At 48.7% G+C, this 102,500-nt stretch overlaps 3 protein-coding genes and 1 long non-coding RNA gene across 10 annotated transcripts in view; 2 read left to right on the forward strand and 2 right to left on the reverse strand.

The window, feature by feature from the left end:
* Window positions 1-27,828, reverse strand: part of SETD2 (SET domain containing 2, histone lysine methyltransferase) — a 63,463-nt gene extending 35,635 nt beyond the window's left edge. For 3 of the 4 annotated variants that reach the window (XR_014028537.1, XM_081344180.1, XM_081344179.1), the window contains exons 1-9: window positions 27,665-27,828; window positions 24,229-24,372; window positions 14,273-14,288; window positions 9,053-13,497; window positions 7,261-7,392; window positions 5,872-6,000; window positions 4,210-4,333; window positions 1,526-1,603; window positions 1,097-1,194 (exon numbers count right to left, since the gene is read on the reverse strand). Coding sequence is in view for 3 of the 4 variants with exons in the window: in XM_081344180.1 (XP_081200306.1) it covers window positions 1,097-1,194; window positions 1,526-1,603; window positions 4,210-4,333; window positions 5,872-6,000; window positions 7,261-7,392; window positions 9,053-13,497; window positions 14,273-14,288; window positions 24,229-24,372; window positions 27,665-27,702 (5,204 nt within the window). In the remaining variant the exon portion in view is untranslated. The remainder of the gene's footprint in view (window positions 1-1,096; window positions 1,195-1,525; window positions 1,604-4,209; window positions 4,334-5,871; window positions 6,001-7,260; window positions 7,393-9,052; window positions 13,498-14,272; window positions 14,289-24,228; window positions 24,373-27,664) is intronic. The other variant, XM_081344181.1, reaches the window with a different exon arrangement.
* Window positions 27,829-40,660: 12,832 nt separating this feature from the next.
* On the reverse strand, window positions 40,661-72,054 carry KIF9 (kinesin family member 9). Of its 2 annotated transcripts, none has more exons than XM_081344211.1 (21): window positions 71,935-72,054; window positions 65,758-65,864; window positions 65,500-65,665; window positions 63,843-63,949; window positions 60,335-60,559; window positions 59,084-59,167; window positions 57,937-58,029; window positions 56,442-56,589; window positions 55,079-55,143; window positions 53,562-53,639; window positions 52,741-52,809; window positions 51,663-51,767; window positions 50,455-50,510; window positions 47,464-47,554; window positions 47,172-47,302; window positions 46,420-46,620; window positions 43,766-43,974; window positions 43,480-43,659; window positions 42,751-42,866; window positions 41,308-41,412; window positions 40,661-40,878 (listed from the first exon to the last, which is right to left on the reverse strand). In XM_081344211.1, the coding sequence occupies exons 1-21, from the start codon at window positions 71,966-71,968 to the stop codon at window positions 40,771-40,773; spliced, it is 2,478 nt and encodes an 825-aa protein (XP_081200337.1). In that variant the 5' UTR covers window positions 71,969-72,054; the 3' UTR covers window positions 40,661-40,770. The 2 variants fall into 2 exon arrangements, with proteins under 2 accessions (XP_081200337.1, XP_081200338.1); XM_081344212.1 differs by lacking the exon at window positions 71,935-72,054 and adding an exon at window positions 66,248-66,466.
* Window positions 72,055-72,199: 145 nt separating this feature from the next.
* Window positions 72,200-93,552, forward strand: KLHL18 (kelch like family member 18). Of its 2 annotated transcripts, none has more exons than XM_081344214.1 (10): window positions 72,200-72,458; window positions 80,807-80,937; window positions 82,415-82,555; window positions 84,501-84,699; window positions 84,906-85,066; window positions 88,208-88,344; window positions 89,893-90,115; window positions 90,998-91,102; window positions 91,215-91,326; window positions 92,933-93,552. In XM_081344214.1, exons 1-10 carry the CDS (start codon window positions 72,318-72,320, stop codon window positions 93,317-93,319), a joined length of 1,737 nt encoding a protein of 578 aa, XP_081200340.1. In that variant the 5' UTR covers window positions 72,200-72,317; the 3' UTR covers window positions 93,320-93,552. The 2 variants fall into 2 exon arrangements, with proteins under 2 accessions (XP_081200340.1, XP_081200341.1); XM_081344215.1 differs by lacking the exon at window positions 92,933-93,552 and adding an exon at window positions 91,621-92,414.
* Window positions 93,553-93,618: 66 nt separating this feature from the next.
* Window positions 93,619-98,102, forward strand: LOC308678274. 2 transcript variants are annotated; one of them, XR_014028631.1, is made up of 3 exons: window positions 93,619-95,621; window positions 95,998-96,191; window positions 96,268-98,102. It is a non-coding gene; the product is annotated as an uncharacterized lncRNA (long non-coding RNA). The 2 variants fall into 2 exon arrangements; XR_014028632.1 differs by having other exon boundaries at window positions 96,287-98,102.
* Window positions 98,103-102,500: the final 4,398 nt, after the last annotated feature.

Here is a 102,500-nt window from a genome sequence, read left to right on the forward strand (position 1 = left end):
TATCTATCTATCTATCTATCTATCTATCTATCATCTATCTATCTATCTATCTATCTATCTATCTATCTATCTATCTATCTATCTATCTATCTATCTATCTATCTATCTATCTGCCCATCCTACCTTTCTATCCTCATCTATCTATCATCCATCCATCTCATCTCATCTCATCAATCTCCCCATCCTACCTTCATCTTCATACATCCATCTATCTCTCCTCACGGTCCAACCCACCATACTTCTTTTGTGGCCGAAGGAAATGCAGAATGAAGCTGCTTCGTCAGCTGCAGAAAAAGTGGGCCGGCGAGGTGAGGCCGGTGTCCGTTCATGTGAGGCCTGATAAGTGGTGTGGGACTCCACTTCCCTAACCCCCCCCCCCCCTGCCCTAGCTTGATTTTTTAGGCATTCACCTCGCCTCAAAAGTAGGGCTTATTTTGGGGACAGGTCTTACTTTCAGGAAAACATGGTGTTTCATCTGTCTGTATCTACCTATCTCTCTCTCTCTCCATCATGTATGCATGTATATCTCTGTCTGTCTATCTCATCCGCCTATATCTACGTCTCTCCTCTATCAAAGGACTAATGCTAATCAACCCTGAATTAAAACATCTTCTGTATCATCTAGACAACACCATGTACCAAGCAAGTTTCTTATTCTCACATTCAAGATAAGTCACCGTCTCTACACGACCTTCTGATTTTAAGCCAAATGACTTCCTTTCTCTTTCCCTCCCTCCCTTTTCCTCCCATCTTCCTTGTTTCCTTCCTTCCGTCTCCCCTCCCTCCCTCCCTCTTCCCCTCACCTCTTTCCTTTCTTCCTCCCTCCCTCCCTCCCTCCCTCCCGTCTCCTCTCCCCTTTCCTTCTTTCCCTCCCTCCTTCAATCAAAAAGATATTTAAGAAGGAGATGGAAAGACAGAATTCTCCAAACTAATCAGCTGCACTCTCGAATATATGGCAGAGTTCAATTTCTTCTCTGCAAGAATGAATAACGGAATGTTTTCAAGAAGAAAGACAGCCTGCAAAATGCTACCGTTCTTCCTACTCAGAAGAGAAAGAGCAAAGAAAGGTGATCAGAGCAAGGAAGGAGAAACCTACCCATATCGCTGGAACTGGTAGTCGAAGGTTAACTCACAGCCGGACGTTACTAGCTTGGTAGTGAAAAAGCCAACTCTCAGCTGTCCATTCACTGTCCACTAAAACCGGGAGGGTGGAGGACAATAGAGGACAACAGGATTAAATTGGGAACTTTATAATGGGCAGCACCTTGATTTTTAAATGTGCTATATAAATCGCGACAGCTTTGAAATACGTGGGTCTCAGACTGCCAAAAGATATATGTTTACACAAACATATACGCAGCTGAGGAACTAGCGACGCAAAAGGGGAAGCAGGAGGACACACATCCACTGGAACTTAAAATCCAGCTTGTATAATTTGCCCCCTCGACTTTTGATTTAAAAATACTTCTCTTGAAATTGTCAGTCCGTGGGGGGGGCGGGAAGCAAAGTTGTGACGACGACTCACCTTCTGCGTCTCACAATTTGGCTCGCAGCTGTGGTTCATGAACCGCGAACAGTTTCCTTTCTGTGTGGCGTCAATGATCTGAAAAGGGAAAGGAAACCGCTGCAGAGCTAGTCCTCATTTAACGACCACTTGCTCCGCGACCGTTCGAAGTTACACTGCAGCTGAAGAAGTGGGACTGACTGACGGCTGATTTGCGATCTCTCCTGCCTTCAAGCAAAGTCAGTGGGGAAGCCAGTGGAAGATTGCCAAGTGGCAATCACGAGATGTCCTCGCTTAACAACCATGCAGGTTTTGTTTAACAGCGGCAACTGGAAGTCATGGAAGTCGTGAGTCAGCATGGTCACGTGACATCACATATCATGGCCACATGCTTAGGGATGATTATCTCCAAATTACTGTGGTTAAAGGACTACTTATACCTCTTTTAAGGTGTGTGTGTGTGGGGGGGGAACCTGCCTCAATTAAGTCTCCCAAGAAAGCAGAACTCTTGAAACTCTCGTTGTCTCAACAGGAACTTTTATTGGAAGGCAGGATCTGAGTAAGCTAGAAGGGGAGCTCATCAGATTTGCAGAGGACACCAAACTGGCAGGAGTAGCCAACACCCCGGAAGACAAACTCAGGATCCAAAAAGATCTTGGCAGACTTGAACAATGGGCCCTATCCAACAACATATGAGTTTCAATGGGGAGAAATGCAAAGTTTTACACCTAGGCAGGGAAAACCAAAGGTACGAGTACAGATTAGGCCAGACCTGGCTCAAAAACAGTGAGAGGGACCTCGTAGTCTGACTGGACGATCACTTGACCGTGAGCCAACCATGTGCAGCAGCAGCAGACAAAAAAGCTAATACAATCCTGGGTTGTATAAACATAAGACACGGAATCAACATCACGTGAAATAATAAGACCACACCTGGAATACTGCAACCAATTTTGGTCACCATACTACAAAAAAGATGTTGAGACCTTGGGCTTAGCTAGTCTAAAAGAAAAGAAGAAAAAGGGGAGACGTGATATCAGTTATTCCACTATTTGAGGGGCTGCCACAAAGAAGAGGGGGTCAAACTATTCACCAGAGCAGCAGAGGGAAGGAGAAGAAACAACGGTTGGGAACTGACCAAAGAAAGAAGCAACCTAGAACTAAGGAGAAACTTCCTGACAGTGAGGACAATCAACCAGTGGAACAGAAGTTGCCTCCAGACATTGTGGGTGCTCCAACACTGGATGTTTTTAAGAGACTGGGCAGCCATTTGTCTGAGATGGGATAGGTTCTCCTGCTTAAGTGAGGGGTGGGGTGGCTGGACTAGAAGACCTCCAAGGTCCCTCCCAGCTCTATTCTATTCTATTCTAACTTTCAAAAAGATTTCCTGCCCAAAATGTTAGGTTAAAAGAAACCCATTCAAACTCCACCCCAACTCTCCATCCGGCTGGTTCAAATGGTTGTGAGAAAGAACTGATATGAGCACCCGTTCTCAAGGCTGTCCAGGTCTCTCTGGGGCGTCTTCCCTCCACCTGGAGATAAGGCAGATGGTCCGAGGCACGTTCCTTTCTCACCCCAAGAAAGACACTTCAAAGAGGATGGATTACAAAGCAAAGGAAGTGCATTGCAGAAGACCCATAGGTTTCCGCCACCCACCCCCCATTAGAATGTCAGAACCCGAAAAATGAAAGGGTAGGAAAGGAGAGAGAGAGAGAGAGAGAGAGAGAGAGAGAGAGAGAGAGAGAGAGAGAGAGAACCGTGACTTGGATTTTAAAAAAAATGAAGAAAAGATACAAAAACACACACAAGTGTATGTCAGCTACGTTGGTTCCATTGTAAAGAACAGCAACTACTGCCCAGAGATTCTCTATAAACGTAGTCCTTGATTTACCACCATAATTGGGACTAGAACTTCCACTGTTAACCAAGGTGGTTGTTAAGTGAGCCAGGCCTGACTTTTATGACATTTCTGGCTATTAAGTAAATCACTGCAGTTAAAGGGAGTCATTTAGTCATTAAGTGAATCCAGCTTCTCCTGCATTTAATATTCGGAAGCCGGCTTGGGGGGGGGATCGTGTCCACAAACGGCAATCACATGACCCACAGATGCTGCAACCGTCGTTAAGTACATGCCGGGTGCCAAGTGCCTGAATCTTGATCACGTGACCGTGGGGAATCCCGCGACTGTCGTGAATACGACCCAGTTGCCAAGCAGCCGAATTCTGACTGCGTGGCCGTGGGGATGCAGAGGCGGTTGTAAGTGCGAGGACTGGTCGTACGTCACTTTTTTCCAGAGCTGTTGTAACTTCAAACGATCGCTCAGCCGTTATTAAGCCGATGACAATTTGCATCAAATTAACTAAAGTAAAACAGGCAAGAGCTGTTGTGACTTCAAACAGTCGCTAAACAAACGGTCGTAAGTTGAGAACCACTTACAGTTATCCGCACTAACACACACAAACATTTAATAAGAATCTCCTGGGACATCCTTTGAGTTAATTCTTAAGTCTTTCAATTAGCGCAGCACAATATTGTTACAAATACTTACTGCCTTTAGAGGTCACGTGAAAAGAGGGGAGAATTTGCCTCCACCCCCCCCCCCCAGTTTAATTTAAGCGGTTTAAACACCATCTTTTACTCACTGCTCCCAGCCACGGCACAGGCTGCAATCCTTAGTATTTTTTACCACAAATCCTGACACTCACTTCATCGTTTTTCAAGGCCATGAAGTAATAATGGATGTTCTTGCTCCGGGCATATTCCTTCACTCGTGTTTTGAATTCTTTGTGATCCAGGACTTCTCCACAGTACTCCAGGACAAAGGTGTTACTAAGCAAACCAAAAGGAGGATTAAAAAGAGGGCAAAAAAGGCACACACACACACACACACACACACACACACACACACACACAGAGCAGATCTTTATATCTTTACCTATTTCTTCTGAGAAGGGCGTCAGAATTTCATTTTAACACGTATCGTTGTGTACATAGGTTATCCTATCTTTGTGGTACCTGGGCTCTCACCAACAACCGAATCTAGGGGGAGAGTGGTGCATCCTGGCAAATTTCCTGCCTTCAAGTGAATCACAGCTCCACAGTCCCCGCCTTGCAACAATGGAGCCCAACATTTCTGTTGCTAAGCGAGGCAGTTTTGGGTCACTTTAAGAACTTTTTTTTTGCCATCGTTGTTAAGTGAATCAGTGCAGTTATGAAGTTACCGACATAAGCAAATCCGCTTCCCCACTGACTTTGCCTGTCAGTGGGTTGTAAAAGGGGATCACATGATGCCGAGACACCGTAACCGTCATAAACACGAGTCAGTTGCCAAGTGGTCTTAATTTGGATTACGTGATCATGGGGGGGTATATAAGTCATAAATGTAGAAAGCAGTCATAGGTCACTATTTCCAGTTGCGCCGTTACTTCGAACGGTCACTAAAGGAATGACCGCAACTCAAGGGCTATCTGGATCTGGGTCCCTTCTTCAGAGGAAGACAGGAGGAGGATTGGAAGAGGTTTCATTTTAAATCTTGTTAACTTCCCGATTTACTAATTGTTTGGGATGGGGAAGAGCCTTGGACGATGCCTCCTCCCCACTTGGCCTGGTGATTAAGGTACCAGGCTAGAAAGCAAGGCACGGCCAGTGCTAGTCTCACTTGAGGCATGAAAGCTGGCTGGGTGTGACTTTGGCCAATGACCAGCAGACGGTGAGTTCGAGTCTCACCTTAGGCATCTAAGTCAATTGGGTAACTCTGAATCAATCACCAAGAGACTGCGAATTCTAGTCTCGCCTTAGGCATAAAACCCAGCTGGGTGACTTTGGGCCAATCATCAGGAGATGCTGAGTTCTAGTCCTCTGCCTTAGGCATAAAACCCAGCTGGGTGACTTTGGGCCAATCGCCAGGAGATGCTGAGTTCTAGTCCCCCGCCTTAGGCAGGAAACCCAGCTGGGTGACTTTGGGCCAATCATCGGGTGACAGTGAGTTCTAGTCCCGCCTGAGACATCTAAGTCAATTGGGTAACTCTGAATCAATCACCAGGTGACAGGGAATCCCATCTTAGGCTTGAAAGCCAGCTGGGTGACTTTGGGCCAGTCCCAATCCACCTCACAGGGTTGTTGTTGTGAGGAAAGTAGGAGGGGGGAGGAGGATTAGGTATATTTTCCTGCTTTGGGTTACTGATAAAAATAATAAAGGCGTGGTACAAAACACTAGTAAAGAAGCATTAAAAAAAAACATGACGGATAGAATCAGGAGGACAGAAGTGTGGCTGAGAATCCACCCCAGGCCCACGGAACTGGGGCCGGTTTCTTTTTGCAAAATTTCTCTTCCTTCTCAAAACGGAGCGCAGTTGGCGAAGTCTTACGAAGGGAGGTCCTTGGCCGCCCTGAGCCCCCAGCCTTTCTTCTCCGTCAAAATGACTTCCACGTCCGCGTGTTGCTTCCTCTGAAACCGCCGATTCGAGCAATGCTCTCCGTTGGGGCACCTTGAGGAACTAAGCACAACAGAGAAGAAGTTGACAAGCACACTGCGGCCACGTCAGAATCTCTCCTCAGGCCTCTATTCCCAGCCACGTCTACCCAACCCAACAGAGAGCGGGGAGGCAAGAGACGTTATGGGTCCCCCCTCTTGAGGAGACCCATCTGGTGGGACCCAGAAGAAGGGCCTTCTTCGTGGCAGCTCCTTCCCTACAGAGATAAGACTGGCCTCTCTTTTGACGCCCTCAGCAGTGAGGCCCTACTTCTAGGAAGTGGGAGAGGAGGGAAGGCAAGAAAGAAACAAATGAAAATGGGGGGAATAGGTTTAAATCCTATCAATACAGGTAGTCCTCGACTTACGTTCCTTAGTGACAGGCCTCCCCAAGTCTGCTTATGGCCCTCATTTGAAGCTTTTGACACCTGTCCTCCTATTGGCCACATGACCGCATTTAGGGCACTCAACAGCCAGGCCACGTGGTTATAGCTGTTTTGCAGCGAGACTACGATTCACTTTTTTTTCCATTTTATTTTTTTTTTGCTAAAAAGCAATATTTACTTCTCATTTTTGGCAAAAAAAAGCCAAAACCACACACATTGCGGGTAAAGTATTGGCTAACGACCTTGACCTCCACAAAAAAAAAAGTTCGTAAAATCAATCATGGGCATATGGTTATCTAAGTAAGGACCAGCATTACTTAGGATCAGTTTTGGGCTCAATGACAGTTTAAAGTTGAGGATGCCTGTTAAGAGGCAGGTTACCTACCCACTACAAGTATTCCTTGACTTACAACCACAACTGAACTCAAAAATTCTGTTGGTAAAACGAGACAGTTGTTAAGTGAATCCGGCTTCCCCCATTGACGTTGCTTGTCAGGAAGTCGCCAAAGGGGATCACGTGACCCCTTGGGACATTGCGACCGTCATAAACGTGAGTCAGTTGCCAAGTGTCTGAATTCTGATCACGTGACCATGGGGATGCTGCTATGGTCGTGTGAAAAACGGTCATTAAGTCACATTTTTTCAGTGCCGTTGTAATTTTGAATGGTCACTAAACAAACTGTCGTAAGTCGAGGAACGCCTGTACATTTGTTCCAGGCAAAACAAAACCTCATGACTCCTAGCAAAGGGGGGAAAGAAGGGGGGCTTGAACTTGTATGTTCCTCATTCACCAATGTCTACCGTTAAAATAAAAAACGCTGGGTATATGCAACTTTTAACAACCAAAGAACGAGTTCCGCTTTGCGGTGCGTTGAAAAGGGCGGCAAAACAGGGTTTACCATTCGATCATCAGCAAACGGTTCAGGCAATCCTCTCCGCAAGCCACCTCGCCCTGGACTAGTTCTTCTTTGGAAACGGTTGGACATTCACACAGCATCCGCTTAATGTCTCGGTGAGATTTGTTCTTCTTTCTAAGGAGATCGTGTTACATGGACAAAAAGAGTTTTTAGGAAAATTTTCTTCTCAACAGGGTAAGCAAGCCTGACCCAATTATTTTGCTCTCTCTTAACTTTACTGCCTTAACCTCCCTTAAGTTCGTTATTTAAAACTGTGTTTGGTGGACACGCTGCTTTATGTTCCCCACTATGTGAAGCCACAGCTGTCGGTGGTGTTGGCCTTCCTACCTGTCCACTTCAAGTTGGATTCTGCGGCCACGTGAGCCCACATAAAAGATGCAGCTGCTTTAATGAGCTGTCAGCACTATGATTAAATTCATACCCAATCCAAATTCTGCAGACACATGAACCCACAAAAAAGATGTAGGTAGGTAATGAGCCGCGATACACAGGAGTAAATTCACACCCAATCTGATTTCTGCAGCCACATGAAAGAGGTAGCTATTTTAATGAGCTATTACTGGGTTGCACCTGCTAAGTAAATTCACGCAATTCACACCCGATCCAAAGCATTTTCTCCTCAATGGACATGAACGGTGTACCCTTCCAGCTCTTCTCACTAGATTCCTGAGCAAGTCAAAAGTGCAGGAAAGAATCGTAACCCTGTTTCTTAATCTCAGCTGCAACATTTTAGATTCTATTGGATAGCAGAATCCTGCCTTTCCCCCTCTCAGAAGGAGTATGCTCAGGATCCAGTCAGCCAAGGAATTCTCGCTGGCGGGATCCCGGAGACAAGCATTTTCTGCCCAGGTCCCTGACTGTTGGGATTTCATGCCCCTTGCAAGTGTGTGGCAGAATTGGGGGGGGGGGGCAAAGTGAAAAGGGACATCAGCCTGGAAACTTTACAAAGCCACAAGTGAGCTAAGTTCAACTCTCCTTGAATTCTGTTGACTCTTATCTAACTCTTAGCAAGTGCTACCAGAGTAACTGAGAAGATTCCTGTGGAGATTTTTAGCAATAAATCAGGAGACGGTGAGTTCTAGTCCCACCTTAGGCATGAAAACCAGCTGAGTGGTGTTGGGACAATTATGCAGGATGTGGTGAGTTCTAGACTCACCTAAGCTGCGAAAGCAGGCTGAGTGACTTTGAGCCAATCACCAGGAGACAGTGAGTTCTAGTCCTTCCTTAGGCATGAAAGCTGGATGGGACATTGGGCCAATCACTGTGAGACAGTGTTCTAGTGCTGCATTAAGGCACAAAAAACAGCTGGGTGACTCTGGGCCAATCACCAGGAAATGGTGAGTTCTAGTCCTGCCTTAGGCATGAAAGCTGGATGGGACATTGGGCCAATCACTGTGAGTTCTAGTTCTGCATTCAGACACAAAAAAACAGCTGGGTGACTCTGGGCCAATCACCAGGAAATGGTGAGTTCTAGTCCTGGCTTAGGCATGAAAACCAGCTGGGTGACGTTGGGCCAATCACCACGAGACAGTGAGTTCTAGTGCTGCCTCAGCCATGAAAGCTAGCTGGGTGACTTTGGGCCAATCACCAGGTGATAATGAGTTCTAGTTTCACCTTAGGCACAAAAGGTGACTGGGTAATTTGGGATTAAGTACTGTTTCTCAACCCACTTCACAAGGGGGTTGTTAAAATACAACAAGAAAGTTGTTGCAGATAAGTTAGCCATCTTCAGTTACTTCAAGAATAAAGATGGAACGCAAATAAATAACATTACCTTTCTGTCAAATACACATTTTCTTCAATGAGGTCGAAGTAGCAGGGCATTTTCCCTTCCTTGGCACATTCCTTCCAACGCTGAGGGTCCCGGAAGTCTTCCATGAAACACAACGGATGATCTGTCGGGGAACCGGGAGGCAGGATGGCCAATGGCTCACTCTCTGTTTTGATTTTCTTCCTTTCCTGGGAGCCCCCGTCGCTGTCCGAATCGCTCCCCAAGTCGGTTAACCTTTTCTTCAGCGGCCCCCGTTCTTTCATCTCATTTCTTTCCATCACCTTTGCCCCTTGTTCTTTTCTCTCTCGGGAAGTCGTCGGGAAGTCTTTGGCCGAGTTGCTGCTGATCTCGTGGGCCTGTACCGACCCCTTTTCCCTGGGGTCCCGTGACTGGAACTTCACCGACTGGTCTGGGAAGTAGAGCTGGCTTTCGTCCACCCATCGGTCCACTTCTTCGTACTCCTCGTGGTCCTCGGTGAGCGAATCAGGGACCTGTCCTTGCATACGCTCGTAACTAATGGCAGAAGGCCGGTTGGTCAGCCTTGGATCCCAGTAGCCACTGTCGGGCCAGTAACTGTGGGACCCCACGTACGGGCCTGGCGGTACGGGATAAACGTAACCTGGGAAAACTCCATAGCTACTATCAGGCTGTTGGTACGTGCTGCTGGGCTTCTCTGGTTGGGAGAAATCCCACCCCAGACTCCCCAAGTCCTCTGTCGAATGAAAGCCATCCTCCCGCGAGAAATCGGCAGGATGGGAAAGACCCGTGAAAGCAGACCTTCCCTGCCGACGGTCCGATTTGGAAACGCCGGTCTGCGGCCTGGACAGCGTGTTGGCCATTTCGAAACTGGAAAGGTAGTGTAGATCTTCTCCTTGTGACACGCCGGCCAACCGAGTGGCCGAGGTTGTCTCGCTGTAGACGATTCTCTCGTCTGGCTTGTGGAAAGCCTCGGTGGCCGGCTCAGAGTGGCTGGTGCTGTCAACGTCGTCGCTCTGAGCCTGGGAGGCCTGTGGCTGAGGACCCCCCGACCCCTCGGTTCTCTTGAGCTCCATCGACGTTGCTAAGCTTCTCTCTGTCTCTCTAGGAGGCAAAGCTCTGGTTTCGTTTGGCAGGTTGTTACTCATTTCCAAACTATCTGGCATGTCTTCAGAGAACGGCTTGGTGGACTCGGGCCGGGTGTCTTCCCAGTGATCCAAGTAACGTCGATTACTTTGGCTGTTTCGTGAAGAGCAAGAGCTGCTCTCTTCCAGGGTTAGGGTGGAATTCTTTGGAATGACCACCACGGATTGAAGGCGGTTCCTGGGAACGCTGCTATCATCCGAATCGGAGCCCTCGGTCTCGCTCTCGTCGCTCGGATGCTCGCTGGCACTTTCGGCCGTATCGGAATAATCTTCATTGTGGACAGAAGAGATTTCTGGAGTATTGCTGCCGCTACCGTATCTGGGCTCTTCTTCTATGGTTTCGGTTTCTTCTACGGTGACAACGATATGACAAGAAGGGGACAACATATCTGAAAAGGCGGATTCTAACAGAGAGTCCTCTTTGTCTTTCATCACCAAAACTCCAGGAGCTGGTTCGTCCACATCGGACGTCATCCCTTCATCAAAGACAACTGCATCTTTCTCCTCAAGTTCTTCCTTCTCTGGCTCCTTCATTGGCATCTCCAAATAATAGCAATGCTCATTCTTCAAAGGAGATTTCACTTTTTGGACAATGGAATCTGCAGGCAGGATATCTAATTCAAGGGCAACTTCAGGACATGTTAAGACTTCTTTAGCCTTCTGTTGGATGGCCGTCTCAAGATGGAGGATATTTTCAGAAGCTGGTTGTTGCTCTGCAACAGGCCGATCGTCTACTTCCACAGAATATTCTTCTGCTCTGAAATCTCTGACTGGTGTGGGCTCCACTGAACGGAAACCTGTGTATTTTTCATTTTCCTGAGCCAACTCGGATGGATTTTGATCCTCGATGTCAGTTGACGTGAAGGATTGAGCGGGGATCTCTGGGTGAACGCCCATAGGAGGTTCTTGAGTAGCTCCTGTCTCTGAAGGCTCCGCTTCAATTTCAATTTCTGAATAACACAAAGAAACAGAGGCATCCTCTGGCAAATAGCAAGGGGCGGGATCTTTGGTTTTACAAGAGGAATCTCTTGGATCACTCCCTTCCTTAGACAAGGTTTTAGAGTGACTGACATGCTTGGTAAAAGAAGATACATATTCAGATGACGCAGGATTTGAAACCTCATTTTTTCCTTCCAGCAGCTGAAGGCTGGATTCACCGGAAAAAATAAGAGACTCATCTGGATTGTGTCCTTTGGGTAGAGATACGTTTTGGAGACCATCTGAGGAAAATCTAGGACTTTTGGCTTGACGGGGTAGCTCAGATCTATCTAAGTTATCGTCAGAAGACAGGTCGCTCTCTTCTGCTTCAAAAGGAGGGGACAACCTCTTGGGGGTTCTCGTTTCCGGGCACCCACTTGTGTCCAGTTCCACTGGAGAAGACGTTCTTAAACTATCACCTCTCACGTCACCTACAGATCCCGGGTCCTTAATACTGACATGGCTATCCATTCCTGCAAGCTCATACATCTTAGAAAGAGGAGGGCCTGCTTTTGATTCCTCTGGCTTTCTGAGTGTCAGTGAGTCACTGAGCGGACTTACTGGAGAAACAGACCGCTCTGCTTCTGGCTCCTGCGAATGAGCGGTTTTCGTTTCACAGCCCGGTACGCCAGAAGTCTCTGAGTCTACACAATTAGACTGATCTTTGATGTCCTCAGATTCTGTACAACAGAAAGAACTCTTAAATTTATCTGACTTGGGCGCAGATGACTTGGAAGAGCTGGGCCTGGATCGGGATGTATTCCCGCTGCCTTCCGCTTTAGAATGGGAGGCGTCCCGCCGATGTCGCAGCTCGCTGACAGGTGAGCACCTTTTCGATAGGTCGCTTTCAGAAATCCTTCGTGTTTCCCTTTCTGACCTGGCCTGTTTTCCTCTTCTCTCCCCATCAGGATAAGAAGAATCTGTCTTGCTGCTTTCCCTCTCCGACTTTGAGTAAGAGGACGAGGTCCTGGAATCTCTGTAGGATGAGGAATGAGAAGATGTATGCCGTGAATCTGTAGACGATCTAGAATGCATCCTCCGGTACTCTTCTTCCGAATCGGAACTCTCCCTCACCCGGCTGTCCAGGTAAGAACGGGAATACCGTGTCTTCTCTCTATACGGCGAGCTTCTGTGGTATCTCCGGTCAGAATCGTAGTAATGGGACCGCTCAGGTCTAGAATAGGATGAGCTGGTTCTAGAGCCCCTTTCGGATCTAGAGCGAGAGCGGGAGCGGCTTCGCCTCCTCTCCCTGTCTGATCTGGAGCGGGAGGAGTACCTCGATTCTCTTTCCGATCGGGAATAGCTGGAATATTTTTCATCCCTTTCTGATCTAGACCGCAGGGAGACCTTTGATGGCTCTTCCGTTTTTGAAGCCGCCGAGCTTTTCCGCGAGTCCTTTTCTTTCTCCGAGCTGGCTGCTGCTTTGATTTCGTGGGACCGCTGACTTGAAGAGGTCCTCACCGAATCTTCATCGGATTCAGAACCTGGCAACGTCCCCTCTGTCAATGAGAACTTCCTCCTTGCCTTCTTTGAACTTGGAGCGCCCTTGGAAACATCTGCCACTTCTTCCTCACTCTTCCCAACGTGGGAATGTCCTTTCGCGGAGGCTGGTTCGACATCCTCAGAAACACCAGGAGCCAGGTGTGCTTCAGAATCCCCCGCCAAGGGGCTCTGCAGTTCCAGAGCCTCCTGCGCTGGATTGGGCGGTGCTTCTTTTGTCGTTCGGATGACGGTCTCCACAAGGGACGTCAGCAGAGGAGGGAGGGGGGCTGGTGCTGCAGCTTGGGGTGCACCTACCGGAATCAGCACTGGTGTGGGAGCAGCTGGTTTTACCTGCAGAGGAGGAGGGGGAGGGGGAGGGGGGAAAGGGGGAGGAGGGGGAGGCGGGGATGACGGCATCTCCCCCAATTCTACCGCAGCAAGCGGCGGTGGAGCTAGTGGGACGGGTGGCACTGCAGAAGCCGGGAAAGGCTTTGTGGTAACATTTAGCAAATGTTTCTTGAAATGAATCTTGCCCAGTTCCGCCTTTGGCTTTGGGGGGGAGAATTCCTCGGAGACCCCCAAAGGATCGCCAAGTTCTGTTTTTGCCTTAGAAGCGAAGTCACTCGGGAGGGGTGGGAGCGACGTGCTCGGGCCTTCGCTCGGCTTCTCGTTCCCCAATGCGGCCAGGAACCGGTTTGGCAACGTCTTCTTGGTCAGGCTGAAACTGAAAGAGACTTTCTGCCTGCCTTGTTCCTCCAGGTTCACTTTTGTCCGGGTACCTTTGGGTAAGAAACGGCTGGACACCACTCCCTTAAAGACCGCTGGGCCTTTGACAAAGCCAGGCTTCTGGACATTTTCGCTCTTGCCCTGCAAGGTAAGATGGGATCAGGTCAAGAGCTATTTGGTTTCAGAAGAGAGGAATGGATTTAAAAAAAAAAGAGTCTGGCCCAAACAGATGGACGGCAGGTCAAGTTAGTTGAGTGATAATGGATTTTCCTGTGATTTTCTTTTAATGTTATCTATTAATTTGGCAAATACAGGTAGTCCTCAACGTACAGCAGTTTAGTGACAGTTCAAAGTGACAACTATGGCACTGGGAAAAAATAACTTACGACTGGTTTTCACACTTACGACCATTGCAGCATCCCCAGGGTCACGTGACCAAAATCCAGACGCTAGTCAACTGACTCGTACTTATGACAGTTGCAGTGTCTTCCCCTGATTCCCCCTTTGTGACCTCCTGACAAGTCAGTGGGAAGCCAGATTCACTTAACAGCTGTGCTACTGACATAAGAACTGCAGCCATTCATTTAGCAACTGTGGCAAGAAGAGTCGTAAAATGGGTCAAAATTCACTTAACAAACGTCTCACTTAGTAAAAGAAATTTTGGGCTCAGTTGTGGCCATAAGTCAAGGGCTACCTGTACGAAGCACCTTTTGAGAAACATGGAAGGGAGGGCTGAAAGTCATTTTTGTTTCTCTCTCTTGACACCCCCCCCTCTCTAATGCCACTTCTCCTCTCCTAAAGGGCAACTCCTGGCACACGTCAAATCTTTCTTTCTAGACACCCAAAACAGAACAAAACCCTTACAAGGTCTTCGCTACCTCTCCCAAAACAGAAGTGGAGTTGAGTTAGTACTTACCTCGTTTTCTTCTTCCCTGGTGCCATCCAGATGAAACCGTGCAAGAGGGAGAGAGAAAAAAAAAGAAGAAAAAAGCATGAAAACTTAAAACAGAAACGACGCATGCTTTACAAGTTTAACAACTTTCACTTGTGCTGAATGCTAGTTTGCAACAAGGACAGGCAGTGGCTCACTTACAAATTGTCAACGTTAGTGGTACAAGCTATTTCTCCAGTCCTGGTATGTGTTACTCATAAAAAAAAAGTGTTCTAGCATCTCTCCTCAGTAAATCCTTGGTTTTCCCAACAAAACTGTCAATTTTCAAGCATGTGTGTGGTCATATCAAGAGTCCAGCAGCGCAGCGCCTTTCTTTCCCAAACTTATTTGTTTATTTAGGGGATTTATATGGCTGCCCACTCACTCTCAGCGACTCCAGGTGGCTTACAAACAATAAAAACCTAATATAAAAAGAACAACAAAAAAAAACCAAATGTATTTTGAGGGCCTTCTTCTGATATCAGAAATGTGAACTAAGGCAGAGGATCATGGATGCTAGCCACCTCCAAGGAGGAAGAGGGTCTGGAAATGCCATTTTCCAGGAACTTTTTACATGCGTTGATAGGGTAAACCTTGTTACAGCAAGTTGCAGCACAAGTCTTGCAAAGTTTTCTCCTGATTCCGCATTCCGGAATCCCAATGCAATCCCAAGAATTCAGCTTCTAGATTTACTAAGAGAAAGCGGTAATATCTAAACATGAATAGTGAAACATTTGGGAAAATAAAACAGTGTTCTCATGCTGGCAGTCCTTGATTTACAACTATAATTGGGAACTTCCGTCACTAAGCAAAGTAGTTGTATACACAGGTAGTCCTTGACTTACAACCATTACTTTAGTGTCCATTTGAAGTTACAATGGCTCTGAAAAAAGTAACTTGCAATCATTTTTCACACTTACGACCGTTGCAGCATCTCCAATCACGTGACCACAATTCAGACGTTTCTCAACTGACTCATATTTATGACGGTTGCAGCATCCCAGGGTCATGCGATCCCCTTTTGCGACCTTCTGACAAGCAAAGTCAATGGGGGAAGTCGAAATTACTTAACAACCATGTTACTCGCTTAACAACTGAAGTGATTCACATAACTGATATGCAAGAAAGGTCGTAAAATGGGGCATAACTCACTTAACAACTGTTTTGCTTAGCAACAGAAACGGTTAGCAACAATTGCAGTGGTAAGTCATGAGATGCTTATATAGCAGGAAGGCCAAAAAAGCAGCAAAACTGACCTCAGCTAAGTTCTGTCACAAGTTAGGTTTGATCACTAGTTTTTCCCAAAAAAAACTGCTGAGCCTCAAAATTACCAAGTTTCAAAGAATACACTTCAACCATCATTAAATCCAGTTTTTTAAACCAGCATTGTCATTACACAGCTGCTGTTGGTTGCTGATGGAGAGGTTGTTGTTTATTTTAAAAAGGGAAATGGTTTTTGAGTTCTCGTTTAGGATAATTAACAACCTGCTATGTTAAATGGCATGCTTATTTATTTCCAACTTTTTCTGCAGATGGTTATAGACCAAGTTTTTAGTTTCCATGAACTGTATGCAACTGTAACCTGGTTTTAGAGTATTTTATCATTTGCATATTTTATCATACTGTAAGCAGCTGGCTAGTAAGATCATCAGTGCTAAAAGGGAGAGAGGTTTGCTGCAAACGCCCCTCCTAGCCCTGATGACATTCCCTAGTTGGGTCACGAAACGTCTGTAAGGAAACCACCCAGCTCAGAGAGCACCAGGGACGCCATATTCCTTTTTCTTCTTCCTCCTCCTCCTCCTCCTCCTCCTCCTCCTCCCTTCTAGCCCTGATGAGGTTCCCTAGTTGGGTCATGAAATGTCTGCAAGGAAACCACCCAGCTCAGGAAGCACCAGGGACCCCACTAGGAGGAGAAAATGTAATTCCAGATTCTGGAGATATACCTTAAGTCTACACTTTATGGAAGCAACTGAAATAATCTCTTTCTATGTCATAAAATCATGGCGAAGCCCAGAAATGTCCTCAATACAAAAGTCATTTCCATCAGTTTGAGACATCCGCAATTCAGCAAAAGCTGAATGAACGAAAAACTGTGCTTTAATTTTTGTTTTGTTTTTTAAAAAACAAACTCCGTTGAGGAATGAAAAATATTACCTCTACTGAAAACATCAGCTCATATTCTCTTTCCCGTAATTCCTTCTCACTAGAAGTCCTCCGGACCATTTTTCTTTACACTTTTTGGGGGACACCTGCTGATTTGCTAATTGTAATATTCCAAACCATCCTGAAATTAATTTTGTTGGTAAAATTTCTTCCTGATACAATTACAATCTTTTCCAAACTGTTTGCTATACATCTATCTTGTTATAAACATTCCTTAAAGCAGTTTGTCTCAAACTCGGCAACTTTAAGAGGGGTGGACCTCAACTCCCAGAATTCCCTAGTCAGCAGGGCTGATTGGGGAATTCTGGGAGTTGAGGTCCACCTAAAAGTTGCCAAGTTTGAGACGCACTGCTTTGGAGGAATTGACAAGCTACACAAAACGTGCTACGTACTATCGTTAATATAGATGTCCTTTAACTTAACTGTATAAGATTACATTCTATTTATTTATACGGCCAAGTTTTAACAGGACAGATGATATCACTGTAAAGTTGCTTATTCTGCATAGAACTGATAATCCACCATAAATTAAAACTCACTTAAAAACTGGCTTGCTTAACAACCGAAATTTTGGGACCAACTGTGGTCATAACTGGAGAACTAAATGTATATTTATCAGATTTTTCCTTATGCACAGGTCACAAATGGGGGTGGGCAAAGTGTTCTCCGGAAAACTTGCTGGCGACAATTCTGCAAAACATGGGAATTGTTCAGATTAGAGAAAGGTAGCTAAAATGAGGTCGGCCAGATCTGCAGGTGGTTTATGACAGGGGGATTCCAAGTGATCTGAATAGGTCACCTGGGTTGAAAAGGATCAAGGAAGGACCCCGACGGGATCAAGGAAGCAGATCTCAAAGGAAGCATAAGAAGATGGCCAGCTGCACTGCTGAGGTGTGTTTGAACTGGTTGCCGTGGATACGGCAAACAGCATTATTTGCTTCAGGAAACCAACCATGTAAGCAGGAGTGGCAGAACGGTTTGTAAGCTAATCAGAAGTGCAATTAAACTCAGCGGGATGCAAGCGACGCAGAGGAAAGCGCAGTTCTACGATCTGCAAGGCTCAATAAAGTCCGATTTGCAGACTATATGGAAAAAAAACCCAATTTCTAGAATCAAATCATCTAGGATACACTAGTCCTTGTTCGAACTTACTACGGGGCTGAAAAAAGGGACTTACTGTTTTTCACACTTACGACTGCTGCAGCATCCATCTCGGTGGCCACGGAATCAAAATTTGGACGCTCGACTCACATTTACGACGGGTCGCGGTGTCCCGAGGGGTCACATGACCCCCTTTAGCGAACTTCTGCCAAGCAAAGCCGAGGAAGCCAGATTCACTTCACAACCGTGTTCCTAACTTTTAACCACTGCGGAGGGTTTGCTTAACATGCCTGGCAGGAAAGGTCGTAAAAAGGAGACAGAGCTCACCTAACAACTGTCTCGCTTAGCAACAGAAATTTTGGGCTCAAGTGTGGTCATAAGTCGAGGATTGACTGCACCCCCCCAAGTTGCTGAATAGCCAATCGAGGTGTTAAGATTAGGCTAAGTCTCCACTGCTTGGACTAAATTCTGTATGTAGTTGTTGGCCAGCCTTTCCCCTTAAAGCAGGGGTGGGGTACCTCGGCTCTTTTATGACTCTTGGACTTCAACTCCCAGAATTCCTGAGCCAGCCATGCTGAGGGGAAAGGGAGGGGTTTCCAAGCTGAGCCAGGCTGCCTCAGGAATTCTGGGAGTTGAAGTCCACCAGTCGTAAAAGAGCCAAGTTGGCCTACCCCTGGCCTAGGCCGCTTTATGACTGGTGGACTTCAACTCCCAGAATTCCTGAGCCAGCCATGCTGAGGGGAAAGGGAGGGGTTTCCAGACTGAGCCACGCTGGCTCAGGAATTTTGGGAGTTGAAGTCCACGAGTCATGAGGGGGCCATAGTTCCCTCATGCTGGCTGAGGAATTCTGGGAGTTGAAGTCCAAGAGTCATGAGGGGGCCATAGTTCCCTCATGCTGGCTGAGGAATTCTGGGAGTTGAAGTCCAAGAGTCATGAGGGGGCCATAGTTCCCTCATGCTGGCTGAGGAATTCTGGGAGTTGAAGTCCAAGAGTCATGAGGGGGCCATAGTTCCCTCATGCTGGCTCAGGAATTCTGGGAGTTGAAGTCCACGAGTCATGAGGGGGCCATAGTTCCCCCATACTGGCTGAGGAATTCTGGGAGTTGAAGTCCACCAGTCACAAAAGAGCCCAGGTGGCCTACCCCTGCCTTAAAGGAGGTCTTGCTACTAACGTTCAAGGCCAAGCGTACAGCAGAAGACACATCACAGGCCGCCCTGGACTTACGACCACCATTTCTGCTTCTAAGCGGGGCAGTGGTTCAGTGAACTGCACCTCATTTTAAAACTTCTTTTTGCCACGTCGGCTATGCGGATCCCTGTAGTTGTTCAGCGAGTCACACGGTTGTTCAGCAGATCTATCTGGCCTCCCTTCATCATAAATACGAATCAGTTGCCGAGGGTCTGAATTTTGATCACGTGACCATGCGGACGCTGCAACGGTCGTTAAGGGTGCAAAAAGGGCCATGCCGATTTTTTCCAGTGTCGTCGTAACTTCAAGCGGTCCCTAAATAGTTGTAAGTCGAGGAGCACCTGAAAGTGTCGTTGAGAAGGCCGAAAAATGAAAAAGGTGCAGATGTCAAAGAGTTATTATTTTCAAGAGCCGCAAGGCTCTTCCCGATGACTATAATCGCTACCACATAATTGCACCACCGACTCGCCTCTGTTTAACCCACTTTGCCAACTGTGTTTTGCAACGAGCAAACGGTTCTGGCTAAAAGCTAAGATTACCAATTAATGCCCCCTCCCAAGGGGGGGGAAGCGAAAGGGAGAGAGGCACAGGAGGGCTGTGAAACAAGCAACACAAATTTGTCCACCGCTCACACACCCAGGGCTGAAATCACAAGAGAAGATGCTGCAAAGGTGGAGCTAGCCAGGAAAACAAAATTTAAATCATATTTCTGCCTCTTCCAACACTGGATTCTGCCGTCCTCCCAATGTTAACCAGTCTCTGAAGAGTCATCTTGCCCGTTACAGGCAGTCCTCGACTTACAACAATTCATTTACTGATCCTTCAAAGTTACAATGGCACTGGAAAAACTTGACTTATGACTGGTTTTCAGAGTTATGACCGTTGCAGCATCCCAACAGTCCCATGATCAAAATCTAAATGCTCGGCAACCGGTTCATATTTATGACGTGGTTTCAGTGTCTCAAGGTCACGTGATCACCTTTTGCGAGCTTTTAACAATGGGGAAGCCAGATTCTCTTACCAACCCCGTGACTAGCTTAACAACTGCAGGGATAGACTTAACAATGGAGGAAAGAAAGGTCGTAAAATGGGGCAAAACTCAATTAACAACTGTCTCGCTTAGCAACAAAAATTTTGGGGCTCCGTGCGTGGTCGTAAGCTAAGGACCTATCTGTAACCCAGCCAGTGCTAGATGTAAGCTCGCCCTACAAGCATGGTGATACAGGCAGTCCTCGACTTAGGAATGGAAGTGTCCAAATATGTCCATTGATAAGCAAGACGGTCCTTAAATGAGATGTGCATCACCATATGGTCTTTTTTTTTGTCGCGGCGGTTAAGGAAACCACTGAAGCTGTTAAGTGAATCGTGAGGTTTGTTAAGCGAGTTTGGCGTCCGCCACGGCCGTGCTAGTCAGAAGCTTGCAAATGGGATCACGTGACCCAGGGGCACGGCAACCGTCAAACCCGAAGTTTCATCCCATGACCATGTGACGATGGCCATAAATGTGAAAACGGGTCCTAGGGTCACTTTTTTCAATGTCCTTGTAACTTTGAATGGTCATTACATGAATGGTTGTATGTCAAGGACTATCTGTGTCTCGCCAAGCAATGCCACAGCCTCAAGCATCCCTAGATAAGAGGGGGTCACCAAGCTACCAGCTTCTGTTAGGCCACAAATGGGGGAGAATGAAAATCATAGGAGACAAATCCACAACAGCCTATATGAGAAAGCCATCTCACAAGATGGTTGCCGTGCTACAGATGGGTAGTTTGCACCCTCTATCTGTAAATTCCAGAAATACAGAATGACGGGGTTGGAAGGGACCATGGAGGTCTTCTAGTCCATCCCCCTACGCAAGCAGGAGGCACCCACCTTCATTTATTCCAGATTAACACAAGCCTGGGTTTGCATTGAACTAGGTGAAGTGAACCACTGATTTATTGCCTAACTCTTGGGTTTCATGCTCATTCTATGCCACGAGTCAAATATTAACCAGGCACATTTCTGGTATAAGTGGTTGGTGAGCCTGGCCTGGACATAAAAACTAACCATTTTAAAGAGAAAGTAGGATGAAGTGAAATGCTGTTCAGCGCTAAAAGGAATTTATTTTTATAAAAAAATAATTTATATTATTTAAAATAGCAGACAGCATGCTCATAAATAAAACAAAAATAAATTTATTTTAAGCTACTTGTAGCCTGCTCTTATTAGTTTTATAAATAACTCAAGGCACCACCATATCCAACACACCTTCCTACTCCTCCTCCTCCTCTCTCCACAACAGTCCTTTGGGGTAGGCTGGGCCGAGAGGGAGGGACTGGCCCCAAGTCACACAGCCAGTTCTCATGCCTCAGGCGGGACTAGAACTCCCCGTCTCCTGGTGATTGGCCCAAAGTCACCCAGCTGGCTTTTGTGCCTAATAAGGCGGGACTAGAACTCCCCGTCTCCTGGTGATTGGCCCAAAGTCACCCAGCTGGCTTTTGTGCCTAATAAGGCGGGACTAGAACTCCCCGTCTCCTGGTGATTGGCCCAAAGTCACCCAGCCGGCTTTCCTGCCCAAGGCAAGACCTGATACTCATCTCAGACTGGGATATATGATGTGTGCCTGTATGTGTGTTACACACAGAGGCACATTGTCAGGTCTGCCATCTTCACCTCTCTGCTGCGCTGGCATCCTGCCACCAATCGTAAGGGAGGGTGGGAAGGAATCTGGGGCAGGAACGTGTGGGCCTGGGAGCCAGAAGACCAAAGAGCAAGAGGGGAGACATGCTGAGAAAATAAAACCAGCCTCCACCAAGAACACCTGGCTCGGTAACCGCTCCCCAAACATCCAAATGGCCTCCCACCGGACATTACTGGACTGGCCAACGAGGAGGGGAGGGGAGGATATTCAGACCTAGCTTTACGTTCTCTGCAAGCGCTTGGCTTCTTGAGTGAAAGAGGTTGAGGCTCTTTCTTTTCCTAAACGTTTGGGGCAGGTCTGAGGACGTTTCGCAGCAGCCATCTCCTGCCTGCCTTGGTAAAATGAGCCCCTTAAAAGGCAGCTGACCTCAGAGCTGAGCACTTTGGTTTCCTCTGCCAGCCACCGTTCAAAACTGCTTTTCTCAGCAATTATGCCAGGGAAGGGGATATATATATATATATATATATATATATATATATATATATATATATATATATATATATATATATATATATATATATATATATATATATATATATATATATATATATATATATATATATATATATATATATATATATATATATATATATATATATATATAAAACATATAAATATATATATGTGTGTATATATGTATATATGTATATATATGTATATATATGTATATATAGATATATACACACATATATACACACATATATACACACACACATGTAGATAGATAAGATATAGATATATAGATATATATATATATATATATATATATATATATATATATATATATATATATATATATAGAGAGAGAGAGAGAGAGAGAGAGAGAGAGAGAGAGAGAGTGTGTGTGTGTGAGAGTGTGTGTGTCAGGTTTCAGCTGAAAAAGATTTAAGACTAATGACCGTTTATGAATTTGCAGGGGAGCCCTTCATGCTTAAAATTCCAAGCTGTGGCGTTTTTTGGGGTGTTGTCTACCCCCCCCACTCAGCAAACGGGAGGAAATAAGCACTGAAACTCTTTCCCCATGCCAAGAAAATCCACAGAAATCAATCTGCGACTGCAGGGACTCCTCAACTTATGACCATAATCCAGGGCAGGACTTCCGTTGCTGCGTTAAACAAGGCAGCCGCTAAGTTAAATGAGTTTGCCCCCGATTTTACCAGGGTGGTTGAGCAAATCACTGCAGTCGTTAAGTGAATCGTGCAGTCATTAAAGAAATCTGGCTTCTCCCATTGACTGTGCTTGATGGAATCGAATGGAATATTTTTACTGTAACTACGTAACTCACAACAAAATTAAGTTAACTTTAAATTAAATTAACGGAAGCCAGCTGGGGAGGTCTCAAACAGGATTCAAATGAGCCCAAATTCTGATCACATGACCAAGGGGATGCTGAAATAGTCGTAAGTGTGAGGACCAGTCTTAAGTCACTTTTTTCAGTAATATTCTAACTTCAGTCACTGAAGGAATGGTTGTAAGTCAAGGACTAAACATAATGCCATTCATTTAGCAACAGTTAGAAGTTAGAGCGGCATTGAGAAATGTGATTTATGACCATTTTCCACACGTGATGAAAATTCAGACAACTGAATCATATTTTCTCCCGGGGTCACGTGATCCCCTTCTGCGACCTTCTGATAAGCAAGGTCAATGGGGGAAGCCAGATTTGCTTTACAACCAGGTGACTAACTTAACCAACTGCAGCAATTCGCTTAACAACTGTGGCAAGAAAAGTCGTAAAATGGGGCAAAAGTCACTTGCCAACTGCCTCGCTTAGCAACAGAAATTTTGGGCTCAACTGTGGTCATGAGTTAAAGACTACCTAAATTTTGCCTGTTAATTGTAACTTCCTGTAATGATCAGCCATACGCTAACAGTTCCCCCTATTTTAAGGCCCCTCTGTGGTGGCGGCCATCTTCTCCACCAAGCAAAAAGCATCTCTGAGACATAATGGGTTTATTTCCAAATTGTTCTCTGCCCTTTTCCTGTCTTATTCTGACACTCAGCTCTCCTTTGCAACCCACTGCAGGCACGCACCTCTTAAAAAATTTATGGCACTCGGAGAGCAAGGCCAGGAGGGAACAAATATTGCTCAAGATGCAGAGAGCAACTTAAAATTCAAACAGAAGTACAGCAAACCACATCTACTTGTTTCACCTAAGCAAAAAAAAAATTATCTGCTCTTAACAGAATGGTGGATACCTTATAGCTCATAAAACGGATGATCCCTGAAAACATGGAGCAGAGGCCGCCCCTGAAGGCAAGGCATTTTGGAGCCCCTATCTTTGCGATTCTGGAATTTATTTAAGCACCCACCCTTACAAAGGATAAGGAGGAGGAATACACTAAAAGGCAGAAATTTGTTTCCTGCCAATCTAATCAAAAGCCTAACACTTTAAAATACAGGAAGGAAGAGAAAAGACAACGACAGAGGAAGGAAGGAGGGAGGGAGGGAAAAAGGAGAGGAGAGGAGAAGAGAAGGGAAGAAGGAATAGAGAAGAGGAAAAGAAAAGGAGAGACAAGAGAAGAACAAAAGGAAGGGGGGAGGGGAGGGACTTCCTGCCAATAATTCTACCCCAAAGAATTGTGTGAACGTTCCTTGCTTCGACATGCACAATGGGGGTGGGTGGGGGGAGGAAATATTGAATTTACATTAGCAAAACAGAAGCTGAATTTCATTTTTTTGTGTGTGCGATTAATTTCTGGAATTGCACAATGTTGCCTAAGCATCCCCAAAATAAGGAGAGAAGACACCAGTGTAATTTGCAAAAACAAAGGTTTACCCTATTGCCTTGGTCCAAGTTTTTACCTTTCTACCTCTTCAGACCCATCCACATTCTTTGAAAAGATACACCTGTGGTCCCTTTCCACCTCAGAGGTGACTGCAATTTCAGCGCTGCTAGGTGTATTAGCTTTATGGTGTCCACTGGGATCCTTCAGTGTGAAAGCCGTGCTATAAAAATAAAACAGGATTCAAGAGAAACAGTTGAGGGTTATCTGCTCAGACGAGAAAGAGGAGAAAGGAAGGGCTCGGCTGCCGAAATCCGTTCTTGCCAGGAAACAGAAATGGCAGCCCAGTTCTGCTCAGGGCTGGATTAACAGAACAGCGAGAGCTGGGAGGGACCTTGGAGGTCTTCTAGTCAAAACCTCCTGCTAGACAAATTCAAGACAAGGGGCTGTCCAGTCTCTTCTTGAAAACCTCCGGGGATGGAGCACCCACAACTTCTGGAGGACAAGCCATTCCACTGATTAACTGATCCGAGATTAGAGAATAACAGAACAGCAGAACTGGAAGGGACCCTGGGGGGGGGGTCTTCCTAGTCCAACCCCGTACTCGAGCAGGAGACGCTATGCCATTTCGGACAAATGGCTGTCGAATTTCTTCTGGGAAAACTCCAGTGATGGCTCAACCGCAAACTTCTGGAAGCAAGCAGTTCTACTGATTGCTCTGTCAGGAAATTTCTCCTCCTTTTCTAGATTGCTTCTTCCCTTGATAAGGATTAATGAGCTGGGCCCAAAGCACTATCAATAGTGCATTTTCCTAAACCTCAGAGAACGTGGGTGCTTTTGTCCTCAGTAGATTTATCTTATTGTTTGTAAGCTGCCCAGAACTGCCTTATTGGTGAGAAGGTGGCATATAAATTTAATAAATAATACTAATGGAAGTCCCCCAAATCCACAACTCACTCACTCACTCTTTCTCTCCATTATACAGGTATGTGTAAGTCAAATTTCTGAATGCAATTAATTCAATTACGCCTTGAGACAATACAAAGTATCCCTTTGTGTGATAAAAAATTATATATTGGGAACAAGCTACCAAGAATACAGGTAGTCCTCAACTTACAACAGTTCATTTAGTGATCAAACTTATGCCACAGTGACTTACGACTATTTTTTCACATTTACAATCATTGTAGCATCCTTATGGTCACGTGATGACAATTCAGATGCTTGGCAACTGACTCATATTTATGACAGATGCAGTGTCTTGGGGGGGGTCACATGATCCCCTTTTGCGACCTTCTGAGAAGCAGTCAGTGGGGAAGCCGTGTTATTTACAATTTACAACCGTGTTACTAACTTAACTGCAGTGATTCACTTAGCAACTGTGACAAGGTCGTAAAATGGGACAAAACTCACTTAACAAATGTTTCAGTTAGCAACAGAAATTTTGGGCTCAATTGTGGTCATAAGTCAAGGACTCCCTGTATTTTCCCTTCTTATTTGCTTGTCCTCTCGGACTAAAGACCTATGGATATTTTTTTTGTTTTAAACACAAGGAAAAAGGTAGGGGAGACTCTACATATATAAAACGTTTTAGAGAAAAATTCATAATAGGCTTATAGAAAAAGCCAAGCGCCTCCAAGCAGGTACTCTCTCTCGAGCTGGATTCAAATTCTTATCAAACAATAGCAGCCCTTTGTCCTTTTCACGTTTGCTTCCTTAGAATTTTTTTTTAATAGCTGCTGAGCCTGTTGTTACAGACACAGTTCCCCAATTCCCAATCTTCCACGTTTGGGGTTTGCTTGTTCAAACCTATTCCCCAGAGACCTGGATTTAAAAAGAAAATGTGAATTACAGCTGGCACAGATACACTTGTGGGGGAACATTTCCAACCAAATATCTCTTTCTTCCACAACCATAGTTTACTCAGAAAGGAGGCAGATGCTTTAAAAGATTCCCCCGCATGTGCTAGCCATGCTCCGACTCACATGGTGCCCTTTGGATCCAGATCAAGGCTCAACTTATTATCTCAGTTACTTTCAGCCATCATGCAGAACTTAGAATAGGAATGGGTTACTTGACCTGGGGGGCTACGTAAGAAACTGGGGTTGTTTTGGAGGGCAGAAGCATTAGGGCTGTGAAGGTGCATAGCAACACGAACACACACACACACACACACACACACACACACACACAAACTGAAAAAGGGAAAGCAGTTGCCTAGAAAATGAATGCAATCCACACGGACTGGACATGGCCATAAAATGGCCAGGTCTGAATTAGAATCACAGAGCGGGAAGGGACCCTGGAGGTCTTCTAAGGCAGGAAGTGTTATTTTTCCTTCAGCTAAAGAAGACCTTGGTGGTTCTCTAGTCCAACCTCCTGCTTGAGCAGCGAACTTAGCCCTTTCTTCTCCATTTAAGAAACCTTGAAGATCTTCTAGCATCTAATCCAGCCCTTGTGGTGCAAAGCAGGAGACTTTTTCTTCCTTCTGCGGCTAAGAAACCTTGCAGGTCTTCCAGTCCAACCACCCTTTGTTCAAGGCAGGGGACACTGGCTTCTTTCTCCTTCTCCAGTCTGACCTCCTGGCCAGGGCAGGAGACCTTAAGTCTTCCCCAGGGTAACTTTTTTGGCTGTTATAGAAACCTCTTGCCTGAAGACGAGACCCAAAAGAGGCAGCAATACAGCTCAAAATGCAGAAATTACAGGAGGTTATTCTGAAAAGACGGCCTAATATAAAGCAGCAAGGAAAGGAAGCACCCCCCACACACACACACAAAAAAGCCAGACCAAACACATCCCCAAATCCAAGGATTTAAGCCGGAGGGGGGAGGGGGAGCAGGGCAAGGGTCTCCCCTTGTCCACACTGCACGCCCCCCCCCTCAAAAAAAAGCCAGGCTCGGCTGCTTCAGGTGCTGCAAAGGGGAGGGGGCAAAAAGCCTAGAAAAAGGAAAAACAGACAAATAAAGCTCGTCGGGAGAAGGAACCCCCCCCCCCATTTCACCTGCCCACCCCCACCCCGAAAGGGAAGCTGGAGGGGCTCGTCCACATGGCAGAAGGGGAATTGGGGGGGTCAGAAGCCCCCCCTAAAGCTTTTCGTGGGGAAACTGCTGCCCCCCCAAGGTCTCCAGGGTGGGGAGAGGAGGAAGGGGGGGCGCTGGGGGACAGCCTCCCCCCCATGGAGAAAAACACCCCCTCCCTTTCCTAGACCAGCCCCCCCCCCCGCAGCCCGGGAAGCGGCCTTCCCGCCCGCTTTGTTTCCCCCCCCCGGCCTGGGCTCGCCGGGGCCGGCCGCCGCTCTCACGCGAGGCCGGGGATGCGCGGCCTACTCGGGCCCGCCGCTCCGCTCCCCCCTCCCCTCTGAGAAAGGCTGCGGGGGGGCGGGGGGGCGCGCGGGGGGCCTCCGAGGGGCGGGGCCTGGGCGACCGTTGCTCCGGCGGGCGGGGGGGGAGCGGAAGGCGCGAGGCCTCCCGGGGAGACGTTGGCCCCCTCCCCCCCCCCCCGCGAGGCCCACTTACTCAGGGGTGGGGTGCTCGGGGTCGTAGAAGTCCCCCATGGCGGCGGCGGCGGCTCCTCCTGCCCGGCACGAAGCCCCGATCCGCCCGCCGGGCGCACGGCCGGGATGCTCCGCTCCCTCTGCGCCGCCGCCTCCCGCTCACATCCTTTTCTGACGCCGCCGCCGAGCCGAGCCGAGGCCAGCCGAGCGGAGCCGAGCGGCCTCCTTACCCTCCTCCCACCGCTCGGCCACGCCCCTCCCCGGCCACGCCCCTTCCCCGCGTGCACGAGCGCCTCGTGGGGAGGGAGGGTTCCTCCTCCCATCGTCCCCAGCCTCGTAGGAGTCCGCCAGCCGGAGGGTTTTTCTCCCGGCCCTACCCTGGGGGGTCGTGTCATTGGGGGTGGGGGCTCTTCTGGGCCCCGAGGCTGGGACCGTTTAACCCATGGTTCCCAGCGGACGTGCCCCATGGGACCTGGAGTTCCCGACTTAAGAGTTTTAGCGGGAGGGTAGTCTGCCGTGTGCCCCTGGAGGCTCGGGTGGCCGAGGGGCTTGCACCGCCTAGCCCGGGGTCCCCGGCCGGCGCGCCCCATGGGAGTTGGAGTCCCAGATGGAGAGATTCTCCTCGCTTGGACTCCATCGTCCCCAGCCGGCGCGCCCCATGGCAGTTGGAGTCCCCGATGGAGAGTTTCTCCCCGTGCCGCGGAGGCAAGTTTGACCGCGGGGCTTGCGTCACTTAGCCCATGGTCCCCGGCGCGTCCCATGGGAGCTGAAATCCCAGACCGAGAGATTCTCTCCGCTCTACCCGGGATCGCAGCCTGCACCGCACCGCAGGGGCTCTTCCAGCTGCGGGGCTTGCACTCTTCAGCCCATGATCCTCAGCCAACGCTCCCCATGGGAGTTGGAGTCCCCGACTGAGAGTTTCTCCCTGCCCGACCCGCAATGCTATTGCACCGTGCTATGGAGGTGGGGGTGGGGGGCTCTTCCCGCTTTGCGCCGTTTAGCCCGTGGTCCCCAGCCGGTGTGCCCCATGGGAGATGGAATCCCCGCCCACGCTCGGATCATTGACTGCACTGCGCCGAGGGGGCTCCTGCAAAACCCCCGAAGGGACCCCCGAATCCCAGTTTAACTAAACTGGTTTCCAACAAGCCTGGGTGGGTGGGGTTCAGTCTCTTTCTCTTGCCCCCCTCCCCCAGCCTTGCCCCCCTCCCGGCCCCCCAAAGCAATTTTACAGATGGGAAATCGAGGCTGACCTCGTGACTCTCCAACTGCCTACCGGCCTCATACAATATCAGTCCCGGTGACGTCATGAGCGGTGACGTCACTCCCTCCCCTTCTTCCCCCCCCTTTCTGGGCACCTGCGGTATAAAAATAACACACATTAATTCGTTTTTAATTCTGTGTTTTACAGTTGTAGTGATCATAAGCGATTTCTGGCTGAGTTCTAGTAATGCTATTTATTCCTCCGCTGCTTTTTGCACAAAGCTTCGCCCCGGAACTAGGTGTACAATTTTTAACTGTAGATTTATAAACGTATGTATAATGAATAATTGATCTCAGCTTGCAGGGCGATCGTTGGAGGGGAAAATTGAGGAAGGAGGATCAGGCATGTTTGTTTGTTTATCAAATTTATTCGCTACCCACCCATCTTATCACAGGGTAACACTGTAAATAACCGTGATTTATAAAATAAAAGGATACAAATAAACAAATCAATATGCAAGCCGTGCAATTCTGACAATTTTTTTTAAAAATTCAAACGGATTTCACATTTAATATAAACTCTCAGTGGACACTATTTGGGGTTTATGGAAATATGTAACTAAGCCATGTAGGATCAGCTCCCTTAAAGGATGGATAGATGGATGGATGGATAAGGATGGAGGAATGGATGGAAGGATTGAGAGATGGATGATGGTTGAATGGAGGGATGAGGATGGATGGATGGATGAAGGATGGACAGATGGATGGATATGGACTGTATTGTAAAGATGCTAAGCCACTGGACACACACACACACACGCCTATTGTGGAGAAGCTAAGTGGGCATTTCCTGCCAAGCCCAGGCCAGCCCTCAGGGGGCCCTGACAGTTAATCCCAACGGTTTCGGGCGGGAACATTCCTATTTGGGCGGAAGATTCCAGTCAGGTAATCAGGTGAACACCTGAGGGCTTAAGTGTATAAGTACTGGCCATTACCTGCCTGTTGCAATAAAGCAATGCTATGAGAAGCAACCCACTACATAAAAAGAGGGATGGATGGATGGATAGATAAGGAAGAATGGGCGGAGGGATGGATGGCTAAGGAAAAAGGACAGAGGGAGGGTTGGATGGATGATGAAGGGTGGATGGATGGATGGATAAGGATGGATAGATGGATGGAATGATAAGGAAGAATGAACCAAGGGATGGCTGGCTGGATGGATGGAGCAAAAAAGTAGGGTGGAGGGGTAAGGAAGCAGGATGGATGCATGCATGGATAATGAAGAAGGATGGATGATGAAGGGTGGATGGATGGATGGATGGGTGTTGAATGTCAGGCTGGTCCCAACTCAGACGTTTAGGAAAGAAAGACCTGGACTCCATTTGTTTGAAGTGAAAGGATCTTTTACTCAAGAGAAAGTCAAGCGAGATCTGAATATCCTTCCCCACCCATTCCCTGGCTCTCCCCCTCCCACGTGGGCCAACCATGTCCAGTGGGAGGCCTTTCTGATCTTTTGGGAACAGCTGGGCTGTTTGGCGCTTCTCCCTGAGGTTTGGCACACCGTTCTCGGGCTTTGTCCCTGGTTGTTTTTTTTTGACCCAGTTTAGTCTGGATCAGCATCTCTGGTTCCTGCCAACCTGAAAATCCACCCCCACCCCCCATTATCCACCCACATGTTCCCATGTCCAATGGTGACAGCAAAGCAGGCCTGACGGATGGATGGATGGATGGGTGGGTGGATGGATAGATGGATAAGGAAGGATGGGTGGAGGGATGGATGGATAAGAAGGATGGATGGGTGGATAAGGAAGAAGGATGGATGGATGGATAAGAAGGATTGATGGATAAGGATGGATGGATGGATGGATAAGGAAGAAGGATGGGTGGATGGATAAGGAAGAAGGATGGATGGATGGACAGATGGATGGACGGTAGACAGACAGACAGACAGATCCTTTTGAACATGGGTGGTGGAGAAGACACTTGAGAATGGGAAGACCACAATCAGCCAAACAGTTTTTCCCTGGAATGAATCAACCCAGAGTTCTCACTCAAGGAACAAACCATCATTATAATGACCTGAGGCCCACCAATTTAGAATATCTGGACTTGGCCAGCTTAGTGGTTAACATCAAACCTGCCTCGATTGGTCTCAGAATCATCACATGGTCACACTGGGGTAATCCAGAAAATCCCAGAAAAATATTTCTGGAGAACCTTGAATCTTTTGGATTATTGAAAACCACACAGATATTGAATCCACTTGACATTTTTCAAGTGAGGTCAGGAGGTCAATCCCTCCGATGCATCCAGGCCATTTTCTTCACCATGATCGTGAAGACACTGTCGCCTTGTTGAGTTGCTAAGTTGTTCCTCTGATCCCCATGGATCACAAGATGCCAGGACCCCTACTTTCCTCTCTCTGGAGATTGCCCCAATTCATGTTCGCTGCTTTGATGACCCTGTCTAACCATCTCCTCCATTTCTCTTCCATCGTTCCCAACATCAGGGTTTCTAAATCCTTCTTTAGTGGCCAAAGTATTTCAGATTCAGCTTTGGTATCGGTCCTTTCAAAGAATATTCCACTCCACTAGCATTAATGATGTTGCCTAGTTGGGTCTTGAAACATCTGCAAGAAAGCCACCAAGCTCAGAGAGTAACATGGACATCATTGTCGTTGTCCTCCTCCTCCTCCTCTTCCTCCTCCTCCATTTCCTCTTCCTCCTCTCCCCCCTCCCAGCACTGATGATGTTGCCTAGTTGGGTCATGAAACATCTGCAAGAAAGCCATCAAGATCAGAGAGCACCACGGACCCCACAGTCCTCCTCCTCCCTTCCTCCTCCTCCTCCTCCTCCTCCTCCTCCTCCCCTCTACAACTGATGATATGACCTACTTGGGTCCTGGGACATCTGCAAGAAAACTGCCTAGCTCAGAAAGCATCATTTCAATCCCGAGCTACAAATTTTCTCCTTTATGGATCCCAAAGAAGAGCCAGTTTTGGTTTCTTTTAGGATCAACTGATTGGATCTCATTGGTGTCCAAGGGACTCTTGGCTGTCTTCTCCAGCACCACAATTCAAAAGCATCAATTCTTCAGCGTTCAGCATTCCTTATGGACCAATTAACCATAGTTAACAAGTAACTAACCAACATTTACAACTGGGAAAACCATAGCTTTGATTATAGTCCTTGACTTACAGCCACAATTAAGCCCAAAATTTCCTAAGCAAGACAGTTAAGTGAGTTTTGCCCCATTTAACGACCTTTCTTGCCACAGGCATTAAGTGAATCGCTGACGTCGTTAACTTAGCAACACGGATGCCAAGTGAATCTTCATTGAGTCTGCTTGTCAGAAGGTTTGAAGAGGGCATCACATGACCCCAGGACATCGAAACCGTCATAAATATGAGTTGTCAAGATCAAATGACCACAGGGATGCTGCAATGGTCAGTAAGTGTGAAAAACGCTCATAATTCCCTTTGTTCAGTGCTGTTGTAACTTTGAACGGTCGCTGAATGAACCTTTGTAAGTCAAGGACTATCTGACTATCTGACAGACTTTTTTCAGCAAGGCGATGTCTCCGCTTGTCAATATGCAATCTAGGCTTGCCATAGAAGACCACCCAGCAGTATATTTTCAATGTCTCAGGCTGTCCACCCATCCAGCTGGTCACCCAGTCTGGCCCCGCTTAGCATGCTTCAAGGCCTTGCGTGCTGCTTCTCCTATTGAAGTATAAATTACAAATGGCCTAATAAGACTACCGCTGTAATAAAAAGATGTTGAGAGTCAAGAAAGGGTGCAGAGAAGAGCAACAAAGATGATCAGAGGACCGGAGGCTGAAACGTATAACGGACGGTTGCTGGAATTGGGTATGTCTCGTTTAATGAAGAGAAGGACGAGGGGGGACACGATAGCAGTCTTCCACTATCTCAGGGGCTGCCCCAAAGAAGAGGGAGTCAAGCTGTTCTCCAAAGCGGACAAGAAGCAACGGATGGAAACCAGTCAAGGAGAGAAGCAACCTGGAACTAAGGAGAAACTTCCTGACTGTTAGGACAATTAACCAGTGGAACAACCTGCCTCCAGAAGCTGTGAATGCTCCAACACTGGGAAGTTTTTAAGAGGAGATTGGACAGCCGTTTCATTTGAATGGTATGGGGTTTCCTGCCTGAGCAGGGGGTTGGACTAGATGACCTCCAAGTTCCCTTCCAACTCTGTTGTAGTGTTATTTTTAAAAGTGGAGATGATCCAAAGTGTTTCCATAACAATCACTGCCTTCTTAAAGATAATGAATGCAGTGCTTCTGGCAAGTGTTTTTGGGATAGGGCACAAAAACCCAAAGCTTTTGTTTTTTTCCTTCCTGGATGGCTGTCTTTGTTCTTCTAACCTTCTAACCTTCTCCGTGTGACCAGGTGGGGGCCAGTTGAACAAAGGTGCGCCTTTTGTGATGCGTTTTGAGCTCTCTTGGCTGAAGGTGGGGAATTACCCACTCCTGCACTTTTGGGGGTGGGGGAGGATGAGGGAAGGAAGAGAGACGGGCTGCCCAGTGCTTAGCCACTAATTTTGTCCCTGAAAAGTCCGGTGCCTGCTTCCGTCTTTTGGGGTCCAAGTCTACAGAATAATTCCAGATTGGCCAAGGTGGGAGTGACTGGCAGGTCTGCAGCAAGATGAAGAGCAGAGAGGAGGAGGAGGAGGAGGAGGAGGACTGTGGGGCCCTTGGTGCTCTCTGAGCCTGGTGGTTTCCTTGTAAGCATTTCATTACCAAATAGGAAATAGGAGAACAGGGAAGGAAGGAAGGAAGGAAGGAAGGAAGGAAGGAAGGAAGGGAGAAAGGAAAAGGAAGGGAGGGAGGAAGAAGGAAGAAAGAAGGAAGGAAAGAAGTAAGAAGAAAGGAAAAGAAAAGAAAGAAGGAAAGAAGGAAAGAAGGAAGGAAGAAGGGAGGGAGGAAGAAAGAAGGAAAAGAAGGAAGAAAGGAAGAAGGAAGGAAGGACGGAGGAAGGAAGGAAGGAAGAAGAAAGGAAAAGAAAAGAAGGGAGGGAGGGAGGAAGGGAAGAAGGAAGGAAGAAGAAAGGAAAGAAGGAAGGAAGGAGGAAGGGAGGAGGAAAGAAGGAAGGAAGAAGAAAGGAAGTAAGAAGGAAGGAAAAGAAAAGAAGGAAGGAAGAAGGAAAGAAGAAGGGAGGGAGGAAGGAAGGGAAGAAGGAAGGAAGGGAGGAAGAAGGAGGAAGGAAGAAGAAAGGAAAAGAAAAGAAGGAAGGGAGAAAGGAAGGAAGAAGGGAGGGAGGAAGGAAGGGAAGAAGGAAGGAAGGGAGGAAGAAGGAAGAAAGGAAGGAAGAAGAAAGGAAAAGAAAAGAAGGAAGGGAGAGAGGAAGGAAGAAGGGAGGGAGGAAGGAAGGGAAGAAGGAAGGAAGGGAGGAAGAAGGAAGGAAGAAGAAAGGAAAAGAAAAGAAGGAAGAAGGGAGGAAGGAAGGAAGGGAAGAAGGAAGGAAGAAAGAAGAAAGGAAGGAAGAAGGGAGGAGGAAAGTAGGAAGGAAGAAGAAAGGAAGTAAGAAGGAAGGAAAAGAAAAGAAGGAAGGAAGAAGGAAAGAAGAAGGGAGGGAGGAAGGAAGGGAAGAAGGAAGGAAGGGAGGAAGAAGGAGGAAGGAAGAAGAAAGGAAAAGAAAAGAAGGAAGGGAGAAAGGAAGGAAGAAGGGAGGGAGGAAGGAAGGGAAGAAGGAAGGAAGGGAGGAAGAAGGAAGAAAGGAAGGAAGAAGAAAGGAAAAGAAAAGAAGGAAGGGAGAGAGGAAGGAAGAAGGGAGGGAGGAAGGAAGGGAAGAAGGAAGGAAGGGAGGAAGAAGGAAGGAAGAAGAAAGGAAAAGAAAAGAAGGAAGAAGGGAGGAAGGAAGGAAGGGAAGAAGGAAGGAAGAAAGAAGAAAGGAAGGAAGAAGGGAGGAGGAAAGTAGGAAGGAAGAAGAATGGAAGTAAGAAGAAAGGAAAAGAAAAGAAGGAAGGGAGAGAGGAAGAAAGGAAGGAAAAGGAAGAAAGGAAGAGAAGAAAGGAAGAAGGAAAGAGGGAGGAAGAAAGAAAGAAAGAAGGAAGGAAAGGGACGGGAGGGAGGAAGAAGGAAGGAAGGAAGGAAGAAGAAAGGAAAAGAAAAGAAGGGAGGGAGGGAGGGAGGAATTAAGCCAACACTGACGCTGCAAACCTCTTGTATAGAAAGAGAAAATTGTTGTGATCCTGTTGTGCTTGCTGTCCCCACAAGGTGACAAGCTGAAAAGCGACTGGAGAACCGGTGGCTATTAGCTTCTGGGGCTTCTTTTACCGATAGGTAGTCCTCGACTTACGACCAAAGTTGAGCCCAAAATTTCTGTTGCTAGGCAACAGTTGTTAAATGGGTTTTGTCCCATTTTATGACCTTTCTTGCCACAATTGCTAAGGGAATCACAGCAGTTTTTAAGTTGGACCGTTGTGAAGCGAACCTGTCTCCCCCCATGGACTTCGCTGGTCAGAAGGTCATCCAAGGGTGGTTACGTGATCCCGGGACACGGCGGCCGTCATACAAATGAGCCACTTGCTGAGAATCTGAATTTTGATCGTGTGACCCTGGGGATGCTGCAAAGTTCATTAAGTGTGAAAAACAGAAATCAGGAACTTTTTCCAGTACTGTTGTAACTTTGAACGGTCACTCAATGAACTGCTAAGCGTTCAAATTTTGATCACGTGTCCATCATGTGTCAGTCCATAGTACTGATGATGTTACTTAGTCAAGCCATGAAACGTCTGCAAGAAAAAAGCCAAGCTCAGCGAACACCCAGGGCCCCACAGCCCTTTCCTCCTCCTCCTCCTCCTCCTCCTCCTCCTCCTCCTCCTCCTCCTCCTCCTCCTCCTCCCTTCTAGCCCTGATGATGTTCCCCAATCGGGTCATGAAACATCTGCAAGGAAACCACCCAGCTCAGAGACCCCCAAGGACCCCACAGTCCTTCGTTCCTTCTCCCTGCAGCCCCCCTCCCTTCTAGCACTGATGATGTTCCCTAGTTGGGTCATGAAACGTCTGCAAGGAAACCACCCAGTTCGGAGAGCCCCAAGGACGCCATATTCCTTCCTCCTCCTCCTCCTCCTCCTCCTCTTCCTCCTCCTCCCCCTCCTCCTCCTCCTCCTCCTCCTCCTCCTCCCTTTTAGCACTGATGATGTTACCTAGTTGGGTCATCAAATGTTTGCAAGGAAGCCACCCAGCTCAGAGAGCACCAGGGCCCCACAGTCCTTCCTCCTCCTCTTCCTCCTCTTCCTCCTCCTCCTCCCTTTTAGCCCTGATGACGTTCCCTAGTTGGGTCATGAGACGTCTGCAAGGAAACCACCCAGCCCAGAGAGCACACAGGGACCCCACAGTCCTTCCTCTTCCTCTCCCCCCTCCTTCTCCTCCTAGCCCTGATGACGTTCCCTGTTTGGGTCATGAAAGGCCTGCAAGGGAACCACCAAACCCAGAGAGACCACCAAGGACCCCATAGTGCAACCCTGAGTTACACATACTTTGTTGGGAGACCCCTGTATTCAGTGGCCACTGGACTCTGTAAATTGCAAGTGACAGAGAATTGCAGTCTACCTGAAGAACATCCTCCCCCCCCCCCATCCAGAGGCACCTGAAATATTTCAGAGAAATAGCTGCCCCACCCTGGATTTTCCAAAAGATCCTGGGCGGGGGTGGCGGCGGGGGGGGGGGGGAGGAAGGCTTCCCATGGACTGGTGGCCCCCAGGGGGAGATCCTTCTCTGTGGGCGCCCCGGAGCTATGGAATCAGCTACCGGTTGAGCTCCGGACGGCGCCCGACCTTCGCTCCTTTCGCCGCGAGCTAAAAACATACTTTTTTGAACAAGCTGGCCTGGCCTGATGAAGGGATTGGGGGGGGGGGTTGTTATGGTTATTTTATTGAGTTTTAAAGATGTATTTTAGTATGTGGGCATTTATTTAATCTTGTTTTAACTTTTGTAATCTGTATTTTTATTCTTGCCCTGTTCACCGCCCTGAGTCCTTCGGGAGAAGGGCGGTATAGAAATATTATTAAATAAATAAATAAATAAATAAATAAATAAATAAATAAATAAATAAATCAGCCTCACTTTTGACCTGGTTTTCTCCTAATCCTAGTTAAGTCCCGCATGTTTCTGCTGTCCCTTTACACAGGTTGTGTACTGGTGCCCTGTGGTCTTTTTTCAAAAGCGACCCACCTTATCTCTCCTTTTTGTTATCCACTTCATTCCTGGAGCCTTTTATCGCTTGCCCTCTGCTTTCTCTTGCAGACCTGTTTTTTACTCCCTTAATCCCCTGTGTTGTCCAGATGAAATCTCAGCCTTTGCGGCCGCTCAAAGGAAGACCCTGGAGTGTGGGAAAGGCGGCTTCTGCCGATAAGCCAGGAATGAAGGGCAAGGCAGCCATTTGGCCTCCAGGGAAGAATTTAGGAACTGACCATGAGAACCGAAATGGTATTTTTCAGTTTTACTTTGAAGAGGGGGGGGAAAAAAGAGAGGGAAAGTTGAAAAGAATTATCAAATTTATCCAGAAAAGTCGCTGGGGTTTTCATAAAACCATAATAAAAGAGCTTCAACCATAGTTTATTTGGAAAGGATTTCGGGTGAAAGGTGCCCGCCTAATTTTCTTAATACTGGGAGTTCTCGAATTACGACCACCATAGGGAACTCAATTTCCATTGTAAAGCAAGACAGCAATGGGGCTTATACACTGTTGTCCTCGTGGATGTTAAATAAGTCATTCCTGGCTTTATGACTTTTCTTTTGACACACAAAAAAAAGTGAACCGCTGCACTTGTTAAGTGAATCAGGCGGTCATTAAGTGAATCAGGCTTTCCCCATTGACTGCTTTTCGGAAGCCAGCTGGGGAGGTCGCAAATGGAGATCACGTGACCCTGGGACTCTGCAACCGTCATAAATGCATCCCGGTTGCCAAGGGCCTGAATTCTTAAAGATCTCCAGTGTTAGAGCAATCATAACTTCTGGAGGCAAGCAGTTCCACTGGTTAATTATTCTCACCTTCAGGAAATCTCTAGGCTGACCCCTCCTTGGGTTAGTTCCCATCCTTCTTGCTTCTTGTCCTGCCTGCAGGTGCTTTGGAGAACAGGTGGAGATCTCAAATACTGGGGGACTGCTGGTCACATCACCCCTTAATCCCTCATTAAACTGGACACCCCCAATTCCAGCAGCCGTTCCTTGTATGTTTTAGCCTCCGGTCCCCCGATCATCTTTGTTGCTCTTCTCTGCACCCTTTCTAGAGTCTCGACATCTTTTTTACATCGTGGTGACCAAAACCGGCTGCAGTATTCCAAGTGTGGCCTTACCAAGGCCTTGTAAAGTGGTATTAGCACTTCACCTGATCTCGATTCTATCCCTCTTGTTAATGCAGCCTAGCACTGTGTTGGCTTTTTTGGCAGCTGCAGCACACGGCTGGCTCCTATTTAAGTGATTGTCCACTCGGACTCCGAGTTACTACTCAGTTACTAGTACATGTAGTTCTCGACTTACGACCACAACTGAGCTCAAAATTTTTGCTATGTGAATTTTCCCCAATTTATAACCTTTCTCACCACAGTTGACTTGGCTTGCAAAAGGGGATCAGGTGACCCTGGGGCACTGCAACCGTCTTAAGTCCGAGTCAGTTGCCAGGCGTCTGAATTTTGATCACCTGACCACAGGGAATGCTGCAAGGGTCGCCAGGGTGAAAAACAGCCATAAGTCCCTTCCTTCAGTGCTGTTGTAACTTCGAATGGTCGCTAAGTGAACTGTTATAAGTCAAGGACTACCTCTGTATGCCAGTTGGCAAACATCCAAGTTTCGATCAAGGAATCACGGGGGATCCTGCAATGGTCGTAAGAGTGAAAAACGCCCCAAAGTGACTTTTTCCAGTGCCGGTCGCTTTGGTCACTAAGTGAACAGTTATAAGTCGAGGACTACCTCTATAGGCAACCAAATTTTGGTCATGTGACCACGGGGATGTTGCAATCGCCTGACCCCAGGGTCCTGCAACCGTGACGAGTCGGCTGACTAGCACCTTGACTTTGATCTCTCACGAGGTCGTTAAGGGTGAAAAATGGGGGTGAGCGACTTTGTTCAGTGCCGTTGTTAACCTCAGACGGTCACTGAATGAGCAGCTGTTAAGTCGAGGACTAGCTATGTAAAACAGTCCCAGGCAGCTTGCAAGATTTAACTTTCTTACTGTAATGTAAATCGCTCTGCACGTTACACCAGCTACAAACCCTCATCATTATTTGTCTCTATAAAATAATAAAGGGGCTTTCCAGGTATTTTCCGTAGCTCCCGATACAGGCAGTCCTCGACTTAGGACCGCAGTTGAGCCCAATATTTCCGTTGCTCAGTGAAACGTTCGTTTAAGTGAGCTTTGCCCCATTTTACGACCCTTCTCGCCACCCTCGTTAGGCGAATCACTGTGGTTGTTAAGTTAGTCACATGGTTGTTAAGTGAACCTGGCTTCCCCGTGGACTTGGCAAGAGTGGATCGTGTGACCCCGGGAGGCTGCGGCTGTCGTAAATATGATCCAGTCTGGCAAGCGTCTGAATTTTGACCATGGGACTGTGGCGAGTGCTGCAAATGGCCGTTAAGTGTGAACAGTGGTCCCGAGTCACATTTTTTTCAGGGCCGGGATATTCAGAACATTCCACCTCTCGCTATGGGGGGTGAACTATTACCCCCCGTAGATAGGGCTCGCAACTTGGGAGTCCTTCTAGATTCACGGCTCACCCTAGAAGACCACATAGGAGCTGTGACTAGGGGGGCCTTCGCTCAGGTTCGCCTGGTGCGCCAGTTGCGGCCCTATCTAAGCCGGGATGATCTATGCACGGTCACTCATGCGCTCGTGACCTCTTGACTAGACTACTGCAACGCTCTCTACATGGGGCTGCCCTTGAGGACCACTCGGAGGCTCCAACTGGTACAGAGTGCAGCCGCGAGAGTTGTGTTGGGAGTCTCCCGATACTCCCATGTTACACCTCTGCTCCGTGAGCTGCACTGGCTTCCAGTTGTCTTCCGGGTGAGATTCAAGGTACTGGTAACGGTGTTCAAAGCCCTCCATGGCATGGGGCCGGAGTACCTCAGGGATCACCTACTGCCGGCGTCAACTTCCCTCCGCCCTGTGCGTTCCCACAGAGAGGGCCTCCTCAGGGTGCCTCCGGTCAGAGAATGTCGGCTGGTGACCCCCAGGGGGAGGGCCTTCTCTGTGGGCGCTCCGGAGCTATGGAATCGGTTGCCGGTGGAGCTCCGGATGACGCCCGACCTTCGCTCCTTCCGTCGCGATCTGAATACACTCTTATTTGAACAAGCCGGCCTGGCCTGAGGGGGGATGGGTTGGGTTTTTATGGTCATTTTTAATATCTGTATTTACTGTTTTTAGTCGGGCATATGTTTAATTTTCTTTTAACTTTTGTATTTTTGTATTTTTTATATATCTGCCCTGTTCACCGCCCTGAGTCCTTCGGGAGAAGGGCGGTATATAAATAAAATTATTAAATTAAATTAAATTAAACTTTGAACGGTCACTAAGTGGCTGTTGTAAGTCAAGGACGGCCTATATTGAGTCGGGCACCTCCGATTCTACAGCTCCACATTGCCTAAGGGTAAAACCTCACTTTCCTCAACACTGAACTGCATTTTACTGAATGTCTCCCTGAAATTTGAAGTCTCACTTCCAAAGTCTCGGTGTCGTTTTTTTTTTTTTGCAAATTCGACGGCTGACTGTGAACTGTGACAAACCCCCCTGTTAATAAGGCTACTTGGGTGAGGCCAGCCGGGGGAGGGGGGGGCTGGTGTGTTTATCAATGCATAGAAATCCTCAAAAGATTTATTATGCTGCTAGTTCTGAACATTTACAGGCAAGAAAATAAAAAATAAAGTTGCGACTTCTTGTAAGGAACAAGGCCGGCATCGTCCTCCCTTCGGCTACACCACGTCCTGGACGGATGGAGGCTTGTTCTTCACCGCGGCTTGGACGGATCCCGGCTTCTTCCTCATTTGCTCGAAGGCGGTCATGGCCCGAGAGTACTTGTGCTTTCGAAGGAGAGAGAGAGAGAGAGAGAGAGAGAGAGAGAGAGAAATGGGAGGTGGTCCTCGACTTACGACCGTTTGTTTAGTGACCGTTTGAGGTTCCAAGGGCACTGAGAGAAAGGGACCGTTTTTCACACTTGACCACCGTCACAGCATCCCCGGGGTCACGTGACCAAAGTTCAGCTCTCTTGGCCACCAACTCGTGTTTATGACGGTCGCGGTGGTCACGTGATCCCCTCTGGCGACCTTCTGACGAGCAGTTAAAGGGGGGAGCTGGATTTACTAAACAGTGGTGATTCACTTAACAATTGGGACAAGAAAGGTCGTAAAACGGGGCAAAATTCACTTAACGACGGTCTCACTTAGCAACATAAAATTTTGGGCTCAGTTGTGGGCAGAGGTTGAGTACCCGCAGGGCCCTGGGCGATTTACCTTGCGGTCCACCTTTGCTTTGGCGTTATAGAAGGAAACAGAAGCTGGGCAGAAAGGCAGAACTTCCTGTTGCATCCGGTCGAATCTCTCTTGCTCGTCTTCGTCCTGTCGGGGGGGGGGGAGAGGGGCAGTGTGAAAGGGGAGGGGGATTCCAAGGAGCAACAGCGCAGACATTTGGGGTGGGGGGGGTACTGTAGCTGGCAGCATGCGAATCGTGGAGGATCGGTTGAGGTTGGCCAACTGTGGGGTCCTGGGTCTCCTTGCAGACGTTTCGTGACCCAACTAGGGAATGTCATCAGGGCTAGAAGGGAGGAGGAGGAGGAGGAGGAGGAGGAGGGAGAAGAAGAAGAAGAAGAAGAAGAAGAAGAAGAAGAAGAAGAAGAAGAAGAAGAAGAAGAAGAAGAAGAAGAAGAAGAAGAAGAAGACGACTGTGGGGTCCTTGGTACTCTCCGAACTGGGTGGTTTCCTTGCAGACGTTTCGTGACCCAACTAGGGAACATCATCAGGGCTAGAAGGGAGGAGGAAGAGGAGGAGGAGGAAGGACTGTGGGGTCCTTAGTGCTCTCTGAGCTTGGAGACCTTCCTTGCAGACCTTTCATGACCCCACTAGGAGACGTGGTCAGTGCTTGAAGGGAGGAGGAGGACTGTGGGGTCCTTGGTGCTCTCAAACTACATAGCATCGCCCTGGCTGCCTGGGGAATCCTAGCGGCTGAATTCCCCCCATCTCAAAGCACGCTGACTCTCCTAAAAAAGTCAACCTGGTGGCTACACCCATTTGAAGTCCACGAGCCTTAAAGATGCTGAGGTTCAGAGACGCTGACTTAAGGCCTCCCGCTCACGAGCAGGAATTTAGGAACAATCGTGGGAAGCCGTGAGTGTGCATTTGTTCACACCTGCACAAGAACATCCCACAACAGTATCCCAGATCAGGAAGCCCCGCCTGACCGTGCTGGGGGGTCTCTGCAGAAGGAACAATTCAGGAGCAGGTTCCCTCCCCCTTAAAAATCCTTCCCTCCCTCTCTGTCTCTCTCTCTCTCTCCACTCCAGCAACTTCCACGGTTTTTCTTCCCTCCAATCAGATTTCCCTGGCTTTGCAGGGCCACAGTAATTTCACAGAATAACAGGGTGGGAAGGGACCTTGGAGGCCTTCTAGTCCAACCCCCCCCACCCCCGCTGAGGCAGGAGACCCTCTACCAGACATGTGAAACTGGCAACGTCACGTGACATCGCGCAAGACGTCGTCGGAGCTTTCCCCCCATTGCCGGCAGTTTGACACCCCTGCCCTGTACCACTTCACACAAACACCTGTCCACCTGTCCACCTTCCACGGACTAATTGCTCTAATGATCAGGAAGCTCCTCCTTGGCAGCTCCAGGCTGCTCCTCCTCCCCCCCCCATGGGTTTTCAGCTGCTCCAAGCCAGCAGGCGGCCCTGGGCGACTTACCAGGGTGAGGACTCTGTTCATGGGGATCATGCCAAGCCTGATGGATCCTCCGGGCCGCAGGGCTTCCTTGACCTCTTCCGGAATCAGGAAGGACTCGTTATACCAGATGTCAAACTCTGTGGCGGGCAGGGGGGGGGGGAGAGGATGGGAGAAGAAGAGCCAGGCTGAGCGAAGCCATTTGTGAGAAGCTGAGAGACCGGAGGGTGTGTGTGTCTGTGTGTGTGTGTGTTTGCTTGCAGTGCCAGGAGGAAAGCCAGGGGAAGCCCACGTGTGAATGGTCTCAAGCTGGAGTGTGTGGGCTACAAGAACCTGGCCACACTGGCTGCGTGTCCCTGGGGATGGTCAGAGAGGGATTCAGGGGTTCTGGGGGGTGGGGGTGTGTGAGAGAGGCCTGGGGTGCTTCCTGTTGGGCAAGGCCTCTAACCCTGGCCCCTCTTGCCTTCCTGGAGTCTAGCTGGGATCCCACCACAGGGAGGGAGGGAGGGAGAAAGGAAGGGAGGAAGGAAAGGAGGAAAGAAGGAAGGAAGGAAAGGAGGAAAGAAGGAAGGAAGGAAGGAAGGAAGGAAGGAAGGAAGGAAGGAAGGAAGAAAGGGCTAGACTACTTCCCGTGTCCTTCTTCCTGGGCCAGGAGGCCTGGCACCACCACCCACCCACCCACCCTCCCACCCTCGAAGGGCCCACCGCTTCTGCAGGCGGGGCAAGGCCTCCGCGCTCAGCACCTGGCCCCACCTGTGAGTAGCCGGTTGCGGCACTGATCCACCAGGCTTTGGCAGTACTGGACCTCGGAGCGGAGGTCCTGCAGCTGGCCGTAATCGTCCCGGTACTGCCTCTTGAGCTCCTTCAGCTTCATCATGAGGAGGAACTCCTCTTCGTCGATGATGATCTGGCCTTCCTCGTTCAGGTACTCGCCTGGAATGAAACGGAGCTCTGAGCTGGAGCAAAAGCCCGCCTCTGCTGGTCTGCTGGCCAGGAGTTCCACCGGCTGCCAAACTGGGATGCCAAGCAAACTTCTCACCCTGTTGCTCCCGCTCCAGTTTTTGGATCTCGAGCGCCTGGTGGGCGGCGTCCATCTCCTGCTTGACCAGGTTGATCCTCTGGATGACCTCGTCGAGTCTCCTCTTGCGGTTGTTCAGGATGCTTTTGTTCTCCTTGAAGATGCGGTTGATCTCGCTGCCGCGTTCGTTCTTGAAGTCCTCAAAGGCCGACGTCCTGGCCGGCGGGGAGCTGCCCCGGGGAGAGAGAGAGAGAGAGAGAGAGACGGACGAGGGGCAAGAATTAGCTCTTTTGTTAACTACAGGTGGTCCTCAACTTACAACCCTTCGCTTAGTGACCGTTCGAAGTTACAACGGCAATGAAAAGAGGGACCTAGGGCTGTTTTTTCACGCTTACAAACGTTGCAACATCCCCAAGCTCACACAATCCAAATCCAGACACTTGGTAAAACTGACTCGTATCTATGATGGGTTGCACGTCCAGGGGCCACGTGATCCCCTTTTGCAACCCTCTGACCTGCAAAGTCAATGGGGGAAGCCAGATTCGCTTAACGACCGTGTTATTAACTTAACGACTGCAGGGATTCACTTAAGAATTGTGGCAGTTTGTAAAACGTGGAAAGCTCACCTAACAACTGTCTCGCTTAGCAAATTTTCGACTCAGTTGTGGTTGTTAAGGCAAGGACTACCTGTAACTGATTGATTCGTTTTCAGGACTGCCCATCTGACCAGGGTGACTCTTGTCAATTTACTACAACTGCGTACTTAATTTATCCTGTTGTTGTCAGTCTTTGCAAGTAGACAGACAAGAAACAGGACCAGATAAACCAATTCTACGTGACTGTAAAACTACATTAACAGAATCTTGCAAGTCATAGAATGACAGAGTTGGAAGGGACCTTGGAGGTCATGTAGTCCAACCCCCTTCTCGAGCAGGAGACCATTACAGAATCACAGAATAAGAGAGTTAGAAGGGACCGTGGAGGTCATCTAGTCCAACCCTCTGCTCAGGTATGAGGCCCTATACCATTTCAGACAAGTGGCTATCCAAACACTTCTTAAAAACCTCCAGTGTTGGATCACCCGTAACATCTGGTGGCACTGGTTGTTCTCACTGCCAAGAAATTCCTCCTTAATTCCAGGCTGCTTCTCTTCTGAGTTAGTTTCCATCCGTTGCTTCTTGTCCGGCCTTCCGGTGCTTTGGAGAATAGCTTGACCACCACCACCCCGCCCCCTTTCCCCCCCCCCTTTATGGCAACTCCTCAAAAGTTGGAACTCTGCTATCCTGTCACCCCTGGTCCTTTGTTTTCCTTAGACTGGCCATACCCAGTTCCCTCAGTGTAGCCTCCAGCCCCCTAATCGTGTTCGTTGCTCTTCTCTGGACGTGGTCTTTCAAGGGTGGTCTCTCTAAAGCGGTACTCACACTTCACGTGACCTTGATGCTGTCCCTCTGTTGGTGTAGCCCAGGACTGCGTTGGCCTTTCTGGCAGCTGCAGCAGATGGCTAAGTCACTGCTGTCCGAAAATACGAATCTCCCACTATCTCTTTTTAAAGCCTGAGAGAGGTTTCCTTCTGCGCCTCTTTCCCCCTCCCTTATACAGCTGTGGGGACCTGCAGCCTCTCATCCGACCGTTCCCTAAGCTGCATCCCTTCGCTCGGTCCCCCGAGGTCTTTCCCACCTACCCTTACACCCATCTACAAACTAGGGAGGGTCCCTTTTGAGTGTCTTTCTCCGCCCGTTATACAGCTCTGGGCTCGGTGGTCTGTTATCGGATGGCCTTCTCTTTTGCCCGACCCTTTTTTTTAGGCCGTCTCCCAAGGTCTTTCCCACGTCCCCGTATACCCATCTACAATCTACGGAGGGTGTCTTTTATCTTTCTTCCCCCCCCCCTCCGTCATACAGCTGTGGGCCCTGCGGCCTCTTATCCGACCAATCCCTAAGCTGCATCCCTTCACTCGGTCCCCCGAGGTCTTTCCCACCTACCTGTATACCCATGTAGAAACTAGGGTGGGTGTCTTTTATCTTTCTTTTTCCCCCTCCGTTATACAGCTGTGGGCCCTGCGGCCTCTTATCCGACCAATCCCTAAGCTGCATCCCTTCACTCGGTCCCCCGAGGTCTTTCCCACCTACCTGTATACCCATGTAGAAACTAGGGTGGGTGTCTTTTATCTTTCTTTTTCCCCCTCCGTTATACAGCTGTGGGCCCTGCGGCCTCTTATCCGACCAATCCCTAAGCTGCATCCCTTCGCTCGGTCCCCCGAGGTCTTTCCCACCTACCTGTATACCCATGTAGAAACTAGGGTGGGTGTCTTTTATCTTTCTTTTTCCCCCTCCGTTATACAGCTGTGGGCCCTGCGGCCTCTTATCCGACCAATCCCTAAGCTGCATCCCTTCGCTCGGTCCCCCGAGGTCTTTCCCACCTACCCTTGCACCCTTCTCCTTTTCAAACTAGGGGGAGTCCCTTTTGAGTGTCTTCCTCTGCCCGTTATACAGCTCTGGGCTCTGCTGTCTCTTATCTGACCCTTTCCCAAGTGGCATCTCTTCCCCTGTTGCCCAGGTTCATTCGTACAAGCTATGGTGTTACACCTCCCTGGTGACGGAAACGCTGTCTCCTGCGCAAAGGGACCACCTGAGCCTAAACTGGGAAGCAAAAAGGAGACCCCCGTGAAAAGCTACCTGGGTCTGATGCTGCTGTCGTCTCTTGGCGCCGACTCAGAGCGATGCGTGTCCAGGCTGGAGGCCTCCTGGTCTCGGAGCAGAGCGTCTTTTCCTTCCTGCTCTTTGGCGGCGGCCGCCACTTGGCTGCGAGATCCCGAAAGCGTATCCAGATCCTTCCCGGAAAGAGGGCTCCCCAGGCCTTCCTTGCGAGCCGTGGGGCTGGAAGGCAAAGAGAGGCGGCCTCAGGGCCTCGGGAGGAGGAGGAGGAGGGGGCGGGCTGTTGGCTGAGCCCAGCCGAGGAGCCTTTGGGGAAGGTGGGCAAAGCCACCCCAGGGCCTCAGAGGCTCCAGCCGGGCAGGGTCTCCCCAGAGGCAGTGGCGGCAGGTCAAAAACTAGGGGACGGTGAGGACGGACAGTCCTCAACTTGCAACCATTCATTTAGTCACCTTCCAAAGTTACAGTAGTTATGATCTGTCTTTGTACTTACACCCATCACAGTATCTCTGAGGGAGGGAGAGCGAGAGGGAAGGAAGGAAGGAAGGAAGGAAGGAAGGAAGGAAGGGGAAAGAGGGAGGGAGGAAGAAATAAAGGAAGGACACAGGGCAGAAAAAGGAAGGAAGGAGGGAAGGAAGGAAGGAATGGAGGGAAGGTAAAGGATGGATGGATGGATGGATGGATGGAGGAACGAAGGGAGGGAGGAAGAAGGAAGGACACACGGCAGGAAAAGGAAGGAGGGAGAGAAGGGAGGGAGGGAGGGGCAGCCACCCAACCTTGTCTGTTCTTTCCCTTTCTTGGCTTTCATTTTCTTGCCAGGCTTGGAGGAGAAAGGGGCCGAGCCGATGCCGAACCCTTGTCCGTCCATTTCTCCAACCAGATGTCCGTCAGCGTCCACTATTCCTGCCTGAGGAGGGCGAAGAGCAGGAGTCAGACTCCTTGGATACTGTGTCTCCACGCTGGACCAGGCCAAACTCTGAGCTTCCGCTTCCCAAACCAGAGTTTGCCTCAAAACGTTTGAAACACAAACAGGACAAGAAACCCCAGCTCCATTTTTAATTCGCTTACCTTCTGAACGGCCGACAGCGTCGCAAAGTCGTTCTTGTCTATGAGGGCGTATTTGCTCCGCAATCTGGCTTCCACTTCCTGGTCTTGTTGGCTAAAAGCAAGACATATGGGCCAGGTGTACATGAGACAGCGAACCACAAAGGCCACAGAATGCGTCCACGTCGCCCATCCTGAACAAAAGGAGTCAACGAACGAAGAAGAGAATTCTTGCAAGGGTTGAACTGTGGGGGTCCTTGCTACTTTGTGAGCTAGGCAGTTTCCTTTCGGACGTTTCATGACCCATCTAGGGAACACCATCAGTGCTAGAAGGGAGGGGGAGGAGGGGGAGAAAGATTGTGGGCTCCTTGATGCTCACTTTCCTTGCAGACCTTTCATGACCCAACTAGGGAACGTCATCAGGGCTAGAAGGGAGGAGGAGAAAGATTGTGGGGTCCTTGGTGCTCTCTGAGCTTGGAGGTTTCCTTACAGACGTTTCAGCCAGAGAACATTCTCAGTAGTAGGAGGGGGAGAGCACCAAGGACCCCACAATCCCCCTCCCTCTCCTCCTCCTCCTCCCCCCTTCCAGCACTGATGATGTTGCCTAGTTGGGTCAGGAAACGCCCGCAAGGAAACCAGCCAAGTTCAGGGAGCCCCAAGGACGCCATATTCCTTTTTTTTCTTCCTCCTCCTCCTCCTCCCTTCTACCCCTGATGATGTTCATGAAACGTCTGCAAAGAAACCACCCCGCTCAGAGGGCACCAGGGACTGCCAAAGAAGTCAGCCAGGTCAGGAGATGACAGAGCTGGACTGACCCAAGCCAGGCCTGGAAGCTAAGCAAGATCAACAGCGATAGATGCTTGGATGGGACACCACCAGGAAATCCAAGGGCCAAAGGCGAGACTGGGAGATAGAAGGAAAACATTCCCGAAGGACTCGCAAATTGGTCAAGAAGAGAGCCGGACTCGGTCCCTTAGGCGCCATCAAGTCAGTGTGGACTGGCTGGGGGATTCTGGGAGTTGAAGTCCACGAGCCTTAAAGTTGCCAATTTTGGAGAACCCTTTTTGACAGGACGGGCAAATTCATACAATGTGGTAAGGCAAGAAGAGACAGCTTCCACCACTGCCGGACCCCCAGCTACTCACCCGATTTTAGTCTGATCTAGCCTGTAGTACAAACTCAGCTGCTTTGGAGTAGACTAAGCCCCTAGCCGCTGGGTTTACGGCCCCCAGAGGACGGTGCCTTGCTGGAACGGTCTTGGGTTCCTGTTGGGGATCAGACTCGGGGAACCCCCCCCATCCCTGCTTCTCAAGCAGAGGGTGCCCCCTCCCTTTGGATGGAGCTTTCAGCAGTGGCCCCTTTGATCTCTGAAGCATCTATGACGTCACAAGTACAAGAGCCCCATGACCCTCATGGATCGAAGAATGGAGGCAGGCACGAGGCTGCCAGTCCGTACCCACCAGGCCTTCCTTAGTTCCCATCTTTTTGGGACTGACTCTCTCTCTCTCTCTCTCTCTCTCCATCTCCATCCATCTGCCTTACTCCTCATCTACTTATCCATCATTTATATACTATGACTTGACTTCTTTATCTATGCATATTAACTATCTCTTTATCTCTATCATCTCTATCCTTTAACTATTATCTATCCCTTATCTATCATTTGTCTGGTCTACCACTTGTCACTGCATATCTCTCTTTCATTTATCTATTATCTATCATCTCTATCCTTTATCTATTATCCATCTCTTATCTATCCATCTTTCTCTCCCTCTATCATTTAACTATTATCTATCCCTTATCTATCATTTGTCTGGTCTACCACTTGTCATTGTATATCTCTCTTTCATTTATCTATTATCTATCATTTATCCTTTATCTATCTTTATTATCTATGTAAATAACTATCGTATTGATTTTATTTCTTTATTCATTTTCATTCATTCATGAGAAAAGCACATCTTCCTTCCCCTGTCCTGACCACTTCCTACAGGGGGAGGATCGAGAGCATCCTGTCATATAGCATCACAGTCTGGTTTGGAAGCATCATTGCTTCAGACAGGAAGGCAGTGCAGAGAGTGGTGAGGACGGCCGAAAAGATCATGGGCAGTTCCCTCCCTCCCATTCAGGACGTGGCACAGAAGCATTGCTTGAGCAGGGTCCGTAAGATTGTCTGGGACACCACACACCCTCTTCACAACCTGTTTTCCTCGTTCCCTTCTGGGAGGTGGGGGCTTCGTGGTACCCATAGCGGAACATCCAGATTCAGCCATCGTTTCATTCCATACAGCATTAATCTTGTGAACTTTCAGCCTTCCTCCTTCCGTTATGTATTTAAGATGGACAGTATTTAATATTTATTTATTATGTACAGTATATGTAGGGGTGTGGGTCTATACATATGTTGTATGTAGTATGCTTTAGGTGTGTGTCATGTATGTTTTCCACTTTGAGAGCGGGCAACCAAATTTCATTTTTGATGTATGCCGTTGTCCTCACAGTAAAAAAAAGACAATAAAGGTTATCTTACCTTACCTTACCATTCATTTATTACCTCTCTTTGTGTTTGTCTTTCTCTCCTATCTTTCAGGGTTTTTAAAAAAAATACGGCCCATACTTTCACTGTGTTCAAAAATTCAGTAAATACAACTCTTGGCTCCTGCCGGAGCTCCTCCCAGACCAAGGAACCCTAACCCTCTAGCCGTCAGACTTTGTGCTCTATTTACAGACGTTTTGGAGGTATCGGAATAGATGATCTCCCAAGAGATCATTTTTCTGCTAAATCCATTCTGCCCAAAGGGAATTTTTTATTTTTTGGCTAGAAACTTTCAAAATCAGGCCCGTAAGCCATGATCGTGTTGCTGTGGATGGGCGGGGGCATGGGCGTGCGTGTGGGGCAATCAAAATTTTAAAACTGGGGAGGGTAAGTATCTTTGGGGGCATCTGTCATAACTCTGGACAGTTGCTAAGCGAACGGTCATTAAGTGAGGACTGCCTGCATTCGCCAGCCCTTACCTTAAGATGATTTTGAACTGGTTAAAAACCTCCTGGATTTGACGGATGCTGGCGATCTGTGGAAGAAAAGGAAGAAGCAGGGAGAGGCCCGTCTCGTTGTGAGCCCAGGATAATCCTTCATGTTGGCGCCAGGAATTACCCACAAAACATCGCTCATAGTACAAAGCTGGCTTTTTTTTAAATAAATAAGTAAATCAGAGATTCCCAAAGCGAAAAGAAGCAAACTCTTTGCCTTGGGGTGTATCCAGTGATTCTGTTCTCAGTCCCGTTCGTGGATTCAGCTGCCAGCCACTTAGATCTACTTTGAACTACTAAACGATCCCTGCCCTGGGTGGTTTTGAATCCACACCAAAGGGTGCTGCCAATTTAAACACAGGAGTGCAGTCCCATAAATCCCACCCAGCCTCAGCAATTTTGAGAGGAGTGGGCTTCAGCTCCCAGAATTCCCCAGCCAGCCTAGCTATGGATTGTTCTGACAAGAAGGGCTTGGCTGGGGAATTCTGGGAGCTGAAGCCCACTCCTCTCAAAATTGCCAAGGGGATGCTTCAGCCCCTCCGTGGGGATAGATTTCCCACACCGGATACAGGCGACCCTCGACTTAACCACCATAACTCAGCCCCAAATTCCTGCTGCTAAATGAGACATTTGTTAAGTCCGCTTTGGCCCATTTTACGACCTTTCCTGCCACGGTTACTAAGCGGATCCCTGCAGTTGTTAAGTTAGTAATATAGTCGTTAAGCGAATCTGGCTTCCCCATTGACTTTGCTTGTCAGAAGGTCACAAAAGGGGATCACGTGACCCCAGAGATCACCGAGACCGTCATAAATATGAACCAGTTGCCAAGTGTCCGAATTTTGATCACATGACCGGGGGGAGAGTGGGGGGGGGAAATGCTGCAACAGTCGTAAGTGTGAAAAACAGTCATGAATCAGTGTCGTTGTAATTTCAGTCACTAAATGAACTATTGTAAGTCGAAGATTTCCCAGACTGGTTATTTGAGGCTAGAATTCTAGTCCTGCCTGGGGCACAAAGCCACCTGGGTGACTCAGAGCCAGCCACCTTCTCTCAGCCCTAGAAAGGAAGCAATGGCAAATCACCACTGGGAAACCTTGGGAATCAGATAGGCTTGAGCAGAAGGGGGTAAAAATAAGTATCCAAACCCTCTGGAGAACTTAAACGTTCTTCACAACCGCAAGTGAGCGACTCACATCCAGCTCGTCAATGGTGCCCTCCAGAAACCGGCGGACTTGAGAGTTGATTTCCGCGATCTGAATTTCATTCATGGGCTCGTAGGTCACCGGCGGGTGGTTGAGCTAAAAGTGGAAGATGGAAGGGTGGATCAAATCAAGAAGGCCCGAGCCAATTCCCCTCTTCTCTCTCCTCAGTGCCAGCCTCTACTTAATTGCCTCAACCGAGGCTGCCAGGTGGAACAGGGAAGGGTCCCTGGAGGTCTTCTAGTCCAACCCCCTGCTCAAGCAGGAGACGCTGTACTTATCCGGTGGGTCCACTTTCTTCTTAAAGGCCTCCAGTTTGCCACTGAACTTTATCTAGTCCGGCCCAGGTGCAAACTGCCCCGCAGGGAAGATGGGCATGAAGCGCAAAGAACTCTCCCACACCTGAAGAATTCAACTGGCTACTTTACTGCTTAACGGCTACAGGTAATCCTCGTCTTACGACCACTGACTGAGCCCAAGATTTCTGTTGCTAAGCGAGACATTTGTTAAGTGCCCCATTTTCAGACCTTTCTTGCCGCAGTTGTTAAGGGAAATCCCTACAGTTGTTCAGCTAGTAACACGGCTGTTAAATGAATCTGCCTTCCCCATTGACTTTGCTGCCCGGTAAGCTGCAAAGGGGGATTTTATATGACCCCGGGATGCTGCAACCGTCATAAATGTGAGTCAGTTGCCAAGTGTCTGAATTTTGATCAGGTGACCATGGGGATGCTGCGACGGTCGTAACTGTGAACAACGGTCGTAAGTCCCCTTTTTTCAGGGCAGTTGTAACTTTAATGGTCACTAAGTGAACTGCTGCAGCCAAGGAAGGGCCAGCGGTAGGAATCTCCTCAGTTTGCAGCTGGGACAGGCTAGGTAAGGTTCAGCGGCACTCAACGCAGGCCAGACTTGGCTCCTTTGTGCCTATGTAAGGATGCCAGACTAATTCCCCGCTTGGCTCCTCCCCCTCTCTTGACAGCTAATGGGGAGCTTGGCAGACATCTCTGGCACGCAGAGGAGAAGGCCGATCCGCTGGGATCACGTCATCAGCCCATCCTAGGTGGTGGCGTCTTACCAAACTGTTGTGCATCGCCAACTCTTCCTTCAGGTAGAGGACCTCTTTTTCCAAGTTCTTCACCATCCGCTAAGCAGACAAGAATGGCATGGACTAAGCGGTAGGAAAGTCAAAGTCAAGGGCTGCCCAAAGATGTGATCAGACTCCCAGGAAATACAACTAGCATCCTTCGTCCTCTAACCAAGATAAGGGACTATGAGGATGCCCTGATCATCACTGCACTGATGACATTGTTTAGGTTGGTAATGAAAGGTCTGTAAGAGAACAACCAAGCTCAGAGAGCACCAAGGACCCCACAGTCCTCCCCTTCCCCCTCCCTGCAAATCCCCCTCCCTTCTAGCAGTGATGACGTTCCCTAGTTGGGTCATGAAACGTCTGCAAGGAAGCAACTAAGTTCAAAGACCATCAAGGACCCCACAGTCTCCTCCTCTCCTCTCTTCTCCACATCCTCTCCACTTCCCCCACTCTGTTCTAGCCGTGAAGATGTTACTTAGTTTGGTAATGAAATATCTGCAAGAAACAAAATTCAGAGAGCACCAAGGACCCCTCAGTCCTCCTCGTCTTCTACTCCACAAACCTTCTTCCCTTCTAGCATTAATGATATTCACAAAAAAACCACCAAGCTCAGAGAGGATCAAGAACCCGTTTTTTTTGTCCTCGTCCTCGTCCTCGTCCTCCTCCTCCTCTTCCTCCTCTTTGCAAACCTCACTCCCTTCTAGCACTCATGATAATGCCCTTGTGTTGATATTCAGATTTCTATCTCTGTTTTTTTTCACCCAGTCACTCCTTTCAGATTGCAGAAACATCGCAAGAGGACATACCTCCGAGTCTATTTTTTCGTTGACAAACGGCACGGTAGTCACCCACTTCATTCTGGTGGCAAAACGAAGTGTAGACAACTGGAAAAAACATGAGCATCATCCTATTTGTCACAGTCCTGTTTATTTTTGGCTCCCAACAGTTTGTATTAGAGGTAATTGGCATACAAAAGTGTACTGGCGGATAGTCCTTGACTTACGACCACAAGTGAACACAAAATTTCTGTTGCTAAGCGAGAGAGTTGTCAATTGGTTTGTCCGGTTTTGCCACCTTTCTTGCCCCAATAATTCAGTGTATTATTGCAGTTGTTAAGTTTGTAACAGGGTTGTAAAGTGAATCCGGCTTCCCCATGGCTTGAGGTCAGATAGCCGCAAAAAGGGATCACATGTTTGTTTTTTTAAAATTCCATTTATATCCCGCCCTTCTCCGAAGACTCAGGGCGGCTTACAAGCTTAGCAGTAGCCTTCATCCTATGTCTATGCCTGCTTATTAGGGCTTTCGCCCCCCCCCCCAAGCGGCATTATTACAAAGTCAGCTTATTGCCCCCAACAATCTGGGTCCTCATTTTACCTACCTCGGAAGGATGGAAGGCTGAGTCAACCTTGAGCCTGGTGGGACTCGAACCTGCACTAATTGCAGGCAGCTGGTGTTACTTAAGGAGGCCTTAGCCCACTGCTCCACCAAGGCTCTGTTCCGGGACTCTGCAACCGCCATAAATATGAACCAGTTGCCAGGCATCCAAATTTTGATCACGTAACTGCAGGGATGCCGCAACAGTCGTAAGTGTGAAAAACAGACATAAATCCTTTTTTTTTTCCACCGCTGTTATAACTTTGGTCCGTAAACAAACTGCGGTAAGTCAAGAACTACCTGCATTGTGTTTTCTCAGACTGTCCGATAACCAGGCTATTATTATCTGTGTTATTATTTCCTCAATTTGCAAAGTTTCTAGTTGAAATATTATTATTTTTAAAAATAAAAATAAAAATAGGAAGTCACTGGAAAACACCATGCTCCTTGTACTGTGTGGGGTGGAAGACTTCATATTTTGCTCCGTATCCAAAATAGGTCTCCAAACATTCCAGCTAAGCGTTCCTGAGACGGTGGCTTACAAGCCTGGAATGGTAGCTTAAATCTCTGAAGATGCTCAGGCCCCACCTAGGTCCATAAAATGCAAGGGGAGGGGAGGCAGGCAATTCGGGAAGAAAGGATGTGCGTGTGGGGGGAGGGAAACGGGGGGGGGGGGGAGGAAGAGGAGGAGATGAGCTGATAAGCCAGCCGCCAAGGACGTTATGCCAGAACAAGGCGCCAGTCATGAAAGCCATTCCCAAAACATTGAAAGGAAATACTATCGGACACTGGTGAACTAACTGGTCAAGGCGGTGGGTGGGGGTGGAGCAGGGGAAAGGGGAAAAATGCAACCTTTCTGAGGGAATACTCAGTCACCACTTGACTTTAGTAAAAAGAGCCTTGTCTTCCTTCCCTTAAACGCCTGAGACAGGGCAGATCCGACATTTACCGTTTCCGCAATGTGAACGGACTCACTGCAGATGTTAGCCACAAGGACAGTGTTGCAGTTCCCACCTAGGAAAGAAAAAAGGAAAGAAAAAGGAAGGGCTCCTTAAGAGAGCGGATGAGTCACATCTCCGGCCTCCCTGCTCTGGTGGGGCTGATGGATGTGACTGGGAAAAGGTGGTCCTTCAGACAAGAGGGAGGGAGCCACCACGGAGAAGTCCCTTCTTCCGGGTCCCACCAGATGGACCTCCTTGAGGGACAAGACCCATAGCATCTCCGGCCTCCTCGCTCTGTTGGGTCGGGCGGATGGGACCGGGAAATGGCGGCCGTTCAGACAACCTGCCCCTGCCCCATGCAGAGCTTTGAAGGTGACAACCGGCACCCCAGACTGGACCCAGAGGGAAACAGGCAGCGCCTGCAGGAGAAGTGATACAAAACCATGGAGGCCTCCGAATTTTGAACCGACTGGATCTCTGGACACTTTTCAAGGGCCGCCCCATGTGAAGCGCGTTGCAGCACAGGCAGTCCTCAACTTATGACCGCAACTGAGGCCAAAATTTCCCTTGTGAGACAGCTTTTCAGCTTTGCCCCATTTTATGACCCTTTCTTGCCACAGTTGTTAAGTGAATCATTGCAGTTGTTAAGTCAGTCACACACAGTTGTAAAGTGAACCTGGCTTCCCCAATGGTCTTGCTGGTCAGAAAGTCGCCAAAGGGGAATCATGTGACACCCCCCCTGGGACGCTGCAGCCGTCATAAATACAAACCAGCTTCTATTCTATTTTATTCAATATTCCATTCCATATTTTCTATTCTATTCTATTCTATTCTATTCTATTCTATTCTGTTCTGTTCTGTTCTGTTCTATTCCATATTTTCTATTCTGTTCTGTTCTGTTCTATTCCATATTTTCTACTCTACTCTACTCTATTCTATTGCTATTTCTTATTCTATTCTATTCTGTTCTGTTCTATTCTATTCTATTGTTCTGTTCTGTTCTATTCCATATTTTCTACTCTATTCTATTGCTATTTCTTATTCTATTCTATTCTATTCTGTTCTGTTCTGTTCTGTTCTGTTCTGTTCTGTTATTTCTTATTCTGTTCTATTCCATTCCATATACTCTACTCTACTCTACTCTATTCTAATTCTATTCTATATTCTACCCTAACCCTAACCCTATCCTGTTGTTTCCCATATATTGACTGCCATCCTGGCACTGTTGAACAGACTGCTGCACCCAAGTATCAATTGCGCTTACATTAAACCAGGCTTCGTCTGACAATCTAGCTTCGTTATAACCCTGGAAGGGAGTCATCCAAGTTTCACAGGGGTCTGAATCTGGGTCTTCCCCACACAGGTCCCTACCTAAGGAATCCTTCAAGGTGTAAGTCAGCTTGCTCTGCCGAAAGGGGACGTGATCCCGGCTACAGTCCGACAAGGCGATGACCACCTGCTCCAGGAACGAGAGCGATTTGTTGATGTAAGTTGCTTCCTTCAATCCAAAGCCTTCCGACTGTTTAAAAAGTAAATGTTGATCAAAGGATCTGAAAGGGTACAAGTAGTCCTCGTCTTACAACACTTCATTTAGTGACCCTCAGAAGTTACAATGGCCCCTAAAAAAGGGACTTATGTCCGTTTTTCACACTTACGAGGCTTGTAACATGCCCATGGCCACCTGACCCCAAATCTGGACTCTTGACAGGTGGCTTGTGTTTATGACGGTTGCAGCGTCCCGGGGTCACACGGTCCCCTTTTGCGACCTTCTGACAAGTCAAGAAAGGTCGTAAAGCGGGGGCAAGACTCACTTCAGAACTGCCTCACTTAGCCAAAGAAATTTTGAGCTCCGTTGTGATTGTAAGCCGAGAGCTGCCTGTACTGAGAATTTTATTATTATATATAATAGTGCAAAAAAATATTTTTTTAATACAGTTAGCCCCCAACTGGCAACTACAATTGAGCTCAAAATTTTTGTTAGTTTTGCCCCACTTTACGACCTTCCTTGCCACGCTTTTTAAGTGAATCACTTCAATGGTTAAGTTAGCAACAGGTTGTTAAGTGAATCTGGCTTCCCCACTGTCAGGATGATCACGTGACTCTGGGACACTGCGACCGTCATAAATATGAACCAGTTGCAAAGCTGGTTGAATTTTGATGATGTGAACACAGGGATGTTGCCAAGGTCGTTAAGTGTGAAAAACGGCCATCGGTCCTTTTTTCCAGTGCTGTTGTAAGTTTGAAAAGTGACTAAGCGAATGATTGTAACTTGAGGACTAGCTGTCAATATAATAGACAAGAGATTTGGGAAGTACTCAATAGGTAGATAAAAGGCGAAATGTTGTCTAAATACCTGGCTGATTATGCAATAAACCAAAATAATAATAATTTATTGAATTTATATCTGCCCAACTCACAGTGACTCTGGCTACCTGAGGGTACAGGTAGTCCTCGACTTACGACAGTTCATTTAGTGACCAATGAAAGTTACAAGGCACTGAAAAAAGTGACTTGCGACCGTTTTTCGTACTTACGACCACTGCAGCATCCCCGTGGTCATGTGATCAAAATTCAGACGTTTGGCAACGGGCTCACACTTATGACGGTCGCAATGTCCCGGGGTTATGTGATCCCCTTTTGCAACCATTTGACAAGCAACGTCAACAGGGGAAGCCGGATTCACTTAACGACCACGTGACTAACTTAAGAACAGCAGTGATTCACTTAACAACTGAAAGGCAAAAGGTCACTTAACTAACCTCTTGGAAATTCTGGGATCAAGTTTGGTCGTAAGTCAAGGATCACCTGTAGTTCCCCATTTGAAAGCAGCTTCAAGAACTCAAAAGGTAACTTTTTATTTTCTTACTTTGCTCTTCGACAGCCTCTCGGAGCCCGCGAGATCAACCAGGTTAATCTTAGAGGTGACGTATCTGGCATCGGAAAGCATTCTGGAGTGACACTGAAGGAAGAGATCAGAAATTAGGGTTTAAAAAATGACGACGCTTTGAATCACAGGTTGCGGAGGCTTTGGGAGCCAACCTGAAGCGCTTAACTGTTCCGGAGTGCTGGCAATTTTTTAACAAAGCAGAATAACAGAGTTGGAGCTCTTGCTCAAGCAGGGGGGCCCTATACCAGGGGCAGGCAGCCTTGCCTCTTTTATGACTGGTGGACTTCAACTCCCAGAATTCCTGAGCCAGCCTGGCTCAGCTTGGAAACCTCTCCATTTCTCCTCAGCATGGCTGGCTGAGGAATTCTGGGAGTTGAAGTCCACCAGTCATAAAAGAGCCAAGGTTGCCTACCCCTGGCCTACATCATTTCAGACAAATGCTTGTCCAGTCTCTTCTTAAAAACCTCCAGTGTTGGATCGTTCCAGAAGTGTTTCCAGTGGTTAATTGTCCTCACTGTTAAGAAGTTACTGCTTAATTCCAGGTTGCTTCTCTCCTTGATTAGTTTCCATCCGTCATTTCTTCTCTTGCCTTCTGGTGCTTTGGAGAATAAGCTGACCCCGTATTCATTGTGGCGTCCCCTCAAATACTGGACCACTGCGCTCTCTCTCTCTCTCTCTCTCTCTCTCTCTCTCTCTCTCTCTCTCTCTCTCTCTCTCTCTCTCTCTCTCTCACACACACACACACACACACACACACACACACACAGTCCTTCTTTTCTCTAGACTAGCCAAATGCAATTCCTGTAACTGTTCTTCACATGTTTTGTCTCCAGGCCTTTAATCATCTTAGTTGTTCTTGTCTGCATTCTTTCTAAAACCCCAACATCTTTTTTTTATCATATGGTGGCCAAAACTGGGTGCTGTATTCCAGAGGTGGCCCCACTAAGGCTTTATAAAGCAGTACTAAGGCTTCACGTGATCTTGATTCTATCCCTCCGTTAATGCAGCCAAGGATCGCATTGGCTTTTTTGGCAGCTGCAGCATCTGGCTGGTTTGTATTTAAGTGATCGTCCCCTAGGACTCCGAGGTGCCTCTCACAATTAAGCCACGTTTCACAGGTACTGACCTCGATGTATATGGTGAAGATGCAGTGCGACCTGGAAGAATGTTTATTCAGAGCATGTTGACCCACAGATCTGTTAGTGTCACCCTAGTAGAGAAGGGAACAATGGAGGCGGAAATTGGGAGAAAATTCATTTATTCGGCACCGCTTCTGAAATGGAATTAAAAAGGAATTGCTATCCAATGGCCCTGAGGTGCGTACAAATGCAATAGCGGTAGACCTCGACTTATGACAGCTTAATGACCATTGGAAGTTACGACAGATCCTCACTCTTTAACAACTGTTGCAATGTCCCCAGAGTCACCTGATCAGAATTCAGGCACTTGGCAACTGGTGTGTATTTACAAAGTTGATCATTTGATCAACATCTGCAACTGTGTGTGTGTGTTCTGACAAGCACAATCGGAGAAGCCAGATTAACGACCATGATTCATTTAACAACTGCAGGGATTTGCTTAATAACTCAGGCCTGACTCACTTAACAATGACTTCGCTTAGCAATGGAAAGTCTGCTCCCTGACTGTGGCCGTAAGTCGAGGACTACCTGTACTGGCACAGCAGTGGCGGACTGGCTAGCAGACCGGATGCATTGCTGGTTTGTATAAATGCCACTGAGGGTGGAACTCCTTGTTGTGGAACAGGACTTCCACATTCTAGGGGAGTTTCCTAAAGAAATTATCAGAGCTATACAGCTACACAGAGGACATACCTGTATAGTCCTCAACTTACAACCCCAACCGAGCTCCAAATTTCCATTGCTAGGTGAGGCACAGTTGATAAGTGAATTCTGGCCCTTTTTACAACCTTCCTTGCCACCGTTGTTAAGTGAAACACCACAGTTAGCCACTCGAGTGTAAAGTGAATCTCGCTTCCCCCATTTGACTTGGCTTCTCAGACGGTCGCAAAAGGGGATCCCGTGACCCACGGGGACACTGCAACCGTCGTAAATGCAAGTCGTTTGCCCAGAGTCTGAATTTTGATCACATGATGGCGGGGATGCCGCGACAGCTGAGTCACTTTTTTCACTGACATTGTAACCTTGAACGGTCCTTAAACGAACGGCTGTAAGTCAAGGTCGACCTGCATGGCCTCCTCTGCAAAGTTGCTACTACCCCTTGCAAACGGAAAAATCCCAGTGGTTGTTTTACTGTTGTAATGCTTAATGTTTTTAATTTTTTAAATGGTTTAGCTGCTTTGTATGCTTCTTTTTATGACTGGGCAGCGATCAAATGAAAAGAGTGCCGGTTTTCCCACCTCAAACAAGAAATTTAAGGCAATTTCTTCGTTGGGAGCAGGGTGGATGGAGAGGCCTTTGACGGAAACCCCATGGGGACTCTCCACGATGGATAGCGGGAGGTCGCTGTCCAAGCCAAGACGGAGCGAAGGGAGGAGGTCCAAGATGGTCTCATTGTGAATCTCCAGGTAAGAAACCCGGACGGTGATCAGCCGGTTGCTGTGCTCCTCCATGGACTGGAACACCTGCAGTGAAAAGCAGCCGATTGGAATTCTATCTATCCGCCTGTCTGTCTATCTCCATCCATCCATCCATCCATCCATCTCTATCATCTATTGAGCCTTGGTGGAGCAGTGGGCTAATGCCTCCTTAAGTAACACCAGCTGCCTGCAATTAGTGCAGGTTCGAGTCCCACCAGGCTCAAGGTTGACTCAGCCTTCCATCCTTCCGAGGTAGGTAAAATGAGGACCCAGATTGTTGGGGGCAAGAAGCTGACTTTGTAATAATGCCACTGGGGGGGGGAGGCGAAAGCCCTAATAAGCAGGCACATACATAGAATGAAGCCTATTGCTAAGCACATTGATTTGTGCTTTAGATTGTAAGCCGCCCTGAGTCTTCGGAGAAGGGCGGGATATAAATGGGATTAAAATAAATAAAATAAATAAAATAAATCCATCTCCATCCATCCATCCATCCATTCATTCATCCATCATCCCATCATCTCTAGCCATCCATTCATCCATCTCCATCCATCCATCTATCATCTATCCATCTCCATCTATCTCCATCCATCCATCTCATCCATCATCTATCCATCTCCATCCATCCATTCATCCATCCATCTCCATCCATCCATCTCTATCCATCCATCCATCCATTCATCCATCCATCCATCATCTATCCATCTCCATCTATTCATTCATCCATATCCATCCATCTCTATCCATCCATCTCCATCCATCCATCTCCATCCATCCATCTCTATCCATCCATCTCCATCCATCCATCCATCATCCATCCATCTCCATCCATCCATCTCCATCTATCCATCCATTCATTCATCCATCTCCATCCATCCATCCCTCTATCCATCCATCCATCCATCCATCTATCATCTATCCATTTCCATCCATCCATTTCCATCCATCCATCTCTCTCCATCCATCCATCCATCCATCTCCATCCATCCATCTCCATCTATCCATCCATTCATTCATCCATCTCCATCCATCCATCCCTCTATCCATCCATCCATCTATCATCTATCCATCTCCATCCATCTATCCATTTCCATCCATCCATCTCCATCCATCTCCATCCATCCATCAACTATCCATCTCCATCCACCCATCTCCATCTATCCATTCATTCATCCATCTCCATCCATCCCTCTATCCATCCATCCATCCATCTATCATCTATCCATTTCCATCCATCTCCATCCATCCATCAACTATCCATCTCCATCCACCCATCTCCATCTATCCATCCATTCATTCATCCATCTCCATCCATCCATCTCCATCCATCCATCATCTATCCATCTCCATCCATCCATTCATTCATCCATCATCTCTATCCATCCATCCATCATCTATCCATCTCCATCTATCTCCATCCATCCATCTCATCCATCATCTATCCATCTCCATCCATCCATCCATTCATCCATCTCCATCCATCCATCTCTATCCATCCATCCATCCATCCATCATCTATCCATCTCCATCCATTCATTCATCCATCTCCATCCATCCATCTCTATCCATCCATCTCCATCCATCCATCCATCTCCATCCACCCATCATCCATCCATCCATCTCCATCCATCCATCCCTCTATCCATCCCTCCATCCATCCATCCATCTCCCTCCCTCCCTCCCTCCCCTTTCTTCCCATCTATCTCCCTAAATCCTGCCTACCTACCCACCCACCCATCCATCCACAGTTCGTTAAGGGAATCCCTTCAGCTGTTAAGTTACTGACAAGGTTGTGAAGTGAATCTGGCTCTCCCCCCCATCGACTTTGGTTGTCAGAAGGTCGCAAAAAGGGATTGTGTGAGCTCAGGGCACTGCGACCGTCATAAACATGAGTCAGTTTCCCAGTGTCCAATTTTGACCACATGACTATGGGGAATGCTCCAACAGTCGTAAATGTGAAAAACAGTCATAAGTCTCTTTTTTCAGGGCTGCGGTAACCTGGAGTGGTCACTAAATGAACTCTTTTAAGCCGGGGACTACCTGTATCCTGCCTTCGACAAACAAGACAGGGAACATCTGTGCCCCTCTTTCCTCCTCCAGCCTTCCCAGACTCAGGCTGGGCCCAGAGCATCCCCTGGTGTTCACCCAGCTTTGCAGGGATGGAGAAGGCCTGCCCGCCAGCTGCAAAGGGATGCCCAGCCTCACAGGACACCCGGCGGAAAAGTTGGGCAGCTTCCTCGTCAAAATTCTGGGTCACGTCACGGGAAGGGCCATCCTTCCCCGGCCACCTTCCCCTGACCCACCGGAAGGTGGACTCGGGAGGTTTCTGTGGGTCCCCTCTCTTCAGGAACGCGAAGAAGGGCCTTCTCCCTGGCGGCCCCCTCCTGGTGGAGATAGAACTGGCCTCCGCCTCCACACTCTTTCACAAGACGCTGAAGAAGGGGTTCTGCCATGGGGCCTGGGGGCCCCACACACTGACACAGAGCCCACACCAAAGGCTGGGCTTGATGGTGGTTGCTGGGGGTGGGTGGGCTCATTGCTTATTTATTGAATTTGCATTGTGGTTTCACCCTTGCAAGTCACCCATCCTCACTGACAGCAACTTAGGTGGACTTATGTTCGCTTTCTTTCTTTTTCTTTTCTTTCTTTCTTTTTCTGCCGTATCTATCAGCCATCTATATCCATAACCTACGCTTATAATCCCCTCCCCTCCCCTTTTCTTTTTCGTTTAATGGAAGTTTTTAATTCATTTTTTCCATACATACATTAGAAATTTTTCAACCCACATTCCGAGTTTATGTGCTAATACAGACATGTCAAACACAAGGCCCGGGGGCCAGATCAGGCCCGCGAAGTGGTTTCATGCGGCCCGCGAAGCCATCCTGGCAACAGTGAGGGAACGGCCCCCTCTGCCTTGGCCCTGGCCCAGAGACCCTCCTCCTGCCAGAGACCCTCAGATCTCTCCCACTCCTGCCCAGGACCCCATAGGCACCCTTGAGGCGAACGATGTAGAGTTGGCCACGCCCACCCAGTAGGCCATACGCACTCTAGCCACGCCCACCCAGTAGGCCACGCCCACCCTGGCCACACCCACCCGGCCCCCTGAGGGCAACCACAATGCTGATGCGGCCCTCCGTGAAATTGAGTTTGACACCCCTGGGCTAATACCTATTTAATTCCTAATCCTTTCTTCTTTCCTTTGCCTTTTTTTTCTTTTTCTTTCTTTCCTTTTCTTCCTTCCTTCCTTCCCTTTCTTTTATTCATTCATTCATTCATTCATTCGTACACACACACACACACACACACACAAATAAATACCATCAACCACCTGCTGGATAGCTCGAGGGATGATGCCCCTGTGCTTGAAGTTCCCGGTGGTTCCCGTCATGGTGAAGGTCTTGCCGGCTCCAGTCTGCCCGTAGCACATGATGGTCCCTAGGGATGGTTCAGAGGAGAGGGAGAGAGAGAGATCAGACCCTTTGGCAGGGAGATTTGCCTCGTGAATACAGGTAGTCCTCGACGTATGACAGTAACGGAGTCTGTAATTTCCATCTTACGCAATGGCGGTGGTTAAGTAGAGGCACTCCCGTGACCAGCTCGGAATTTGCAGTATTTTTTCGCAGGGGTTGTTAAATAAAGAGGGTGGTTGTTAAGCAAATCCAATGCTGGAAACTGGAAATAAAATATCAGTTTCTTGGGGGGGGGGGGGGAAATGGAGGTAGTTTTGTGACCACAGCGCCCTGGCAGTGGCCCTAAATGCTATGACTATGAGAGGGACGGCCGCGGCGGCTTTGAATCTGAGGCATAGATACCTGTATGGAGATAGGCTGTAATTTCAAACACACACTAAGGAACCGATCGTAAATTGAGGACTACACATAATGCTTGGTCAAGGTGATATGGGTTGGGTGTCATGCCCAATTTACCTTCTGCAAGGACCTTGGACTGAAATCCCCATGGTTCCCAGGCCTGAAAGCCAGTGATTGCAGGAGAGAAGAGGCTGGCTTTCACCCCACATTGGCCAGCTTTTCTGGCAGTGGCAGGCTCCATTCAGAAGAACAGAGGTGGAAGGGACCTTGGAGGTCTTCTAGTCCAACCCCCTGCTCAACCATTCCAGACCAATGGTTGTTTAATCTCTTCTTGAGATCCTCCAGTGATGAAGCACCCACAACGTCTCGAGGCAGGTCGTTCCACTGGTTAATTGTTCTCACTGGCGGGAAATTTCTCCTTGGTTCCAGGTTGCGATGAGTCTGTTTGAATGCCAATTCACGGAATAACTGCCAAAAAAGTCAACGCAATCCTCAGCTGAATGACAGTTGCAGGAATTGGGCATGTCTAGTGAAAAGGACGACCAGGGGTGACATGATAGCAGTCTTCCAGTATTTGAGCGGCTGCCTCAAAGAAGAGGGGGGCGGTCCACCTCGTCTCCAAAGCAGCAGAAGACAAGAAACCATGGATGGAAAATTACCAAGGAGAGACCCAACTTAGAACTAAGGAGGAATTTCCTGACAGGAAGGACAATTAACCAGTGGAACAGCTTGCCACCAGAAGTTGTGGGTGCTCCATCACTGGAGGCTCTCAAAGGGATAGACTCTCCTGCTCGAGCTGAGGAGCTGGGGGTCCACGTCATGCTCTCTTGTATTGAATGATCTGGAGATGGGAGGGGGGGGGTGTCTGCCAGGAAGGCCCCCTTCCTTCTTCTGAATTGAGACGGTGCTACTCAACTGGAGTTGAGGGTGCTCCATCACTGGAGATCTTCAAGAAGATGCTGCACAGCCATTTGTCTGAAATAGTGAAGGATCTCCTGCTTGAACAGGGGGGTTGGACTAGATGTCCTCCGAGTTCCCTTCCAACTCTTGTCATTCTATGATTCTCTAAGGGTTTCCTTCCTTGATTGGGGGGGACGTGGGGGGGTGGTTGGACTAGTACCAGATGACCTCCGAGGTCCCTTGTGACTCTGTCCGCAGCAATCACTAATGGTTTACCGTTGTAGCCGTTCAGGGCCTGCGAGACGAGCTCTTTGGCGACCGCGTCATAAACCACGTCCTGGGGCGCGTTGTGGAAAACGCCGTCCAGCTTGAAAGACCAGTCCGTCTGCTTGTTGTTGACGATGCCTTTCGAACGATCCCGCTCAACGTGAACGTCGATGGTCTGGAAAGGGAAACCGTGCCAGTCCCGCCTTAAGGCTCGTCAATTTCACCGACAAGACGCGGGCCTTTCTCATTTTTAATGCTTTTGTTTACCTTATTGTCGGCCCCAAATTTGAGGACATCCTGAGGGAAGTTGGCCGTGGGCTTGACCCGGGCGAATGCCTTCACTTTCTTCGAATTGATGCACATTGCCATGAATTCTGGGGAGAAGGGATAAAAACTGGATGCCCTCCAGAACTGCATATCAGAGGGTTTATTGATTTGCAGGCAGTCCTCGACTTACAGCAGTTCATTTAGTCACCATTCAGTTACAACGGCCCTGAAACAAGTGACTTAGGACCATGAGTCACACTTAACAACCGTTGCAGTACCCCCATGGTCATGTGATCAAAATTCAGACGCTTGGCCACTGACTCGTGTTTATGACGGTCACAGTGTCCCGGTGTCACACGATCCCCTTTGGCGACCGTCTGACAAGCAAAGTCAACTTTGTTACTAACTGAATAACTGCAAAGATTCACTTTCTTGTGGCAAGAAAGGGCATAACGTGGGATGAAATTCACTTAACAGATGTTTCACTTACCAACAAAAAATTTGGGCTCCATTGCAGTTGTAACTCGAGGACTACCTGTAAGGACTGAATTCCTCTAACTGGACAACATCAGAGGGTTTATTTCTTTATAAAATTTATATGCCACCTATCTTACCTCAAGAGGCAATCATATTGCTTTGAAAAAATGCACTCAGGCAGTCCTCAACTTATGTCCGCAATTGAACCCAAACTTCCATTGCTAAGCAAGGCAGTCATAAAGTGAGGATCTTTCTTGCCAGTTGTTAAGTGAATTGCTGCACCGATTCACTTAACAACTGTGGCCAGAAAGGTTGTAAAAATGGAGCAAAATTCACTTAACAAATATCTCTATTAACAACAGAAATTTTGGGCTAAATTGTGGATGTAAGTTGAGGATTCTGTGTACTAATTTCAGAGATAAACATGTTTATTTATTCAGTAATATAATTTATAGTCTATTCAGTTCCCAATCGGTGCCCTGTAACTCCTTCCTTGGCCTTGTAATGTGGAATTTTATCTAGCCTTGCCTCTCTTTTAACTTTTATATTCAGCTTTTATGTTTTTAACATTTTAACTGTATACAGTCCAGAGTTCTTCTGTGAGGGCAGTTTTTAAATGTGACAGTTATGGATAGATAATATATAATGTCAGATGGATATGAATGATGCAATTAGAAAGATGTGATAGATGACAGATAAAGAATATAATTAATACACAGCTAGAAACAGATAATGAAAGATGTGATAGATGATAGATCAATGACAAAATATAGATAATTAATAGAGATAGGTAGAAGATAATGACAGATGCAAAAGGTAAATGCGATAGATGCAATAAATAGATGACAGAGTAAAAAGACAGAACGATAGATGTGAAAGACAGACTTGGATAACATATAACAGATAGATGTGAAAGGCAGATGCAATAGATGGAGGTGATAGATAAGATAGATGCGATATAAATAAATATAGGCAGATGATAGATGAATATGACAATATAGATAACTAATAAAGACGATTGGTAGGCAAGTAGGTAGATAGGCAGAGATAAATAGATGAGTTTAAAATAAATATATACAATGGATGGATGGATGGATGGGATAATAGGCATGAATGATAGAGGGATAGATAATAGAAGTAAAATCGATGGATGGATGAATAGATAGATTAGATCTATCTGTAAGCAACCTAGAATTAAGGAGAAATTTCCTGATAGTGAGAACAATCAACCAGTGAATGCTCCAACAATGGAAGTTTTTAAGAAGAGACCGGACAACTATTTGTCTGAAATGGTAGGATTTTCTGCCTGAGCAGCAGATTGGACTAGAAGACCTCCAAGGTCCCTTCCAACTCATCATCATCATCATCATAAAACTTTTATTCATAAAACATGAAACTCAGTCAACTGAACACTGAAATTGACTGGCGCTGATGGTTGACACGGGCTGCTGCCAGCATCCTAGGTATCAACCAGGTATCTCCTTAAAATGTAAGATGTTCCGAGTAGCGCAGTTTTTTGTAGCTTTGCTGGAGTTATTGCAGAAAGTTGCAATTTCTTGATGTGTTTTGTAAAGTTTTTGGACATAGTTCCCAGTGCCCCGATGACAATGGGCATCACTGTTACACGTTTCATCCATAATTGCGCAGTTTCGATGGCCAGATCGCGGTATTTTGTAATTTTTCCCAGTTCTTTTTCTTCGACTCTGGCATCTCCTGGTACAGCGATATCAATCAACTGTACGCTTCGGTTCTCTATGACTGCGATATCTGGCGTGTTGTGTTCCAAATGGCGATCTGTCTGTATTCGGAAGTCCCACAAGATCTTCACCTTCTCATTCTCGACAACTTTTTCCACCCTATGTTCCCACAACTTTTTGGACACAGGCAAGTCGTATTTTTTACACAATGCCCAGTGGATTAGTTTAGCAACTCGGTCATGTCTAGCTTTGTAATCAGTTTGCGTGATTTTGCTGCACTCACATATTAAATGTGAAACAGTTTCAGCTTTGTTGTTGCAAAGTCGGCAATTTGGATTGTCAGTAGATTTTTGTATCTTCGCTTTCCTGGCATTAGTTTGTAGTGCTTGTTCTTGAGCAGCCAGTATTAAGCCTTCCGTTTCTTTCTTTATGGTTCCCATCTTAAGCCATGCCCATGTCAAGTTGTTATCACATTTTCCTTCAATGTTTTTCAAATGTTGTCCATGCAAAGCTTTGGTTTTCCATCTATTTAATCCATCATCCAGCCGTTTTTCCTTATGTTCTGCCTTTGTTTCTGTTATTTTTATAATGCTCTCTGTTTTCACAGCCTGCAGCAATTTTTCTGTACTTTGATTCACAGAGTCATTCAAACTTCGTTTTTCTTCTTCTACAGTTTGGTGGATTTGCAGTAGCCCTCTGCCCTCTATTCTTCTTGGCAGGTACAATCTGTCGAAGTCACTTCGTGGATGTAGAGCGTGGTGCATGTTCAAAAGTTTACCTGTTTTCCAGTCTAGGTGTTCCAATTCGGCCAATGTCCAGTTGATAATTCCAGCTGGGTAGCGTATCACTGGGACTGCCCATGTATTAATGGCTTTAATTATATTTCCACCATTCAGCTTTGATTTTAGCATTTTGCGGACTCTTCTGATGTATTCCTTTTGTGTTGACTCTTTGACTTTTCCATTCAAGATGGTATCTGCTTCCAATATGCCTAGGTATTTGTAACCATCATCCTTTGCTAGTGCTTTCATAATACTTCCATTTCCCAGTTCTATTCCTTCTATTTTTCCCACTTTTCCTCGTTGCATGGATAATATAGCACATTTTCCAAGTCCAAAGTCCATTCTGATGTCGCCGCTAAACAGTTGAACTGTGTTGAGTATTGATTCAAGTTCAGTGTGGCTTTTCGCATACAGTTTTAAGTCATCCATGTATAGTGGATGGTTTATCTTGCCATGCTGGCTTGAGATGTGGTATCCCAGTTTTGTGTTTCATAATATTATTGTCAATGGAATTAATGTGATGTTGAACAGCAGTGGTGAAAGTGAGTCCCCTTGGAAGATTCCTCGTCTGATGTTGGTTTCACCAATGTTCTCCCCATTTGCTGTTAGAACTGTTTTCCATTTTTGCATATTTGCTTTCAAAAATGTACAAATGTTTTTGCTGATTCCAAAGTTTTCCAGACACGCATTAATCCAGCTGTGGGGTAATGAGTCAAATGCTTTCTTGTAATCAATCCACGCCATATTTAAATTTGTTTTTCGTCGTTTTGCATTTTTAAGTACCATTTTGTCAATGAGTTGATCGTTTGTTCCTCCTGATTTTTTATAATTTCCTTTTTGTTCTGCTGGATATAAATTGTTTTCCATCAGATGATTGAATACTGAATTTGCCAGTATTCTTGTAAAAAGTTTGAACGTTGTTGGCAGACAAATAATTGGGCAGTAGTTGCTTGGCTCTGTGCTCTTTTCAGGGTCTTTCATTATCAAGTATGTTTGACCAGCTGTTAACCATTCTTCACTTGTGGCATTTTGAAGCATTTCATCAAACTGAGTGGCCATGCGGTGATGGAGGCTGGTGAGGTGTTTCAACCAGTATCCATGCAGCTCGTCCAGGCCAGGTGCACTCCAGTTCTTGACCTTCTTTACTTGTTTTGCAACCATATCAGTGGTTATTACAATATTCTCCATTTTGTTTTGTGTTGCTTGTTTTTGGATATCTTTGATCCAGGAGGCAGTTTTATTAAGTTCCACTGGGTTTTCCCACAGTTCTTTCCAAAAGTTTAAGGTTTTTTCTTTACATGGTAGAACAGTAGTTTGGACTTTATTTTCATCAAGTGACCGATAGAAGAGGTGCTGGTTTCTTCTGAACTGGACGTTTTCATGATATTGTTTTATTCGTCCTTCATATCTTTCAATTTTCTTTGCTTTTGCTATTACACGCTGTTTTAGGTTTTCCATGATTTCTGTTATTGTTGTTTCCTCCAGGTTATATTTTTTGTATAAACTATTTTTCAGTTTTTTGTTCTTTAGTTTTCCTTCTTTCAAGTATTTCAATTTGCTGACATCTCCTCGTAGCTTTTTATTTATTTTCAAGTCGAATTTTTCACTTTGGTGTTCCAGTGGGTTTCTTTTTTGGCATTTTATAACCCAATTCTGCAGTTATAACAGCAGCTGTACTGTACATTAGTTGGTTTGTTTCACACAGTGAGCTGGATGGGATGGAAGTTAAAATGTTGTTCACAGCATTTAGTAGATCTTTCACTTATTTGCTATGCACTTCATGGATGGCAGGCAGTCTTTTCTTTCTGTGTTTTCTTTGATGTGGTTTTCTATCTTTTCTTTCAGCATTTTTGCTAGATTACTTAGCTCTACACTTTCAAGTTGTTGCACAGGGGAATCTTCATCCTGTGTGGTGGCTTCTTCCGCTGGTTGGTCAGTTTGTTCAGGTATTGGAACAATTTCTTCAGCCTGTTCTTCATCATTGCTTGTTGTTTTCTTTTTAGCCAATGTTCCTAGATGTTGAATTTCCACATCTGTAAAATCTTTATTACGGATATTGAAACGTCTTTGATCCATTAATCGTTGTTTGGTTACATCACTTTCTGGATGCTTTTCCTTCCACAGTTGCATCATTCTTTTTTGAAATCCCCTGGCTGTTGGTTCTGCCTGGTAGTAGCATTGGATAATTTCTTGATTTTCTTTGGTTGTCCAGGTTTTGCGCTTTTGTTCCAGTCGCTTTACAGTTGTACACTCTGGTTTCCCAGCAGTAACAACTGAGCCCTGTGGCCCATTTTTCGACAGATGTCCAGGAGCCATAGCATCTGACACGGTCCTTGTTGACCCGGGCAACGACTGATCTGGTATGGATTTTTTTTAATTTCTTCTCATCATTGGTGATGGGAAGCACCTGGGTTGGTTCACGGTGGCTAAGCCACTACCAATCAGAAGACCGGTAATCCTAAAACCACAGGGACCGCACCCAATAGCTGTCCAGGCCCAGCCACAGGTTGTTGTTGTTATTGTTGTTATTATTATTATTATTATTATACAGATGGGATAACAGGCATGTATGATAGATGGAGGGATAGACAGGTAGAATAATAGACATGTAAGATGGATGGATGGATGGACAAATAAAAGATAGATGGAATAGACATATATGGATGGGTGGGTGGGTTAATAGGCATGTATGATAGATGAAAGGATAGGATAATAGACATGTAAAACGGATGAATAGATTAGCCAGATGGAATAGATATGGATGGATGGATGCAATAATAGGCATGTATGATGGATAGAGAGAGGATAATAGATGTGTAAGATGGATGGATGGATAAATAATTAGATAGATGGAATACATAAGGATGGATGGGATAATAGGTATGTATGATGGAGGGATAGACAGATAGGATAATAGACATATACAATGACTGGCTGGCTAGGTAGGATAACAGATGTATACATAGATGACAGATAGATGACAGATAAATAGATGACAGACAGACAGATAAATAGATGATAGACAGATAAGGTATAAGAGATAGATAGACAGACTCTGGGCCGATTACAATTAAAAGTCCCCCCCTCCACAAATCCAAAGATTAAAGAAGAGAATGGCTGCCAAAAAGAAAAGGAAAAAAAATCCCCCTCAGAGAGAAGGGAAAGGCGGGGGGGGGGACGGCGCGGGGGGGCGGTGTTTCCACCCGGCCTCTGGCCCCTACCCTGGCTCGGGGCCTTCCCGTCGGGGGCCGCCATCCGCCGTTGCGACCTAGCGGGGCCCGCCGGCACGCGACGGCCAAGGGAGGCCCGCCGCCATCCTCTCGGGAAAAAGGCCGCCTCGGCTCCGGCTCCGAGAGGAGTGAGGAGCAACGGCGCATGCGCGAACCACGCTGTCGCCCCGGCGACGGCTCCATCCGGCGGTTCTGTTGCTGCGGCGACGGGCGCTTCCGCTCAGCGCGGGCGGAAAAGGAGGCGGGGCCTGCCCGGCTTCCGGTCTGGTGGCCTCCCGGCGGCGCGGCGACGGTGGCCGGGCGGAGCCAAACCGCGGCGTCGAGCGAGCGAGAAAAGTCCCTTCCGAGCCGGGCTTGGCGTGGAAGCCGACGAGATGCTGGAGGCGGCCGGGCCGGACCCGGAGCTGGACCCGGAGGACCTGGTGCACTTCTCGGTGGGCGACCTGCCCAGCCGCGGCTACGGGGTGATGGGCGAGATCCGGCGGCAGGGGAAGCTGTGCGACGTGACCCTGAAGGTGGGCCCGGGGGAAGGCGGGGGGGGGTCGCGCTGGGGTGCCTGTGATTGACAGGAGGGAGGGGGCGGGGGGAGGAAGAAGGAGGGGCTGAATAGGGAGGGATGAGAGGTAAAGTGGGGCGGTGGGACCTTTTGGATGACCTTTGGGGCGCTCCCAGGCTCCCCCCGCCCTCCGCCAAGAACCTGATCAAGGTACAATGTCTGGCAGGGGAGCCTGCTGCTCCCTGAGCTGTCTTGACCCGGCCAGGGGAGGTCATCAGTGCTAAGTGGGAGGGGGCAGAGGGGGAGGAAGAGAAAAGAGGGAGGGGGAGGACAGGAGGAGGAGAAATGGGGGAGGGGGGAGAAGGGGGACAGGGAGGAGGAGGAGGAGGAGGAAGGAAGGAAGGAAGGAAGGAAGGAAGGACTGTGGGGTCCTTGGTGCTCTCTGAGCTGGGTGGTTCCCTTGCAGACGTTTCAGGACCCAACTAGGGAACATCATCAGTGCTAGAAGGGAGGAGGAGGAGGAGGAGGAGGAGGAGGAAGAAAAAGGAATATGGCGTCCTTGGTGCTCTCTGAGCTGGGTGGTTCCCTTGCAGACGTTTCATGACCCAACTAGGGAACGTCATCAGGGCTAGAAGGGAGGAGGAGGAGGAGGAGGAGGAGGAAGAAAAAGGAATATGGCGTCCTTGGTGCTCTCTGAGCTGGGTGGTTCCCTTGCAGACGTTTCAGGACCCAACTAGGGAACCTCATCAGTGTTAGAAGGGAGGAGGAGGAGGAGGAGGAGGAGGAGGAGGAGGAGGAGGAGGAGGAGGAGGAGGAGGAGGAGGAAGAAAAAGGAATATGGCGTCCTTGGTGCTCTCTGAGCTGGGTGGTTCCCTTGCAGATGTTTCAGGACCCAACTAGGGAACCTCATCAGTGCTAGAAGGGAGGACGAGGAGGAGGAGGAAGGAAGAGGAAGGAGGAGGAGGAGGGAAGGGAGGGTGGGAGGGAGGAGGAGGAGGAAGGACTGTGGGGGTCCCTGGTGCTTCCTGAGCTGGGTGGTTTCCTTGCAGACGTTTCAGGACCCAACTAGGGAACCTCATCAGTGTTAGAAGGGAGGAGGAGGAGGAGGAGGAGGAGGAGGAGGAGGAGGAGGAGGAAAAAGGAATATGGCGTCCTTGGTGCTCTCTGAGCTGGGTGGTTCCCTTGCAGATGTTTCAGGACCCAACTAGGGAACCTCATCAGTGCTAGAAGGGAGGACGAGGAGGAGGAGGAGGAGGAGGAGGAGGAGGAGGAGGAGGAGGAGGAGGAGGAAGAAAAAGGAATATGGCGTCCTTGGTGCTCTCTGAGCTGGGTGGTTTCCTTGCAGACATTTCGTGACCCAACTAGGGAACGTCATCAGTGCTAGAAGGGAGGAGGAGGAGGAGGAGGAGGAGGAGGAGGAGGAGGAGAACTGTGGGGTCCTTGGTGCTCTCTGAGCTTGGAGGTTTCCTTGCAGACGTTTCATGACTCAACTAGGGAACATCATCAGTGCTAGAAGGGGGGAGGGGGAGGAGGAGGAGGAAGAGGAGAACTGTGGGGTCCTTGGTGCTCTCTGAGCTTGGAGGTTTCCTTGCAGATGTTTCATGACTCAACTAGGGAACATCATCAGTGCTAGAAGGGAGGAGGAGGAGGAGGAGGAGGAGGAGGAGGAGGAAGAAGAAAAAGGAATATGGCGTCCTTGGTGCTCTCTGAGCTGGGTGGTTTCCTTGCAGACGTTTCGTGACCCAACTAGGGAACGTCATCAGGGCTAGAAGGGAGGAGGAGGAGGGGGAGGAGGAGGAGGAGGAAGAAGAAAAAGGAATATGGCATCCTTGGTGCTCTCTGAGCTGGGTGGTTTCCTTGCAGACGTTTCGTGACCCAACTAGGGAACGTCATCAGGGCTAGAAGGGAGGGGGATTTGTGGAGAGGAGGGGGAAGAGGAAAAGCAGGGGACAGAAGGAGAATGGGGAGGAGGAGGTGGTGATTTGTGGGATCTTTGCTGCTCTGCAAGCTTGGTTGTTTTCTCAAGACTATTGCTAAGCACATTGAGTTGTGCTTCTTAGATTGTAAGCCGCCCTGAGTCTTCGGAGAAGGGCAGGATATAAATGGGATTAAAAAAAAAAGACGTTTCTTGACCCAACTAGGCAATGTCATCAGGACCTGAAGGCAGGAGGAGGAAAAGGATTGTGGGGGGGGGAGGGGTCCTTGGTGCCCTCTGAGCTGGGTGGTTTCCTTGCAGACGTCTCATGACCCAACTAGGGAACACCATCAGTGCTAGAAGAGGGGGGGTTGCAAACAGGAGGAGGGGGAGACCACCAGGGATGGTGGGTGGCAGGAGGGTCACTGGGTTACCTTCTAACCTCTGGGACTACAGAAGAAATCACCCAAAGCTCTGTGTGGCTTTGGGTGATTTTGGTGGTTGCGTCTTGGGTCAGATTTTGTGTATTGTGGTTGTGTTTTCAGCAGGTGCCGTCTCTCAGACTCACATAGAAGAACCAGGCAACTGTATAAATTGACCATATAAATCAATCCTTTCCTGCAAGGTTTTTCTCTGTAAAAGCAGAGGAATAGAAGAACACAGGTTGTCCTCGACTTACAACCCATCCATTGAGTGACCGAAGCACTGAAAAAAGTGACTTAGGACCGTTTTCCATACTTAACGACCGTTGCAGCGTTCCCCCATGGTCACGCGATCAAAATTCAGATGCTTGACTTGTTCTTATGACGGTTGCAGTGTCCTGGGGTCACGTGATCCCCTTTTGTGACCTTCTGACAAGCAAAGTAAAGGGGGGGGGGAAAGCCAGGTTCACTTAACAACCGTGTGACTGACTTAACAACCACAGTGATTAACAACGATGGCAAAAAGTCATAAAATGAGTCTCAGCTCACTTAGCGGCTGTCTGTCAGTGGAAAATTGTAAGTCAAGGACCCCCCCCCCCTTTACTATAATTGTACAGAGAAAAAATAAGAATAATTGGCTTTGGCTGAAAACATGTCACAAATTCATTGAACTTCAAATCTTAAAGCTTGGCCAACAAGGTCATTTGCAGGATGACGTTAGCTTAAATACAAAGCTCCTGGTGGAACCAAATTAAACAATTTTCTACTAATATACACCTTGTCCTACCTACTGTACAATGACCCATCCGTTTAGGATGCCGTTCCACGTAAAAATAGCGAAATTATAAAAGACATATCTGGTCAGGTAGTCCTCGAACCTACGACCATAACTGAGTGCCAGATTTCTGTGGCCAGGTGAGATATTTGTTAAGTGACTTTTGCCCCCATTTTATGACCTTTCTGGCCATAATTGTTAAGTGGATCATGGCAGTTCTTGAGTTAGTAACCTGGTTGTTAAGTGGATCTGGCTTCCTCACTGATTTTGTTTGTCACAAGGTCACAAAAGGGGATCACGTGACCCTGGGACACAGCAATCAACCTAACTATGAGTCAGTTGCCAAGCATCTGAATTGTGATCACATGATCACAGGGATGCTGCGATGGTCGTTAAGTGTGAAAATGGCCAAAAGTTACTTAGTGTTGTAACTTCAAACGGTCACTAAATAAGCTGTTATTAAGCTAAAGACTATATTCAGAGGTTTTCCTTTTTCAGCCTTTGCCAATTAAAATTCTGTATCTGACACCTTTCTTCCCCTGTGTCATTCTGGGCATGACGTCACCATCGAGATGATTAATGTCCCAAATATTGGGTGAGGCCCCTTTGGCATAGCGTTGTGCATTCTGCATCACACAATCTCTGAAGAATGCATCACACAATCTCTGAAGAATGCGTCTGAAGGTCCTTCATAGGGCTTTAACAGCTTGACTGTAAACATGGCTGATAATTATGCCTGGTTTTTAATATATGCTCGGGGAGAGTCTGTGGAAATTAGATTTTAATTTGCAGCTCAGCTTGTGGTGCCCCGTCTCCGCTTTGCACATAAGATAGTCTCCCAAGAAATGGAAAGATTCATGAATGGAATACTTTCTGCTTGTCAGGTTGTTGACTGCACCAGAGTAACAAGGGTGGCTTGGCATGAGATTTACATCGTGTTTTAAATCCTCCAATTGTAGACAAATATTCTTCCAACAGAAGAGAATATTTGGAGATGAGGGTTGAACTGTGTGTGTGTGGGGTGGGTGAGGGGGGCCTTGGTGCTCTCTGAGTTTGTCTATTTTCTTGGCAGACGTTTCCTGGCCCAACTAGGCAACAACATCAACTCTAGAAGGAGTTTGTGGATTGGCAGAAGGGGAAGGAGAAGAAGGAGGGAAAGAAAAAAAGGGAAGAAGTGGGAGGAGGAGGAGAGGAGGACTGTGGGGTCCTTCATGCTTTCTGAAATTGGCTGTTTCCTTGCAGAGGTTTAATGGGCCAAATAGCTCAGGGGTAGGTAACTTCGGCTGTTTTATGACTCATGGACTCCCAGAATAGCAGGGGGTTGGACTAGATGACCTCCAAGGTCCCTTCCAAATTATTATTATTATTATTATTATTATTATTATTATTATTATTATTATTATTATTATTATTATTATTATTATTATTATTATTGTTGTTGTTGTTGTTGTTGTTGTTTTGTTTTTGTTGTTTTGTTGTTTTGTTGTTAATAATAATAATAATAATAATAATAATAATAATAATAATAATAATAATAATAATAATAATTCCTGAGCCAGCCCTGCTGAGGGGAAAGGGAGAGGTTTCCATGATGACCCGTGCTGGCTCAGGAATTCTGGGAGTTGAAGTCCACAAGTCATGAGGGGGCCATAGTTCCCCCATGCTGGCTCAGGAATTCTGGGAGTTGAAGTCCATGAGTCATAAAAGAGCCAAGGTTGCCTACCCCTGGCCTAGGCCGCCTTATGACTCGTGGACTTCAATTCCCAGAATTCCTGAGCCAGCCACGCTGAGGGGAAAGGGAGAGGTTTCCAAGCTGAGCCATGCTGGCTCAGGAATTCTGGGAGTTGAAGTCCATGAGTCATGGACCAAGGTGGCCTACCCCTTTTCTAGGCCAACCCCATTTCCGCCATCATCCCCTCCAGCCTCTTTTTAGAACTCTCCAGCAACCGAGACTCCCAGCAGAACAGAATAACCAAGTTGGAAGGGACCTTGGAGGTCATCTAGTCCAACCCCCTGCTCAGGCAGGAAACCCTGTACCATTCCAGACAAATGGCTGTCCAGACTCTTCATGAAAAACCTGCAGTGATATAGCACCCACAACCTCTAGTGGCAAGCTGTTCCACTGGTTAATTGTCCTCACTGTTAGGAAGTTTTTCCTTAATTCCAGGTTGCTTCTCTCCTTGGTCAGTTTCCATCCGTTGCTTCTTGTCCTCCCTTCAGGTGCTTTGGAGAAGAGCTTGACTCCCTCTTCTTTGGGGCAGCCCCTGAGATATTGGAAGGCTGCTATCATGTCACCCCTTGGTCCTTCTTTTCTTTAAATTAGGCGTACCCAATTCCAGCAAGGCTTCCACATACCAAGTTGTTGGTCCCTCTTGCTGGGCCTTCTGAAATCTCCTTCCTTGCATTTGGAACCTTAATACAGGTAGTCCTCAACTTACAACAGTTCATTTAGTGACCATTCCAAGTTACAACGGCCCTGGAAATAAAATGACCCTTTTTCTACACTGAACAACCATTGCAGCGTCCCCTTGGTCACGTGATCCAAATTCAGACAACTGACTCATGTTTATGACGGTCGCGGTGTCTCCTTGGGGGGGGAGGGTGTCACGTGATCCCCTGTGGCGACCTTCTGGTGGAGCAAGGTCAGTGAGGGAAGCCGGATTCGCTTAACAACCCTGTTCCTAACTTCACAGCTGCAGTGATTCACTTAACAACGGTGGCAAGAAAAGCCGTAAAATGGGGCAAAGCCTCCTTCACAGGCTTACTTAGGGAACGTTTGCGCTCAGTTGCGGTTGTGCATCGAGGACCATGTGTAGTTTCTTGGCTTTGTGTGTCTTTGCATGTGTATGTGTGTGTTCTCTTCTACACAACGACACAAAACGAGCCTGCCCTGTCTTCGGCCCTTCAATTATCATGCTGTCTGCAGTTTTCTCCAGGCTAAAAATATCTTAATTTCTGCCTAGAGACCTTGTTCAATATCCTTTCCAAAATGGCTTCTTAATATCCTTTTTAAGAGGCATTTCCAAGAACTGGCTCCGATGTTCTGGATGTGAAGAGGAATTATGTTTCTAATGTCAGCTAGGATTGGATCTGTTTTTTTATTTTTTGGCCGTTGCATGCTATTTTTCGTTCCTTTTGAGCTTTGATTCATGAGGCTGCTCCTCATGAATTTGTCCCACCTTTTAAAAAATATTTTGGTCAGTTCAGAGCAGGGATCGCATCTAACGCTTGCTTCTTCTCTTTTTCCCCACACGAACAACCCTGCGAGGTGGGTGGAGAGAGCCAAAGGGGCCCAGAGTCACCCAGCCGGCTTTGATGCTTAAGGCGGGACTAGAACTCCCCGTCATCTCCTGGTGATTGGCCCAAAATCACCCAGCCGGCTTTCCTGCCTAAGGCGGGACTAGAACTCACCGTCTCCTGGCGATTGGCCCAGAGTCGCCCAGTCGGCTTTCCTGCCTAAGGCGGGACTAGAACTCACCGTCTCCTGGCGATTGGCCCAGAGTCGCCCAGTCGGCTTTCCTGCCTAAGGCGGGACTAGAACTCACCGTCTCCTGGCGATTGACCCAAAGTCACCCAGCCGGCTTTGATGCCTAAGGCGGGGCTAGAACTCACCGTCTCCTGGCGATTGGCCCAAAGTCACCCAGCCAGCTTTCCTGCCTAAGGCTGGACTAGAACTCCCCGTCATCTCCTAGTGATTGGCCCAAAATCACCCAGTTGGCTTTCATGCCTAAGGCGGGACTAGAACTCCCTGTCTCCTGGTGATTGGACCAAAGTCACCCAGCCGGCTTTGATGTCTAAGGTGGGACTAGAACTCCCCATCTCCTGGTGATTGGCCCAAAGTCACCCAACCGTCTTTCCTGCCTAAGGCGGGACTAGAACTCACCGTCTCCTGGCGATTGGTCCAAAGTCACCCAGCCGGCTTTGATGCCTAAGGCGGTACTAGAACTCACTGTCTCCTGGCGATTGGCCCAGAGTCACCCAGCTGGCTCTCCTGCCTAAGGCAAGACTAGAACTCACCATCTCCTGGTTTTCTAGGCCAGCACCACCGCACCAACTTGCCTCTCCTTCTTCTGACTCGGTCACTTTTGCCTCGACCTCCCTTGACAAAATAACCTTGCCGAGTTGTGTCCAGTGTTCCAGATTGCGACGATTTCCCCTCTCGCCAAATACGCAAATTGCAGCCTAAGCCCAATGTAAGCTGATCTCTTGTAGACCAACTTTGTTTTGCCTCCTTCAGTGAATGCTCCAAAGAGATTTCTTCCCCCCCACCCCACCCCACCCCGTTCGAAGGCCGCCACCCCCCAGCCTTTGACGGTGTTGCGCGCTCAGCGTTTCACTTTGTTGTCGCTTAGAGCAGGGCTTTTCATCCTTTTCGCCCATTGTACCACTTTTAGGATACGGCAACATCTGAGTACGACCGGATGCCTAGCGAGGTGTCAAAAACGTAGATGACCCAAAAAAAGGAAAAAAGTGATGAAGTACAGAAAAACTGCATCTCTTCTAGCACTGATGCCGTTCCCTAGTTGGGTCATGAAAGGTCTGCAAGGAAACCACCCAGTTCAGAGAGCACCAGGGACCCCTCAGTTCTCCTCCTCCTCCTCCTCCTCCTCCTCTTCCTCTCTCCATAAACCCCACTCCCTTCTTAGCACTGATGATGTTTCCTAGTTGGGTCATGAAATGTCTGCAAGAAAACGAACAAGCTCAGAGAGCCCCAGGGACCCCACAGTCGTTCTCCTCCTCCTCCTCTTCCTCCTCTTCCTCCTCCTCCTCCTCCCTTCTAGCCCTGATGACGTTCCCTAGTTGGGTCATGAAAAGTCTGCAAGGAAACCACCCATCTGAGAGTCCTTCCTTCCTTCCTTCCTTCCTTCCTTCCTTCCTTCCTTCCTTCCTTCCTTCCTTCCTTCCTTCCTTCCTTCCATTCCATTCCATTCCATTCCATTCCATTCCATATTTTCTATTCTATTCTATTCTATTCTATTCTATTCTATTCTATTCTATTCTATTCTATTCTATTCTATTCTATTCTATTCTATTCTATTCTATTCTATTCTATTCTATTCTATTCTATTCTATTCTATTCTATTCTATTCTATTCCATTTTTTTTCATTCTCCAGGATTCAGTCCTGGATTTGAGAAAGTCATTTTTATTTATTTTTTTCGTCTTAAAAAAACAACAAAACTTGCAGACAAAACGAGGCTTAGCTGCGTAGTCGGAGAATTGACTCTCGTTCTCCTCCCGTTCCTGTTTTTTTAGGTTGGCGACCACAAATTCAGCGCCCATCGGATCGTCCTGGCAGCCTCCATCCCTTACTTCCACGCCATGTTCACAAACGACATGATGGAGTGCAAGCAGGATGAGATTGTCATGCAGGGCATGGACCCCAGGTAAAGCGGAGGATTGTGGGGCAGGAGGGGCTTGAGGTCATTACTTCCCCCCCTTCTTGGGATGGGCCAAATTTATTTAGTTTATTGGTGCTCTCTGAGCTGGGTGGTTTCCTCGCAGACGTTTCGTGACCCAACTAGGGAACGTCATCAGTGTTAGAAGGGAGGAGGAGGAGGAGAAGGAAGGAAGGAAGGAAGGAAGGAAGGAAGGAAGGAAGGACTCTGAGCTGGGTGGTTTCCTCGCAGATGTTTCGTGACCCAACTAGGGGACATCATCAGGGCTAGAAGGGAGGAGGAGGAGGAGGAGGAGGAAGGAAGGAAGGACTGTGGGGTCCCTGGTGCTCTCTGAGCTTGGTGGTTTCCTTGCAGACATTTCATGACCCAAGTAGGGAACGACATCAGTGTTAGGAAGAAGAGGAGGAGGAGGATGGAAGGAAAGAAGGAAGGACCCGGAGCTGGGTGGGGATTTTAAGAGAGAAGGAGGAAGAAGAGGGGAAGGGGGTGATGGAAGGAAGAGAAGAACCTTGGTGCTCTCTGAGCTTGATTGCTTTCTTGCAGACATTTCAGGACCCAACCAGGTAACATCTTCAATTCTAAAATGGAGTGTGCTTTTTGGCGGGGTGGGGGCCGACGACGAAGAGTGTGGGGTCCCTTGGTGCTCTCTGAACTTGTCGTTTTCTTGCAGGCATTTCACGACCCAACTGTGTAGCTTCAGTGCCAGAAAGGAGCATGCTTTGCTCCTTGCACTCCCTTCCAACACTGATGATGTTACCTAGTTGGGTCATCAAATGTCTGCAAGTAAACTATTAAGCTCAGAAAGCACCAGAGACCCCACAGTCCTTCCTTCCTTCCTTCCTTCCTTCCTTCCTTCCTTCCTTCCTTCCTTCCTTCCTTCCTTCCTTCCTTCCTTCCCCTCCTCCTCCTCCCTTCTAGCACTGATGACATTACCTACTTGGGTCATGAAACGTCTGCAAGGAAATAACCAAGCTCAGGCAGCACACACCACAGTTCTCCTCCTCCTCCTCCTCCTCCTCCTCCTCCTCCTCCTCCTCCTCCTTTCTCTTCCTCCTCCTCCTTCTCCTCCTTCCTCCTTCCTCCTCTTCCTCCTCCTCCTCTGAATTTCCTACGTAAGAGATAACTGGCCATTACAGAAGATTTTTGACTACCAGCTTTTTTTGTGTGTGGTGGTGGAGGTGGTGGGTATCCGTTCCATAGGCGGCAGCATTGGTTTTCTACTTTATTTGTGCCTCGCTTGAGAACTGGAAACTTACAAGCCTCTAGAATCTTGCAAGGGCCTCCCAGTTTAAGCCAGAACTCCGAATTCTCTGGCAACAGCGCGTATTTGATACAACCTGGGTGACTCAACTGGACATCTGTGCCCTTCTGGGAGTCACTTTGGATAGAGTGGGCAGTTAAAAACAAATTCGATTCATAAATCAATCAGTAGAAATAAGCGTCGGCTCCTCTTCGCCCCGTTTAGCGCGCTGGAAGCTCTGATCAACTTTGCCTACAACGGACATTTAGCCATTGACCAGCAAAATGTCCAGTCCTTGTTGATGGGCGCCAGTTTCCTGCAGCTGCAGAACATCAAGGACGCCTGTTGCTCCTTCCTCAAAGAGAGGTGAGTGTAAAAAGCCTGGACATAGCATCCTAGGGCTCGCAGGGAACAACAGAGGTCCTCCAGTCCAGCCCCCTGCTCAAAGCAGGAGACCTATCCCAGGGGTAGGCCACCTTGGCTCTTTTATGACTCGTGGACTTCAACTCCCAGAATTCCTGAGCCAGCCTGACTCAGCTTGGAAACCTTTCCCTTTCCCCTCAGCATGGCTGGCTCAGGAATTCTGGGAGTTGAAGTCCACCAGTCTTAAAGCGGCGTAGGCCTAGGCCAGGGGTAGGCAACCTTGGCTCTTTATGACTCATGGACTTCAACTCCCAGAATTCCTGAGCCGGCCATGCTGAGGGGAAAGGGAGAGGTTTCCAAGCTGAGCCAGGCTGCCTCAGGAATTCTGGGAGTTGAAGTCCACCAGTCATGAAGGGGCCACAGTTCCCCCAGGCTGGCTCAGGAATTCTGGGAGTTGAAGTCCACGAGTCATAAAAGAGCCTTGGTGGAGGAGTGGGCTAATGCCTCCTTAAGTAACACCAGCTGCCTGCCATTAGTGCAGGTTCGAGTCCCACCAGGCTCAAGGTTGACTCAGCCTTCCATCCTTCCCAGGTAGGTCAAATGAGGATGACCCAGATTGTTGGGGGGCAATTAAGCTGACTTTGTAATAATGCCGCTTGGGGGTGTGTGTGAAAGCCCTAATAAGCAGGCATATACATAGGATGAAGGCTACTGCTAAGCTTGTAAGCCGCCCTGAGTCTTCGGAGAAGGGCGGGATATAAATGGAATTTAAAAAAAAAAAAGAGCCAAGGTGGCCTACCCCTGGCCTAGGCCGCCTTATGACTCGTGGACTTCAGCTCCCAGAATTCCTGAACCAGCCATGCTGAGGGGAAAGGGAGAGGTTTCCAAGCTGAGCCAGGCTGGCTCAGGAATTCTGGGAGTTGAAGTCCACGAGTCATGAAGGGGCCACAGTTCCCCCAGGCTGGCTCAGGAATTCTGGGAGTTGAAGTCCGCGAGTCATAAAAGAGCCAAGGTTGCCTACCCCTGGCCTAGGCCGCCTTATGACTCGTGGACTTCAACTCCCAGAATTCCTGAGCCAGCCATGCTGAGGGGAAAGGGAGAGGTTTCCAAGCTGAGCCAGGCTGGCTCAGGAATTCTGGGAGTTGAAGTCCACGAGTCATGAAGGGGCCACAGTTCCCCCAGGCTGGCTCAGGAATTCTGGGAGTTGAAGTCCGCGAGTCATAAAAGAGCCAAGGTTGCCTACCCCTGGCCTAGGCCGCCTTATGACTCGTGGACTTCAGCTCCCAGAATTCCTGAGCCAGCCGCGCTGAGGGGAAAGGGAGAGGTTTCCAAGCTGAGCCATGCTGGCTCAGGAATTCTGGGAGTTGAAGTCCACGAGTCATGAAGGGGCCACAGTTCCCCCAGGCTGGCTCAGGAATTCATAAAAGTCATAAAAGAGCCAAGGGTGCCTACCCCTGGCCTCTCTTGAGCAGGAAAAGTGACCGTTAAGTGACCGGGGAGATCGTCCCTCCCTTATCTGATGGTTTTCCTAGGCAATTTCTCCTCCCCCGCATCCACCCCAAGGCCGTTCCCTACGGCAGCCTTGGCTTTCTCTTCCTGGAAAAGAAAGTGGGTCAAAGCAGTGTGTAGCCTTTGGAAAGGAGACCAAGAAGAAATCTCGCCGCGAAAGGGGGCGCTTTCACTGTAGCCGTGCGTCCCTCTGGCCGTACTCAGATCTGTGCCCCGTGGGAATGCATCCCAGCCCACTTCCCTTGGTGCTTGCGTGTGCGTGTTTCTCTGTGTGTGTGTATTTTAAGGGTGGGGGGCAATTTAGCCTACTCTCTGTGGATACCCACTGCGCAAGACTGCCCTTCTCCTTGCAAATTTGGATTCGGGGGTGGGGTTTCACCCGGGTGGGCCGGGCGTTTTCTGGGTGGGGGGTCCCCGCTCATCTCCGTCCCGTTCCAAGGCTTCATCCGAAGAACTGCCTGGGGGTGCGCCAGTTCGCCGAGGCCATGATGTGCGCCGTCCTGTATGAGGCCGCCAACACCTTCGTCCACCAGCACTTTGTGGAGGTCTCCCGGCTGGAGGAGTTCTTGGCTCTGCCCTTCGAGGACGTCCTGGAGCTGATCTCGAGGGACGAACTCCACGTGAAGGTGGAGGAGCAGGTAGGACCCTCCCGGACCCTCCAGTGCGCCTCGCCTTTTTGTTTTTGTTTTTTTGGGGCGGGCGGGGGGTAACCCAGCGCGCAAGAAATTATCTTGGTCCTGCATCTGCAACCGTCCCTTTAGTGCAGGGCCTTTCAATATTCAATATCCCATTCCATGTTTTCTATTCCCTTCCCTTCCGTTCCTAACTGTCTCTCCCCCGGCAGGTCTTCGAAGCCGCCTTGGCCTGGGTGAGGTACGACCGGGGACCCCGAGAAAGCTGCCTGCCGGAGCTCCTGTCCCAGATCCGCCTGCCCCTCTGCCGGCCGCGCTTTCTGACAGGCCGCGTGCAGCAGGACGAGCTGGTGCGCGGATGCCCCAAGTGCAGGTGAGCGGGGGGGAGGGTTGGGGGGAAATGGGACAGGGAAGGGCCCCCCCATCCCCAGTCGGAAGGCCTCAAACCCCACCCACGCAAGGGGGAAGAGGCGCCTGGTGGCACCCGGGCCAGGGCCAGCCTGTGGGAGACGGGCGGTGGGAGGGAGAGAGGAAAGAAAAGGAAGAGGAAGGGAGAGAGAGGAAATGGAGGGAGGGAGGGAGGGACAGAGGGAAGAAGAAAGGAGGGAAAGAGGAGGAGGAAGGGAGGGAGGGAGAGGAAGGGGAGAGGAAATGGAGGGAGGGAAGAAGAAAGGAAGGAAAGAGGAAGGGAGGAAGGAAGAGGGAGAGAGGAAATGGAGGGAGGGACAGACGGAGGGAGGGAAGAAAAAAGGAAGGAAAGATGAAGAAAGGGACGGAGGGAGGAAGGAAATGAAGGGAGGAAATGAGGAAGAGAAGAAGAGCATAACGGAGGGAGAAAGAGGAAGGAAGGAGGGAGGGAGGAAATAAGGGAGGAAGGAAATGGAGGGAGGGACGGACAGAAGAAAAAAGGAAGGAAAGATGAAGAAAGGGAGGGAGGGAGGAAAGGGGAAGGAAGGGAGGAAGGAAAGGGGAAGGAAGGGAGGGAGGAAAGGGGAAGGAAGGGAGGGAGGGAGGAAGGAAGGAAATGAGGGAGGGAGGAAGAACATGGAGGGATGAAGAGGGAGGGAGGGTGGGAGGAAATTAAAGAGGAAGGAAACGGAGGAAGGGAGGGAAAGACAGAAGAAGAAAGGAAAGATGAGGAAGAAAGGGAAGAAGGAAGAGGAAGAAAGGGAGGGAGGAAGAAGGAGGGAGGATCTTGTGGCCCCGTTAGCATTCTTCCCAGTCCACCATACTGGTACGTCCTGGATCCCAGATTCGCTTAACGACCGTGTTCCTACGTTAACAACTGCAGCCATTCACTTCCCAGCCTTAGCCAGGAAGGTCGCCAAATTGGGGCAAAGCGCACGTCCCAGCTGTCTCGCTTAGCAATGCAAACGTTGGGCTGCACCCGTGGTCGTAAGTCGAGGACCGCCTGTGTTGTTGTCTTTTAAACCAGTCGCTCAAGGCTTCCTCCCTCAACCGGGTCCCACCTGCCACCGAGCTGGGTCGGCGTGTATAATTCTGAAACTGAACCCCAATTTCTTTCCACTTTTACGACGCCTCCTTGAGCCTTTGGTTCCCCTCGCGTCGAGCGTCCTGCGAGTTTTCGCCTGGGGATAGCTAGCTGCGGGAATCGCGTGCCTCAGTTTCCCTTGCGGGGGCTTTGATTTAAAATCGGAGCTAAGTCAGCCTTCAGGGTTGTCTTGCTCCTGCTGCGTTGTTTTTGTTGTTGTTGTTTGTGGTGTCAGTTTTATTATTCCTCGCTCGTGTTCTGCTAAAATATTAAAAGAATTTGCCACTAAGATCGCTATTAAAATCCCCTCCGTTAATAAAAAAACAGCAATCTTTCTAAACGCAAAAATGAACCCCGATCTGGATGCGTTGAGGAATTATTTCAAGGCAAACTTGCGGGAGGAGAGAAGCGTGTTTTGTGCACGTTGTGCGGTACAGATAGCAAATATTATAGGCCAGTGGTGGCAAACCTACGGCGTGCATGCTGGGGGGGGCACTCAGAGCCCTCTCCGTGGGCACGCACACCTCGCTCTTTGGCTACGTTTTCGCAGGAAAAAGCCAAAACAAGCCTCCGGAGCAAGTACGCTGTTTTCAGCTTTTGAATTATATCAAATCTGACCCCAGAAACAGACTTAACAAACGATCTGAGTGTTGCTCTCAAACTTACAAAGTAGGAGCCAAGGTTAGACAAATTATCAGCAGGCGTACAACAGCAAAAATCACATTGAATTGTTCAAAGCGTGCCAAAGGCGAACTTTTTACTCTTCAGTTAGAAGCTGTTTGAATCAAAAGCTTTGTTATTGTGTTTTTCTTTCTTTTAAGACAAACGATGTTAATGTACGAGTTGTTTCTTTTTTAAAAAATAAACAAAAACCTCAGTATTCATATTCAATTGCCGCGTTGGCACTTTGCGATAAAGAAGTGGGTTTTGAGTTGCAGTTTGGGCACTCGGTCTCTAAAAGGTTCGCCATCACTGTTACAGGCTATATTTACTACTTAGCATGCAGTATATTTGAATGAGGGTGGTCCTCATTTTGCAACGATTCATTGAGTGACCATTCGAACTTAACAGCGGCATTGGGAAAAAAAGAAAATCACGTTTCCCCCACCCGCTCACGTGATTTACATTCAGATGCTTAGCAGCTGACTCACGCTTACAACAGTCACGGTGATCCCCTTTGGCGACCTTCTGACAAGCAAAGTCAAGGGGGGGAGGAGAGCCCAGGTCCACTTCGCAACTGGGTGACTAACTGCAGGGATTCACTTAACAAGGGTGGCAAGGAAGGTCGTAAAATGGGAGCCAAACTTAGCCACCGTCTCACTTAGCCGCCGGAAATTTTGCTGTAAGTCCGGGACCATCTGTGCAGAAATGCACATTTAAAAAAGCAATGAAATGCTGGTCTTTCTACATTTGCATCTTTTTTTATTTTAAAATCAGAAGGCACCCGTGTTCACGCCCATGGATGTTTGAATCCTATTTCTGCATGGGATATAAGATAGGGGTTGAGTTTTGATGATCTCAAGGGTTTCCCCTGAGGCTTTACAAAGGCAGCATTAGAATGCGATTCATCTCTGGCTCAGCTTCCTTCTTTGCTTCCTCGCCGGAGCTTTTGGTGAAGAGACTGGACAGCCATTTGTCCGGATTTGGGACTAGGCCAGGGTCTCCTACTGGAGCAGGGAGGGGTGGACTAGATGACCTCCAAGTACCCTTCCAACTCTGTTATTCTGTAAGGTTCTCCTGCTCGAGCAAGGGGGTTGGACTAGATGACCTCTGAGTTCCCTTCCAACTCTGTTATTCTGTAAGGGTCTCCTGCTCGAGCAGGCGGGTTGGACTGGATGACCTCTGAGTTCCCTTCCAACTCTGTTATTCTGTAAGGGTCTCCTGCTCGAGCAGGCGGGTTGGACTTGGATGACCTCTGAGTTCCCTTCCAGTTGGGTGATTCTCCAAGGGTCCGCCTGCCTGCTCAGGGGTCAGACTAGATGGCCTCTGAGGCCCCTTCCAAATCTCCGGTTCTGTTTCTAGGGACCTCGTGGACGAAGCCAAAGACTTCCATCTGATGCCAGAGTGCCGTCCACCACTCCCCCCTTTCAAGACACGGCCGCGTTCCTGCACGTCCATCGCCGACTTGATTTACGCTGTGGGAGGACTCAACTCGGCAGGTAACTTTCAATTCCGTCTGCTGTCGCCCTCGGACAGGGAATACTCGACTTACGACCATGAACACCTGCCAGTTAAGGTCTTCCGTCATGACATTCCTAAAGCAGCTCCTCCTTAGATCTATCTGAGTTTTAATGACTTTTTTTTGCAGCAGCAGTCGCTAACTGAGTCAGTGTGGTCCGCCGTCATTAAGTGAATGCTGCAATCATTGAGGAAATCTTAATGGGGTGTTTTTGTGTTTTTCGCAAGACCTGGATGTGAACATCGCTTTTGGATAAAAACTAGGGACTAGAACTTTCATGCATAAATTGAGACTAGAACTCCCAGCCTCCTGGCAATTGGCACAAAGTCACCCAGCTGGCTTTCTTCCCTAAGGCGGGACTAGAACTCACCGTCTCCTGGCAATTAGCCCGAAGTCACCCAGACAGCTTTCATCCCTAAGGTGGGACTAGAACTCCCTGTCGCCTGGCGATTGGCCCAAAGTCACCCAGCTGGCTTTCATCCCTAAGGCGGGACTAGAACTCACCGTCTCCTGGTGATTGGCCCAAAGTCACCCAGCCGGCTTTCTTCCCTAAGGCGGGACTAGAAGTCCCCGTCTCCTGGCAATTAGCCCGAAGTCACCCAGACAGCTTTCATCCCTAAGGTGGGACTAGAACTCACCGTCTCCTGGTCATTGGCCCCAAATCTCCCAACCAGTTTCGACGCCTAAGGAGGGACTAGAACTCCCGGTCTCCTCGTGATTGGCCCAAAGTCACCCAGTGCCAAGTGCCAAAAGTGTGGTCACATAACAACCATGGAACTGATCGTAGCACACACACACCCTTTTTTCAGCAAGGACATAACCTTGAGCAGTCATTAAGTGACTGGTCATAAGTTGAAGACTGTGCATTGAAATACAGGTAGTCCTCGAATTACAACTGTTGGTTTAGTGACTGTTTGAAGTTACAACGGCTCTGAAAAAGGGGACGCAGGACCACTTTTTCACAGAGCCCCCGCAGCATCTCCAGGGTCTCCTGATCAAAACTCAGAGGCTTGGCAACCGACTCACGTTTACGACGGTCGCCGTGTCCCACATTGCAACTTCCTGACCAGCGGAGTCAATCCGGGGGGAAGCCGGATTCGCTTAATGACCGTGCTGCTCGCTTAACAGCCACAGGGATTCACTTACGGGCAGCTGTGGCAAAAAAGGTTGTAAAACGGAGTGGAGCCGACTTCACAGCTGTCTCGCTTACCGACAGACCCTGGGCCAAGGACTACCTGTACTAACTTAACCCCTGCAGGGATTCCCCTTCTTAGCAACCGCGGCGAGAAAGGTGGTAATGAAATGAGACAAAAGCCCCCTTAACCCAGGGGAACTTTGGCCTTCCATTTCGTCGCAAGTAGAGGACTGCCCCTAACGCCTTCTTCCTTTTAGAGCGTGACGACACGGCTACCCAAAAGGGCGGGTTGGCCGTTTCGTCGCAAGTAGAGGACTGCCCCGCAACCCAAACGGGGGGGGAGGTGGCTTTGCCGACCACCTGTTAAAATGCCAGCAGCCAATTTCTACGCAGGCGACTCGCTGAACGTGGTGGAGGTCTTCGATCCTGTGGCCAACCAGTGGGAGAAGTGCCAGCCAATGATGACGGCCCGCAGCCGGGTGGGCGTGGCCGTGCTGAACGGACTCCTGTACGCCATTGGAGGATACGACGGGCAGTGGCGGCTGAGCACCGTGGAAGTCTACAATCCCGAAACCGACTCCTGGTCCAGGGTGGGCAGCATGAACAGCAAACGGAGGTGCGTCTGTTGGCTTCTGGGAGTGGAAGTCCCCCCCTCTTAAAGTAGGCCGGCTGGGGGATTCTGGGAGTGGAAGTCCTCCACTCTTAAAGCAGGTCGGCTGGGGGATTCTGGGAGTGGAAGTCCTCCCCTCTTAAAGCAGGTCGGCTGGGGGATTCTGGGAGTGGAAGTCCCCCCCTCTTAAAGCAGGCCGGCTGGGGGATTCTGGGAGTGGAAGTCCTCCCCTCTTAAAGCAGGTCGGCTGGGGGATTCTGGGAGTGGAAGTCCCCCCCTCTTAAAGCAGGCCGGCTGGGGGATTCTGGGAGTGGAAGTCCTCCACTCTTAAAGCATGGCTGGCTGGGGGATTCTGGGAGTGGAAGTCCCCCCCTCTTAAAGCAGGCCGGCTGGGGGATTCTGGGAGTGGAAGTCCTCCACTCTTAAAGCAGGTCGGCTGGGGGATTCTGGGAGTGGAAGTCCTCCCCTCTTAAAGCAGGCCGGCTGGGGGAGGCTGGGAGTGGAAGTCCTGCCCTCTTAAAGCAGGCCAGCTGGGGTATTCTGGAAGTCCCCCCCTCTTAAAGAATGCCGGCTGGGGGATTCTGGGAGTGGAAGTCCTCCCCTCTTAACAGCAGGCCGGCTGGGGGATTCTGGGAGTGGAAGTCCTCCCCTCTTAAAGCAATCTGGCTGGGTGATTCTGAGAGTTGAAGTTGTCCCCTCGTAAAGCATGGCCGGCTGGGGGATTCTGGGAGTGGAAGTCCTTCCCCTCGTAAAGCATAGCCGGCTGAGGGATTCTGGGAGCTGTAGTCCACCCCTCTTGAAGTCGCCACGCTTGAGCCAGCCTGGTTTGAAGCGTGCTGATAGAGGCAGCCCTTCTGCAACCTCTGTTTTCTGTGTCCCGTCTTTCAGCGCGATGGGAACTGTAGTCCTAGACGAACGGATCTACGTCTGCGGGGGCTACGACGGCACCTCTTCCCTGAACTCGGTGGAGGCCTACGCGCCCGAGACAGACCAGTGAGTTGTTCCCGAAGGGCTTTTGTGAGACCCGTGTGCCGCTAGCTAGCGCAACTTCCCCCCCACACACACACACGCACACTGACCCCTCCTTTCGCTGGCCCTCCCAAAGGTGGACGGTGGTGACGCCCATGAGCTCCAACCGCAGCGCGGCCGGCGTCGCCGTCTTCGAAGGCCGCATCTTTGTCTCCGGCGGACACGACGGCTTGCAAATCTTCAACAGCGTAAGTCCGTTTTGGGGACTAACGTTTCTTTTTTTTTTCCCCCCCTCTCTGTCGGCCTGCCCCGATAATCCCCGCTTGCCAAAATTGGGGGGGCTCCCACACTGGCGGGTTTTAGGAAGAGCGTAGCATACGGTATGGGGTCTCCCGCTTGAGCAAGGGGGCTGGACTAGATGACCTCCGAGGTCCCTTCCAACTCTGTTATTTTGTAATTCCGTAAGGGTCTCCTTGAGCAGGGGGCTGGACTAGATGTCCTCAAAGGTCCCTTACAGCTCTGTCCTTCTATGATTCTTTAAGGGTCTCCTGCTAGAGCAGGGGGCTGGACTAGATGACCTCCAGGGTCCCTTCCAACTCTGCTATTCTGTTAAAAAAACCAGCATTTCTCCAAAGGCTGAATTGGAGGAGAACTCTGAAGCTGTTGTGGTGCCAGTTTTCATAAACGTCTGCAACGGAGGAGTTAAAGCAAACGTGTTTTATCAAGTAGTGTGACATTATTCTGTTGTTTATTATTTATTTAGGGGTTAGTTATAAATGGGGGAGTTCTAGTCCCGCCTTAGGCATCAAAGCCGGCTGGGTGACCTTGGGCCAATCACCAGGAGAGGGTGAGCTACTCCCACCTTATGCATGAAAGCCAACTGGGTGACTTTGGGCCAATCGCCGGGAGGCTGTGAGTTCTATTCCCACCGTATGCATGAAAGCCGGCTGGGTGACTTTGGGCCAATCACCAGGAGACGGGGAGTTCTAGTCCCACCTTAGGCATGAAAACCAACTAGGTGATTTTGGGCCAGTCACCAAGAGGCTGTGAGTTCTAGTGCCAATTTATGCACGAAAGTCATCTGGGTGACTTTGGGCCAATCACCAGGAGAGGGTGAGTTCTAGTCCCGCCTTAGGCCATGAAAGGCCAGCTGAATTTGGGCCAATTGCTGGGAGACGGTGAGTTCTACTCCCACTTTAGGCATGAAAGCCAACTGGGCGACTTTGGGCCAATGGCCGGGAGGATGTGAGTTCTAGTCCCACCTTATGCATGAAAGCCGGCTGGGTGACTCTGGGCCAATCGCCAGGAGGCTGTGAGTTCTAGTCCCACCTTATGCATGAAAGCCGACTGGGTGACTTTGGGCCAATTGCTGGGAGGCTGTGAGTTCTAGTCCCAGCTTATGCATGAAAGCCGACTGGGTGACTGGGCCAATCGCCAGGACGCTGTGAGTTCTAGTCCCAATTTACGCACGCAAGTCGGCTGGGTGACTTTGGGCCAATCACCGGGAGGCTGTGAGTTCCAGTCCCACCTTATGCATGAAAGTCAGCTGGTTGACTTGGCCAATCGCCAGGAGACAGGGAGTTCTAGTTCCAGTCATCTTTTTTCAGCCCAACCCACCTCGCAGAGTTGCTGTTCTGGGAAAATAGGAGAGAGAAGGAGTATTAGATACCTTCGCTCCCCCAAAGTATTTATTAATCACGAAGGCAAGGCGTGAAGACGTATATAATTCAACCGTTCCTCCAATCTGCATCGGAGGCCTCGGTCTGGTCTCAACACGGCCCGGCCTTCGGGTCATCGACGGCGTTTCCACCTGGCTCTCCTTGCCTGACCTGTGGTCTTTGTCCCTGCCCTCAGGTGGAATTCTACAACCCTTACACTGCCTCGTGGCACAGCGCAGCCAGCATGTCGAACAAGCGGTGTCGGCACGGCGCCGCCTCCCTCGGCGGCAAGCTCTTCGTCTGCGGCGGCTACGACGGCTCGGCTTTCCTCAGCATCGCCGAGGTCTACAATCCGGCGGCCGATCAGTGGGACGTGCTGGTGCCCATGAACAGCCGGCGGAGCCGCCTGTCCCTGGTGGCCAACCGCGGCCGCTTGTACGCCGTGGGCGGCTACGACGGACAGTCCAACCTCAGCTCGGTCGAAGCCTACGACCCGGAAGCCAAGCGCTGGACGTTCGTGGCGCCCATGGCGTGCCACGAAGGGGGGGTGGGGGTGGGATGCGTCCCGATGACGAGCATTTGAGGGCAGAGGGCGGGGTCCCATTTCCCCTCCCCCCCACCCACCCCCCACCGCACACCGTGCATTGCATGCGAACCGTAGAGCTGCGGAACGACGGCGGCTCCGGCCGTGGGGGATGTGCACGGTTTCCAGGCGCTGGAGGCGCGGCCCGCCGACACCTCCGTCGGCCATCCGCGAGGTGTCCTTGTGGGGGGGGCGGGATGTCCCACGAAATTGGGTCGATCCAAAGAGTTTGCATTCTGGGGGGGGGAGGAAGGGATGAAGGAAAGCTGCTTGCTCTACTCGGAGGGTGGGGGGGCGGTCTTGGCCAAATGTTGGGACCACAGACTGTTGCCTGGGGCTTTGTGGTTATGTGGGAGGGGAGCGTGTGGTGGGTTAGAAAGGAGGAGGAGGAGGAGGATACAAGTATCGCTGTTAATATTGATCAGTTTAATCTCCCCTCCTCCTCCCCCTGTACTACTGCTACTCCTTCTCCCCTTACTCTCTTCTTCCCCTTCTCTCCTTCTCCTCCTCCCCTCTCCCTTCCTACTCCTTCTCTCCTCCCCTTCTCTCCCTCTCCTACTCTCCCTACCTCTCCTCCTACTCCTCTCTCCCTTCCTCCTCCCCTTCTCTCTCCTCCTTCTCCCCCTCCCTCTCCTTCTCTTCCCCCCTCTCTCTGCCTCCCTCCCCTTCCTCCTCCTCTCCCTGTATTACTGCTACTCCCTCTCCCCTTACTCTCTTCTTCCCTTTCTCTCCCTCTCCTAGTCCCCCTCCCTCTCCTCTTCCCCTCCCCTCCCCTCCTTCTCTCCCCTCTCCTCCTACTCCTTCTCTCCTCCCCTTCTCTCCCTCTCCTCCTCCTCTTCTCCCTCCTCCCCCTTCTCTCCTTCTCCCCCTCCCTCTCCCCTCCCCCTCCCCTCCTTCTCTCCTTCTCCTACTCCCCCTCCCTCTCCTACTCCCCTCTCCCTTCCTGCTCCTCTCTCCCCTCCTCTCCCTCTCTCTCCTCCTTTTTCTCCTTTTTCTCTCTCTCCTTCTCCTTTTTCTCCTCTTCCCCTCCCTTCTCCTGCTCCTCCTCCCCCTCCTTCTCCTGCTCCTTCTTTCGTCCTGTTCCTCATATCCTTCCAAAGCTGCTTAAGGACCTTCCTTCCCCTCTGAATGTGAGAAACACTACAATGACTAGGAAAATACCTTTCGTTTGGGCGCATCTGGTGCCCCGCTGCCCTGACCAGCATCACACCATAGTTCGGCCTCCCCGTATGGATTTCTAGCACCTTCCGCCGTTTTCTCAACCGGGAAAACGAAGACTGTCGGCTGGGTTGGACAAACAGCCTTCTCTTAACAGGGTCCCCAACCGTTGGGGTGGACTACGCTACCCATAAGTACTTAACAACATGCCCCACGTAGGGACCCTTCTGGGTTACAAATGAAGGTCCCGCTGAGAAAAATGGTCTTTCAATTTGCCATTTGCCTTGTTTACAGCCAAAATCCGGGGTAGGCTTTCCTATCCTTCACCTTCAGAAACTGACTTTCATCTCGGGACATTCGATTAACCAAGATGAAACTAGCATCCGAAAAAGTAAGCCGTTTGCAGGGATGGCCTTCCCTGAACGTCTTGCGAAACCGGCGGTTGCGCTGCAGAAATGTAACTCCCATCGGCTTCAGAAGCTGCAAGTAAACGCTGTGGCCCTTTAAAGCAGCTGCGTCGTTTCCCCAAGGCTTCGCAATCCCAGGGCAATTTGGGGAACATTCAATACAGGTACTCCTCGACTTACGACGACCGTGACTGAGGCCAGAATTTTAACGCTGGTGAGAAATTTATTAAGTGAGTTCCCCCCACCCCGTTTTACGACTTCCCTCGCCGCCTTACGTCCCTTTTTCCCAGTGCCATTTTAACTGCAAACGGTCACTAGGCGAATCGTTGTAAGTCGAGGACTACTTGTATTTTACTCAGCTCTGCTGTCACTCATTCAGACAAAGGTTTGTGGGATTAAAAGGTCCATCTTGAACGTGGAAGGGGAAAAAAGAAACAAAATCAGGAATCAGTTCGTGGCAGGGTGGGCCATTCATCAACTCGCTTCTCTAACACAACCGCACCACTCGCAACCAGAAACGGATTGCCCGGTTCCTATAATTCTGATTTAACAGTGACTTATCTCAACCCGAACCCTAGACGTACGTATCTGATTTCTGACTCGGTCCCTGAAAAAGTCTTATAAATTTTTATTTTATTTTATTTTTGTTGTTGCTGTTGTTGTTTTTCCCTTTTAGTTTCGCTCCTAACGACAGCCTACAATTTGCTGCACAATTTGTCATGGAATCAAGCCGACAAGTAAGCTAAGGAACTCGGACAATTGGGTAAAATAAGAAAGATTTTTTTTGTGGGGGTGGGTGGTGGTGGGGGGTGGGAAATGCCAAAAACGTTCAAACACAACAAATACAGTCCTTCCCTTCACGTTTGTGTAAGAAAAAAATATGAAAAAACAAAAACAAACCACAGGCCAACTTTCTCTTCCTATGCTGGTTTGTTCTTTGCTATTAAGGCAAAAAATAAATAAATCCCTGCATGTTTTTTTGGATCAAGTGTACACACCTGGCGAAATGGCCTGAAAACGATGAAGGACGTGGGGGTGGGGGTGGGGGTGGTCTTGATTTCATTGTTTTGACTTTTCCAATCTGGGTATCTTGTCGATGTTGATTTTAAACAGGTGTCGGAAGGCTGGGGTGAATTGTGAGGTCCTTGGTGCTCTCTGAACTGGGTGGTTTTCTGATAGACGTCTCATGACCCAACTAGGGAACGTCATCAGTGCTAGAAGGGAAGAGGAGGAGGAGGAAGATTGTGGGGTCCTTGGTGCTCTCCGAGCTGGGTGGTTTCCTTGCAGACGTCTCGTGACCCAACTAGGTAACATCATCAGGGCTAGAAGGGAGGGGGGGTTGCGGAGAGGAGGAGGACTGTGCGGTCTTTGATGCTCTTTCAGCTTGCTGGTTTCCTTGCAGACGTTTCGTGACCCAACTGGGCAACGTAATCAGTGCTAGAAGGAAGGCGGGGTTGCGGAGAGGAGGAGGACTGTGGGGTCTTTGGTGCTCTATGAGCTGGGTGGTTTCCTTGCAGACGTCTCGTGACCCAACTAGGGACCATCATCAGGGCTAGAAGGGAAGTGGGTTTCGCTCTCCGTTTAGCCATTTAACTTTGCAAAATGCTAGAGCCGCGAACCTACGGCACGGGTGCCACAGGTGACACGCAGAGCCTTCTCTGTGGACACGCGCGCCATCGCCCCAGTCCTAGGCCTTCAGCTGGGTTTTATAAAACCTTTTCGCTTTAGGCCTCCGCCGCCATGTGCAAAAAAAAAATGGTTCAATCAATCAATTTCAACTTCTCGCGGGGAAAAAAAAGATCTCGCAAAGTTGGAATTGATTGATTGAACTTTTTAGTCCCACCCAGTCTGCCGTTCCCACCGCAGCCACGCCCACCCAATGGGCCACACCCACCCGGCACCCGACGCTACCGAAGTGGGTTTTGGGTTGCAGTTTGGGCACTCGGACTCTTAAAAGGTTCGCCATCACTGTGCTAGAGAGTTCCTTCCGACAAATCAGCCATCAACAGACACACAGAGGCCAACCACATTTACACGCCATTCAAGAGAGACAGAAAAACCTAGAAAGGGAATCAAGACCAAAAGACAATAAACCGGGATTAACACCCAGGTCAAAAAAACCAACAATAAACAACAGCCCAATTAAAGAAACAGCAAGAACCCTGCCACCAACCCTGAAAGAGCAAGCCACTGTATATCAAAAGGAAGCAAACCCCACACTCCTTCACACTGATGATGTAAACTAGTTGGGTCATGAAACGTCTGCAAGGAAACCACCAAACCCAGAGAGCATCAGGGACACCACAGTCCTCCTCCTCCTCCTCCTTCTAGCACCGATGACGTTCCCTAGTTGGGTCACGAAACGTCTGCAAGGAAACCACCCAGCTCAGAGAGCACCAAGGGCCCCTGATCTGCAGAAATCCTCCCGTATTTGTGCCACGTCGTATCTTGGATGTCACCGCCTCTCCACAAATGGGAGTTGAGTTGCCTATTGTGCTTTCTTCATTTCTCACCCGACACCCTGGCCAAGCGATCATTCATCTTGCCGACAGAGCCCTCTGGACCAAATTGTGTTACAGCCTTGGGGGAAAAAAAAACGTCGGTCGAAGTGACTCCGTTTCCCCAACGGGCAGTTCAGTTTTGCCAAACGGGAAGCAGCGGCAGCGAAGAGGTGTGGGGGCGGTTGCGCCCTACCAGGCTCGTGCCCCTTTTCCCAGCAGCATGGTTCCTGTAGTCCCCACGCCTGGCTGTTTCCTAATCTCATCACCAGGAGACGCGAAAAGTCGAGCACACGGGGGAAGAATAACTGGCAGCTTCTGCGGGAGTTCGCTGCGAAGGCCAGCCAACGTTGCCACCAGAAAGGGGGAATCCCAGAGGATATCTAGAAGGACTTGGTGTTTCCTGCCTGTGTTCTGTCTGTCCATCCTACGTAATTCTCGAATCGAAATAAATCCAAATCTCGGCACTGGACCCATTTAAATGATGAGCCGTATTCCAGATTGCACGGGGGGAGGGCGCGGGAATCCGACCACCTCGGCGAGTGTCTCCATGTGAATGTAAAAGTTGTCGATACGTGTTCATGTAAAATCATGTATGTAAATCATCCTGTGATCCTTGAGGGGTGGGGGGCAGACCAAGCCTTCATGTAGAGAAGAGTGGAGTTGACCCTATCTCTGTTCTACTTTGTTGCAAATATATTTAATTTCAATCCAAAGGTTCTTCTCCGGTGTTTGGTCATTCTCTCACTTTTCTTTGCCAGTTTGTTCTAGAATTTAGATGGAGGTACCGAAAATGCTTTAGAAATGAGCAGGCTTGTGCAGGTAGTCCTCGACTTAGGACCTTTCGCTTAGCGACTGTTCCAAGTTACAACGGCCCTGGGGAAAAAAAGGATCATTTTTCACACGCCCCGTTGCACCCTCGGGTGATCAAAATTCGGACGCTTGGCAGCTGACTCGTATTTACGACGGTCACTGTTCCTGGAGTCACGTGATTCCCTCTTTTGCGACCTTCAGACCAGCAAAGTCGACGGGGAAAGCCAGATTCACTTCACAACCGTATTTCTAATTTCACAACTGCGGTGATTCCCTTAACAACTGGAGCAAGAAACGATGTAAAACGGGGTGAAATTCACACTACCTCACTTAGCCACAAGAATTTGGGGGCTCAGTTGTCGTAATTCTAGGACTAGCTGTAGATTCACAAGAGCCTAAGGGTACGTGCGAACGAGCTTGGGAGAGGGAAGGACGATCAAAATTGCAAGATTCGATTAATGTACGCTTACCATTAAGATCAGACCTGGGCATTTTATGGATCTCTTTATTTCGAATTCTTTATTGGCCAAGTGTGATTAGACACACAAGGAATTTGTCTCCGTTGCATCGGCTCTCAGTGTATGTACAAGTAACAAGTGTTCAGTCACGATCATAATGATAGATATCCTTCCAGCCCTTTGTGGATCGCTTTTATTTTGAAGTTGACTCCTGGTTTTGCTTTTTTTTAAAAAAAAATGTTTGTGTGTATAACTTACACAAAATTCAGGTATTTGGCAACTGACTCACATTTATGTTTGTGTTTATTGGACTTATTTACCGCCGTAGGACTCAGGGCGGTTCACAAGGAATTTAAAAGAACAATACACATTACAAAAGTTAAGAACAATTAAAATAATTAAATTTAGTCCTTGAATAAATAAAACCCCTATTAAACTCCAATTAAAACCCAATTAAATAAAATTACAAATTAAAATTCTCAGAGTCCTGGGCTCGTGTGATCCCCCTTTTTTGCAATCTCCGGACAAAGAAAACCAGCACAGAAGCCAGCTTCCCTTCACAACCGTGTTACTAACTGAACAACGGCGGGGATTACTACCTTAACAACTGGGGCAAGGACGGTCGTAAAGTCAAATTCATGGTCTCGCTTAGCAACCAACATTTGGGGCTCGATTGTAGTCGCTAAGTCAAGGACTACCGGAACGTTCACTGAAGCACTAGGAGGTCTCTGCGAATGACCTTGGGAGAGAGTGCTTACAACTTACACAAAATTCAAATATTGGCCAACTGACTCGCATTCATGATGGTCACAGTGTTCCAGCCTTACGTGGTCCCCTTTTGTGACTGAGCCTATAGCCTGGCCTAAGCCTGGCCCTGCTTCTGCTGGTCTGGCCTGGTTGCTTAGCAACCCCTGGCCTGGCCTGGCCTGGCATAATCTGGTATGGCTTGGCCTTCCCTGGCCCTGGCCCTGCTCCTGCTCTGGCCTGGTTACTTAGCAACCATTGCCCTGACTTAATCCAGGCCCTGGCCCTGTTCCTGACTCAGCTCGGCTGCTTAGCCACCAGTGTGGGCCTGGCCTGGCCTGGCCTGGTTGCTTAGCAACCAGAGATATAGCCTGGCCTGGCCTTTGCTTTGGACTTGGTCCTGTCCATGGTCCTGTTCCTCGTACTGGTCTGGCCTGGTTGCTTAGCAATCAGTGGCCTGGCCTGGACCTGGGCCTGGCTGGCCTGGCCTGGCCTGGGCCTGGGCCTGGGCCTGAGCCTGAGTCTGGCCCTGGCCCTGGCCCTGCTGAGCTGGCCTGGCCTAATCCTGGCCCTAGACCTGCCCTGGCCCTCTTCCTGGGCTGGTCAGGTTGCTTAGCAACCAATGGCCTGTGCAGGTCTCTCCCTGTCCTTGGCCCTGAACCTGGCCCTGTTCATCTTCCTGGGCCAGACTGGTTGCTTAGCAACTAGTGCCCTGGCCAGGTCTGGCCTGAGCCTAGCACTGGCCCTGCTCCTGGCCTCAGCTGGCCTGGCCTAAGCCTGGCCCTGACCCTGCTCCTAGCCTGCCTTGAAAATGGCCTTGGCCCTGTACCCATGGCCTGCCCTGGCCCTCTTTCTGGGCTAGAAAGGTTACTTAGCAACCAGGGGTGTGGCCTGACCTGGACCTGGACCTGTTCCTGGCACTGGCCCTGCTCCTGGCCTGGCTTGAAAATAGCCCTGAGCCTGGACCCATGGCCTTCCCTGGCCATCTTTCTGGGCTGGAGAGGTTGCTTAGCAACCAGTGCCCTGGCCTGTCCCTGTTCCTGACCCTGTTCCTGTTCCTATCCCGGACTGCTTCCTTACCAACCAGTGATCTGGCCTGGCATGGCCCTTGGCTTGGACTTTGTCCTAGCAGTGGTCCCGTTCTTCCAACTGGTCTAGCCAGGTTCCTTAGCAACCAGTGGCCTGACCCAGTCTACCCTGGCCTGACCTGGCTTGGCCTGGCCTGGCCTGGCCTCAACCTGGCCCTTCCCCTGCCCCTGCTGGTCTGGCCTGGTTGCTTAGCAACCGGTGACCTGTGGTGGCCTGTCCCTGGACCTGTTCCTGGCAGGGACTGGTTGCTGGGCTGGCCTAAGGCTAGCTCCTGCCCTGGCTTAACAATAGCCCTGGCCATCTTTCTGAGCTAGAGAGGTTGCTTAGCAACCAGGGTCCTGTCCTGTCCTGTCCCTGTTACTGCCTGTTCCCTGGACCTGTTCCTGTTCCAGCAACCAGTTACTGGGCTGGGCTGGCCTGTCCCTGTCGCTGTCCCAGTTCCTGTTCGTGGACCGGACTAGTTCCTCAGCAACCAGTGGCCCTGTCCTTGTCCTTGGCCCTATACCTGTTCCTGTTCGTGGCCCAGAGTGGTTGCTTAGCAACCCGCAGCCTGTGCTGCGTTGTCCCTGTTTCTGTTCCTGGCCTTGGCTGGCCCTGCCTGGCCTGGTGTGAAAATGGCCCTCATCTTGGATCCGTGGCCTCTCCCGGTCCTCTTTATGGGCTGGACAGGTTGCTTAGGAACCAGTGATCTGGCCTAGCCTGTCCCTGTGCCTTGTCCCTCTTCCTCTTCCTGTTCCTATTCCTGGCCCGCACTGATTGCTTAGCAACCAGTGGCCTGTGCTGGCCTGTCCCTGTCCCTATTCCTGTTCGTGGACTGAACTGGTTCCTAATAGAATAGAATAGAATAGAATAGAATAGAATAGAATAGAATAGAATAGAATAGAATAGAATAGAATAGAATAGAATAGAATAGAATAGAATAGAATAGAAAATATGGAATAGAATAGAATAGAATAGAATAGAATAGAATAGAATAGAATAGAATAGAATAGAAAATATGGAATAGAATAGAATAGAATAGAAAATAGAATAGAATAGAATAGAATAGAATAGAATAGAATAGAATAGAATAGAAAATATGGAATAGAATAGAATAGAATAGAATAGAATAGAATAGAATAGAATAGAATAGAATAGAATAGAATAGAATACCTGTAGAATAGAATAGAATAGAATAGAATAGAATAGAATAGAATAGAATAGAATAGAATAGAATAGAATAGAATAGAAAATATGGAATAGAATTAGAATAGAATAGAATAGAATAGAATAGAATAGAATAGAATAGAATAGAATAGAATAGAATAGAATAGAATAGAATAGAATAGAATAGAATATGGAATGGAATGGAATGGAATAGAATAGAATATGGAATGGAATAGAATAGAGAAAAGAGAGGCGAGAATAGAAAGGAGATGAGAATAGAATTTAGAATAGAAGAATAGAAGAGAGGGAGGAGAGGAGAAGAGAAGAGAATAAAGAAAAGAGAAAGAATAGAATAGAACAGAATAAAATATATGAAATGGAATGGGATTGGAATGGAATGCAATGGAACAGAACAGAATAGATTAAGCATAGAATAGAAAATACAATATGGGGAATGGAATGGAATAGAACAGGAAGAACAGAACAGAATAGAATAGAATAACAGAGTCGGAAGAGACCTTGGAGGTCATCTAGTCCAACCCCCTGCTCAGGCAGGAAACCCTCTACCACTTCAGACAAATGGTTGTCCAGTCTCTTTCGAAAAGCTTCCAGTGTTGGAGCATTCACATGTTCTGGAGGCAAATCCTACCCCACTTTCTCTCCGTCCCATCTGATGTTTTTTTTCCCTCCCCAAATCTTTTTTTTTTCCATTTCTTTTTTTTTAAATCATTTTTCATACGTAGGACCCCCCGTGGCCACGTGATCAAAAATCAGGCGCTTGGCAACCGACTCATAATTATGACGGTTGCAGTGTCCTGCGGGGTGTGTGTGTGTGTGTGTGTGTTCCCTTTTACGACCTGTTGACCAG

This window comes from Vipera berus (assembly GCF_964194415.1).
Source record: "Vipera berus genome assembly, chromosome: Z".
Lineage (NCBI taxonomy): Eukaryota > Metazoa > Chordata > Lepidosauria > Squamata > Viperidae > Vipera > Vipera berus.

Bases quoted from the DNA above. Each gene is read 5' to 3' on its own strand.
- KIF9 (XM_081344211.1), bottom strand. From the start codon at position 71,968: ATGGCGGCCCCCGACGGGAAGGCCCCGAGCCAGG. The intron at 59,168-60,334 runs GTGGGAAAACCG...CTTCTCTACTAG, and splicing joins CCTTAAATTTCTTGTTTGAG to GGTGACACTAACAGATCTGT. The intron at 47,555-50,454 runs GTAAGGGCTGGC...TCTTGCTTTTAG, and splicing joins CAGTTCAAAATCATCTTAAG to CCAACAAGACCAGGAAGTGG.
- KLHL18 (XM_081344214.1), top strand. From the start codon at position 72,318: ATGCTGGAGGCGGCCGGGCCGGACCCGGAGCTGGACCCGGAGGACCTG. The intron at 84,700-84,905 runs GTAGGACCCTCC...CTCCCCCGGCAG, and splicing joins ACGTGAAGGTGGAGGAGCAG to GTCTTCGAAGCCGCCTTGGC. The intron at 90,116-90,997 runs GTGCGTCTGTTG...CCCGTCTTTCAG, and splicing joins AGCATGAACAGCAAACGGAG to CGCGATGGGAACTGTAGTCC.